At 43.1% G+C, this 144,179-nt stretch overlaps 4 protein-coding genes across 7 annotated transcripts; 1 reads left to right on the top strand and 3 right to left on the bottom strand.

The window, feature by feature from the left end:
• Positions 1–12,140: 12,140 nt before the first annotated feature.
• On the bottom strand, positions 12,141–50,338 carry WLS (Wnt ligand secretion mediator). The gene is made up of 12 exons (XM_082227287.1): positions 50,059–50,338; positions 35,853–36,125; positions 23,796–23,920; positions 22,546–22,707; positions 20,852–20,988; positions 20,354–20,522; positions 19,042–19,139; positions 18,671–18,734; positions 16,654–16,797; positions 15,641–15,724; positions 14,134–14,287; positions 12,141–13,087 (listed from the first exon to the last, which is right to left on the bottom strand). Exons 1-12 carry the CDS (start codon positions 50,162–50,164, stop codon positions 12,978–12,980), a joined length of 1,626 nt encoding a protein of 541 aa, XP_082083413.1. The 5' UTR covers positions 50,165–50,338; the 3' UTR covers positions 12,141–12,977.
• Positions 50,339–75,976: 25,638 nt separating this feature from the next.
• Positions 75,977–94,712, top strand: LOC309534834 (methylcrotonoyl-CoA carboxylase beta chain, mitochondrial-like). 4 transcript variants are annotated; one of them, XM_082227271.1, is made up of 13 exons: positions 75,977–76,374; positions 78,160–78,489; positions 79,673–79,869; positions 82,091–82,269; positions 82,671–82,751; positions 83,564–83,742; positions 84,873–85,065; positions 86,694–86,785; positions 89,974–90,130; positions 91,299–91,421; positions 92,052–92,200; positions 92,488–92,569; positions 93,704–94,712. In XM_082227271.1, exons 2-13 carry the CDS (start codon positions 78,164–78,166, stop codon positions 93,791–93,793), a joined length of 1,848 nt encoding a protein of 615 aa, XP_082083397.1. In that variant the 5' UTR covers positions 75,977–76,374; positions 78,160–78,163; the 3' UTR covers positions 93,794–94,712. The 4 variants fall into 4 exon arrangements, with proteins under 4 accessions (XP_082083397.1, XP_082083396.1, XP_082083398.1 ...); XM_082227270.1 differs by having other exon boundaries at positions 75,977–76,395; XM_082227272.1 differs by lacking the exon at positions 75,977–76,374 and adding an exon at positions 76,424–76,812.
• Positions 94,713–94,890: 178 nt separating this feature from the next.
• Positions 94,891–106,178, bottom strand: RPE65 (retinoid isomerohydrolase RPE65). Its single transcript, XM_082227288.1, has 14 exons — positions 106,038–106,178; positions 105,229–105,311; positions 103,943–104,093; positions 103,144–103,251; positions 102,905–103,046; positions 100,579–100,726; positions 99,739–99,820; positions 98,644–98,776; positions 98,379–98,518; positions 97,559–97,688; positions 96,846–96,960; positions 96,321–96,415; positions 95,550–95,661; positions 94,891–95,295 (listed from the first exon to the last, which is right to left on the bottom strand). Exons 1-14 carry the CDS (start codon positions 106,046–106,048, stop codon positions 95,144–95,146), a joined length of 1,602 nt encoding a protein of 533 aa, XP_082083414.1. The 5' UTR covers positions 106,049–106,178; the 3' UTR covers positions 94,891–95,143.
• A 2,081-nt stretch (positions 106,179–108,259) lies between these two features.
• Positions 108,260–121,397, bottom strand: DEPDC1 (DEP domain containing 1). The gene is made up of 12 exons (XM_082227250.1): positions 121,269–121,397; positions 119,766–120,031; positions 119,151–119,301; positions 118,473–118,588; positions 117,016–117,146; positions 116,129–116,176; positions 115,227–115,367; positions 113,972–114,823; positions 113,137–113,309; positions 112,755–112,931; positions 111,583–111,768; positions 108,260–110,003 (listed from the first exon to the last, which is right to left on the bottom strand). The coding sequence occupies exons 1-12, from the start codon at positions 121,314–121,316 to the stop codon at positions 109,863–109,865; spliced, it is 2,430 nt and encodes an 809-aa protein (XP_082083376.1). The 5' UTR covers positions 121,317–121,397; the 3' UTR covers positions 108,260–109,862.
• Positions 121,398–144,179: the final 22,782 nt, after the last annotated feature.

The following is a 144,179-nucleotide window of genomic DNA, read 5'->3' as shown; positions in this document are numbered from 1 at the left end:
AGATTAATTTAAAGTCCAACTTCATCCAAAGATTAATCTTTTGAGAGAGATTTCTCAGCATGATGAATGGAAAAAACATGGGTTTAAGAATCCACTCTCTCCACATGATGAGCTAAAATTAAGAAGTCCAAGACCAGCTGCTGGACAGGTAGATGAGATGAAGAAAGTTGTAACTCCTTTTGCAAAAACAGAGAGTGATCAAAACTGAAGAATATTAGGGGGAAATCTTATAGAGCAATGGATATGTCCTCAGGGATGGAGGATAAATTTGGTTTTTGTTTGCATTTTAAGGAGAAACTACTTAATTTGCACTTCTCAAACCAATCCGCAAACTGAAACACAATTATTCTTTGAAACTTACATTTCCTCAAATTTTGTGGCGCAGTTGTCCAACCAAACAACATGCGCAAAATTGCATATATATTAGGGGGAAAGTGTGCACAAAATACATGCCTTAGTGAAATTAACATACACAAAAATGCATTCAGTTAGAAGAAATTGTTTGCAAAATGTGTAAATTAGTCAAAACTGCACCTAAAAATGTGTATATTGGGGAAAATCTGCAGTAAAATGTCAATAAAATTTAATGACTTTTTTTTATTTAAATTGCAAAAACATGTTATCCTTCTCTACAACAAAATGGAGTTTGTTATCAAGTAAATGTGTTTCACATCAGGTCAGCAGAAGCCAGGACTACTTTTCCCCCTGTAATGGAGATGGTGCAGCCATTTAAGTGAGTTTTTTAAAGGGGAAACTGTGCATGCAAAGAGTATATTTTCCTTGGGGGGGGGGAGCAATCAGGGTTGGCCATTTGTTTATGGCGAATATTTGCCCACGTGGAGACAGTTTTCATTGTAAATAATGGAATGGGTGTGGGTGTGTGAGAAATAAAGAAATGTTACTTGTGTGCTTCACAACATGGCTGTCTAAGGCAGATCCCCATATGTCCGTTTTAAGTCCAGTATCTAAAATAATCCAGCTGCACCACTGGGAGATGCCAGCACGGCTAATGTGCAGGTGTGGTGGATCTGTCGTCTAGCAACCTGAGTCTAGAGAGTCACAGATTCCTCTTAAAGCAGCATATCTGAAGCCCAAACACTTCCATGACAAAGGAGCCCAAAGTTTGCAGTAATTTCAGAGAAGAAGCTACGACTCAATCTAGCAGTGGGGCAAAAGGAGAGAGGGAGAGATGGGAGCCAAATCACCTCTCCGATTCTGAAAAGCCCATCAGAGCTGGGTTACGAAGGGTGTCGTGAAACCAAGCTAGACAGCTTCATCTCTGCCTGGTTTAACATTTAAAAAAGGAGGAGATAGGAGGACAGGCAAACAGCCAATATGAAACCCTTTCCTGGAAAAGCCTGCTCAGGGGAAACTGTATGCTAGGCCTAGTCAGAACGCAGGCAAAAGACTGATTCTCAAGCATGCACCCCTCTGATGAAGCCAGGCTGGCAAAATACGCCACTGCAGCAGCTAATATATGCTCAATAAGTACTCCCACAGCACAGGGCGAGTATCTGGGATTTCCTTAACTACAGAGAGGAAGCAGTACTTTTTACTTTTTGTTATTTTTTGTGAGGGGGAACAGGATAGTTGAGATGATCTTATGAAAGGCTTCGGTTGAAATTGTTCAGTATCCATCATTGTCTCAAAAAATAAACTAAACAGGGAATGGGAATGGGGATGGGCCTTCCACAACACCAAGGCCTCCAGGGAAAAAGCTTGCCTTTGCGTTACCACATCGTTCTTGAACAGGCGCCATGAATTGCCAACCCTCCGGAACCTGTGACTGGTTACCATGAGTTCCTTTCTCTCTCTCTCTCTCACCAGGGTCTGCGTGCTGCAGTCATAGGTAGGCAGGAGAGAAAATATCCTCATTAATTATCTCTTTTATATAATGTCCCGGAAGAACTGATTTGCATACGGGACCGAAGGCGTAGGCACTGTTCCATATTTAATAGAACTTTAACTTTTAGGAAAAAGAAACGAAACCACGTCACAACATGGGCAAAGAGGCTCCCACATGCTGCTTTGGAATATATTTCCTGGTTCCTCTCCAAATGTCGCAGAAGCCCAGCAGCAGAGAGCTAATTCATCAAAGGCAACGTGATCGTCAGAGAGAGGCAATCCCCTACTAATGTTGGAGCAAGGAAAGGAAGCTGTCATCAGGGACTGATTTTAGTAGGCGGCTTGTGCCAGAGGTGTTACATTCGGAGCTATTGAAGCCAGTGGGATTTGCTGCCAACTCCAGTGGGCTGTAGAGTGAAGCTAGTTATCTTGCCAGCGCCATCAGCCACAGACACCTCTGCCTAATGGTGTGAATTGCTGAGTTTACCTCCTTGTCTACGTCTGCACAGTAGCATCTCAGCCTGTTCCTCTTTGCAACTTATCCCAACGCAGCACAAATCTGAAAGGAGGATTTTGCAGCGGGTATATAGCGGTCCATGTCCTTATGCAGGGGGAACAAATTTAGGGAGCCTGACCTGACCCTGTTTCGTGGCCTCCCTTCTTTTTAATTGAAAGGGGATATACTAAGAGGAAGGCTTGTCCTCGTCTCTGAGGTATAATTTAGTCAGTGTAGATGTGGGAAGGGGTCAGCCCCAGGTCATAATCTGTGGCAGGGTGTGGCTGAGCCTGAGCCACTTACCTCCCCAGCAGGTCCAAGGGGAATCAGGGTCAGGAATTACCTGTGCGAAGCAAAACAGTTTAGCATAGTTATCTGGACAGAGTTCAGATAAGGCCTAACAAGAAATGTAATCTTTGAAAACACATCCTTCTAATGTTCCCCCACCCCCCCAGTAGGATAAACACAGATGTTACCAATCTTTTACATTCAGCACATATTTTAACTGCAATCCTTATGAGATCTAAAAGCCATTTAACTCAGTGGCACTTACTTCTGAGTAAAACAAAAAGCATAGGCTCAGGTTGCAAGCATATCTTTACAGCCGGAGCCTATGCCTTTTTTGTTCAGAAGTAAGTGTGCATGAGACTGTAGGCTTAGATTTTCTTCTCAGGGTCAAAGTTAATTGTGGTAGATTGCATTATGTGTGCATGCATTTTCTTATCTATTTACCTTTCTTGTGTCATGGATCCCAAAGTGGCCCGCATGTGTTTCCCCAAGCCCTGACCATATGCAGACCAGATGAGCTTGAGGATGATGGTGGCTTGGCTTGCTTTACTTTAAAAATAATCATAGAATCATAAAATTGTAGAGCTGCAAAAGCACTCTGAGACTCATCTAGTTCTTGCAGTTCAGGAATCACAGATGCCCAGCATGTTTGCACTTCTGTTTTAGCTGGCTTGGTCGTTGTCCACGGAATGGAAGATGGTAGGATCCCCAAGGATGTGCTCTACAGGGAAGAGGCTTCAGGAACCAGACAAACTCCGCCACTCAAAGATGTCTGCAAATGTGACATGAAGCTTGGCAATTTTAAGCTTGCCATGTGAGAATCCCTGGAAGATGATCACAGTGTTTGGAGACAGACAGTCACGTTGTGCATCTATAGCAGTGACCAGAGGAGGAATGACCACTGGGAGGAGCGCGGTGAGAAGAAACGCCATGGTGCATCTGCAGCAGCAGAACTCGACACCTTTCATCTTCCCCAGCTGCAAGAAAACATGTCTCTCCCATATTGGTCTCTAAAGCCACAGCAGGTGCTGTAACTCTCCAGCGTTTCGAGTTCAACCCCAAAGGTGCACTAATCCATTGTCTCCCGAGACAGACGGATTCCAACAACAACTACTGGAATTAGAATCCATGCGCCATGAATATGTTAGGGCACAGCAATGGATAAGTTGCTGGACTCCTGACTCCCATCATCCTCGGCCAGCATGGCTAATAGGGATGACAGAAGTTGTAGTCCCACAACAACTGGAGAGCCACAGGTTCCCCCGCTGCTCTATTGGGGTTAGACAAATGCCAGTGCTTGCCTGTGGGTTGAAGGGCCCTGTATTCCCAGCTCCTTTCCTGCTCTTCTCTGGACCATGATCAAAAGCACCTGCGATCTGCCGGCTCAAGGAGCGTGCGGGCTCTGTGAGTCTGGTCACGATCAATGCTGATTAATGCTCCCGCTGGCTTTCTCCCCAGAGAGCGGGAGTACATAACCATGGTGACTGAAAGCCTCTCTCGCCTGCCCTTTGAACAGAGATTGTTTCCACTTATTGGCAGAAGGCTGCTGCAGGCGAATTCTACCTGTTTTTGGTGAGCACACATGTGCCTCAAACACGGAGCCACTGGCTCGCTGTTTTCTCTCTCCACACACTGTACTGTATACGTAATTAGAGGAAGATCACTAACGGCTTTCTCCCTTTTTTCCATCCAAAGCATATAAACTCCAGTGACATCACCGATTCACTGTGACCATTTTGTAAGTGAAGGCTGGGTAAGCCACAACTTGCCTCCCTCTGAAAGAACTAATCCACTTCGATTTTGCAGCACAATGGGCCTGTGTGTCTGGCTGTTAACTGGAAGACTGGTGGTTCAAGCCCATCCAGTGACTTCTGTGGGCAGGAGTCCACCTGCATTGCAGGGGGCTGGACTAGATGACTCTCGGGTTCCCTTTCAACTCTGATTCTTAGTCAAGTTGCAGTGCCATCCTTCATAGGATACCCTTGCATATTTCATTAAACCCTTAGCAACGCAGAGCATCTAGAACCACAGAATCAAAATTAATTTGAAATTCATTGCAGGGGTTCTGCAGCCACATTTTCAGATGGAAGCTTTCTGTGAATGAAATATTCTCTGCCGGAGAGTGTATTATTAACTCAACGTGCGTTGGGTTTCACAATATACTTTGCGCACCTATCGCTTCCTTCCTTTTTAGATCAGGTTGCTAGGTTGCATCCTGGAGACTGACACTGCATATCTACATCTCCCAGAGAAGCTGGACCTGCAGCAGCTGCAATTTCACCAACTTCCTTCATCCATTCCCTGCCCTTCTCCGATTGATGCAAACAGTACAACTCCTTGGAGAAAGCCGGTTTTTGTTTTTCTAAAGGACAGGCCATTTTATGGCTACTGAGGCTGCAATTCTCTGCCCACTTCCCCGGAGTCAATTCCACTGAATACCTCTGACTAGGCATACAGAGACTTAACTAAGGAATTCAAACTTGTAGACTCAGTATGTAACCTGGCAACTCTGCCACAAGATGCTGAGAAGAAAACAAGCACATATCAGGCAGCTGTACCCATCATTCTCCCATCTCACCACTAGATGGTCTACTCTGTTAAAATATTTCTGATTCCAACAAAGGTTTCTGAATCAGGGCATCAAATAATTACTCAGAAGACTGGCTTCTATGCCCAAAAGCCTTGCAGGGGCTGATGGAGTTTTTTGTATGTAAAATGGTTTTAAAATATTCATTTGGCTTCATAACACTTCCTATCCCTTGGGCTCAGTAGCGATAATACCGCCCCTCGACACTAATGCAGGCACATTACGTCCCATTGATGGAAAATGTGGAGCGCACTCAGAGGTTTTGCAGCTGCAACAACAACAAAAGCCCGAAGCACTTCTGTCAGGCAAGAGGCCTTTCTAATGAACGAACAGTTTTAAAAATAATGATTTCGGGAAAGGAAATGACATACAGCCTAGCTGGGAATCCAAGGTGATGCAATGGATAGTGGTAGTTTTTGAGCAGGGGATGCCAACTAGTTTGAAGCTCTACTCGGTGTTGGGAACTCAGTAACCTTTAGCTCAAGCTACTTTAGAGCTGTTGCGCTGATACACATAATGCAATATGCGGCTCAGGATCGCGATACCTCAAGGACTGCCTCTTTCCATATGAACTTACCCAGACCCTGAGATCATCTTCTGGGGCCCTTCTTTGTGTGCCTCCTCCTGGAGAGGTCTGAAAGGTGGCAACATGAGAACAGGCCTTCTCTGCAGTGGCTCCTGTCTGTGGAATGCTCTCCCCAGGGAAGTTCCCCATGTACCTTCATTATACACCTTTAGGCACCAGGCAAAAACGTTCCTTTTTAACCAGGCATTTGGTTGATCTTATTGACATCCAACACCCTTATTGAATTGGCAAGATTGACACAAAAAATTAGAAATCATAAAAATACAAAGTTAAAAGAGGATTGGAACAAATATATAGTTTATTTTGAAGGTAACTTTAAAAACTTACCAAATACAGCAGGTTTGATTTAAAACTTCCGATGTTGCAAACTAAAAACAAATACCAGCGGTAAAAAGGAAACTATCGAAAGTAAGAACCCGAAATCAGTAGGGAAGGAAGTCAACGTTGTATGTTGTAGTTTTTTGTCTCTTTTTCCCTTCCCTTATTTGCTTTATCCCTTCTGTTTTTACTTTTTTTCTTTCTTTTTTTTCCTTTTTTCTTTTTTGTACTTAAGTGACGGAATATTTTGTTGAATGTATTTGTTTTTTCTTTTTGTGTGCATAAAAGGAATTCAATAAAAAGATTTAAAAAAATAAAAAAATAAAATGTGGTTCTTTGGGGTTTTTTATTGGGTTGTTTTTATTTTATATATTTTGTGATTTTATATCTTGATTTTATTCTGTGAACCGCCTTGAGATCCCCGGGTATAGACTTCCGGGTTAGCGCTATTGGCAATGGCGGAGTTCCTCTGACCGAGAGGAACCCGCTCCGTGAGAATTGGGTCTTGCTGCCGCGGCGAAGGTGGGGACCCCTTAAAAATCCCAGGCGGAGGAAGCCTGGGAACGTGGGATTCGGCAGGCACCAAGAGCGCCTCCCCTACTCACGGGGAAACCCATTTTGGGGCTCCGGAGCGAAGTGGGGTGAGTGGTGCGGTGCTTCGGACTGCTACTTTCACGGAGTGAAGCCGCACAGCTGTTGCCGGAGAGCGCTGACTTTTTCCTGTGGACAATTGGATTTAAAAGTAACTACCCGTGAGTAAAGTGAAGAATTGGAGTTTTAAAAGTTGAATTAATTTGGCACTGAAGCGGGAAGGTCTAAAGAGGAAGTCCACCTTCCGCTTTTGTAAATAGATTGAAGCAAAGACATTGCAAGCTAAAGTCTGGAAAGTCATTTGTAAAGGACTAAATTTTCATCAGCTAAAAACACCAAACCCCCCTTGGAAGCAGGAGAAGAGGGGGGGAATCTTAGATTGTTTAAACCTGCAGGAGAGAGAGTAAAGAAAGATAAATTTCCACCGTCTTGAACCTGGGAACGGGGTGTCAGAGACAGACGCTTTGGGGAAGTTCATTGACTGTGAATAAAACATTTTTTGACAGATAGTTAAAAAAGAGAAACATATTGATTCCAATGTTTCCTTCTGCATATAAAAAGGAATAAAATATCTGGAAAACGAAAGTAATTTTGCTGCTGGAGCTGCTTTCAAAAAGACGGATACCAACAGAAATTGTTTCCTCTAGAGGGAGCTTGTGATACTGTTGCTGGAGTCGATCTGGGGAATTTTACAGCTGCAGAGATTAAAGATCCTGGGAACCAGACATTGACCTTGAGCAAGAATGTGTCTAGAAGAAGTTTTAGTGCTTGCTCTTTGCAAGACAAGCGCTTTACTGGAACAGCTACATGAAAAGATGGATTTGATGACTGTTGCAGTTAGCAATTTTGGACAAACGGTGAATACCTATTTAGAAACCACTCAGGAACCAATCCAGGAATTTGCTTTGACAGGGCAAGTTGTGCAGAAGACAAAGGAGGAGGTTGTTGCAGAACCTCAAGTAATAGAAATGGAGAGAGCCACAGCCTTGCAGGAAAATAAGTTGTTGTTTCTGATGACTGAACCTGGAGAAAGTCAGATTTGGAGAGATGGAGTACTGTTTGGTTTGGAGATGGGAAGCTGGATGGATCCCCCTATGCAGGGATGTTCTGACTTTTAGGATCTGGTTGTGAGCCAGGAAGAGCTTGGAGTTGTGGGGGCCCTTAACTTTGGAGGGACTTTGAAACATGCCTTCAAATATCTTTTGGATTTCAGTGCTGACTGTGGAGAGTGGGCTGACCTGTCGAGAAGGGATAAAGGCATTGTCAAGTTAGAGTCTCCCCGAGATCTACCCCTCAGTGAGAAAGGAAGGAAATTAAGAACAAGATCAGCAGAAGACAAAGTAAAGTGCAGGTATAAATATGAAGAAGATCTGCAGAAGGGACATGGAAAAGAGTTAAGAGCCTCGGATAGAAGATCACCAGGTTGATGGACTAAATGGAAGGGATAGAAAGGACTGACAAAACCCGAGACCAGGAAAAAGAGACGATGGATGAAGATTGGAAGAAAGTTTAAAAATTCATTTAGAGAATTATTGTAAAATTAACGAGCGTTAGAAAAATGCTGGAATGAAACTATTTGGCTTTAGTAGAAATACTATAAGGAATTATGTATAAATAAGTTTTAAGTTTTAAGCTCTAGGGCTTTTTATGGTAAGATAAGGTTAAAATAAATTAAGGTAATTTAATGATAGAATATAGTGAAAGATGGAAAGGATTTGCTGAGATAATTAATAATTAGAATACAAAAAGGAGGTGAGGAGGTCGATGAAACAAGTTAACGAAAGATAAAGATTTGGGAATACTGGATTTGTTTTTAATTTTTTGTTTTTCCTTTTTGTTGTTGGTTTTGATGTATTGTGTGTTTTGTATTTTTCTTTTTTCTTTTTATTGACTTGTATTGCTTAATTCCTTGTTTTTCTGATTATATATATTTTTTCTATTTTTTTTCTTTTCTTTTCCTTCTTTTTCTTCTTCTTCTCCTCCTCTCTTTTTTATTCTCTGTAATTTTAAACTTTCAATAAATATCATTTTTTAAAAAAAGAGATCCCCGGGTATAGGGGATATAAATTCAAATTATTATCATTATTATTAATAAGAATATTGTGACCACTCATAAAACCACGGAGTTGGCCTAACCCCCAATGAACTGGTGGAACTCACTGCCACAAGAGAAGTGACAATAGATTCTCAAGCTGGGTAACAAATGGATCCACAGACTGCTACTAGTACATTATGGCTGCGTGGGAGCTCCAGGTTGTGTTTGTTTTCTTCCTGTAACTCTTCTAAAACTGAGTTCACTCATGGGATACAAACGCAAATCAATACAAAAAGAAATAAATGAATTGGCTTAAATTCGTAACAGGCTCACGTTTTGAGGCCAAAAGAAGAGGAAACAGTGGAAGGCAGCTACTGCTTCCAAGCCCTGCTTGTGGACTCCTTGAAGGCCACTGGTTGGGCAAGAGTGGGCAGCAAGATGCTGGACCTTTCGTCTGATCCAGCAGGGCCAGTGTGGTGTAGTGGTTAAGAGCGGCAGTCTCGTAATCTGGGGAACCGGGTTCGCTTCCCAGCTCCTCCACATGCAGCTGCTGGGTGACCTTCTCTGAAGTCTCTCAGCCCCACTCACCTCACAGAGTGTTTGTTGTGGGGGAGGAAGGGTTAGCCGCTTTGAGACTCCTTTGGGTAGCGATAAAGCGGGATATCAAATCCAAACTCTTACATTCACAAAAACAACCGGAAACCAAAACCAGATGCCCAATGCAGGGTTCCACCCAGCAGGCTTATGGCTTCCCTCTTCCATTTCCCCAGCTCAGCAGTTGTATGCAGGGACTACCTAACGATCCACATTTGGAGAAGGGAGTTCCACATTAACACTCCAAATTAAACCACATGTTCTTCCTGCACTATAGAAGTGACCCTTAAACTGTGGGAGCACTGAGCAATGGAGAAGATCCTACAGCACATGGGAACTTTCTAAACCCAACCATCACAACAACAGACCCTTCCAAGTGTTTCTATTTTCCTGGGATGTCCCTGGTTTAGGGACGCCATCCTGGTTTCTTATTTGATCCCAGAATGTCCTGCTTTTCCTTAGGATGCCCCTACTTTCATTGCAGAAATGTTGGAGGACATGGAGTTATCCAACTCCTGAGCCGTCTGAAGGCAATCCTGTATAGGGAAGGTTTTTGGTTTTTTTAATGTCTTAACACTTTATTTTGCTTTTATATATGCTGGAAGCTGCCCAGAGTGGCTGGGACTACCCAGCAAGATGTGTGGGGTATAAATAGTAAAGTTATCATTATGGAATGGGGCGTCCCTATTATCATCAGGGAAAGTATTTTTGCCTGATGGTATAAAACTCCCTTTTGTGTTGGTTTCATTTTAAATCCCAGGTTACACTACCCTGCGGCCAGCAGATGGCAGCAAACAGCTTCGACATGCAGGATGAGTCACTAATTTTTAAATCAGATTTCCCAAATCAAGATAGGCAGCTAGAAGACATAAAGTTCTTTGGAACAGAGACGCATCTATTTGGTTTGATTCCCAGGAGTCTTTTTTCCTTGGGGAAAAAACCAAACTCATTTAGACATAGGGATTTAGCTGGAGGATGGATTGGAAACTGGATAAAATAGGCAGGTTCTTCAGAATAGCCCAAACATAAATGCGTATTTTGGAGTCTGCAAATTTGGGGGGGAGGTGATGCTTCTTGGAAATATATGCCTTTACTGCGGAATAGTGAAAAGTAGCAGCCGCCCTCAAACTCTTGCTTCATTGCCCCCCCAAATTTCCAGTGACTATTGAAGAAGGAAGATGTAGAGCTTCCCTCTCAAAAAGGGAAATGTTGGAGATAAATGCTGCTGTGCTGTGCTCAGAGAATAGCACTCTGCACATGCTTGAAAGTGCTCTTATGTTCTGTATGTGTGCCAGGGCTAGGCTCTGGCACCAAAACCTAGTGTTTCCTGGGAAGAGGGAATGGTGATTACACCAGTCTGGGAATTGTTGTTTGGGGGGAGAGGAGGGCGAGGAATAGCAACACGCAGAACTATACTTCCCAGGATTTATTCGGGGGTGGGGTTGTGGCTGTTTAGAGGTAATGCTACTGCTTCGAAGCAGCATGGTCCAGCTTTAAATGCACAAGGATTTGCAAGAACGATAATCAGCCTACAATTCAAAATTTGGGTACGTTCAGGTTTTCAGAAAGACTGCTAGCAAACCCTGGACGTTTACGTGCTCAGGATAGGGCCCCCTGCTAGGCTCTGGTGCAGCAAAATCCAAGACATCAGACCTCTGCCGTGTGAGCCTTCTTGTTCATTGCCACTTTCCCCCATCTTGCTTCTTATCCTTACCCATACCTTTTGGTTATTGCCTAGCAACCACAAAATGCAGTTATGTTTCTCCATGGATATAGCAGAACAGCCTTCCTGGTGAGGTGTGATATTGGCACAAAGTATCTGACTTCTGATTCCACCTGACAGGGCAGCCCCTGAACCTTGGAGAGCTGTGCAGAAGCGATTTCAGCAGGCGTTGCTTGCCAGAATTCAGACATTAAGATAGTGTGTGTGTGTGTGTGTGTGTGTGTGTGTGTGTGTGAGAGAGAGAGAGAGAGAGAGAGAGAGAGAGAGAGAGAGAGAGAGAATCTAAAGAGAGCAAAGCTTGGGCCAGTCAGTCTCTAACTAGCTCACTTCACAGGGTTGCTGCAAGGATGAAAACACAGAGAGGGAGAACCATGAAACCCTGAGCTCCTTGAAGGCAAGGCAGGCTATAAATTTAATACATTCTCCACAACATCATAAACACATGGAGAGCAAAGCCACATGTGCTATTCCCCTCTGGGAGAGGGCTTATCTTGGGTGGGGGTGGGGGGGTGGAGGTCGTGACTGTCCCCTGTTTATTATTTGACTATCCTCTACAGACCTACAATTGTGCGGAAGATAATGCCTGCAGAGGGCTTTCTCTTTGTCTTTGGCACGGTGTTGGTTAAACTGAATTACATCACTAAGAGCTGGAGGGAAAGTTGAGACTTGGCTTCTTGTACAAGTTGTCCTGCAGAGTTTGCACAACTTCCCGCTCTCCCCCCACCCCTTGACGATAAAGGGATCCCCTTCTTTCTTCTCCAGAAACCGTGAGTCCAGCTCTGTGCGATAGACAAAAAAGAGGAAAGCTGCTTGGCCCAATGAAAGATCACACACACACACACACACACACACACACACACACACACGCTCATCACCATCCATTTACCTGACTTAAGTTTACAGTTCTGAACCTATGCAGGGGCAATGGTCCACTGGAATGCACCCAATTTCCAGCAGATGTCAGCATTCTCTTTTCCACTCCTTTCCACAGGTAGTTTTAAGGAGACAGCTTAAAACAGAGCAGCAACATTTACTAATATGTTTCCCAACCAAAAAATAAATAAGCAAAAGCCATAATTATTTGTATATTTTATTCATAGTATAAAAGAAAAAAAAGATCTACAGTATTCCCCAAGTTACATTATTTAAAAAAGAAAAGAAACAGAAACAGAACAAAAGAATTAAACAGTGCACACGAACAGCCCTTTCACCTCCGTGGATTATGTATCATACAAGTAAACAGGGATTCTTGGGGCATATAAAAAGATATCTACACCAGATAGACTTGTTAGTATTCACAGCACGCACGCACACACGCACTTGCACACAAATAGCCCGACTTAAAGCTGAAATGACCTTATTTGTACCAAAACTTTACAAAAAGTAGTTTTATACTAGACTAGAAAAGAAGTCATGAATGTGCTTATTAAAGCATGTAAATATTAACTATTACGTGTGATATAAATAAAGAACAAAAAATGGTTCTAAACGTAGGTTTTGGGAGTGTGGAATAAAAAAACCTTGACTTAGGGACGCACAAAGTATTCCAACTCTGTTTCCCAATAATGTCCCTATATCAGAAGGAGCAGCAGGTGTGTGGGTATGAGTAAGGTATTAAACCAAAGGTCCTAAATGGAAATGGGCACCTCTCCTTTCCATACATCAATTCTCACTCTCAATCAACCCCCACCCCACCTTCTGCAGTTAACACCCAAGACAAACTAAAGAGTGTCGTGGGGGGGAAAAGTCAAAAGAAAGACACACTACTATCAAAGCAACATTTCCACCAGGTTGCCACCGTTCCGTGAAAATGCCCCGTCAGTGCCAGGCACTTTGGGGATGATTTTAGACACAGATCATCACCCTTTCCATGTGTCACCCACAGTTTGTGCCTGATGAGTCCTGCTTTAGTGGTTACTCTTGGGCTTCCTTGCGAGCCAGTTTGTAAACCTCTGTCGGTCCGTCCACGTGGGTTATGGTGGTAGTGAGCTGAAGCTCTTCTCCGCTGTTTACTCCCAGGTCTCCTGGAAAAAAATAAAATAAAGCCATGTTTCAGACAAAAGCTGAGTCTTGGCATGAAGAGAGTCACAGAACAGGCCTCCATGAGGCCTTTGGAAGAGAATATCCTTTTTGAAAAGTTGGTAGTAAGGGAACACCTTTTTAAAAGTCTGCATCAAACTTTAAAGCAGAGATTTAATTCAGGAATTGCCTTTGAGAGTTCTGTCTGTGGCAGGATTTGGTACATAAGAACACATCCTTAAACTGATCAGTCCACACGATCAGTACAAGCCAAAAGAGGTGATTCCACATGCCATTTCTGGGTCACAATGATCTAGCCACAACTGGGCACAGGCAGACTTTAGGTTCAAGGGATCTACTATTTTAACTATAACTTTTGAGGTGAAATAGAGCCAGTTGTGAAATAGATACCAAACCAGCATGGACTTAATCACGGCTTGTAGCCCTGAATGCTTTTGGCAACTAACTTTTTAGGACAGGCCTACATGTCACTAAAGGAAAAGTGGGTTTCTGTCTGAATACATGCTCAGCTCAGGATTTTGTTTTCTGTACAGGGACTTAACAGTTCTGTTACAAAAATATCAACTCTTGGTTTCCCCCCACCATCTCAGCAGCCTCCTTTAGAAGGCGTGGGACAAGGGAGAGAAAGCCTTTTTGCCATTGCCTTGGTGGCGACACTGCCCATCACCTGGAGATCGACCAGTAATTACAAAACAACTTCCACACACCTTACATTCAAAGAAACATAGGAGAGAGCCTGCTTTTTCAGGTCAATGGCTCATCTAAGTCTAGCATCCTGTTCTCACCCAATGCCAATGGGAAACCCTTCATGATTAGAACAGGAGGCAGAATGATCCCCCAAACCGCAATATAGGTTTTCCTTGGCTACCCTCAACATAGGAACATCCATTAGCAGTCACAACTCCATGCTACCAATACAACTAGGCTACCAATGAGAGGATACCCAGACTTAAAACATACAAAAGCCCCCGTCTTCTAAAAAAAAATTACTGAGGTGACTTCAACCCAAGCCACTGCTGCATCAGCCCACCGTTCGATTGCTCTTCGACGTAGTTTTTGTGTGAGGGAGCATACAAGAACATCAGAGCAAAGACGTAAAGATTCCACATCCCGTAGATCCCTGTGAAAAAGGCACTGTTCACTTGGACGGTGTAGTCGCCCCATTTCCAGCTGCCTTCAGTCACCTACGCAGGAGAAAGAGAAGGCAAAACCAAGTGAGGAACAGAGCAAGCAGGAAAAACAACTGAATCCCAACCACACCCTCAAGAGAAACGGCTCTTTCTGTGTTGGAAATCGCAACTCCCATTACTTTTCCAGAGCCCTCATTCCTAGGCGTGACCTTACTGGTTTGCTTTCTCTACATACAATGACTAGAAGAAAAGGAAACAGGGCCAATCCTATCTTAAACCATGATGGGCTACGTGGCTCAGGCGGTGGAATTGTATGCACCATTTGACACCTGCAGAGCTGGCCATGCACTACAGCCACACTCACATGATAGCTAGTTGCTAGGAGACTTCTACTCCCTTCACAGAACTACACTTCTTAAGAGTATCTTAACCATGGGTAGGCAAACTACGGCCCGAGGGCCGGATCCGGCCCAATCGCCTTCTAAATCCGGCCCACGGACGGTCCGGGAATCAACGTGTTTTTACATGAGTAGAATGTGTCCTTTTATTTAAAATGCCTTTATAGGGCATAGGAATTCATTCAATTTTTATTTTCAAAATATAGTCTGCCGCCGCCCGCCGCCCCCCGCAAGGTCTGAGGGACAGTGGACTGGCCCCCTGCTGACAAAGTTTGCTGACGGTCAATCCTTCTTTCCAGGGAATTCTGGGAATTGTAGCTGTGTGAAGGGAAAAGGAAAGGTCTTCAAACAACTTTCAGCGCCCTTAACAAACGGCAGGTGACGTCAACTGCAGCACAGCCAATGGCATGTTACAGTTTAAAATTCCCTTAACGGCGTTTCAAACTGTGATTTATCGCCACTGCACCAAAGCAGCAGAGGCGCTGGTGCTTTCTGGGTGACATTGGCTGCAGCGTGTCACTTGGAAGAAGGAGCAGTTTCTTAGTAAGGGAGCATATATGCTTTGTCAGCAGCAAGTAAGCATGTGGAGAAGAGTGGAGTACCCCCTGTTTTGCCAGCTGGGGGCAGGAGGAGATGGAGGGGCCCCATTTCAGGTGGCACAATGTGTTGTGCTGCCCCTGGAAGCAATGCAGTGTGGGTAAATGTTTTGTAGGGGAACACTTCCGGGCCCCATTCACCCATGCTCTCCAACATCTCCACTACATGGTTAAAGCTCCAAATCCAGGAAAAAAATGCACATGGTCTTGTCTCGGAAAAATAAGCAACCCCAATTCTGAACACAAAGCTTATTTGTTGATTCTAACAGGTCATTAGTGAAGGACCAGATGAAAGCCCTTACCCAAAAGCACCATAAAGTTTCTCCAGCACGTTTTAAAAGGCCACAGCCCAACCACCACGTAGATACAATTGGGGGGGGGGCTCTGCAGAAAGTCATTTTTAGGATACTCACCTGACTGACAATGAAAAATATGATGGTCATGGCTGCACAAGCTAATGTGATTAGCATCAAGAACTTGAATCTGAAAATCAGCCCCTAGGGAGACACAGAAACGTAACAAGTGTGTGTTTAGGGGGAATGTAGCTTCAAATATTTCAAAGATTACTGGGAAAGCAAGCAAGAGGGAGACAGTCAGGTCAGCACCTTTAGTCTCAAAGAACTCTGCTGTCAATATCCTGATCTCTTCTGATGGGATAAGCCTTTGTTTTGCTTTGGCTTGGTGAGCATTCAACATACAGCATGTTTAACCCTTGCTGCCTGGCAGCATCTCGACGGAAGGTAAGAAGAGAGGGATATAAGATGACCACGGCAAGTGCTGGACATTTCATTCGGCACAGGGCAGGGTGGTGTGGCTTCCCTGGCTTCCCAATGCCGCGCACTGCTGCTGCCCGTTACCAATAAAGGAGGGCAGGTGAGCTAGCAGGGAGCAGCCAAATGGTTCTGCACTACGCTACCTGCTGCCTCTCTGCTCCACAACGGGCAGCGGCACACGCACTGGGAAGGCATCACACTGAGCTCCCACATTGCCCTACCAGCTGCTACCAATGCAAAGCTTGAAAAGCATGGCCAAGGAATGAAGGAAGGGGAAGGGGCTCCCGGGACAACTGCTTGAGCAGCGGCTGCAGCACAATGGAAATCACTCACTGGGAAAGCTTATTCGCCACTGCAACTCTTCTCTTTGTGAAATTCTGCTTTGCGGAATCCCAGGATTGTATTTTCTATGTAATCAGGTGGTTTTTTTTGGGGGTGGGGAGAATAATGCCTTCAGTAATGTCCAGCACAGTGGTTTTTCAACCAGGTCCAGACTTGGCACTGTTAAAACCACCCTGTATCTTCTCTCTGTGAAGCCCTTGTTAGTGACAAAACAAGCTCCACTCTTTGGTTACAATTCACTAGTAACCTGATCAGAATATTGATGCAAAGTGGCCTTTTAAAAAGAAGACATTACTGCTCAGGCTCCTTACCTCATAGTGAAGCCTGCGCACTTTGCTCATTGCTGGGAGGCTGGATTGCTTGCCGCTGATATTTCTGAACACTTGAAACACCATGAAACACAGGAACAAGAAGTAGAGGCAGAGGCATATTCCGGCAACGATAATAAATGCCATCTGAGCAGTAAAGTTAAGTTACTTGATATACACACAGTAAAACATGAGACGGAGACAGCAACAACAGGCAATTCAGTTGTCTTTGCGAAGTTAACACAACATGTCTCTGTTCTTAAGGATAACCTGGGGGGGGGGCGTGCTCCATTTACTACGTGTGTAAAAATGAGGCAGAGCATACAGGAAGTCCCAGACCTGATGCGCTGTTATTGTTCCCCTTGGCTCCTGACAAGGCATTAATGTGGGATAAAATAGTGAAAACGTCAGGAGGCTAAAACAACCTCAGTTGGAATTGTCAGCTCTATTCTGCTGGAACACAAGAGAAGATGCTCAGAAGCAGCAGCCACCTTGCAATCTTAAGGAAAGGCCTGCAGCCTGGAGGGGTGCAATGTGGCCAGAGCAGAACATTAGCCTAGTAAGAATTTGGAGACGGTTTGAAAGTGCTTCTGGCTCAGGCACGTGGTTTCCAAAAACGAGCAAGCTCAGCAGAAATGTTTTTAGGTTCACAGGCATGCCAGAAAAACCAAATATTTGAAAATGTAAAAACAGGAGGGGAGGTACACAAAGACAAGTTTACAGCAGGATGAGGACGAAAGGAGATCCAGAAGAACTCCGGGAAATTTCCAGCAGATTGGCCCCGGCTCCCAATTGCTTAGTAACAACAAGCCTGCTGCACAAAAAGTTTGGCTGCAGAAACAAAAGGCATGGTAGGGGAAACCAGGAGTGGATTTCTGCTGTTGTGCTACAACAGGTAAAGGTAAATGACCCCTAGACAGTTAAGTCCAGTCAAAGGTGGCTATGGGTTGCGGTGCTCAGCTTTCCGGTTCATGTGGCCAGCATGGCTAAACCGCTTCTGGCACAACGGGGCACTGTGACAGAAGCCAGAGCACATGGAAATGTCCTTTACCTTCCCACAGTAGTGGTACCTATTTATCTACTTGCGCTTTCGAACTGCTAGGTGGCAGAAGCCAGGACAGAGCAATGGGAGCTGACCCTGTCCCGCGGATTCGAACTGCCAACCTTCTGATCAGCAAGCCCAAGAGGCTCAGCGGTTTAGACCCCAGTGCCACCTTGTTGTGCTAGAAACAAGATTGCTGGGCTGAGAATGTGACCTGGCCCTTAACTCTCAGTATATGTTTGCTCTCTTGAGCAGGTATGGTTGGCAAACCTTAAGGTTCAAGCAAAAATAACCCAAACAAGAATACCGTGGTACCTCGGGTTACATAAGCTTCAGGTTACAGACTCCGATAACCCAGAAATAGTACCTTGGGTTAAGAACTTTGCTTCAGGATGAGAACAGAAATCGTGCTCCGGCGGTGCAGTGGCAGTGGGAGGCTCCATTAGCTAAAGTGGTACCTCAGGTTAAGAACAGTTTCAGTTTAAGAATGGACCTCCAGAACGAATTAAGTTCTTAACCCGAGGTACCACTGTACCCCCACCCCAAAAGCAAGTGGATTCCACAAGCCTGACGTTTACCTGTTCCTGATTCAGTCTGCAAGCTTAAAAGCACAGCAAAGCCATTCAACTTTTATCACCGCCCTTGTAGCTTGAGAAGTCTAGTCACTTTAGTGTCCTCCAACTAGCTACCTGGGTAGACAACCAACAACATGCTTGTGTCTTGTTCTAGTAACATCCCCACAGAAAGGAGCCTCTACAGGAGACTCATCATCAAATCAATTGCCAAATTCATGAAATACATTCAAAGGATACCAGAGGTGGTCCATAATATTTATGTGAAAAGTTCCTATCAGTTTGGCCATGTCAACAGGTTTTTCAGCATGTTCAGAAAGTCCCTGAAGAAAATGCAGCCCCTTTCCCAATACCCTATGACAAGCAAAACACACAGCTTTTGTTGATGCAAACAGCGAAAGGATACAGCCAGTTCAGTGCCAACATCTGTGGTCCAGATACTGTAGAACGGATTTTTTAATTGTACCCCTCTGGAAATTGAAAGGAACAAGCGGATTAAATTACACACGGCAAAGTATACAATAAGGCAGCAATCCCCCTTGAGAACTGGAAGGACCAGAGGCAGAGAAATGCTCAAGGAGAGCTCTGTTGGTTTCATGCAAGCAAAGCTTGACTCTATCTATTGGAAGATTTCAAAGAACATTTGCAGCTGGAAAAGTCTTCTGGCATTAATAATTTTCTTATTATCATAAGCCGCTTTTTAGAACTAAAAAAAACCTAAAACCAAACACATTAAGATTATGTGAACCCTCTTAAAAATAAAAAGTCTCCAGTTACCTCTCACACATGTCAAAGACAAAGAGGCAGAAGGCGCCCACGGCTATTGGTCCAACTTGTTTCCAGTAAGCGGAGAAATGATTTCGTTCACTCTGATCCTAAAAATAAAATTAGGAGACAACAGAATGATTTGCAAATGGGTAGTAGGAATAATAATAATTTATTATTTACACTCTGCCCATCTGGCTGGGTTTCCCCAGCTACTCTGGGCGGCTACCAACAGAATATTACTAATAATAATACAGTAAGAAGCAGCAGCAGCAGCAGCAGCAGCAGCAGCAGCAGCAATAAAACACCAAACATTAACAACTTCCCTAAACAGGGCTGCCTTCAGATGTCGTCTAAAAGTCATATAGTTGTTTATTTCCTTGACATCTGATGGGAGGGCGTTCCACAGGGCAGGCGCCACTACCGAGAAGGCCCTCTGCCTGGTTCCCTGTAACCTCACTTCTCACAGGGAGGAAATGGCCAGAAGGCCCTCGGTGCTGGATCTCAGTGTCTGGGCTGAACGATGGGGGAGGAGAAGCTTGTTCAGGTATACTGAGCGAAAGCCGTTTAGGGCTTTAAAGGTCAGCACCAACACTTTGAATTGTGCTCGGAAACGTACTGGGAGCCAACGTAGGTCTTTCAGGACTGGTATTATGTGGTCTCGGCGGCCACTCCCAGTCACCAGTCTAACTGCCACATTCTGGATTTAGTTGTAGTTTCTGTGTAACCTTCAAAGGTAGCCCCATGTAGAGCGCATTGAAGTAGTCGAAGTGGAAGATAACCAGTAGGAAAGAAACAATAATAATGATTTAACCTGTGTAACCAATGTGCCACTCAAGCAGGTGAAGAGTAAGTATTACTGAAGGACACTTTGAAATAGTGCTAGTTCCTCAACACCATCTCTGAGGGTGAAGCGGGACTGAGATGACCCGGGATCCATTTGTGATGGCATCTGGCACAATTTGGTTCCCGATTGCCACCCCAGTTCCAGGATAGTGCAGAATGAAGCAGGGTTTCTACCAGCCCCTTTCCCCAGACATCATTAGCAGTGGGGCTTTGGATGTGGTGGAAGCCATGTGGCTCCATCATGCCCTAACCCCGGTCAGGGTTAGGATTGCTCTGCCCACCTGATACGACTTACAGAATTACCTTCTCATTGCTTCAAATCCATGGACTAAAAAAACCCTCATACATTCATCCTATGTTTCTGATTGCCCCCCTACAAAAAGGGGGAAGAAAACCCTCTTAAATATTTTCTCCGTGGCCAATAAAACACACACACACACACACACACAGTATTATGCCCAGAAACGATCATACCCACCATCATATGCTCTCCACAGAAGATGATCCAAAAGGACAAAAGCATAGCGTAGAAGATTCCTTGGCGAATGTCTCCAAATAGCAACATCCACGTCCAGTCAAATCCAATAGAAAACCACTCTACTGGAATATTTATGAAGGTCATAGAGATCCCAAGAGCAAAGATAACTCTGGAAAACAACAACAACAACGGTGCTTTCAGTGCTCCTTTCAGAGAAATTGCTGCATTCACCCCAATGAAAAATTTGTGAGGAATTTAATAATGTAGTGTTGGGGGTGGGGAAGGAGAAATGCCAGAGGGGGGATGCTCAGAGCTCTGAGCAGAGACAACATTCCACACACACTCTCTAATTATACACTGGCCACCTGACTTCATTTCAAATAAGCTATAACTTAATGCACTCTTTGTAGAGAGCAAAGGATTCGTAGCTTTGGTAATAGGATTCCTCCTTAAAGCAAGACTCAAGAGGCTACACCTGTGTTATCTATCTTTACTCACTTTTCCAGGAGTACAGGTGGTCGCGTCATCATCATGATCCGCCTCCAGTACCAAATCATGATGATGAAGATGCTTGGAGTGAGGAAGGTTTTCATTGCAAACCACACCTTCGTAAAGCCTCCGTTCTGATGGATACCCTGGAGAAGAGAGAGCAAATGGAAAACGCTGCCTTTCTTCACTTTCCCAACGTTAAGATCCATCTGACATTAACCACAACGCCTTGCAACAAACATCTATAACAATCTGTAACAACTATATTTGGGGAGGGAAGAAAGCCCTGTGAAGAAGCCGAGCGCATGAAGCAAGTTCTTCAATTAGCCGCTTAATCATGAAAATATTGTAACAAACAGATTAACTTTGTCCTGGAGTGAATACTGTGAATAATCTTTTTATATGTAACTGACAAAGAATCAGAAGTAGTTTTAATTTCTCTCTCTTTGTTTTCTTCTTTCATTGTTTTTATCTTCTTTCTTCTCTTTTCAGTGTGTGTGTGTGTGTGTCTATTCTGAGGGTCACTGAGGGAATTGTACACTCAAGAAGATAATGGCTGGCTGGTGAAAGACCTGTGTGTGAGAGGCAGGAAAGGGAAGATATTGGGGTGGGAGAAGAGAGGCTAGGAGAAGAAAAGAAAGCTCCCAGGTGGAGCTTGGAGAGCCCACCCCTTTCTGTGTGAGACAAGAGTTCAAGATCTACCTTCGAGAGAAGACTTTGCACTTTGTTTTTCTTTCTTTCAATTTAGATTAGCTTTTTATTGTATTGTATTATGGAAAACATCAATAATTTTTTATGGGGGGAATATTAACTTCCATATCAGATAGTCCTAACAAGAGGATCAAAATGAGACCAATAAGTAAGTCCCTCAGCTGTAATCCAGTCCCGGTATACCTATTTTTCTCAATATCCCTTCCCCGCCCCCGCCCCCCCCCCCCCGCTTTAGCTCCTTCAGAGACCTGTTTCTCCAGTGGAATTCGCACACTTTCACCCAAAGGCAGACAGCATGTGACAGGCAAAGGCTGGTGGCCAGGCGGAATTGCTGGCAATCAAGAGAGCCATTCCCAGCACAGCAAGTGACAAGCTAGTTAATGCAGTGGGGAAAGGGGAGGATAATAGCTGGAGCAATGACAGAGGGAGAAATCCCCAGGGAACAAGGAGGCTCTGAGCAGGGACAGCATTCCACACAAACTGCCTAATTATACACCGTCACTTCGTTTTGAAGAAGCTGTTAACTTCATGCACTCCTTGTAGAGAGCAAAGGATTCATATTTTTGGTAATCCGGTTCTTTCTTAAAGCAAGATTCAGGAAGCCCCATCTGTGCTTATTTCATTCATACTATAAAACTGTGGCTTAGTTCTCTTGAATGCCCATTTTAACATGAAAAAGAATCTTTAAGCAGAATCTTAAGCTGTTAACTTACCCAAAATTCCCTAGAACAGAGCAGTGTGCATGACTGATTTACACCCTTTTTTAAAAAAACAAAGCAGGCACGAAAATTCTTGGGTGGTATCTTGGCAGGGTTGCCCATTATGATGGGTGTGGCATGCCACCAGCACCCATCTTTCTAATGTTCCTATCTTATTCCATTCAACAAACAATTCAGAAGTTAAGAGTGTCCACCTTCCAAAGGCTATCCCGTACAAAATGTTTTGACACCCTAGCAATTACAGTTGCTTTTAAGTTTGAAGGGAACACTTACCACTAGACTGATATCTTTGATTTCTCCAATTCCCACATTGATGCGTTCCCTTTCATTCACAGGTAGACGGATATTGATAAGGTAGAATTTGTGAGCAACTGTTCCAATCTCCATGAATGGAAGCACCTCACAGTCATAGAACTTGCCTTCATTCTCTATAGTCTATTGGAACACCAGGAGAGGGAACGAGACAATCGTCAGCATTGGTTTTTCAATTGCTCTTAAAAATGCCTACGTTTTGTAAAATGGCAGGTTATTTTGGCTCAGGAGGGCAACGAGAGATGGAGATGTTTCTTTAAAAAAAAACACACAACCCACCCCCCTGCTCTTCCCATATCAGTAGCTTAGGCTTAGGATGCGCGAAACATAATAGAAATACATTTAACTAATACTTTCCCCTCAATAATTTTGCCTTCCACAAATGGTAACTAAAGGTTCAAAAATCAGCTGGTACAACTATTGATGGCGAAAATATCCTTGCCGTTCCCACTTGAGGGGGAAAATCATGAAGATCTGTGAAAACAATACATTCAATACATGGGAAGTCCAATGCCACATCCAAAAGGAGTGTAGGATGTTGTAAGCCATGGTTGAAAAAAAAGCATCATGCAAACAGTTAAAAATAAATAAATAAATAAATAAATAAATAAATAAATAAATAAAAATAATCCTTTGTTGATTTTGCTGCAAACTGTAGTAAAGTCTCCCAGGCAATAAGGGTACACTTTGTGTGCTCACAAGAGATGTTCTCCAAACCCCATTTTGTCTGAGATGGGAGACCTAAAGATCATACTGGAAAGCCAAAGTACAATCCCATGGGGACAGCTGTTATCTTTAGCAAATATCCTATTTTACAGCCTGATGAACACATATCTTGACATCAAGGGAATACCTGCTTTTCCAAAGCTCTTACACTAGCAGGTTCAAGAAGATTTTCTCTAACAGATACTGTGCAGGCAGGCTCTTGGAACAGTTTATCGCTGACTTTAAATTGTTTTTTGAACACTTTAAATAGCTCTTTGTTTTTACAGATATTTTTATTGTTTTATTCTTTCTTTGTAAATCAATTTGAGGTTTTATTACAACCAAGTGTTATATAGAACTTGTGTAAAAATGGGGGAAAGGAATCTAAGTGTTGCATGTTTTTGAAAGCAAAAGTTACATAAAGTATTTTGGGAATAATACTTTTTTAAAAAAAACAACAACCCAAAAATCCTAGCGATATCCAACAAGAACCAGAAGGAACCTACTTTTGGAGCTCCAAATTTACATTTTAGCTTTCGGGTCTCAACTTCGTGTGCCATTTCTACCCACTCCTCGCTCATGTCGTCACGGTACGCTAAGGACACATCAAGCATAATTTCTGCATTTTCTTCTGTAAGAACAAAGCAATCAAAACTTGTTACAGGAAGAAGCAGGTAGAGATGAAAAGCAGGATAAAATTATTATTAAAATCTGCTAAGTCACTTTATCTTGCCCAAGGCAACCCAAAGCGACATACAAAATCGCTCATTGGGGCGATTAGATAATACATAAAGATTACTTGTTTCTCATTTGAAAGAAAAAAAATCCAGGCTGTTAGATCCATGATGCTCTGGGATAAAGTCTAATCCTTGCTGTGTACACGATTTAGAATGGAACCCTTTTTCACATTGGCCTAGATTCTTACAACAATGTAAGCTTCCTGGGACCATGTGGGACTTCCAGGGGAGGCTGCAGCCTCTGTGCTCCTTCCCTGGTCCTGTGGTCACTGCCACACTCAGCAAAGCCAAGGTTTCACTTGGCGTGCTGTTCGAACCTGGGTTTGCTGTTGAGCTGCAAAGTGGTCTCCAAGCTTTTCTGGGCCCTGTAAAGCCATAGTTTGGCTTCCCAAGTCATGCAAATCAAGTACCGGTAATAAATCCTCAGGCTCTTAGAAACATTCCATTTGTTGTTGCTATTGTTTAGTCGTGCCAACTCTTCGTGGCCCCATGGACCAGTGTCTTCCACGGCCTCCCACAGTTTGGTCAAACTCATGTTGGTAGCTTTGAGAACACTGTCCACCTCTATAGTTCCAGCCATGACTCTTAGAAGTGGAATGAGTTTGTTTTAAATGTATGGTGTGGGTGTGGTCAAAATGTTCTACTGATTCTGACAGAATTAGAAACCCAATCAAGCGACTTTGGCACCCCGTAATTCTTAGCTGCCAGCAGGGACAAAATTCCTTCCTCTCCGTTACCCCCAAAGCAGGAGGGTACATACATCCTTGGGAATTCCTTCTGAGCTCTTTAATGCAGATTCAATCCTAGCTACCCCCATTCTTCAGATTTCTACAGGAATCCTAGATGGCACATGTTTACAAACACCTGCGCCTGGTTTAAATTACAGCCAGCCGACTACAACCTTCGCTGTCACTCTTATACAAGACCACAAATACCACTTGGATTTGGCATAAATATAATCCATCTGCAAGCTCAACCTTGTTACATATCGCCAAGAGACACTCGACATGCAAGAAGCTGCAGCCGATTAAGACTTCTAGTCCCAAGAGCCAGTGCCAAGCAGAAGACAATTGTTCCTCATGCTTCACAAATGCATCTTTCCAGCCTGCAGTTGAGAAAGAAATGTCTTTGAAGCTCTGCCGGCCTAGACATCTGTTACCGGTTTCAAAGTTATAATTTATTGGGATTACGTGGAGGGACGCTCATCTAGCGTGCTGGGAACGGGTGTGGAAGTGCTTTGTGGTTCAGACCATCTATTTATACAGTGCTTGGAGGTGGTTCTCTACTGCATGGGAGCAATGACATTTTTTTCAGGGCTTTTTGTTTCGCTCCCTCCATAAAAACAAAAACAAAAACAAAAACAAAACAAAACCAAACCAACCAAAACCTTCTAGATTATCTACAACCTGCACATTCCAGATTTAAAATGAGAATCTTAATGTCGAAGATCACTACATGAGTAATAGCTGAATACATTAAGTTTACTCCGATCTCTTAGCATGGCAAGATATAAGGGACAACTCTAAATGCAGGCCACACATATAGCATATATTTATTATTATTTTTTTGTAAATCTTAATAGAGGACAGTACTGGAGTACTGAAAGTTTTGCTGTTGTTTGGGCAAAAAGATCCTCAACACAAAACAAGACCTCCTCCTTGTGGGCAGAGATTATTTGTCCACCCTAGTCTTTGCTCAGTAACTAGATTACTGCAACACGCCCCACCTGGGACAGCCCTTGGAGGTTTAAAACGCAGCAGCCAAATTACTCACATAGCCCCCATTTTAGAACAGCGCCATTGGTTGCCAGTTCATTTCTGAGGCCAGTTCAAGGTCCTTAAAACCTTAAATGGTCCCCAATATCTCAAAGACCGTACCAATCCTCTCTGGTGTGAAGACAAGCAGAGGAGGTCGTAACGGAAGTTCATGAGGCAGCACCCTGCGAGAGGGCAACCCCTAAGTTGCAGAATTCACTTCCCGTAGAGGCACATCTGACTGCATTTTGACTGTATAGCTCTATAACTTGGCCTTTGACATCTGATACATACATATGTGCGTGCGTGCATGCGTGCGTTAGGACCCACTCTATTCTTCTGGTGGAAAATTCTTTTAACCGATTTTAATCCTGTATTGTTGAGACCTCCTGGTGAAGGACGGAGAAGAAATCAAACGAATAAATAAATTAACGCCACTGGTTTAGAGCAGGACACCGTTTCTAAAATGGGAAGCACTAAGACAGGGGTAGGTAATCTAAGGCCCATCCGGGAATCAGCATGTTTTTACACAAGTAGAATGTGTCCTTTTATTTAAAATGCATCTCAGGGCTTTTTGGGGGGCATAGGAATTTGTTCATTCCCCCCCCCAAAATATATAGTCCGGCCCCCTACAAAGTCTGAGGGGCAGAGGACTGGCCCACAGCTGAAAAAGGCTGCTGACCCCTGCACTAAGACTTAAAGCGGCCTAGCACGCTCCTGCTTCCCCCTCTCCTGGGAAAGCTCTTCCTTAACTCCATGGTGCTAAAAAGTCCTCAAATGGAAGCTCCTCATCTCCTACCAACGTGAAGCTGTCCTTTGTCGCATTCTTCAGTCTCAGACCTCAAGAGGAGGGAGAAAGGGTGGCTGTAGGGAGTGTTTAAAAAGCAACAGCAGCTTGCTGGTGGGTACAGTGGATCTTGTTGTCTGCTAAACCTTCTCAGTTCAGCAACTCAAAAGTAAAACTGTAACAGTACGTGTATTACAAAACTTTTACCTCAGAACCACTCATGTGTGGTCAGACAGCTTTAAATGCTGGAACATCTAACTGCACTACACTTGCCTGTGAAACAAGAGTAAAGACCAGCATTGCCTTTTTATACGAGACACTCATAAACATCCTTGATACATTTTCTGACACTCGCCCTTTTTAAAAAATATATACGTATACAAAGTCTTGCCTCTGAATTCAACTTAACATTCCACAAAGCTTTCCTCCCTTTGCAGGTAAAGATGTAGTTTCAAACACTTCCCATTCCCTTTCTAGCTTTACACATTCAAAAATCTTTTGTTCACACCACATAGATCTAAAAATAGAGGTGCCAAACAATGACGGGACTTGCAGCTAGTACATCCTAATCACATCATTTGGAAATAGGAGAGAGCCAGGCCATTTCTGGACCCCAAATCATTCTGCTCACCGCAAAGCGTGATCAGTCTTCCTACCAACTTCAAACTGCACAGGTGGAAAGTTTTGAATGGGGATACCTGCCACCTCACCACCTCCACAATCAGGAGAAAGGCCAAGAGCTGTTTGGCAGCCACACAGGCAAGGCCTCTGGGCAGCTTTGGCCATGCAGAGCGAAAAACGCTACCCTCCCTCTGTGTCTTTACTGCTCTGAAACAGGAAAAGCAGGTAGGATATGACTGCAGTTCCCTGGAGGTGCACCATACTCCTTCAGGCACCCATGTCCAACTCTCCTCAGCTCCTTTCCCTGACAAAAGGAAGCAGGCAGCACAGAAGTGGCTTGGCATCTACAATTTCTTTAGCTTGGCCAGCAATAGCAGCCAAAAACTTTAGACTCCCCAGTCATTTTGCTGCATGTGAAGAGAATCCACGTGACATAATATATCAAATAAAGTATTTTTCAAGGAAAAAAGTGCCCCACCAGATCATGGATCATGCGGTGTTGACATCTGACCTTTGAGACATTGTTCATGTTACCATGTATCAGACTGGCAGCACCATCATTTAAGTACATGGACGATAACTAAAGCTAGTAAATGGTTTAGGATACCTACTGTATATACAAACTTAAGTCCTGCACAGGGGGAGATGGAGGAACATGAGGCCATTTCCACCTTCCACTAGTAGCTTTGGGGTGGCCCAATTACAGAAGCGAAGATGAAAGCACCCTTGTTTGCAAGGATATATAATCCATGATGATATTCTGTAAATGGACATAAGCAAATGCTTGTATGTGTTTTGCTTGCTGAAGATGGTGGCACATTCAATAGGATGGCGGAGAACCAAGAATACTCTCCAGTTCTCACTGAACAAGAAAGTGGTGGGATATCAGATACAGCCCAATTTATTGAGTGCTAGATGTATGGTGCAATGCCGTGCACCATAGGGTGGGGGTGGCACAGCCCAATAACAGAGCAAATGTTTTGCAAGCAGAAAGTCCCTAGTTTGATTCCTGACAACTCCAGTTAAAAGTTCAAGAGCAGGTAATGAGAGAAACAAATGCATGAGATATTGGGAAAGCCACTGATAGAATAGTCAGTTGTACAACACAATACAACAAAGCTTTATCTGTTTGTCTTGCTAAGGGTCCTTCCTTTTCCTTGGTCAAACTTTTAGTGACCTCTTCTTAGTTTGTTGTGGCTACTGCATTGTAGAAGCACCCCCTCAACCATTTTGTCAGGCGAGAGAGATGGGTTGACCTCATTCAAGCTGGGTACAGCAAGAACTTTGTAACGTTAATAACCAGTGCTCAAGTTTGCCCGTTTCCTTGTTCTTTTCTCACTGCCTCACTTTTTCCTTTTGTGTTGTGTCCTTTGTAGATTATAAGACTGTAAACAGCACCAGTCTTGCTAATCAAGGATTATTATTTTTTGCAAGCCACTCTGGGAGGTCTTCTTGGCCTGAAGAGCAGGGTAAATGCAGCCAAGATGGGGATAACTATTCCCAGGCAGCATAGTAGAAAGTCTGTTTGGGACTGTGTGTTCTCCCTCCCAAAACGTGTGCATCCCCTCTCATTGTCAAACTTGGGGAACAGCCCATAATAGGAGCACATTAGCAGGACATTAACAGTAGGGAACTAGTTTACCTTGTAGTTGATCTAACCAAACTGCTGGTCTAAAAGCAACAGCACCCAAAGAGTGGCAGGTGTTATTTCATAGAAGGTACAAGGCAAGGAGAAAAATGAAGCAGAAGGCCTTTTTCAATGGTTCTGATGTTGCTCACCCATGGAAAAACCCCCACCATCAATCAGCAGAGAAGGCGGCTAATGCCCCTCACACTTAGGATTAAGGATTATTCAGGTCCACCCTTCTGCCCTCTGCTGTTTATTTGCAAAGTTTCAAATGCACACACACATATATATATACAAGGACACATATCCACCTAAAGATCAATTCTGAATCAATGCAACCCTACTCCTTAAGTTTCCTTCGATACATCAACCTACCCAATCTCCATCCCCAGGTGCAGGGTACAAGGCCACAACAAAAAGGAAAATACCACTGCTGCTTAAAAGCCAATTTTTCTTTTGGTCACACTTGTGAAGGCTCATCAGTGTTTGGGACACCTCCCGTCCCGATGGAAAAGCTGAAGGAAGGATTTATGTGCCCCAGACATGTGACACTTGCTAGTTGCACAGGAACACTGCCAGTTCCTCAGGCTAATTCCTGGCTAATGAAAGTGGCAAGGTGGTATCTGGGTTGTGCCAAAATCCATGGGAGAATTACAGCAGAAGCTGTTTGGAAATAACCAGGGAAACAGCGAGGGGCAGAGGGATGAAGTGCTAATGGGGAGGTGGAGAGAGCTGGAGTTCTGACTCCTTGAGAGGAATAAGATTGCTTACAAAACACTGGAGTGGCCTTCCTTGTTTCAGAATGAGCCTTTTGTGCCAGGCCCCAAACAGTGATCTCTTCTGGCTAGAGAACGAGAGAGCCTCTCTTTCTCTCGCCTGTGTTCCACCCCTTCCGATTCAAGGTCCCATCTAGTCAAATGTCAGGTTACTGCATACAAACATTCCCCTTTCAGAAATGCCTCCATTGCCTGGGTGACTAAGCCCTTTCAACAGCTGTGTTATTACTGGAAGATGGTCAATGTTATTCACACAGAGCACTTGTTTCATACGCCTTGTGAGAAAGGAGGCTTTGCTGCTGCAACAGAACAGGACCGGAGATCAGTTTGGAGATTTTTGATCGATCTCTCTCTCTTTTAAAATCACTATCAAGTTGCACAAATCGTTTGACATATTTCACTAGTTAGAAGCATTTGAGAGAGCTGGTAGCCACTTCCAAGAGGATACCAAGCAATTTCTTCCACCTGTTTGGCAAAGAGCATTAGTCTACTCTAAAACAAAAAGGTTATCTGTTTTCAGGTTCTGCCTGGGAAGGAATATGAGTTATTATAACGACATAGGAATTGATTGTTGCCCATTTTTGTACACTTTCTGGCAGGCAAGACAACACTTCAAAATCAATGGAAATTTGGAGGTTGCTATTAAAGTAGCAATCAATTATAGTCATTTAGGATTAACCAATTGGATATTGATGCTGCTTTAGCAGTTGAGGTGCCAAATATGAAATGCATATTCTGTGCAGACTTGGGCAACTTGTGGCCCTTCAGAAGTTATTGGCCTGCAACTCCCATCAACCTCAGCAAAACGGTCAATGGGAAGGGATTTCAGAGCTGCAGTCTAGCATCATCTGCAGGGCTATGGGTTCCCCATCCCCAATGTAGTATATACAACCGCCGCTGGGATACTTGCCGTTTAATTCCAGAACACGGATAATCAATATAAGCAACTCATGCCCTTTCAAGAGCAGGGGGTTGGACTAAATGGCCCTTGGGGTCCCTCTTCCTAATCTACAATTCTATGATCAAGGTACAGGAGAGAGTGAGGAAGAGAAGATTCAGAGGTAAATGTGGCCAAAGGAAAATACAAAAGAGAGGCATGGCGGATTTAGGGGACCGCAACCTGTTCACCCGTACTAGGCACCGAGTCGAGAGGGTGTCGCAACAATGACTTAGAATGGAAGGCAAGAGGCAATTAATTTTGGCACTGCACAGGGCGCCGCTGAAATCTGAAAGCCCTAAAGTCTGCTACTGGTGTGCATGTCTGTATGAAGAAGAAGAAGAGTTTGGATTTGATATCCCACTTTATCACTACCTGAAGGAGTCTCAAAGCGGCTAACATTCTCCTTTCCCTTCCTCCCCCACAACAAACACTCTGTGAGGTGAGTGGGGCTGAGAGACTTCAGAGAAGTGTGACTGGCCCAAGGTCACCCAGCAGCTGCATGTGGAGGAGCGGAGACGCGAACCTGGTTACGAGTCTACCGCTCTCAACCACTACACCACACTGTCTCTCTGTGTGGTGGGTTTGGGCTTTATGTGAGAAAGACTTGGGGTAAGGTGATGATCTCAAGTTAAGGCAGGTGTGGGAATGTGTGACCCTACAGATGCTGTTGGATTCCATGTCCCATCAGCAACCAGCCCTGTTAGTAGAGCATGAGACTCTTAATCTCAGTGTTGTGGGTTCGAATCCCCCACTGGGCAAAAGTTTCCTGTACTGCACAGGTTTGCACTAGACAATCATTATACCTGTGGTCCTTTGCAATCCTATGATTTTATGATTCAATGGCCAGGAACAATAGGAGTTCAGTTTAACCACATTGGGAGGGTCATATATTCCCCAGCTCTGCACTAAGTTCACCATCAATCCTCCCCTCTCTTGATCAATATTCTTAGGGAAATGGGAGTGGCCCTGCCTACTGCCTGTCCATGTGAGTGCCAAGCTATTTCTCCTGAGGGAGTGTGGTTGGGGGGGGGGAAGGTTTTCTCACTTTTGAACGAGAACCAAGACCTGAAGCTGCTGACTCCCATACACCTCAATCAATCAACAGCCCCCAAACAATAGATTGTCTTGTCACAATCTGTCACTTCCACAAGAGCAGCTTATCCCCACATTTAAATACTAGCCATTAATTTGTTCACAGCAATTGTTGCAATAAACAGCATAAATATTTAGTCAGGGGAAGGACCTAATTTCCATAAGCATGCAAAACAAACATATCCCTCAGAAAGAAAAGCACAGCATCCTTCAAGGGCACCAATGTCAGCCTCCGAGATGTTTCAGTTACAGCATCATAATCAATCTGCATTATCTTGAAGTTAAAATGAAACCACTACAAAGATCTATTCAAGGCATCCTGCCAAGACTGGGGTTTTATTCCACTGCCAGAAAATCTTTTGCTCGTTAAATGATGAATTTGTAAGGACTCAACAATGCCAGTGCCTGGTTCCCGGGTTTCTGTGCACAGTAAACAAAGAAACAGTAATTAAACGGTGGTAAAACGGTGGCTTTTAAGGCACCAATCATCTTCATTTGGTGGTTCAAGCAGCCGAGGGATACTGGTTGAAAGAAGTGACTGGACTGAGTCACACAATGAGTCATTGCAGCCATTTTTATTCCTCCGGTGTCCCCCCAATCCAAGCATTCTATATATGCCTGTACACACCCTCTCTGAATCCGAATGTCAAACACCAAAATAACTCTGCCCACCAGGAAACAATTGGAAGCAAAGAATTGCAGCAGACATCTTGGGTCTAGCTTTCTGGGCTGCATATTGGGATTGCCCTGCCTCTCCTGAGAGGGAGAAAAGGATGGATGTTCAAAAGAAGTCAAAAGCCAAGTCAGTAAATTACTATTGAGGCAACATGGAGACACCAGAGAGCAAAAAATGTTTGCAGACCATTACAGGTATCCCAGTGAGTTCAAAGAAGGCATCCTGTGGGTGTTGTAGCCCTTCTTGTGGCATGTAAAAACAAGGGGCCACTGAATTAGTTATGAAATTCATGAGCACAATTTTCGGTGCAGAGCAGCAAAAGTGTTCAAAGGTAGAATTTGAAGGCGCCAGCACTTCAGACCATATAGGCAAAGCATTAGTGGCTAGGGAAATGCAGCCAGATGGGCAGGGTATAAATAATACAATTGTTGTTGTTGTTGTTGTTGTTGTCGTCGTCTGTGCAATGGAGCGCATGTCTGCACAGCTAAGTTAAAACGGCTTAACCAACACAGCTGCCCCGCACTGAACACATCCGGGAACTGTAAGGAGCCAATATTTTACATAGCACTCATTTTCTAATCGCAGCCCACAAAGCCAGTCAGTCTCGCCCCCCCAGTTATAGATGGCAGAGCTGAGGCCGAAACACACTGGCAAACCCAAGGCCAATCAGCAAAGCTCATTACAGAGTTGAGATGTGAACGACAGAGGTGGGTATGTGCGTGCGCACAGAAAGAACAGGAACAATTCCAGATCAGATCACTGCTGAGACCTCTTCTGTCTACGCACTGAGCTTACAGTCCTCCATGTCTCCAGTAGCTTTACTCTCTCAACCTTTCTGCGTTGGAAAGCTCTGAAAGAAGAGCCAACATGTGCACAGCTGTGTGTGCACAGACCCCCTTCTCCTGCACAACATGTGGAGGTCAGGCAAATGAAGGCGGACAATGACGTTGGGGAGGAACCAGCATCGGAAAAGATCCCCTTCTCCCCTCCATACATTCTTGGAGTGGTGCAAATGTATGAAGAGGGCTCCAAAGCTTTTAAAAATGCCATGCTACACCAGTTCCAATGATCTAAGAAAGGTCTCTGCTCTGACATGGACCCGTGTTTGAAAGAAAGGCAAGGAACCAACTGCTGTCAATACATTCACTTGTATTATACTCAAAGGGACACTTTGACAAATTGATGCCCAAAGCAGCTCACTGGGCAAGGCTTTAGGCAGGTCAACCTCTCACAGCCTCATTCTATATCATGGGGGTTCTGAGACAACAACCTGATAGCCTCATGTGTGCTGCCTCTTGGAGGAAGAGCAGGATACAAAATAAAGTCTCACCTGCCCACTGATGAGGAACAACAGAGGCAAATGGTTGCAGGTTGCAGTGGCTCAAGTTGAAACAGCTGGGGATGGTTTTATGACCAAGTATCACCCAATGTCAATACAGTAGTTTAGTAGGGGTTGGGAAAAGGGGAGCATTTGGAAGAATGAATTCTATAGAAATCAGGAAATCTGCTAGAGTGAATTCTGACCTGGAATCAGGCCAGTCTGTATACTCCTCCTCCGTCTAGAAATGGCAAAGCCAGGGCAGAGCTACAGTCACTCAAATTAGAGCAGGAAAACCAAGCCAAGAATGATCTCACAATGACTTTCACCTTCACACTTCTCCTTGATTACAGGAGAAAACTACACTTGTATTATTTTTTTCTTGGTCACCAAGACAGAAAAGAAAAAGCTATTTGGGGTTGGTGAGGTCAGATCAGTGTGAATAAGCTCTTCCTCCCCCCGCCCCCCAACATTAGCAGCCAACTCCAATCCAGCGATTTAAAAAAAGGGAGGAAAGACATCAATCATCCTAAGACTCTATCTCCTTTGCTTCCACACATTTCTTGCCAATGCAGAAAGGAAATCTCTCAGGATCACTGTGCTTGTCAAACTGAATGAAGTCTTTACAAACTGAGTGGAAACGCTGCTCGTGGAATTATAACTCGACTGGAATGTGCGATTCCAGCAACTTTCCACATGTTATGCACAATGTTTAGAACTAAAATAGGCCAGCCTTAAGATCTGCGACACTGCCACTTATATATTAAGGAAAATGTAAACTTGATTGCTGCAAGTCACAAAAGCGGCATGACAATCTACTATATGATGTTGTCACATATGCCAGGACAACAGTTCAAAACCACACAATTAACACATCTATCACAACAGCTTCCACAAGCACAGACTTCACAGTAATTTTCACAACAGCGTATTATAATGCAATCATATTAAACATGTGTGCCATGGCACATTCCTAATTTCATAGGAAGCAGCCTGAACCCAATCACGTTGCTAGATTAAATTTTGTTTTTAAACAATCCCATCATACAATGATAAGTGGCACAACATCTGAAGGGAGCATCTTCTGCTTGATTTTGCCCTTGCAGCAGTCACTGTTGTAGTGGAGAATCAATGCCTCTCTGGATGTCACTCAACTCCAGCTCCCATCAGCCCCAGGTAGCATGGCTAATGATCAAGAATTATGACAGTTGTAGCAACAACTGGAGGGCCACAGGCTCCCATCCCTCTTACTGCTTCAAAGCAAAAGATGAGGAGGACTTTGATCTCTTCATACTGCTACCCATAAACCTTCCCATTGGCATGAGCATATTCTGGAGAGGAGATGAGCTCTCTCCTTGTCCACTGCAGGACTTTTTAAAAGGGAAATTGAGAACCGCCCAGTGGTGCATGATTCTAATCTGCGTGCCTCGTGTGTGTGAATACAATACTTTCTTGCTTGGAGTCACATTCCATGACATTTAGAAGACAACACAGATTTTCCAGTTCTGAGGATTTTCTCATACCCTTAACACCACTACCACAGAAGTGTGCTATCATCAAGCTTCAAGCAAGACATGTCATGAACTACCAAGAGCAGCTGCAGAGTCTGTGAAAAGTGTTCTTGGCAAGGGAAGGAGAAACTCATTTACTTTCACCTTGTTCTCAATCACTTTTTACATCACCAAACATAATACAACTTTTGCATCACTTGAATTTCTGAACTGCTTAAATCTTTTCCGGGGGGGGGTCACAAACAAATGTTGTTTTCTGAGCTATTTTAAAGGAAAATAGGCAAAAATGACACTGCTGCCATGGGTTGCCATACATCCAGATTTTCCTGGACATTTCACCAATTTCCACACAGACATTGCTTCTGACTACAATATTCCAGGTATGTCTGGGAAATTCTGGATGTATGGCAACCTTATCTCTTCAGAACCGTCTTTCCCCCTCACTGGAACTAACCCATTTTGAGTCTGGCTGCCCATTAAAATAAGCCCTGGTTCACTGCAATCCACGAGTCAGAAGGGAGCCCATGTGGAAATGGGTGAGTGAAGTTGTCCTAGATAACCTTCTGTCTTGCCTTAATACAAGGAGCAGAGGACGGGCCTTCGTTCTCCTTTACCACTTTCTTTTAAAACACACACAACGTACCCACTCAGTCCGACTTACATAAATATTCTTTTTCAAGTTACTACATTAACTATGTAAACAACAATTCTTCCAGGTACTTACTAATTTGGTTGTCAATCTTGAAAGCAATGTCCATGTGCAAAATGTAGACCATAAACTGGAACCAGGGGCTCATCTCCCTGTGGGGGAGCGGCATGTGAATTGAGAACACAATATCGTTGGCTTCGATTTGCCTGCTCATCGCTTCATCAAAGTCTCTGATTTTTTCACACTGGTCAGGTCCCCAGGGCATAAGCCATTTGCTCCTGTGGTGGTTTTTCCGGACATCTATGCACTTTATTGCCACATAGGGCACTGCTGCAGTGGGACCTGGAGCTGAGGAGAAGGGGGGGAAAGAAACACAAAGGAACAGTTTATAAACTGTATTACTAAATAGTGGCCAGCAGCATCTGAAGCTGAAAATTTAGTTACTCAAACTCATGTGAACACCTGCAGAAGATCTAGAGGAATGGAAGGTGAGGATGCAATTATGTGCCAGAGGAATGAAGACAATGTTGAACCCCATTCTTGTTTTCCCTCTCCTTAAATTATGGTGCATGTGGCCCTCCAGGCCCCTATCTGGCCCTCACAACTTTCCCCAGCCCTCACTTCTTACTGGCTCTGCTTTGCCCCTCAAGTGTTTTTGCCTGGCTAGAATGCTTTTTTGAACTGTGATGTCTCTTGCCTGAATGGAAAATCCAGAGGGGGGGGGGGCATGTTGAAACCAGCCTGCTGTACAAAGGCAAGATTTACACCCATTTCTCTGCCCATTTTTGCCTCTGGCCCCTTCTCAGATGAGTGTGGCTCTTGGGCTCAAAGAAGCTTCCCACCCCTGCCTTAAATCAAGATAGCAAAGCAAAGCAAAACAAACACACACACACACACACACACACACACACACACACACACAGAGAGAGAGAGAGCGAGAGAGAGCGCAATACTGTGTCACTTCAACACTGCCATTTTGGTTGTTTCATTTTGATGGTGTCAGTTCCAAGGAGAACAATGGTCTAGAGAAGGGTCTTTCCAAACTTGGGTCTCCAGCTGTTTTTGGACTACAATTCCCATCACCCCTGACCACTTATCCTACTAGCCAGGATTGACAGGAGTTGTAGTCCAAAAACAGCTGGAGGCCCAAGCTTGGGAAACCCTGACCTAGACCGAGATGGAACATGGGAATGCAGGAAACTGCCTTATAGCAAATCAGACCATTGGTTCATCTGTACTGTCTACACTGATAACACCTATCAAGAGAATCTTTCCTAGCCCTACCTTGAGATTCCAAAGTCTAGCCTGGGACCTTCTGCATGCAAAGCACGTGCCCTTCCATGGCTGTAGCTTGTGTCCCAGCTATGTGGTATAGGCTGCAGCTGGAAAGCAGCACTCCTAGCTACTGGGTGATGGCACTAACAGTACTTCTTCTGGGAGAATGCAACCCCATCAAGAATAGTCAACTGGTCAATTTACCAAACTTAGCAATTGCTCACTCACAAAGCTTCTGTTGTCTTGTCAGGATTCCGCTTCAGTTTACTAGTCCTCGTCCAGCCCTTCATCTACACCACAAATCAGTCCGTGAACTGCATGGTCTCACCAGGTTCAGATGTTATAGAGAAGTGAGTGCCATCAGTGAACTGGTGACACCTTGCTCCAAATCGCCTAATGCCACTCCCAATGGTGTTAAAGAGTGTCTGACACACATGCAAAAGATCCATTCAGTCACATGTAACAGCTTTAAGTGGGTTTTAAAAAGAATTTGGGACAATATGGGACCCTGAGGCCACACCGCAAATGATCCTGAAGGTAGGAACAGAACCACTGAAGGACAATGCCAGCAAATTCCATCTGACAGAGCTGGTCTAGGAGGATATGGTGGTTGATGGTATCAAAAGCTACTAAGAGAAAAAGTAGCAGGGTCACAACTCCTCCTGCCCCAATAAAGACCATCCATCAGATCAACCAAGGCCAATTCCGTCCCAAAACCAGTTCTGAAGCCAGAATCAAGTTAGTCAACAAAACCTGCATCTTCCAACAATGTCTGTACTTGTGCTGCCACAGTACTCTTTCAGTCACCTTGACCAAGAAAAGAATATTGGCATTTTATTGTAGTTTTATATAGGCAATGACTGTTTTGTGTAGGGGTTACATTCCTGACCCCCATGCACATTGGTGGAGCATGCATAATCCCACCCCCTTTTCCAGCCACATCTGGGTTACGGCAATATGCACGTGAAAGGGCACACGTTCTCGGAACGCATGCAAAATGGGAGTTGCCTGTATTTCGTAATCTAGTCTGATTCGGTGAAGAATGGAATAGAATAATATAAATAAAACAGGGTGCAGCAGAAGGGGAGAAACAACATGGGAAAAGGAGCGGGAAATCAACAAAAATAAGAGAAAAGTTGAAACTGTGTTATGACTGTATATGTTAAAAATGTTGTATTTTGGAATCCATGCATGGAGTAGCCAGCATCAATGCTTTTGGTCAGTCTCCTCCAAAAAAGCTCAACAACTCTTGCTTAACAAACAGCTCCATATCCTAAACCAGTTGTTTTCAACCAGCGTGCTCCCCAAAGAAAGTTCAACAACTCTGGTCAATCCAATGGGTAGATCATTGTCGGTTTATTTATAGTGGGAGTAGATTGCAGTCTCTAGGCCATGCCATGCTCCCAATAGGCCATGGTGAAAGAATGGCCATGAAAAGAAACTCAAAATACTGCTGAATCTATGCCAGTAATAGACCTTTCAGGATGGGATTAGAGGGATTCTGCTATAGTTGTGTACAGAAGATAGCTGCATAGCTCTCAAAAAGTCGGCGGCAGTGAATGGCTCCACACATCCTGCCTTTTGTTTTGCCCCATGGAGCACACACTTGTATCAGTAACTCTGGTCAATTAGCTGGTCATATGAGCTTCCTAATCCTGCGCATCAAGCAATGACTTGCTCCAATGAACCAGACCAGAGCATATTCTTGTGTTTCTGGCCCACCAGAGAGAGGGCTATTCCCTTTTGATGCTGGATCACATAAAATTCTTTCCAAAGCAGGATGTGCAAACCACTGAGCAGCTGGTGCTTCACTGGATAAGATATGCTGTAATACAGACACGTTTCCATGGTCAAGGGTCCATTGATTTTGGCTCGGCTCTGTAGTCAGCCCTTATTAATGGCTCCCAACGATCCTTACTGCCTACCAAGCCTCTGGCATGCAGGGGACTCGGGGAAGAGGCCAGGATCCTGTGTCATGCAGAGCTGCTCAGCAGACAGTAGAGGGACGAGGCCAAAAGCCCAGAGGGCAGCGCAATGTGTGAGACCTCCCCAGAGTCATCTGAAACTGGGAGAAGACTCCGGGGAGGGAATCCGCCACTGAGCATGCTGGCAACCACAGATTTGTGGACACCTGTACAAGGTTGCTGCCTTTCTTAAAAAAAAAACACCTACATTTTATTTTCTTCATAAAGATCAATGGCAGGCAGGGAAAGGATAAGCAAAGTCTCCCAGTATTTAAGCCACAAGCCCATAGGTCATTCAACTACTTCAGAAGCAAAGGAAGTCTGCAGGCTGTTAGCCGACCATTCCTAAAGCCACACACATGGCATTGCAGATTATGCTAAATGTCACAAGCAAATTAAACCATAGCACAAGAGTATTCTGGTAAGGTTCCTATTACTGTGTGTATGAATCTCCAGGCTTAATTTTTAATATGCAGGGATGGGGGATTAAAAGCACATCCCCCCCCCCGCACTTTCCCCAAAAAGCATCCTCTCAGGCTGGGGGGTGGGGGAGAGAATGCCCAGTAATTGCATTTTAAAGAACAAAGGACTAGAAAAGTGAAACAAAACCAGATTCCAGTCCTCACCCGCCTCTTCCCTCAGCCCATTCGTCCGTCCCCTGCAATGAAATCAGTCCTTTAAAGAAGTGTTCCCCAACCTTGGGCCTCCAGATGTTTTTGGACTACAACTCCCATCATCCCTCGCTAGCAAGACCAGTGGTCAAGGATGATGGGAATTGTAGTCCAAAAACAGCTGGAGGCCCAAGGTTGGGGAACACTGCTTTAAAGCACTGGTCTGATTATTTGTAATGGGTTTCCTTACGTTCCTGCTTTCCTTGCTATATGTCCAACTGCAGCAAATACCTAGCATACAACCACAATGCAAAAAATATTGCTTAAAGAAATATCTGTGTCCTGCTTGGCACAAAACCGAAGCACAGCACTCTCTTCTCCCGAGCTTTGTTCCGCATCATGCTTTGCAATCCCGTTCACCGACTCTGCTGCCATTCCAAAGACATCCACCACCACCACCTTTTGGCTCAACACTTCTTTCCTATTGTACGGCGCTGAAGCCAGCTCTGTCATACAAATGGTGATGATGCTTGTCTACTGTACCACCTCCAACAAGTCAAGAAAATATGCGAGTTACCTCTTCTTCACAGCTGTTTAACTTTATTTGGAAAGGCACCTTTTTAAGTCCACAGCTCCCTTGACCCAGCTACATTCTTTCTGCAGCACCCCTGAGAGGCTCAGGAGCCCAGTTATGCCACCCCTTTCCTGCAGAGCTGGCAGCTTCTCACCCTTTTTCAAACACCCTTCCTTGCGGAGTGTTCCCTCAGCCTCCTCCCCTCTCCCCTCTTCTTGGGAGTCCTCTGGGCAGCAGCCGCAGCTTAGCTGCCCCCCTACCCCAAAGACAGGTGCCTCCTCACACAGCCCCACAGTAGCCTGGGAAGCCCCCCTGGCCAGCCCCAGAGGCACCATTTGCCTGGGGAGTAGCCAGGACTGCTGCAACAAACAGCAGTGCAAGTCTTTGGGAGGCAGAGACGCAAGAGGGCATCAGAGGAGGGAGGGAAGGAAAGAGGGACAGAGGCCAGTGTTGCCCAGGCACCCCAATCATTCAAGGCACCCCAGGGTGCCACGGCCCCCAGTTGAAAACCACTGCTATGGGCCACAAGTTTAAAACAGTGTTAAAGTTATGGCAGGGTATCTAAAGTCCTGCTGAGTTCATGGGTAAGAAGGAGGGGAGGCAGAAGGAGGTTTTTTTTTGCAGAACAGCATTTGTTTAATTGAGAACTGTCTACTTCAAATACAAAGACCTCACAGAGTATTTTATCTGAAGAGCTGTGTCTGGAATGTCTGGCTTTTCTCAAAGAGTATTGCTTGAATTCAAGCCATTCATGCAGAATGGTGGCTGTAATGTTCCCCTTTAGATGTTGGGGGATTTGTTGGGCAATACAAAAAATAAAAATAAAAGCAAAGTGGGTGGAACAAAAGACCTCGGGGCGAAAAAAAGAGTCTGTTGAAGTTTGGACCAGATGTCCTTTAAAACACAGCACGATGACAGATAAAATCTGGGTGACAGTCAACTTGAGAATCCAACTCAGAGATGCTCTGTTTAGTTCAACCTAGTTTCTGGCATTTTATATGTTTGGCACTATCGGTTGAACAAAACATAACATTTACTGAAGTATTTTATTTGTTTACAAAATTATTAACTTGGGTACTTTTGTAAATAAATACTTAAGAACAAAAACTTACAAGTGAGAAGCTACAATGTCAGAGAGCACTAAACAATACAGCCTCTCCAGTTCAATTATATTCCCATCCATTCTGTTCAGCAGTTAGCAAACAAGTATTCATCGCATGTGCTCCCCACACCCTCCACTTGGGAAGGAATGAGAAGCATAGCTACCCCTCTTCCTCAAGAAGGTCCTCTGACCTGGGGTCTGCCTTTCCTTGCTGGAATTATCAATCTGAATTGAATAGTTTGTGTTTCCAGAAGAAAGTGTTAGAATTTCTAGAGGGAAAGCAGTGCTAGTTAGCAACACTATTGTGTGGCATCTTCAAGACTAAGAAATGTTACTATGGCACAAGCTTTTCCAGACTACAATACTCTTCAGATATGGTGATGGGGAAGATAAAGTTGGAAGCCTGGGGTCAGAGGGAAAGTACAGATAGTGTCAACTCAATCAGAAGCAGAATGCATGCAAAGTAACTGCAGTGATTGCTTTATCACCCATCAACTTACCATGCTAATTAACATCTGTAGAGGAAAGGGAACCCACTGTCCCTACTGAGACCTGAGAGAGGAGTTGAACTTATATCACTGGTTTAAGAATACTGCCATTTCTCATATGGGATTTGCGTCCACCGACACAATTGCTTAGGGATTGGCCTGATGGACCTACGCAGAATGCAGAAGGGCATTGTATGCAGATGATGGCATACATGGAAGATGAGCAAGGGGGAATAAAACGCTGACATTATTAGCTCCTATAATGGTACTGACAGAGAAAATGTGGGGACAAATTTGCCACCTGGATTTTGCACAGTCTCATTATTGTGCTGATGTGCAGCTGGAAAGATGATTTAGGTCAAAGGTTTTCAACCTTTTTGAGTCCACAGCTCCCTTGACCAACTACATTCTTTCTGCGGCACCCCTGTGGGGCTCAGGAGCCCAGTCGTGTCACCCCTTTCCTGCAGAGCTGGCAGCCTCTCACCCTTTTTTGAACATCCTCCTTTGTGGAGTGTTCCCTCAGATTCATGCAGCTGCTGGGTGACCTTGGACTAGTGACACTTCTCTGAAGTCTCTCAGCCCCACTCACCTCACAGAGTGTTTGTTGTGAGGGAGGAAGGGAAAGGAGAATGTTAGCCGCTTTGAGACTCCTTCGGGTAGTGATAAAGTGGGATATCAAATCCAAACTCTTCTTCTTCTCCTTGGGAGTCCTCTGGGCAGCCCCGTTGCTGCCATCCCAGGTCTCTGAGCTGCCCCCACCCCACCCCAAAAAGGTACCTCCTCACACAGCCCCCACAGGGGCCTGGGACTTGTCTGTCCATTCCCAACAGCAAGGGCTGGCAGACTGACTGGCTGGGCTTCCTCGCCTGCTTGCTTGCTTACTCCGAGGCCACCTCAGCTTCTGGCAACCAGCACTCCCTGGCCAGCCCCAGAGGCACCATTCGCCTGCAGAGCTTGTAGCCAGGGCTGCGCACAAGCTTTCGGGAGGCAGAGACACGAGAGGGCATCAGAGGAGGGAGGGAAAAGGGGCAGAGGCCAGCGTTGTCTGTGACACCCCTGACCATCATTCAAGGCACCCCAGGGTGCCATGGCACACCAGTTGAAAACCACTGGTTTAGGTTACGGAGCTGTTTATTAAGCAAGTATAAGCCTACAACCCAAGGCCTGAGAGAGGAAAGTATAATTCTACAAATCTGGTTTTAGATCTATGATACATTGGGGTAGTTTTAGTTGAGAGCAGTAGCTGGCAACAAGTAGTATCCTGCCACCTTATCTTCTGGGTCTGTCTTATAGGAGGCTATTCCTGGAAATCAATTCACCCTTGTTAGTCTTCGTTAGATGGGTACTGTACTATCAGATGTGCCCGGTGTCAAGTTGTGAGTCTATTTGATGGGTCAGAACAAATGTGGTTTTATTGCAGGGTTTGGCTATTCTACACAATAGGCTGCCCACGTTGTACACTTTCTGGAGAAGGAACCCAGGGCTTTGGTCCTTAAAGTACTTCTTTGTTACTGACCATTTTTGGTCAGTAACACTCTGGTGAAGATGGTACCCACAAAGTCATAAAAAGTGTTTGCTAGCAGCTTGCCAGAGACACAGTCTGAATGTTTGTAGACATGTGCAACAAAATTCTTCTTCCCCCTAATAATGGCATTTATCATGTGATTTCCTGAAATGGAATTTAGAAGGGCTCCAAATTAAACACACACATGCCCTGGCATGCAAAAATGCATTTAGGGTACTGCAGGCAGTTGTTCCACTGCACTAGCTCTAACACTTTAGCCCCCTCAACCAATCTTTGCTGCAGTGATTCCTGGTTCGCAGTCCACAGCTCTTGAAGGAAGCTTTCCTTGAGAAAGCTGTGCTAAGAACAGCGGCTTCTCAACTGCTTTCCAAATCTATGTTTTTATGAGGTCTGACTGGGAGTGAAGTGTTTGGCATTCCACACCTACTCCCAACAGCATTATGCAGACAGTTTACAATGAGCTATATGTGATTCAGACCCTACTCCACCCTAGTTTTGTCTTTAAATGTGGGTTGTGATAGCAAGGGGAGGGGTCAGTTCTTGCGACCAGAAGTCCATAGCCTCCCAAGATGGAAGCTCAGGAAGATTCTTCTGACTCGGCCCCTTAAACCTTTGCTAGAGTCCCACCACATGTCTCCAGCCAATTTCTTGGTTTTACCTCAAGACACCTTTCTGGAAACTTTCAACCATGGGGGGGGGGAGTGTTTGCTCTAATAGTGAAACACAAACCGCTATGGCCTGCGTAAGTACTGTTTAATCTAAATACACCACAGGCTCCCAGATCAACATTTAAAATGTATCTGCAGCTGGAATTTTGCCCTTCTTTTATTTTTTTACAGCTCCTTTCTGCGTTTCAGATTATTTACCGATCTTTGTTTCACACCCCAATGGATCGTTCAGAAAAATCTGAATCGCAGGGTGTCCACACTGATTAAAACTTGAAGCCTAGTGACCTCGTGTGATGTTAACTACTCCCATGCTCCAAGAGCTCTCTGCTTTTCTCTTCAATTACCCCCTTCTGCGCAGAGCTATCGCTACCAAATGAGCGCATACAATGGGCTTCTGCTTCATTACACTAACCAACAGGAGGGCAGGAATAAACAAGCTAATTTATCATCCTCAACTCTCACATCGCTAGCCTGCATCGCAAATCTGTTTCTGTGGAAAGAATTAAAAAAAAAACCCCACTGACTTGCAACTCGCTCAGCTCATAGCACTTTACAACCCAGTCAAACTTTTAGCAGAAGCGCTTCCCTTCAGTGGCGTAGCGTGGGGGGTGCAGGGGGGGCCGGCCGCACCAGGCGCAACATCTGGGGGTTAGGGTTAGGGGGCGCAAATCCACAGGTTAGGGGGCGCAAATTTCTTGCCTTGCTCCGGGTGCTGACAACCCACGCTATTCCACTGCTTACCTTTTGGTAGTTTTTGCACAGTTTGGCTACACTTCTACACATCCTTACATGTGAGACTGTCCCACTGAAATCAGAAGACCTTGCTTCCCAGTAAAGAGGTTTAGGATTGTGCTTATGTATGTTGCGTTTTTCGTGAGTGCGACTTAATCGGTATAAGGTACACTGAACTTAAGGGAGAGTGGCCTACTTACTTTTTACTGGAGTCAGCAACAGGATTTTTTCTGCTGCCTCTCTCTCCCAATTCTCAACCAGTACTGCCATAGTTCAGTTATTTCCCCAGGTTTGTGCCTTTCCTATAAAAGTATCAAAAGGCAGCAATTTTCTACACCCTTTTCTCCTGGAACATGCTGCTCCCAACCAGAAGCACAAGGCAAGGTTGTTTCTCCAGAGAAATCATTATGACCAAGTTGATTTTGAAAATTTTCCAAAGAAGCACTGTCGACCATGAATGATGTCATAAATTGTTGTTGTTGTTGCTGCTAAGAATTACATTTTTATACTGCCCTTCATCTGTAGAACTCAGGGTCGTTCACAAAATAACAAGAATAAAAACAACAACAAACCAATAATCTCTCCTCCCACAACACATTTAAAAGGGCATTAGATGTCAATCAGCCAAAGGTCTGGTTGAAAAGGAACAGTTTTTGCCTGGCACCTAAAGGTGTACAATGAAGGTGCCGAACAAATCTCCATGAGGAGAGCATTAAGTCGGATTAGATAGCAAGTTTACTACTATATACTTCTTGAAGCAGCCAATGCCTACAGCAGTTTGAATTCTGTAGCATGTATATTTTCACTGTGACCCTCCAAGCCAATTCAACACACACACACACACACACACACACGGGAAACATTTGCTAATTGCAGCATCGCATACCTGGGCCTCGTCCAAGCCCTCCTTTTGTCGATTTTTACTCTGGATAAAAACACATTTCCTGCTCCTTCAGCCAGACTATTAAATCTCTCACAACACAAGTCTAAACAGCAGTGATGACCCAACATTATTGACAGCAGAGGCGAGAGCACAGCTCTGAGAGGAAAAACAGTGTCTTTCAAGCTGAAACATTTCAATTCTACAGTGCCTAATCCGCAGGTAACTACTGGTACCTCATAAAACAGTTTATTTAGACTAGCCTGTCCCCCCTAGACATAACTCTGCATCTACCACATACATGCCTGAAGGAATACTAAAGTATCCTTGGTATGTGCAGACAGCCTTTTCATCTCAAGGGAAGCATTCCTAGCTTACAGAAAGAGTTTGAATTTTAGCTTCAGGCAAAACAGAAGCCTTCTTCGCTGGAGGAGAAACCATTTCCCTTCCCAAACACGCCAAGATCCTTAAAGCAGGGGAAAATCTTCATTTTTTAAAATGAGATTAGGGTTTCTGACACTATCATAGCACTTTTAGTCTTGTTTTATCTTCTCAACCACTCCCATGATAAGAGGTTAAGCTACAAAAGAGCGACTTTGTGATGGGCTTTTAATCAGGATCTTCTATATACCAAACCCCAAATCAGATTCACTAATAGCTTCAGAAGGTGAGGGGGGTTATTGAGAAAGAAACCAGCAGTAGCATGTTACTTTGGCGTCTAGTAACAGCTCTGACAATCCTTCTTAGTATCTGGAAAGAACTACAGCGGAGTATTGTATCACATAAAACTAAGCAAAGACACTATTATAGCTATAAAGCCGTTTACTGTAAGTTATGCCATTACAAGAGATAAAGGCAAGGCAAGGCAGTTTTGGTAGGATCTAAAGTATTCCCCCTCAAGTCCTTAATCTCTATTCTTCACCACTCTTAAAAACGAACAGATTTGTGCCAAGTAGTTTCATTTTCCAGTACATTTTCCCATTCAGCTGCAATTAACAGATATTCACTGAAGAAGGGAGTAGACATGACCTTTCTTGTCTATTTCCTATCTCAAGAATCTATGCTAAGACTGCAGGCTGAATATTTCCAAACAGAAGGGCCCCCGTGCAGCATTCATGCCCTGAGTACAGCATGTACCTATTCAGCAGAGCAGCCCTAGCCACAGATGTGGCAAGGGATCCCAGTGTTTAAAACTGCATGACGGAATAAAATAAGCAAAACTAATCTTGAATAAAGATAGGCAATCTGATATGGGGTCATCCATGAAGCACAGAACTTGTTAAGTGTTGACCAAGGTAAACACCACCTTGTTAACTTCTAGGGACTTTCTTTTAAGGATCAAAGAACAAGCCAGTCCCACCTCAGCCAAGAGTTCACCCTTGGCCATGAGAATCATAGAATTGTAGAATGAAGAGGGATCCTGAGGATCATGCAGTCCAACCCCAAAATACAGGAATATGCAGCTGTTCCATATGGGGAATCGAACCTGCAACCTTGGCATTCTCAACACCATACTGTAACCAGCTGAGCTATCTAGGATTTTGTCACGAACATGGATCTTCTATGGGAGATTGCCAACACACTATAAACCACGACCAGTTGACTGAAAAAATGATGAATGGAAATTACTATTAAGGGAGTGAAGTGCAAGGTTACCACTATGAATTCATTAAGCCACAATCTTAAGTATCCTCACATAGACTGGGATCAGAAATCACACTCCTCATTGAACTAACCATATTTTGTTGGATTCGGAATGAGCAAACTCCCATCCCTCCTTATATACCCTCTGTAAAACAAAACTTCCAAGTTTGCAAATGATGTCCAAACCAGTAACTTGTGGTTTGAAACCTCCCTGAACACAAGCGTCACTCAGTAGTAAAACAACAACAACAACCCCAAACCTCCAACGTAACAGCGCACAGAATTTTTTCTGGAAATTTAGTATTCAAAAGTATTCCACAGTCTTGTTATTTGAATTAGAAGCTATGCTTCTGAAGGATGTATTCATGGCTCAAACATACCGAACTAGAAAACCTGAGTTACGTAATGGCATACAACAGCAGAATCATGTAGCCGCTATTCTACAATTTGATCTAAAGCAGGCATGGCCAATCTTGGCCCTCCAGCTGTTTTGGGACTACAACTCCCATCATCCCTAGCTAACAGGACCAGTGGTCAGGGATGATGGGAATTGTAGTCCCAAAACAGCTGGAGGGCCAAGTTTGGCCATGATCTAAAGCAATCTGTGGCCCTCCAGATGTTACTTGGCTATAACTCCCATCACCCCTGGCTACTGACCATGGTTGTTGGGACATATGGGCATTCAACATCTGGAGTCCAGCAACTTCTGGAGGACCACAGGTCTCTTACCCTCATCTAAATGTTCTATCATGGTGCCTTAAAATATTTTCCAGGCTTTCAGAATTTGAAGGTGGAAGGCATTTTAAGCAAGCACTGTGCATTAGGACACACTAAATCAACTTTCAAAAATAAAAATATAACCCCAGCACATGATGTGGTTAAGATGAGGTGGGATAACCAACTGGCATGGTCCTCGAAATAAAAACCTCTGTGAAGTTTGTTGCAACATGCCTCAGATTTGCCTGTAACAACCCATTAGTGGTGTCTTGCAGACTCACGTTGGGGAAAGCCTTCGTGCTATGAGATGAACCTTAAAATTGAGAATTAAAACAAAGGATTTGGGGTATGCCTGCTCCAGAGCCAGAACAAATTAAAGGTTACGTCACTGCTTAAGAAACTGCCTGGAGCAAGAGTTTTCAGAGTGCTGAGCACACTGGAAGGAGAGCAAGATTTTAAGTATTCTCTCTCCCTCTAAGCATTTGCTCCACTAACATTTCCCATAAAGGTCACTCCATATTCATTTTTCTTAAGACATAAGCAGATTTGCCCGGAAAGGGGATTTTTTCTTCTGCATCTTAAGACAGATACAGTGTGTGCAGGTTAACTAGCAACTTGGATTGTGCTTCTTAATTTAAAACAAAAAAACAAAGCAAGCCCTAAACAGAATTATTTATTTGCGAAGCAAAGCAAGGGCACTGGGTTACTAGACTATTCACCATATCATTTCCCTGTACCGTGCGACAGATGTCAGAATAAAGGTGCAAGTTTTGGGGCACAGATAATGAAAAATAGTGAGTACCTGTCTGAGCTAGAAACAAGGAGTAGCACCCAGATCGGGGATCTGAAAAGAAAAAGCCCTCAAATAGAATGGAACATGCTTCCCACTTTTGTTTGCCGTTTCATGCCCCCAAGCTGTTTTTAACACAGCTTGTTGAATTAAGCATTTCCTCAGTTCCTACCATTTAGTTATCTGTAAACGTAGGAATTTCGGCTTGGGAGAGCAGCAACCCCATAAGTTTCAGACAGTCAAAGACAACAGAGGGAAGCTTTTTGGGGGAATCCCTGGCTGAAGCCAATCTTCCTCTATCCCAGGAATGGGAGGGTTACGAGGGAGACAGTTGAACTGTGCATCCATGCAGCACAACTTTTACTTCGCCCGGAAGGAGGGCGCGAGGAGGGGGGAAACAAAAAAAAACCCCTTTTGTCCACCCAATACGTTTAAAGAAAGGTGCGCCCCCCCCCCCAAGCAAGATCTCAGGTAAGTGATTAAGTTGCCTCCATCGAGACAGGAGCAAAGACTCGAAGGGAGTGTGTGCAAATAATAATAATAACCCTTCACCCTCCGTGTTTGTCTGTGTGTGAGGGGGGTGTCACTTCCTTCTTCTCCCGAGGGAGCGTCCTTACCCCCCCCTTTCAGCCTTAAATCCAAACTTAGAGACTGCCTAAGCAAATGTAAGCCTGGCTCGAGAAAGAAAGAAACACAAGAGAAAGGCAGATCCCCGTCAAGGAGGCACAATGCGCAAACATTCCTTTCGTGGGCTCGAGCAGCTCCTCTTCTCATTGCAATTGAAAGAGATTAGCTCTCTCCCTGCAGCCCAGTCGGAGAGGAAGGGGAAGGGAGGGAGATCGTCGGGACGAGGCTGAAGTAATAGGGAATATCAACTTCGCGTTTCATACAATCCCCCCCCCCCCCCGCCGGCTTTCTTGAAGAAACCAAGTCGCCATGCTTAAGAGGTTTCGCCTTTCCACTCGCTTCCTTGGTGCAGATCCTGGAAGCGAGGCCGAAACACACACACCCAAACACACACACACACACACACACCCCGAACAAACTTTTTTCTGCCCCGAGCCTGTGCGCGCGCCCCTCCCTCCCTCCTTCCTTCCCTCCCTGCTTTCTCCTTCCTTTGCAGCCACTCGAGTGCAGGGGGCACAAAGAGGCCCGTGGCGCGGTGTTTTCTTAACTACAATAGCCCGGCTAATTAGATCACAGAAGCAAAGTCTCGAAAACAGGGAAGAGAGAAGCCAGAAAGAGAAAGACAGAGAGAGAGAGAAAGGCGAAGGAAAAGAAGGATAAAGTTTGCCCCTGCGACGCACTTACCGATCAGACCTCCCACCAGAAAGGCGATGATTTGGAAAATCAGCAAGATCACGCCAACAATGCACAGCTTCTTAGTGCTCATGTTCTCGATAATTGCCCCTGCCATTTTTTGCAGCTTGCTCCCTTTGCACAAGCTACTGCGGCAAAAGTTAAGGCTGTCAGGGATGGGGAGGGAGAGCGGCGGCCGCCTCGGCACTGATTGCCCGGGCAAGTCCGGATCCGAATCCCGCTCTGCCGGGAGCTGTGATTGTGGCCGGCGCTCGGCTGCATGTGGCTGCTTTAAAGGAGCAGGAAAGCGGATCACATGATACCCACCTCCCTCCGCCGCCTCCTCCTCCTCCCGCCTTCCTCTGCTATTCAGCAGCAATTGGTGTCAAGTCTCGCAGAGCGGTGGGGGGCAAGGCGGAGGAAGGGGGCTTGGAATTAACAAGTGGAAAGAGGACCAGGCGGATTCCCCCAACTCCAGAAAGGGTTCTCTGGGTCTCTCCCGAGGCCTAGCCCGGCGAGAACAAAAAGCCCCCAGAAAGTTCACCAGACTTGGGGATGGATGTTAAGGAAGGATAACACGAAGATGCTATTAAGATGTGTCCTTTAAAAACGATTTTATCACAGGTTCAGCGGGGGCGGGGAGAAAACTTTGCTCTTTCTGTTTCAGAATTAGCTACCCCTCCGTTTTGTGTGGTTGGTGACTTCTGTCTTACCTCCGAAGCTGGTTGAAAGGCAGAAAAACCACAACCCTGTCATATTCTTCTGCCACATAACCACATGGATGTACAATCCAGCAACAATAGTCACTACAGGTGACAGAACAGGAAATGGTAGTGGTGAAAAAGGATATCCACTCTAGACATCACACTAATGTCCAAAAATAATCTGCCATGAACTTGGCTTAATAAGTGACACCATCAAATTTCAAATGCTGTGGTTACATTTCCAAATGTTCACCACCACCACCTATAAGAAGTTCACAAATTGCAAAAAAAAAATAAAATAGAAAGTTCCAGTGTAAGTTCCTTCTTTTATCTTTAGAAGTGCATTATATACAAACTTAAGAAAGGGCCCTCTCTGTGGTAGCCTCTAGAAGGAGGTACATCTGATGCTGATGATGTGTTGAAACCATTTTACTAGGTTAAAACCATTTTACCTGCCATTGTCGAAGGGAAACTCCCCACAGGAGTAGAAATCATATATCGAACAGATGGAAAGCTCTTCAATCTGAGCAGGCTGAAAGCAAAGAGTAAGGTTACCATAACGTCCATCATAGACCTATCTTGGCCTATCACTCAACATCCAAAAAACCAAAGTGCTGCACCAACACGTACAAAATAACTCCTCTGCAACGCCACAAATCTAACTTAATGGTGTAACGTTGGAAAATGTCAATCACTTCTCCTATCTAGGACAGTTATCTTTCCACAAGGGCCAACATTGATGCCAAAATCCAGCATCACCCGAGTTCTGTGAGAGCGGCTTTCTCCCAGTTGAAGTGCAGAGTATTTGAGGACCGGGACATTCGCAGGGAAACAAAAATGCTTGTTTACAAAGCTATTGTACCACCAGCCTTACTATATGCTTGTGAAACACGGACCACTTATAAACGCCATCTCCAACTCCTCGAAAGATGCCATCAACGGTGTCTCCGAAAAATTTTACACATCACTTGGGAAGACAGGTGAACTACTATCAGTGTACTGGATGAAGCAATGATCACCAGTGTTGAAGCAAAGATTCTTCAACATCAACTTCGTCGGACTGGTCATGTTGTGCCTGATGATCATCTTCCAAAGCAACTACTCTATTCCAAACCTACAAATGGAAAGCGTAATGCTGGTGGTCAACAAAAGAGGTTTAAAGACTGTCTCAAGGCAAATCTAAAAAAATGTAGTATAAACACTGACAACTGGGAAACACTGGCCTGCGAGCGCTCCAGTTGGAGAATAGCCTTTACCAAAGGTGTCATGGGCATTGAAGACATTCGAACTCAGGACGCAAGAAAGAAACGTGCTAAGAGGAAGGCACGCTTTGCAAATCCACACTGTGACCAACTCCCACCCAGAAGCCAATGTCCCCACTGTGGAAGGACGTGGATCCAGAATTGGCCTCTACAGTCACTTACAGACTCATTGTTAAAACCGTATTTATGGAAGACAATCTTACTCGGCTACGAATGATCGCCAAAGAATAAGAAATAAACCTGCCATTATTCTAGATACTGGTAGTTTTGGAGGGCTGAATAGTTTTATTTCTCTTAAATTTATTGTTGATTATGTTTTATAATTTTACTTCTTTTTTTTTTACATCACCCTGTGATCCATGTATGGATGTAAGGTGGTGTATATGTTTTTAACATGTCAAACACACTATCTTAGTCACAGTCACTGCTGTGTGTAGTAGATTAGAAGAATCACAATTCTTACAGCTAAGAAACTGAGGCAGCAAATGATTGGCCAAAGCTCCCCCACCAGATTTCAGAGCTGGTATCCCTAGTCTAAGATTCCATCTGCTACATCAGACTGGCTTTATGCTAAGGAGATGACATTATTTGTCTTGGGGAATTTTTTGGTTTCTTGTTCCATAGAATGTTTTTAAGGCAAAAGACGGGCAATGCAAAATAATCTTACTATTCTAGCTAGCTCAATGCCAAGAACAATTATCTAGGATTGAGCACATTGGAGCTTACTTTTGAGTATACATGCACAGGATTGTACATTAAAAAATATTGTTAGAAAACAATGCTGTTAAAGGGATTACTGAATACAGGAAGAATTGCAAGCACTCGAGAATAATATTATCTTTCACAGAAGTTTTGGTCCTAGACAAGTATTAAAGAGAATTTCTTCTTTTTCCTGCTGTGGAGTTTCCATTTGGGCAGCAATGGAGAAAAGTAGTCACTTCAGGAGGAAGGATATCTGAGACACAACCCTCTGTCAAAACATCACTAAATAAAAAAGGTGGATTAAATCAGCAGCAAGTCTTCCACTCCCACCTTTCTATGTGCCCTATTCTTTTCCACTCAAATTGGTTCATGTCCTTCTAAATTAAGTGGCACTTACTCCCAGGGAAATGTACATAAGACTGCAGCCTTACACTTTGCCTGTTTTTTTCAGGTGTACGTCTAACTTTTTTCAGTAAGAGTGATCCCCAAGTATGTGTGGGTAGGATTGCAGCTTAAAATTTGTAAAAGATTTCCCAACAGAAGAAGAAAATTTCCACTCTTGTGGACCTTTCCGAAAACTGCTCAAAATGAAGGCAAAAATTAATCAATATTTCCATTTTACACATTATTTTAAAAAGGGCAAAAGTGTGGGGCAATGTTGCTCAGACGATTTTATTTGGTCATGCATTTGTATGATTCATTTGTAAAGCAACTCTAATTGGGATCACAGTGTGATTCACAACACAACAGCAAAACAACAAAAATATGAGGTTTTAAGGGGAGGGGAGGGAGACATGTTGTGCTCCTTCTGGAGTAGTTTGTCTACCTTTGGTCCCCACCCAGCACTCAGCTCTCATCTGTGGCTCCTAGAAGCTGTCAGCATGTATCAGCAGCAACACCCCAGGAATGGTTTCCATTGGCCTGCTAAATCACATGAGGGTAGCTGATGGGTCTCAAACCTTCAGTGAGTTAGGGACTTCCCCTGTAGGCAAAGACAGGCTCTGGCAGATTGAGCAGATGAAACCAATAGTGGGTCCAAGGGTCAAGAAGGCGGTTTCTGCCCATGCTGTAGAGCAGTGTTTCCCAACCTTTTTTGGGCAAAGGCACACTTGTTCCATGAAAAAAATCTCGAGGCACACCACCATGCCAGATGGGGAAAGGTCACTTTTTACTTATGTTTTTTTTTAAAAAAAAAGCATAGAAGGTAATGGTTAGGCTAGCATCCCTCTTCCAAATATGCTAGGTTTTTATTTGCAGGGACTGTTCTACATGGGAAAGCATTCAGCACTGTCATTCTCCCATCTGCCATCTGAATTGGTACTATTCTGGGTCAACTTACTCTGCTGCATGTGTAGATGAAAATGGCACCAAGTGTGGGGGAGGGGGCAGAACAGGTTTCAGATACAGGATATTAAGCATACACGTACTTCAAATTGAACTGGTTGCTTGCTTTGCAAGTTTTCATTTCCCAAATGACTGCCTTGGCAAGCGCAATACCTACCAGGCTCAACGCCGGTCTCGCGCTGCCGCTTCCCGCGCTCTCAAGGACCCGGGAGGAGGAAGCCGTGAAGGGAATCCCGAAGGCGTGAAAACCTCGCGTATGCGCAGGCCTTCCGCCTGCGACAGCCCAGTAGGCCGGCCGAAGCGAGCGGCGATGGGATGTGGGAGGGAGCTCGCTCGCCGCCCCGCGTGTGCCTATGTGGGGCACGTTATAGCCCCGTGACGTCAGCGCCACGCAGGCAGCCAGGCAGGCAGACGGCGAGAGCCCCGCGCTGGGCGGCCTCTCCTCGCCGCCGCCGCCCCGCCTCTCGCCGCCCGACTCGCCCACCTCCCTCCCACGGCACACCAGGCAACGTCTCGCGGCACACTAGTGTGCCGCGGAACACCGGTTGGGAAACACTGCTGTAGAGGGAAGTGAGGGGCAGATGGGGCTTGTGAACTCTGAAAGCTAGCCCATCTAGGACTTCCACTGCCTTGTGAGATATCTTCAGGAGAAGAAAGGGCTAAGAAAAACCCCATCACATATTCAGAGTGAAGTCTCTTAAGAGAGTTGGAGGGCATGTTGTACGCCTCCTTCTGGCAACTTCTGCAGCCAAGCTGGTGCCAAATGTATTACTCTGCTTTTCTCTGGTCCCACATCAGCATGACTAAGAGGAGGTCTTGTCGTCTGGGCAGCCCAGGACCTCCATACACCCTGTCCTTCCTTGCTTCAGGGAGGTCACTTCAGGGCTGCTAATGCAGCAGTTTGACTTCACCTCGGAGGCACACTCCATTGTCTCTCGAGACATACAGATGCCCACAACAATCCATAAAACCATTAGCCATTGAACATTAGATAAAATCAGGAGTTTAGAAGTGCTTATGCCAATACAGCAGATAACAAGAACAATGCAGATAACTTGACTTCAATATAGCCCAAAGGCCTAAGTGATGCAACATCAACCATGAAAACAGTTTGCATGCATATAGCACCAACACAGTACAAAACCAGTATCTTGACTGATAAACCCTGTGCTATTAAGTTACTGGCTAAAGCTCGCCTCTTCATAGATCTGACTTTTAATAGGATTGCACTAGCAGAACACTTTGGAAACTAAGCTATACACCTAACATTTTTATTGCCTTTTTCTGGTTCATTTGAAGGATTCTATTCTGCATTGACACCTTTGTACCTATCCAAGAAGTCAAAGGATATTGATATACTTGATACTCCAATCTTCACTGTTTGTTTACTGTTTGTGTTGCTTATGTTATTTTTGTCATCATTTTTCCAGCCCCTGTTTGTCCTGGGTTTAAAATTATTTTTATAAATGTTTTTTATTGTTAATTGCTTCCAGATGTTTCATGGGAAGGGATTCATAGATGAAATGAAATACATAAAATGATAACTGATACCTCAATAAAAATAGTCATTTTAAAGAAATACTGTATTCTTTTCCCAAACCCTTATAGTTGCCAACTAGAAACTAGAGAATGGGGGCGGGGACAGGGGCTGGTCTGCTTTGGTGCCTTTAACTGCAGCAGGGAAGTAAACTCTGTCACTTACTAATGTTTGGGCGTTTAGATACACTGAAACACTAAGGACAACTTATCTCATATAGGTGAAAACTTGCACTCTTTTGTCTTTAGAATTCACTATTTCATGTTGAGCGATTGTTTGCCGCTTCACACTGGTTGCATTCCAGAGTCTCGTGATAAAACACCTAAGTATTCATGAGCTTCAGGTGCCCAAACGAATCCACTTCTCCCCTCCCTCTACAGGAGTGGCAAAACAAACCAGAAGCTGCAAAGCTGCATTTCCCCTGGCTTCCCATTACCTCCAAACTAGGAACAAAAGTGGATGGCTTCCAAATGACAATTTGAAACCATTGCTTCATGCATTCGCTTGTCTAGAAGCCATGAACTATAGTTCCCCAGTTCAGATACAGTGGGAAGCTATAGTTAACGGTGGTCTCCCAACTTGTTTTGCTATTTGTGCAAAGGAAGCATCTATATGCGGTGGGTACCTGATGTTTGCGCACATTTGGGCTTATTACATCATGGCCAATGTGTGTCTAAGACACTGAAACCACCATTGTGCCTCATTTCTAAGATTTCTAAAAGCCACTTGGCTGGTAATTGTTGGGAGACTGGGCAACAGGGACCATGGACCTGACCTAGCAAAGCAATTATTGCTTTGTAATTATGTTTATGCATCATATCTATGGATTCCTTAGTAGTTTCACCATTGCTTTTGGAAACACCTGAACTTTATTTCAACTGTCAGGAAATGCGAGATTCTTTGCAATGCTTGGCAGCATTGAAGCTCAAGTAGGACTGCTGTTTCCACACCACTTTAGGAAAGCTATCGTTCCTGCTTTAAGGTTTTTGGCAGTATCTGTCTAAAGCAAGGTCTAGAATAGAGTGGCCCAGTGGATAATGAACAACAACAACAACAGATCTGAGATGCCCCAAAGATAAATAAGGTGAAGCTCAAAGAGGACTGCTGGTGCTCATTCATATCCCCCACACTTGACACATTAAAAGCTCTAAGACGCAAGAAGGAATGCAGTCACTGTGTGCTCCTCGCCCACTTTTCTTGACCATCTGCTCTGGGACTACATCAGAGTCTTGCTTCTCCACAGCGGAGAGAAAGAGAGAGATGAAAGGGACCAGTGACATGGAAGTCATGGTAGCTGTATCCTCTCTCAGTGCCTCTTTCCCCCTCTTCAAAAAAAAGGATGGGCATGCTCAGGAAGGACATGAGTAAGGACCTTCCATGAATACTTTGTAAGCAACTCCACACAGAGCAAAATATTTAGGTTCCACCTCTGCTTTTGAAATTCTCACGTTTTGTCCCTCAACTCCTACACAAGCTATGATGAAAGCAAATGCCAAAATCCAACAAGTATGATAAATGTCCTTCCCTCCCTAGAAATCACAATACTAAAATTCTCTTTTAAACAGACAAAACTTACTATAGCTAATAGTGAAGCTCACCTTGCAGCCCCAAATAAGCCCCTTAGGAATATTTCAACATAAGAAAGGAGTAGGCCAGCATTTCCCAACCCGATGCCCTGTGAGGTTGTCTTCATTGAGGTCAAATCATTTCATTTTAATTTTACAGGGGGAGGAATTGCATCTCAACAGTGAATTAAATGGTAAAGCTTTGGTTGTAAGTCGCTTTGGTTAAAAACAACCACTGGAAGCAGAACTGGCATCTTAAATCCCTCCATTACACAGGATCAATAAAACATGCGTGGCAAAAATTAATTGCAATTTTCTTCCTTTAAATTATCTGTCATTTTCTGGTACAGTAAAAGGCGGGGGGAGGAAGGGCTGAAATGGGCTTTCAAACTCCACTGCCTCGTTTGAATTGAAATTTTTTCCCATAATAATATAGCTTTAAGAGAACTCGCATTAGCAAGTGTTACAGGATTTCACAGTGTGGGGATGCAGTTGTTTGGGAAGGTGCAGGCAGTTTAAATGCATTTCTCTACTGGCAGAAATAATAAATGCCCTGTGAAGAAAAAGAGGTGGTCTCGATGGATAATGATGTGAACACCCCCTGCTGCTAAGAATATTAACACTCCATTCCAAGCCTTTGTGCATTTCCCTCCATCAGAGCTGCCAATATGAATTTTGCTCTTTACCTCTCTTAGCAGATTCCTCCAACACACCAACCGTTATCTCCTTCTTGCCTCAATTAAGCCACAGACAGTTATCTCTCACCCAAGCTCCAAATGCAGAGACATGCTGGATTATTTTGTGCCACTGCTTCAGCTGAGCCTGACCGAATGGAAATGTAATGCAGACTGAACTGACAGAAACCAATGCTGAAAGGAAGAAAGCATTATAGGGCGCGCACACACACACACACACACACACACACTTCCTTTCCCAAAGTGACAAGAAGTTTTTAAGGGGCGGGGGACTCAATTTGCCTCCAGTTGCCCCAGTATATAGGACATGAGTTAGACTCGTTCCTTCACAAGTCTGATAAAAAATGAAGGGACTTGTTTCTAAATTCATGGGCTTAGATTTGCTCTATAAAGCAGGCCAGTCATATAGAAGGCATGGATAATTGTTATGGAAATTACGAGGGGGGGGGAGGGACATCTTTAAAGTTGTTAAATGTTACAAATATTATGCATAAATGTATCCTTTCGACTTGACAGCTCAGGGAAGTTACCTAGCTTTAACAATCGTATAAAATCAACTCATTTGCCAGTTTCCTCCATTTCAACACCACAGGCCCCACAAATAACCCAGAGATGCTTTTTAAATAAAAGGACACATTCTACTCATGTAAAAACACACTGTTTTCCGGAACGTCCGCAGGCTCGATTTAGAAGGTGATTGGGCTGGATCCGGCCCGCGGGCCTTAGCTTGCCTACCCATGGTGTAGACGCTCCTTCAGGTATACTGGACCAAGGATATTTCAAGAAAAAACAAATGCAATGTTTTTACCATTCTCCTCTGCTGTCAAAAGCCAATGTGAACAACTATGGAATTTCTGGGCCACAATGCTGCAGGTAACTGCTTTATATCAGTGCATAGCAGGGTAGCAATGATGGTAGTAATTTAGGGAGCTACATGGCTCTCTCTGTGTTCCAATAGGATTCCATTGCATACTGGAAACTCACTTCCCCAAAAGATCATACATTTGTGATAAGGAAAATGATGGGGGGAATGCACTGGAAAAGGTGTGAGTAGCTGCCCCCCAATCAGTAAAAATCAATACAAATCTTAGGTTCTGCCCCCCAGCAAAAGCCTGCCCCCCCAAACAAAAATCCTGGGTACGCCCATGACACCATCTAACCTCCCTGCAAATAAATCTGAATGAATACTCAATTAAAAAGGTCATGTAGAAGCTCACGCAGATTTCTGAATCTGTGGAGCAATACTAGTAAATATGTCTTCCCCTCCCAAAATACTGGAACTCAGGGCCATTATTTGAAGCTGGTTGGATGGAGCAATTCAGAACCAAAGGAAGTAGTTCTATCATGCAGTGCCTGAAATTTGTTTCCATTCAGTGTGGCAGTGGCCACCAATTTGTACGACATTAAAAAGAAATTAGATATACTCACAGAGGATAAGTTATCAACAACTATTGGACATAATGGCTACCTATTGCCTCAAGTATCAAAGCCAGCAGGTTTCTGAATCCTGGGGAGCATGATCAAGGGAGTGTTGTTGTGTTCATGTCATGCCTGTGGCCCTACTATAGGTATTGGGTTGGCCACAATGGGCACAGGATGCTGGACTAGATTAACTTTTGGTCTGATCCAGCAGTGGCCCCTCTTAGCATAGAATCCTAGAGTTGTAGCATTGTAAGGGTCATCTAGTCACTTAGTCCAACTGCCTGCAATGCAGGAATCTCAACATGTGGTCTCCCACCCAGTTTGAAGCCGCATCGGACCCTGCTTAGCTTTGCAAATGTGCTAGCAGTTTTATGTGCACTGAAGACATAGAGATTAGCAAATCAATATCCTTTGGTATTACTAAGCAGAGACAGCCTCTGTGTAGTCCCCCCCCCCCAAGATATTGTTTGATAGAGTTAACACCACCTACTATGGGATGCAATCTTTCCCCTACACATACATAGTCTCTCTCTCTGCTCTCCCTGTCTCCTCCTAGGTGACAGTACAGTTGCAATTGTACAGAATCTATTTGTGTAGGCTGCACATGGGCTCAAGCTGATGGAAGCAAAGGTGGCAGTGCTTTTCCTTGCTAAGCCATGGCCTCCTTTGCAGAAGTGGGGCTGTCAGGGCTACACGGTGGCAGGGACAGAACTTAGTCATCTTGTTGAAATTTCTCTTGCCGATGATGAGACACTCATGAAACTAGGATTTCTTATTCAACAGACTTCAACTCTCTCTTGCCAGGCCCCTGGAGCACCCACAAAATCTGCTATATTTATACTGAGCAGAAGATCAGGTTCCATGCTTGTAATCAGCAGTTGGAAAGAGCAACAAATTAAGTTACATTTTGCCAAATAATGGAGACAATCTAGTGGATGACGCCAGAAACCATTGTTTTGCTTATTGGGAGGGGTTTCATTACACACAGAAGGAAATGACTGTTTAATAATTGCCTTGAGTGCCTTCAGTCCAAAATGCTTTAAACAGCAGAGCCAAATCATAAATCTTAACGTCTTGGCAAAGTCAAGCCCACCAAAAATATTAGTCTCCCAACAGTTCTCATAACAAAATCCTCTGCTCCTCCTTATGTTGCGTGTGTGCAAGGGTAGGTTGGTGGGATTGTGCAAGACACTGCTTAATTTGAAAAACAAAAATTATTAGCAGTGGGCCGTGGAAGGGGCCAAAATGTACCTCATTGTCCTTAGGACGTATGTCTAGTCATGTCTTGCTTCATGTGATAGTGAAGCACAGAACAGTTGTCAGATTCTGAACTCACAAAGGATGAAACATATTGTCTGCATGGCCCCAATCAAATAAGAAGGGATAACTGTGCCATATTGGGTGGAGTTCAGAAAGCTTTGTGACTCATGAGTAGCCTTCGGTCAGACTGTTCCCCCCCCCTCTTCCTAACAAGGACAAATTACTGCCAGCATTATTAAATTGGCAACTGCATGTGAGATCTTGGTTTATTAGTTTTAAAAAACTTAACTTCTAAAGTTTTTCTATTAAAAGGTCTTTCAAACATGTTCTCAAAATTTACTAACCTACTTGCTCATCCTTATGTTAGTCATTTCTAGTATACAAATAACTTAGAGAGAAAAAGGGCCAACTCTTCTTTGCCTGCTAATTTTACTGGCTATTTACAAACCTCATTTGGAATTAAGAATTAAGAATTACTTTGCTGGAATAGAGACCTATGGATCAGGTTGCAAGTTAGAAACTGGTATTCCCCTTAAGCCCTGTTCTCATCTGATGTCCATGAGGAAACTGCTGATAATATCAAAACAACAGCCTGTCGTTGTTGTTTTTACTCTCATTTAATCTTGATTTACTCTTTGGGGGGGGAGCCAAAAAGTCATTAAAAAAACCTGTGGTCAACATGGTTGTGATATCTGAACTACCTGTTCTGCAATATTACACCACTGTTGGAAGCATCTGAGGAAATGCAACAAAATTCTTAGTTGCTGTCCTACATGAATACGGCATATGATCACAAAATAAATTTGGGGTTACAGTCATGTAGAATGCATACGATCATGAAATAAGCTAATGCTTAAAGGAAAAACATACAGTCCCAACAGAGTTCAAAGATACAGCAAAATGTTGGGTTTATGGAGTTTGGTTTTGGGGAAAAAACATGAGTGTAATACTAGTAATTTATGCATACTTGATCTCTGTGGTTTTAAATATATATACTGGTTTTAAAGGCATGATTATTTGGGATCGGTCCTCAATTAAATAACAAAAATATATTTTACAAAACACAATTGGAGGCACACAGGGAAAAACAGGCAGGACATGTTTAAATAAAGATCTTAGGTAGATCCTACCCAGGCCTGAACAAAAGCTTTATACTTTTACTCTCAATACAGCAACTCTTTGCTAATTATTATCATTTAAATGGAAGGAATATGATGCATGAGAACACAGAGATCACTGCTGCAAGCATGTGAAGATAACTTCAACTATAGGAAATGAATGAGGTAGCAGTTTTAGAAGTTATCATCTTATGGACTGTTATTTGTCTTTTAGCCATTCTGAGAACCCCTATTCAGCATTGCAACCACGTTAAGTTACCAGATGAGGCCAATTCATTGACTGGAATGTAACAGCACCAAGTAACAAGGATTGATACTGACAGGGCTGCTTTCATGCTGCAACTTCCCTGGACACCAGCTGTGCAGCAGAAAGAAAGAAATCTCCAGAATCCACAACATCCCCTCTGCAATTAATCCACAGTTTTCATGCTGTGCAGGAATGAATAGTGCTAGGTATTGATAGCTGCATGCAGGAGGTTTCCTGATTTTCTTGGAGTTTCCTGAGGGGGAAGCTATACAGAGAGCAAATAGCCAACCATGAACCTAATTTTAAGCAAAAATGTTGACTGTACACTGTTTATATACCAGCAGACTTGTGTGTATGGGAGAAGAGACACAATCTTTGACATTTTGCTTTGGGATACACCTCATAGGATGGGTCACGGAGGTGCCTTTTCTGTTTTAGACTGAAGATGCACATTTGCTAAAGGCTCTGGAAGGTTGGAGAGAACAGCTTGGATGGTTTGAGGTATTTAACAGAGCCTGGGTCATATGGGAAGGACAAGTTGTGCTGGAATACCATCCCTAGAAACACAGTCTGTGCTTGGAACTCCCACTGTCCATGCCCACAAGTTCCTCAATCAACTTTGCTTGTCTTCCTGCATAGTGTCATCTGTGCCTGGAAACTCTTTCAAACAAAACTCATGCGACTACAATCAATCCCCCCTCAAACTCTGTCTCATAAATCAGTTCTGGAATAAAACTCTTCTCACTCTAGCCCACAAACTTGTTGCACTGCTTTTGCATATTGCTGAATTTAATTATATTTTGGATGGTTTAAATAGCTGCTTTTAACTATTTTTACAGGTTGTTTATTTTATTGTTTCATTCTCTTTGTAAACCACTTTCAGGTTCTTTTTACAATCAAGCGGCATATAAATTTTACAAAATAAATTGTTAGGAAATCATTAACTCTCGCTTGTAAACTTCTCGAAACAGGAAGTCACACTAATTTTATTTGTTAAAGATTGCACATTGATGGCAGAATGCTAATGACAAAACATTCACACCGAAGTCTGAATAACTCTGTTACCTCAACATTCGAAACAGGCTTCAGTAAGCCTCAATAAAATTAAACTCTATGTCCTCGTTACAAAACCTTCCATTTATCCAAATCCATAGTGTGTCTCTATAGTGTTCTCAATTAAGTCCACAATCCTATGCAATCCCAATGAGTTCCATGGAACTTACTCCCAGGTAAGTATATGATATCTTAAGAGAGCCATAAGGATGACTCTCCTATTCTGGCAAGCTATCAGGACCAGTGGCTGACTTGGCTTTTATTTCCACCTGTAGATTAGTCTTAGTTCCTTCTGTTTAATCCAGTTTTAATGGGTTTTAGCCATTTCTACTTAATACTTGTATTATCAGTGTGGATTAAAAGAAAGAAAAAAAGCACTTGGATGAGTCATATTGCAAGGGGGAAATGTTGAAGCCTGTCAATATCGCCATTAACAAGACTCCCATTGTTACAAAACAGAGTATTTGACAGTTACCAGACATTTGGAGGTACAGCCGAACAAGACCGTTTTGCTAACCTAAAACTGCTGGCTAAGGACAAAGGTTAAAACTGTATAGATGGTTTCATTCTATCTCAGTACAGTCATTTGTTCGCAGAAGCAAAAAATTTCTTTTAGCAAACTGGAGGCTCTCTGCTGGACATCTTGAAAGATAACAAAACCATACAGAAAGATTACAAAACCATCCAGAAAGAGAAGGCAGAGAAGGAAGAATCTTCAGTGTTACATTGAGGGAAAACCTTGCGACCCACTTTACTGAACAAAGATTTCTAAGTGCTGCAAAGAAACCACAGGTGACCCTTGTTCAAAAATAGTTCAAACCCACATCTCTATATAATGTATCTTATGTAGTGCATTAAAGCCATAGCTACGTTTTAAGAACCATCATGCACGGTTCTTGCAGTTCTTGTATTTCATTACATTCCAGTTCAATTGGCAAGATCCCTGCAGAATTTCCTCTGGCAATTACCGATGGACAAATGCTTCCCTAGCTCCACTTCCATTGTATCAAGCTTACCAGAACAGGATGATCCAAATAATGCACAAAAGGATCATCTAGTCCAATCCCCTGCACTGCAGGAATAATAGATAGAGGAACCCTGACAAATGGCCATCCAACTTCTGCTTAAAAACCTCCAATGTAAGAGAGTCCACTTGGAAGGTTGTGGACTCTCCTTCCTTGGAGGTTTTTAAGCACAGGTTGGATGGTCATTTGTCATGGATGCTTTAGTTGAGATTCCTCCACTAAAGTCTATCACAAGAACAATCCCCTAACCTCTCATTGATGAGACATCAACCAATCTTTTTGGACTATTAGGGAGCAATCCACCTAACAAGGAACTATTGGCCAGCAGCTGTCATGATATATACAAACGGGCTCTGAAACATCCATAAAAACGAAGATTCGAATAAATATGTTTGTATTAGCATTAAAAATGTGTAGAACGTTTCCCTTCTATGGCTGAATTGTTCATCCATTGGCTCCCAGAAACATCAGAGGTAGCAGCATTTATGGAACTCATTTTCCATCTGCATACAATTATTAGAAAATATTAAGTGATGCTATTAGGTGAAAAGTTAAATTATCCAGTTATTGCTACATTGCCAAATAGCTGGTTGCCCTATTAAAAACATACTAAGATAGCACACCTCAGCCCACTATTTTGAAATATTTATAATGAAAATTAGTTTCTGCTTGGCTAGATCTTCATTTTGACCGATGGTTCTAGCGAGTGCCCTCAAGCTATTCTGTGACATGACCAGCTCCCAAGACTCAACCTTTGGGTAATTCAAGGTAACAGTAGAGTCTTAAAAAATAATATAGGATACCAGGCATTTCATACCAGTGAAATTACAACTGCGTCAGTGGTATCCATTAAACTATTTGAGTTTGCAAAACAATTTGCTTTAATTTTAAAAATTATTCTCTATGAAAGATTAACAATCTGTGACCATAACTAATCATTTAGTCTGGTAGTGACAGGAAGAGGTACAGTGGTACCTCGGGTTAAGTACTTAATTCGTTCTAGAGGTCCGTTCTTAACCTGAAACTGTTCTTAACCTGAAGCACCACTTTAGCTAATGGGGCCTCCTGCTGCCGCCGCACCTCCAGAGCACGATTTCTGTTCTCATCCTGAAGCTAAGTTCTTAACCCAAGGTAATATTTCTGGGTTAGCGGAGTATTTAACCTGAAGCGTATGTAACCCAAGGTACCACTGTACTGTATTATGTTAAAGGGGTGGGGGTGGGGAATGAGAGAAGCCACATAACTCTCTGACCAGAACTAATGGCTCTCCTGTTAGATGCCTCTAAGCCAGAGATGTTTTAGCCATGAAATGAGAACAAGAAAAGTCCATTAGTGCCATGGTTTCATTTCTTCAAATATTAAGCAAGGTTGTAGCTTTGGGAGTCAGAGGCCAGCTCCCTTTTCATCCCAAGTCCACTGTCACTCTGCTCTTCAGAGCGAAAGGGGGAAAAGCAAAGAACAATGTATTTGGAAGCCTGCAAGAAGGTATTCAACACTGCATGGAAACTATAGATATTTTCTAAACATCAACTAAAACTTAAAGAGCTGTTCATAATAGCCCCCGTTAAGCTTTTCTGAGCAAAGATATCAAAAATTGTTATTGTTATTATTCATTTCATTTCTATACCGCTTTATATTTTTATAATCTACATTAAAGAATCTAATAAAACAATTCAGAATAAAACATTGCTGAAGAAAGGCAAGTATAAAGTATGCATTCAAAGCAACATAATTAACAGGAAATGAAAATATTACCCTAAAGATTTCAAAATAAAACACTACAAAGGAGGTCAACAGCAGAATGCACATTTAACACGGCACTGTTAACCATTTTTTTAAAAAAATCTAAAACACCACTAAAGGAAGTGAAATATAAAATGCACATTTAAAACAGCATAACCAAAAAGAGAATAAAATATGATCATAAGCACAGAACATATTTGCCGCTGTTGCTGCCTATCCTGCCAATGGTGGTTCGTGGCAAGCGGCAGCTGTGGAAGCTCAGGCGTAATGACATGGGTCTTTGCACTAAGAGACAGCCAAGGCAGCCTGAGAATGGCAAGGCTAACAAGGGATGAATGCAAGCCAGGGAAGTTACAGGTAAATAGATTTTCGTCGTAGCTAAGGAAGAAGACTAGCTGCTGAAGGAAAGGTGAGTTGAGGTTTGAAGAAAGAGGTGGTTCAACCATAGAAGTCTTTTGGGAAGGAATTCCAGGCAGATGAAGTAGATGGTTTGAGGAGAAAAGGATTGCCCAGGATGGTGGTAGATTTGCTTCTTTTATTATTTATGGACCTGGTTGAGAACCTCTCTTTAATTTTTTATTAAAATTGTTTTATACAAATCATAGAGGGACTATGAGAAGCATTTAGTCAAACCCTGTGCAATGCATGAATCTTTTGCCCAATGTGGGGCTTGAACCCCACAATAAAGACTCCCTCAGAAGTTTTAAGACTCCCTCCGGGTATAGAACTGGTACCCTGAACAAATATGAAGGAATGACTGAATAATTCCACTGCCTGCTTAGACATCATATCTTCCAACCGGGATATGGACTGCTAAGAATTGCTGAACAATGGCTCTGCATAATTCAAATAATTGCACGTGATATATGCTACGTATTTTCAAAAACGATTGCTGCTTACATGGAGCAATATATGAAAGATTAGAGTTCTTAGCCACATCTTTTTCACTTCTTCATTACTGCATTCATGTACAATCAGTTGAGTGGACTGCTTGGTAGAGTTAAAGGAGCCAAAATTGCTGTGGGTTTGGGGTTTCTCTTGGTAAACAAACAAAACTCTTCTCTAATTTAGACACAATTTCTAAGCAATTATTGTCAGAGGGGACTGAAAGGCCTTTGGTGTTTTGTTTTTTTAAATTTAAACACTCTAAATAAGCAACTTGGAGTAGATTTTGGCAGGAATATGCTTAACTTTATAAGAACATTGCAAGAGATTGCAATGTCCTTTTCCACTATAGCAGCCAGTGCCCGTACGTGTGTTGGTTACTAAATAGAAGTGAAGCAATGGTTACACTAACTATGCCTTGCAAATATGGAGAACCTATTAATGTCTCTCATTTTGCTATCTCCACACCTCCTATTCTATATGCAGAATACTGTATGCAATACTGTATAAAGAAGGGGGGAAAGGTTTACAAGCAAGCACATTCCAACTTGTTATTCAGCGTTCCAAATGTAAACTCCACATGCTTTCAGAAATTCCATAAAACTGTGTAAATTACATGACCAGCTCAAGACGCTTGATTCATAAGTGGAATATTTGTGTTTAATACAGTATATTTTCTGCTCACATCTTCCTCCCAACTGAAAGAGCAGATTTGCAGACCCCCCCCCTTTTGACAACTCTTAACAATAATCAACAATAATCAAACAACTAACAAAACTCTAATCCATAAATGAATATTTGCTTCTCATCGTTATAGTACACAATTAAATTAAACTTAAAGCTCTGTGGAAGCCTATAATAAATTGAGTACTAGCAGCTAAAAGTAATTTTCTGGTATTCATTTGGTTAAAAAAAATGGAATCAATATAAATGATTAATAAGCCCAACTATCTGCCCTTTCTGGCTGGCATTAGATGAAATCAAGCAGGATCATGGTTTTAGCATTTGGGGAAAAAATGATGTATATAGTTACAGAGAACTGATTAAAGATGGAACATTGATTCAATTTCCAGCAGTCAAAAAGCCAACAAAGAATGACTAGCTGCACTGGTATGAATGTCTACAAGTACAAAATACAGAACAAAAATTTATAAGAGAGTATAAGGTACTGAGGGAGGTAGCAGAATTTATAAATATAATAAAAAGAAAGATAAACATCCATTATCTAAGCTCTGTTGTTACAATATGATGAACAGGAATGAGTAAAGGAATATGGGATAAAGTGGGATCAGGATATGGGAAATAACATAGCTATGAGGGTATGGGAGAAAATATGGAGAAAGGATCATAAATTTTCGCTAAATGCAAATGTGAGAGAAAATTGTTTCAAGGTAATGGCAAGACTCCAGTAACCATTCAGGCAATAAACAGAACATATTCAAAAAATCTGGTTAGAGTAAAAAAAAGAAAATGGAACCTATTATCGTACATGGTAGACACGTATTTACGACAAAAATATTTTAAGAGGATTATTAAAATAACAACTAAATTTTGAAATATGAAGACCATGTCACCCAGTATAAGGAAAGAGCTTAGGGAAATTATTTCCTATTTGTTAACAGCTGCACAGATATTATTGGCTCAACAATGGATAATTACATTATGCCATCATTGCAAAGAATGGTTTAAGTAATAATAATAATAATAATAATAATAATAATAATAATAATAATAATAATAAATGACTTATTTGAGAAGACAAAAGGAAAGTGAATATAGAATTTTAGAAAAACCAGTTGTGCTTTATGCAGCATTGCCAAAAAAATCATTGCTTCCTGCAACAGCATATTCACATAGATTTTGAATGTTTTCAAGAAGAAAATTTGTGGCCTTGTACTAATTTATATTTATTTAAATATTTTATTAGAAGAATATCCTTACACAGTATTTTCTGTTTTCAACTTGTATGTAGACAATTGTATGTAGCTTATTGATAACAGTGTTGCCTCCAGGATGAAAGAGTAGCACAACTGACGCTTTTAATTAAACTGAAATATGTTAATGGGAAATACAACATTAAAAAGAACTCCAATGTAAAACTTGTAAGCATCAGAAAGAAGAGAAATATTTACATAAAATATCCACATGTCAGTGGGTTGGTTATTCATATGAAAAGAGATGGTGTTATTTTAGTTGACTCTCAGGGGGTCTTGAGAATTGTGTGGTATTTGCCGCCAAATACAGGAACTGCTGCTATTCAAAGGATGTAGTATATCTAATGCCTAACGTCTTCCAGCTGTGGCAAGAAAACAAAACAAAAGCTGACAGAAGAGAGACTTATTCCTCTTTAACGCACCCCATATTTGCTTTGCCTCTCCTGTTTGAAAAAAACTTGACTCTGTCAGCCCTAACCCCAGACAACTAAGCACTCTTCATACTTCATGTCTGGACAAGACAGCACCCAAACGGTACAAAATAAAAGGCCTTTAATATCATTCTAATAACTCACTATCAAAGACTATCAACCATTAGTCACTGCTCAATTAGCCTTAGGAATTTTAAAGTAACTTCTCATTGCTATATTATTTAATTTTCAGAAAAGCTCTTTAGTGACTAAGCTACTGCATATTCACTTCTGGGTCTATTTAAAGGGGCAAAAAGGATTCCAGGGGAAATAATTAAGCTCCTGTGATATTCATTAATCAGATAAGCCATCTTCCCTACATAGCTTATGAGTCTGTAGTATTTCAGACAGTATTCCTATTAATGTGTGCTTCTCCCTTGTACATATTTTTACAAGTTATACTGACAGTAAGAATGAACAGTCTGTTCATTCATTTTATCCAGCATAATACTTTCCACCCCCACCCTGCTTAGGTGGCGAGCCAATTTGGGCTCGCCCGCAGAGGCTGATGGACCCCGAGAGATTCCGCCAAGCCTTGCGGGACCTTGCTCCCCCTGGCGACTCATTGACTGAGCTTGTTGAGGGCTGGAATGCCCAGCTCCTGGCAGCCATCGATGAGATCGCACCTAAGCGCCCTCTGCGACCCCGCAGAAACCGGGCTCCCTGGTTTACCGAGGAGCTTCGGAAAATGAAGCGGGACCTCAGACGGCTAGAGCGAGTATGGCGGGGTGCCCGTGACGGAGCCTCAAGAACATCTTATAGGGCTTTTATGAAAACCTACGAGATGGCGGTGAAGGCTGCTAAGAAGTCATACTTCTCGGCCTCCATTGCATCCGCTAGCTCTCGCCCAGCGCAATTATTTAGCATAATCAGGTCTTTAACGTCCCTTGAGGGACAGCCAAATTTAAATAACAAATTGACACACGGCTGTGAGGCATTTGCGAGCTTTTTTGCGGAGAAGGTCTTGTCGCTCCGCCATGACCTCCCTGCCAATTTGGATACAATAAAGGAACTGGAGGCCCCTCGACTGTCCTCGGGTCCAGTATTGGACCACTTCGACCAGATATCCCCAGCCGATGTGGACAGACTCCTCCGAGCTGGAAAGCCCACCACTTGTCCTCTCGACCCGTGCCCGTCTTGGCTGATTAGAGCGTGTCCAGACGAGGTGCGGGCCCTCCTGGGGGATATCATCAATTTGTCCCTTGGCACGGGGACATTCCCAGGGGAACTGAAGGAGGCAGTGGTGCGCCCGCTCTTAAAGAAAACATCATTAGATCCTTTAGATCTATCCAATTACCGCCCGGTTTCGAATCTTCCGTTCCTGGGTAAGGTGATTGAGAGAGCGGTTGCTGAACAGCTTGGTGGGTTTCTGGATGAAACATTGGCTCTGGATCCATTCCAGTCCGGCTTCCGCGCTGGTCATGGGACCGAGACGGCTCTGGTCGCCCTAACAGATGACCTTCGTAGACAGCTGGATCGAGGCGGGTCGGGGCTGCTGATTCTTCTAGATCTATCAGCAGCTTTCGACATGGTCGATCACGAACTTTTGGACCACCGCCTTACCGACGTGGGGATCCAGGGCACAGTCCTTCAATGGCTGCGCTCGTTTCTCTCTGGTCGGGGACAGAGGGTGGCGCTTGGGGGGGAATTGTCATCGCGCCACTCCTTGGTGTGTGGAGTACCTCAGGGCGCGATACTCTCCCCGATGCTTTTCAACATCTTTATGCGCCCCCTCGCCCAGCTTGTTCGGAGTTTTGGGCTGGGTTGTCATCAGTATGCCGATGACACCCAACTCTATCTGTTGATGGATGGCCATCCTGACTCGGCCCCAGACACACTGACCAGATGTTTGGAAGCTGTGGCTGGATGGTTACGTGGGAGCCGGTTGAAGCTAAATCCTTCGAAGACAGAGGTCCTGTGGCTGGGACGGGGCGATATGGGATTGGGGGGGCAACTCCCATCTCTTGCGGGGGCGCAATTAGTGCCAGCACCGTCCGTTAAGAGTTTGGGTGTAATCTTCGACACCTCCCTTTCCATGGAGGCGCAGATTGCAGCTATAACAAAGGCGGCATTTTTCCATCTCCGCCAAGCTAAGCAGTTGGCTCCTTACCTCTCTCGCCCTGACCTAGCCACTGTGATCCACGCGACGGTCACCTCCAGACTGGATTATTGTAACTCGCTCTACGTGGGGCTGCCCTTGAGACTGACCCAGAAACTCCAGCGGGTGCAGAATGCTGCAGCGAGACTCCTTACGAGGTCTTCGCTGCGAGATCACATTCACCCGGTGCTATACCAGCTGCACTGGCTCCCGGTGGAGTACAGGATCAGGTTTAAGGTGCTGGTTTTAACCTTTAAAGCCCTATATGGCCTAGGACCCTCGTACCTACGGGACCGCCTCTCCTGGTATGCCCCACAGAGAAACCTACGGTCTTCAAATAAAAACATCTTGAAGGTCCCAGGCCACAGAGAAGTTAGGCTGGCCTCAACTAGAGCCAGGGCTTTTTCGGCTGTGGCTCCGATCTGGTGGAACACTCTGTCACAAGAGACCAGGGCCCTGCGGGACTTGACATCCTTCCGCAGGGCCTGCAAGACAGAGCTGTTCCACCAGGCCTTTGGCCAGGGCACAGCCTAACTCCCTCCCTCGGCAATCTTCGCAGAGCTCTGGCCCAATGGTTGCTAGTGGCTTGAATTAATTAATTTTTATAATGAATGATTTTAGAATGTTGTTTATGTTGTACTTTTGTACTGTTTTATTGTTGTTAGCCGCCCTGAGCCCGGCTTCGGCTGGGGAGGGCGGGATATAAATAAAATTTATTATTATTATTATTATTATTGTGCAATGAAGGTACCAATCATGCCTTTTCCCTGCTGAGTTCACAAAAACTTTTTGCTAATATGCAGTTGAATCTCACTCACAAAACAGCAACAATATAGAAGCAAAGAAGTAAAATTGTAAGAAATAGAAGTAAAATTGTAAGAAATTCTATGCCAATTACTTAGCAAGTCATGGAGACCTCTACAGGACAATTAATGAAATGCAAGTTGGATTGAAAAAATTATGCCATAATGTCTCTTTTTGCTTTGGGAGTATGAAATTTTCATCTGGCCAAACCTCAGGCATCCAAAGCTGAATCTTGTATACAATTTTAGTATGTTGTATTCTAACACCTGCAAATTCAACTCATTTGTAGGTATGTTCTTTTGCTGTAATTATAATCCTCTAATAGTAAACTCAAGGGAAGCGGGTGGCGCTGTGGGTAAAACCTCAGTGCCTAGGACTTGCCGATCGTATGGTCGGCGGTTCGAATCCCCGCGACGGGGTGAGCTCCCGTCTTTCGGTCCCAGCTCCTGCCCACCTAGCAGTTTGAAAGCACCTCTAAAAGTGCAAGTAGATAAATAGGTACCGCTTTATAGTGGGAAGGTAAACGGCGTTCAAAGGCAACTAGCCGTGATGGCTATGCTCAGCCTCCCCTGTTTTAGGGAGCAATGCTTTTGAAAAGCACTTGCTGGAAGCCACAGACTCCCCAAAAGTGTTTCACTAGGACCCCCTCCTTCCCTCTGTCCCAGTACCTGAGGGTCATCCCGTCTCTCCAGGGATTTGGCCAGAACAAAGTATATGTTGGGGAAAGGCTCCCTCTCTGCAAAGAAAATGGAGGAATCAGCAGGCGCCTGGCTCCCAGCCATGCTAGCACCAGTCTCGCGCATGAGGGTGGAGGACACAGGAAGGAAGCATTCATATGGTATAGGACACTCAACTAGCATTTCCACCTACCTGAACTCTGAGCCTTTCCTCGCTTGTTCTGGACTGCCTCTCTCCTAAGGAAGATGCAAGCTCTTGCTGGAAGCCACTGGTGGGGAGAGTGTTCCTATGATTCCCAAATGTTTCAGATGCATCCTTTTGTTCCTTTAGCAGTTTAGGTGCTTGATATAATCACAGCATGGCAGAGTTGGAAGGGATCCCAAGGGTCATCTAGTCAAACCCCCAGCAATGCAAGGATCCTGCCCATAGCCTCCAAACTCCAGCCTTCTGGTTACCATTGCAATTCTGCATGGTATGGAGAAAGGGGAGAGAGAAATGTGTTGCTTACACTCTCGTAACACTGATCCACACCATGCAGCCCTTTCAATAATTAAATTCTAAAGGGCTGTCACATGGAGGATGAAGCAAACTTGTTTTCTCCTGCTCCAGAGGCCCTTAGGGCCTGAAGCAATGACTCTCCTTCCTTGGAGGTTTTTAAGCAGCGCTTGGATGGCCATCAGCCACGGATCATCTAGTTGAGATTCCTTCATTGCAGGGGGTTGGACTAGATGACCCGCGGGGTCCCTTCCAACTCTACTAGTCTATGATACTATGTTTTAAAGAGCATCCAACGTGCTTTAAAGCACATGACTTCCCCCAAAATGATTCGTGCCATTGTGGCTTCCCTCTAACAGACCTTTAATCCCTAGAACCCCTAAGAAACTACAATTCCCAGAAACGTTTGGGGGAAGACACCCTGGTTTTTGGAACAGGGATGGAGAACCTGCAGTTCTCATCCGCGTTACCTAGGAACCAGGAATGGGAAATTCAAGTGCTTCTAACAGTACAGTGGTACCTTGGGTTACATACGCTTCAGGTTACAGACTCCACTAACCCAGAAATAGTACCTCGAGTTAAGAACTTTGCTTCAGGATGAGAACAGAAATCGTGCTCCGGCGGCAAGGCAGCAGCAGGAGGCCCCATTAGCTAAAGTGGTGCTTCAGGTTAAGAACAATTTCAGGTTAAGAATGGACCTCCAGAACGAATTAAGTACTTAACCCGAGGTACCACTGTATGGTTATAGGGAGCAGTGTGTATATAATATTGAATGTAGTAGGGTTATTAAGGTAATTGTATCAGAATGATTATGGGAATGTTAAGGAGGGAGGGAGGGGGAAAGAGATTTTGGAATTCTGGTGGTGAGTGATGATTAGATGAGGATTTCAAAAGGAGTTCGAATGTGAGGCAGTTGAGAGCAGTGGGTTCTGGAGGGGGTGGTTGGGCAACTAACTATTCAGTTTAGGATCAGTAGTCTGGTCGACATTTTTGTAATAAAGCAGAATATAAGATAAAGAGAATTTAAAGCCATAAACTCAGGTACGCACATCATCCTACAACCATTTAGTGAATCATCCATACAGTCTCCTTTAGTGAGGGTTCGGTATCTAGGATCTGGACCAAACATTGACATTTTTTGCTCTTTTCTAGTTTCATAGGTTTGTTCTGGTTCTAATGATGTAATAGGGGTGGGGGCTCTTTTAATACTGGGGGCTGCCACACACTCCTTTTCTTCTTTAAAAAAATAATAATTTCCCCTCGTTTTCAAAAGCACATGCATTATCTCTTTCTTCAGGTTCTTCAGTTACATTTGTTGTGAGACATTGGTGTTATATGCATTATAGGGTTGGGAGGATTCTCAGAGCAGTTCACTATATGAAAATACAAGATGAAAAAACACAAAATTCATAATAAAACCAAGAACAAAACAGTAGGTCAGTAACATAAGTATAACATGATTGCAGCCTCTGTGACCTTAGTCACATCTGTGTGCTGGAAGTCTAGAACCAAGGAGATCTAACTTCAAATGTCTATACAGCTATAAAACTCAGTCACCATCCCTCAGCTTAACATTCCTCACAATTATGCTGTGAAGATAAGAGAGGAGCCATGAATGCCACCCTGAGCTGCTGAAAATAAATATTTATTTGGACTAATTAATAAGTCTGCAAAAGATCTGGCAACCTAACTTACACACCCAAACTTCCTCAGTAGTTACTGAGCTTCTCCTTGGGCTGTTTTATTCTTTAGTGGTTTCACAAGCTTATTCATGGTGTACTAAGAGTTTCCTGATCTTTCTTTTTTTGGCAGAATTTTTAAATTTTATTTCCAAATAGAATGCTACCTGGGGGAAAAAAAAGTAAGACTGGAAGGAAATGAACAAACATATAAAAGATGAGGCTCTTGCATCACTTCAGATATACCAGTCAATTTGCAACTAACTATACACCTGTTTACTATTTTTCATATGTTTAGTTATTTTAAATAACATATGAAAGACAAACTAATAAAGCGTGTTTCCCCTTGCATTTGGCTCTCAGAATCAACATAAAGCCTTCCAGTGCAACTCCTCAGCCAGACGGAAAAAGGGTTCTCATCCGTTTAAACACTCTCTGTGTAAAAATTTAAAGAATAAATCCAATATGAAATATATTGAGAAACACATGGGGGTGGGGTGGGAAGGGCAAGTTAGGCAAAGATAGCACAGAGAAGGGATTTGAAAATGTAATGAAATCTACTTAGGGAAACAAAATGTCCAGAGCTAAGGTAAAGGGACCCCTGACAGTTAGGTCCAGATGACTCTGGGGTTGCGGCGCTCATCTCGCTTTATTGGCCGAGGGAGCCGGCGTACAGCTTCCGGGTCATGCGGTCAGCATGACATAAGCCGCTTCTGGTGAACCAGAGCAGCACATGGAAACGCCGTTTACCTTCCCGCCAGAGCGGTACCTATTTATCTACAGTGGTACCTCGGGTTAAGTACTTAATTCATTCCGGAGGTCCATTCTTAACTTGAAACTCTTCTTAACCTGAAGCACCATTTTAGCTAAGGGGCCTCCCGCTGCGCCACGGGAGCACGATTTCTGTTCTCATTCTGAAGCAAAGTTCTTAGCCTGAAGCACTATTTCTGGGTTAGCGGAGTCTGTAACCTGAGTTATCACTGTACTTGCACTTTGACGTGCTTTCGAACTGCTAGGTTGGCAGGAGCTGGGACTGAGCAACGGGAGCTCACCCTGTCACGGGGATTTGAACCGCCGACCTTTTGGTCCACAAGCCCTAGGCTCTGTGATTTAACCCACAGCGCCACCTCTTTTAAACCACGGGACTCATTTAAACCATGGAACTCGCTCCCACAGGAAGTGGTGATGGCCACCAATCTAGATGGCTTCTGAATGGCAGATGCTGGAAACCACAATGGTTGGCGTGGGGAAGAGGCCCCTTGCGGGATTCCCTACAGGTGTCTAGTTGGCCACCGTGCGAACAGGACGCTGGACTGCATGGCTTCTCTTCTGCCCTCCCCGCTCGCTGTACTCGAGGAACAGGCGTGAGGAAGCGCCCGCGAGAGACTCGCTCAGCACGTGCCGTTAACTGGGCAGGGGGAAGCGCGTGAAGAAAGCGGGCATGCGCACTCCCACACTTTCCCATGGGACAGGCGTTGGCTTCCGCCCTTACGAGAAAGAAAGAGAGAGACGCGGAGGGGGCGGGGCCCGTCCTGGAGGCGGAGGACGCTTTACGTACTGAAGCGGGGCCGGGGACTTCTGGGAAAAGCCAAGGGTTGAAAGAAAACGGTAACTTCGAACGTTCCTCCGGTGCGTCCCGAAGCGGGGGGCGGGGCGGGTAGAAAATGGCCGTTAGAAAACGGTCGTCGGGTGACGCAGCTGGCGGTGGGCGAACCCAGTCCGGTTGTCGGGTTAACGCCAGAGACGGAGGGGACGGATAAAAAAGGGAAACGAGGCCTTGGTTTCGCCTACAGCGAACTTGCCTGTGCAGCTGTTTCCCTCGAAACTCCGGGGCCGCCCTTGGGGCCAGAGCTCTGAGGGGTTTCGCGGGGCCTTCGGGAAAGAAAGAGCTTTCGGTTGGGGCCGTAACAACCACGCTCACTTCTGGGCTCGCTCGGCAACCGAGACCCGCCAGTTAAAACAAAAAAAAAAACCAAAAACGAGCAAACATGAGGCGGACAGCAATAGTCGAGGCACTAAAACAAATTCGTCCATCCCCTCCATTAGGTGAAATGAAATGTAGTCAGTGCAATAAAAGCGAGCGACAGTCAGATCAGTTTTAGCCGAGGGCTTGTTGAACGCGCCCTGAGACAAGAAAGCATTCAAGCTCATTGTAATGCAGCTAGAACAAATAAGTTTTCATGAGTTGCATATATTCCTAATTCTGCATTAGTGCAGAACAACCATTTTAGAAGCAAAGAGATGAAGCAGACACAGAAGGAATAGCAGCCTTGCCTATCCTGTTGTTCTTCAGGGGTAGTACAACTCCCATCAGCCTAAGCCAGCATTTAGCCAATGATCAGGGAATATGGGAGTTGTAGCCCCAAACATCTGGAGTGCTCTCTGTTGGAGAAGGCTGCTGGTGCACCCTAAATGGACTCCCAGGGTTTGTCTTGCTGCAAAATAATTCTGTATTTAATTTCAGCCCATCACTTTACAAAATAAAGTTGACCTGTTAATGGCTTAATTTAGCTGACAGGCTACAAACCTATGCCCACTTAACCTGAGAGTAAAGGTGCAGTACTAACTCCCAAATTTCTGCATGGTGGCTTCCTCCTAGTTATTGTGTTGTTGCACTGTTATAACTGAAATGGCATTCCTTTTTTTTGTGACCCTGGTCCCTTCCTTGGCATAGGGAATATTTTGCTAATGCCTGGGTTTTGGCAGTCAGAAGATTCAAATACCAGCCTCAGGGAAGCACTGGAGTCTCCTAACCACTGAGCTTTGGAATTAGCTATTTTGGATGGGGTGCTGTGAGATTTCCTGGCACAGTGCTCATGTATTATGTGTGGAATGGGTTCAATCGCATCATCATGGTATTAATGCTGTTACCACAGGATGATTGATCTCTTTTTGCACTAAAAGTGTATCATTGGGAATAACTTTGTAATTGGTGGTTGGCAAGAGCTTTTTTCTAGTGCTTTTACTGTGCTATTGATTTGGCTGCTGGTAGAGTATAGCATCCCAACTAGCGGCAGTGGTGTCCAAACTTTTTTCAAAGAGGGCCAAATTTGATGAAGTGAAGGTCCGTGTGGGCCAACCAAAGTCAGGCCCCCGAAACGGACTTTGGACATGCCTGGTGTAAGGTATAAAGGTGGACCCTAGAATTGTCCTTCCTTTCAGTTAAATTCTTTAACTGTTGAAGTGAAATGAAATTAACTAGCAGAGATTTTGCTTCAAGAAAAGTTTTTGTGTACTTGCTTCCATACAGCATTGAAAATGATAACTGAGACGTTCTAGCCGTATGCCACGTTATTTTATCTTGGGAGGGCTATTGGCTTATTTTTGTATGAATTCAGGGATGATATGGGATATGCATTTAAAAAATAAGTAATATGTTATTTATGATTCTAGGATCATGTGGATCGCTCTCACTATGCTCTCCAGGTATTCACGACACCCCTCGTCTACTTCCTGCTCTTCATTATTCCAAACTTCCAAGAGCATATGTCAGGAAGTTGGCGTAGGCAGACAGCAAATATGGAGCCTCCGGAGATGCAAGGATGGAACAAAATGCACCAGTGTGGTTCCACATAACATGCTACATTCCTCCTCTATGAGCTTCAAAATAAACAATAAACATAACCATGCAAAAAACTTTCCAGTATTAGATGGAAGCATCCCTTCCCTGTATAGACACGTAGTTGAAGGCAATGCAAGAAACAGCGAGATCTGCATTCAGAGGTAACTAATTTTTTTTAAAAAAAGATTTCTACAGCATTAGTCCCTTGATTCAACAGTTTTGAGTAAGGTATGCATTTTTAGGTTCTTGCAAACTAGCCTTACCTTAGGCCAGGATCCAAAATAATTCTCCTGGCTTCAGTTTTTTCCTTAATCGGTTTGCTGAATTCAATTATCTATAAACTTGAAAACTGTTACAAGTTATTTCTCCTGCCTCCTGAAAGGTTTAGTATGATTTCTCAACTTACATACGTACCCTCATATGTCTTGTGAAGATTTTTGTTTTCACAAGTTGGGTAGATGCTTTAGCACTTTTGGAGTAATGTTAGCTCATTTAAAAAGGCATCTAGCAAGATGATACCTTAAATGTTATCTGTGTTATATGCTTTACAAATTTTTGAAAATGTCACAAAACCTGTCCCTCATTTCATTTTGAATGCAAAGATATATATGAGTCATATCTTCCTAAGAGTTTTCAATTAATCATGATTCACAGATAAAGAGAGGAAAGTGACTCACTACTTGTACGTATTAGTCCTGAAGAAAAAAATGGCAGCAGCCCAAAGGGCTTTATTCAAAACTAGTAGTGCAAGCTGAAAGAAAACTCATGAAAATGAGTATTTTGCATTAGTTATTTTAGTTTAACTGTTTCCATTTTATCTCTCGAGAAAGCCAGAATACAAATATCAAATAATACAGTTAATTTTTTAATGATAGGCTGTCCTAGCTTTGTGGTTGATCATAGGACTGTTTGGGAATTTACAGTAAAATCAGCCAAGCACTTTTACTTTTGAGTATGAGACTGGTTCCAGGTAAGGACAAAATTCTATTTGCTCTTTTCATTTCTTAAGAAATATAGTTCTGAAGAAGCTGTTAAGTCTGTACTTAAATCTTTAGTCACAGTTCCATGTAGCAAATGTTTTCATGTTTTTTCAGGATCAAGGTTATGCCTATGTCATACAAGGTTTCCCCTAATTTGACATGTGAACACATGTATGTGTCCAGTTTAAATTCATATTTTTTTCTTTGTTGCTGAATTTTGAATAATACAGTCACACTATTTCCACACAAGTATGATGGCAGTGTTGTTAATATGTGCGTTGGATTAACTTGTTCTTAAGGTACTTTTGTCTTTGGCAACATAAGTTGGTTTTCAGTTCCATTGAGCTTTTCATTTTGATATCAGGTATTCAGAGTTGCTTGTGAAGGTCAGTAAAGGAGGAGGAAAAAATGCTATATTGCGCCACACTCAGAAGAACAAAAAGTTGCTTGTTCGTGAACGCTTAAAGATGCTTCTTGATGATGAAAGTTTCCTTGAGCTCTCCCCTTTTGCAGGCCTTGATATGCCTTATGGTGATGTTCCTGCAGCAGGATGTCTCACTGGTAGGTTTTGCGTAAGGGATTTTTTAAAAGGTAAATTGCAGTATAATAAATCTGCATGCAGTTAATCAGTTCATGCCAATTGATAGTGTGTGCTATGCCTGTTGGAAGATGTAGTAGTGAAGACAGAATGAGAGGGAGACATTAGAGTGCCTTTAAGCTACCTTTTCGACAACTGGAAGCAAAGGTTTGGGATCAGGTTTGGTTTGGCACATCAAATAAGGCTTTCCTATGTGGGTATTAATGTACAGTAGACATGTAAATCTGTTTATGGTATCCACCTTACAAGGCAAGAGTCACACGCGTAGTTTTTCTTTCATGCTTAAATGTAATGCTTTTATTCTGCATATAGTAACGAAAGATTTTTGAGGGGCACATTATATCTGTTAACTAAATTAAAGTAGAAACTTAGGTGCTCTGTAATAGACAAAATGGCATCCTCATATCTGCAGTTAGCCTCTTGCCAGCTCTTTTGCCTACCTGCCCCTTGATCCAGTGCAGCAGTGACACATGATGTCAGCAGTGGAAACCAGTCCTCATTAAGCTACACAGTTGAGAGATTGATGAAGGGCTTATGAGAAAACAATACTTAGAATTTAAGTAGTGGCCCTGAAGTTGGTAGGAAAGCTGTTCATTTGTGTTTTCCCATAGTGGTTACATGTGTAGTACATATTATGGTGTCATCTATCTGTGATGCGTAAAATTAACCTCAATTCTTCTGCAGCATGGACACAAGGTTTAATGAGTTAAATTGATAAATTAATCAACTAAAGCCTCAGTCAATTAATTGGTCAGGCTGTGATTTAGAAAACACTTGTTCTGAGGATGTTTTGGATTCTTGTCTGTGGAGCAGGAATGAAAAAAGTATTAAAGCTTGCCTTTAAATCTAATATCTCAAGCTGAAATATTGATAATACTGTATGTACATTTGATAGATTGTCATCTGACTTTAACTGATCAATGCAATCCATACCCAACCTTATACCAGATGTGGGGTTGGATTGAGCAGAGACACCCTTCAGCTCAGTTAACTGGTTGCCAGACATTCAAGTAGATAGGAGGCTTGCTGGTAGTATTCACACTTTCAGAGCCCAACAGAAGACTTCAAAATACAGGAGTTGGGATCCAGACCTTGAGCTGGCCCAGGGATCAGGCCCAGTTGTCCTGCCTCCTCTGCTTCCATTGCAGCCACCATGAGCAGCCGGGCTGGGAATGCAGTGGTGGCTCCTCTTTTAGCAGTGGGGAGGAATTAGGATTGCAGCCTTTATTTAACTGGTTGAAAGAATTAATTTGTTCAGGACAGAAAGAATCAATTCTGTGACAACAAACAAAGCAATAAGGAGATTCTACACTGAGCTTATAGGACAGGGGTCAGCAAAGTTTTTCAGGAGGGGGCTGGTCCACTGTCCCTCAGACCTTGTCGGGGGCTGGACCCACCGCCTCCTGAAAGCACCCTCCCTCCTGAAAGGCCCCACTGCCTATGCCACTCACGCCACAGCCGCTGACGCTGTCTTGTCTTTGGCAGCGTCGGCGTCCTCTGTCTCGGCGGGGCACAGAGCCCATGCTGCTGGCCTGGGCGGCGGAAGCAGCCTCCACGCCACTTCCGCTTCCTTCTCGCTTGGCTGCTTCCTCCCGCTTGGCCACCTTAGCGGGAAGGAAGGGGCGGTGCCCAGAGGCATCTTCAGCTTCTGATTGGCTGAAGGAGCTTCCTGCAGCCAATTAGAAGCCATGCCGCATCGCAGAAGTCAGTCTCCGTGCGGCAAGGCCTCTGTGCTGCGCCTGTTTAGCGCGGGGACTGACTGAGCGGGTGGCAGGTTTGCAAGGTTCGTGGGCTGGATTAAGGAGCCCAGTGGGCCGTATCTGGCTCGCGGGCCTTAGTTTGACGACCTCTGTTATAGGATCTTTTGATAAACAAGTAATTTTATCTGCATGTATTGAAAAATGTCACCATAGGATACCTTATCAGCTGAGTCACTGCTTAGTTCCACAACTGTTCTCATTCACTACATATGTTCAAACTCTAGCAGCATTGTAAGGTAAAAGAGGATAGCTGAAAGTTGAGCTGCATTCTTTCTGAGTTCCTTGGCATTTTAATATGCTACAAAAGATCTCTCTAGCATATTTATGTACTTAATTGCCTTACTTTATGATCTGGTTACAAAATATTCCAAAATGGATAATTCATACTGTTTGTAAAATGTAATGACAATAGTCATTGTTGCAGGTATTGGAAAAATCTGTGGAGTCTGGTGTGTCTTCATGGCAAATGATGCAACTGTGAAAGGTGGGACCATTTATCCCATTTCAGTGAAGAAACAACTGAGAGCTCAAGAAATAGCAATTAAAAATAGACTTCCATCTGTTTACCTTGTGGACAGTGGGGGAGCATTCTTGCCACTTCAGGTAAAATACATGTTCTATGAAACCGGTTGATTTAATTTGCTTAAAATTATTCCCTTTGACTTGTTTTATCGTTAGCTTTCAAGTCCGTGTCCTAAAAATATGTATACTCAAAAAATAGTCAAGGTAACAAAGTCAAAGCCAGTTTGTCATTGAACTGTCAATGAATTAACCATGTAAAAGAAAGATGAGTTACCGGTATGTATAAAATTACCGCACAGAATATCCTTAGGGTTTTTTGGGGGGGGAACTCCAAAAAAGAAAATACAGATTTTCAGAAAAATAATGATTCTTTCAGTATGCTAAATACAACATTTGAAAAAGAAAGAGGCGGAACAACCGCATAGAACATAGGCTTTGTAACTTTTGAATTTTTACTGTATTTCCTGCCTCTGTATTATTAGGCAGAGTTGTTTCCTGACCAATTCCATGGAGGCCGAGTTTTCTACAATGAGGCTGTGATGTCTGCATTGAAAATCCCTCAGGTATAATATTGGGAAGAAATCTGTGCATTAAAAATGCATTTCCCAGTAGTATATAGTTAATAAGTAAAAGAGTGCATTGCTAAGCAAAGCAGTTCATAGTGTTTTGGAAGAGTCATCCAGCAGTTTAAATTTTGCATTTGTTGCACAAGGAATAGGTCCACTATGATCAGAAACCATTATGGTAGATAATTCATTGGCCATTACATTCATATCTTAAATAGCTGACCATAGTTAGTCATTAACATCTTGCATCAAACACCTGTCAGTACTTTCATCTCATTTGCTTCAACAGACTAGAGAAAGATAGCCAGTGGGTCACATTCTGAAACATTCCTTCTAAATTCTCTTCACATCATGAACACACTGGGTCCCTGAATAATCTGAGCTGGTTACCCTTCCTTTTGCAACATGTCACACAGGCATGATACTACTACCTCTTCTCACTGGTGACAACACTGGAGCATGTTCTGCCCACCTCAGAAAATGCAGGTGTGGAGAGAACTTGCTGTAAAAACCCCCAGCCCTGACAAGCTGTCACAAATCATAATACACAATTGGTATCTTGAGGTATAGCCTGCACATGCTTTCCTTGCTTAAGTAAGGATTATATATTATTGCTGTACAATATAAAATTAAGTCTGAGATATTTGATACTGCTCTCTGAAATAAAACTCCTGACTCCTTTTTCCTGTGGAATTTCTCAATATAATCATATGCTTGATAACTTTTCCTGGAAATTTACAACATAAAATTAAATATTTCCTCATCTTTGTTCTTTTTTTCTTACCCAGCTATCTTCGTGTGTCCTCTAGGTGGCAGTTGTGTGTGGTTCTTGTACTGCAGGAGGTGCTTATGTTCCTACCATGGCAGAGGAAACAGCCATTGTAGATAAAATTGGCACAATGTTTCTCGCTGGGCCCCCTTTAGTTAAAGCTGCCACAGGAGAAGATATTCATCCCGAGGCACTGGGAGGAGCCAACCTGCATGCTAAGTAGGTATATTATTTGTTCCTGAGCTCTTAATATTGATTGAATGATACCTTTAGTCCTAGTTTTTCTAGGTATAATGATCTCATTTTTTAAAAAATGCCTGCAAATGTCAGAAGCATCCAAAAACAAAAAAGTGATGCATTATTTGCACTTAGTTGGCCCATATCTATTTCTGGGTCGAAAATCACCCCTCAACATACAACATTTGTTTGTTTATATCCTGTTCTTTCAGTACCTTGCACAAGTACTGCACATTTTACATTAAAATGAGGGAGGAACAAAACCAAATAACAAGCCGTACAACCCACTTCTAGAAAAAGGAAGTGCTGGATCTCACCAAGAACACCTCCTTTGTTCTCTTAGAGTGGCAGTGGTGCCCACCTGAGAGGCGTGGGACTGAGTTTCTGTGAGTTCTGGCTGGAAAAAAGCCCTGGTACCACTGATTGTTATGTTCACAGCAAGAATCAGAACACAAAAACCAGACAGCATCACTGCACTATAGGCCTGATTGGAAAGGTGTGCTTTCACACTACACTAAAATCTCAAGAAGAAAGCCAACCTTATCTCAGAGCGGAGTGGTGGTCCACAGATGGAGTGCTGCAACCAAGAAGACCTTCCTTTGCATCACTGCCCCATGCCCTATGCTTGGTAGAGGGATTGGGAGAAGCTGCTAAGATCCTCAGCACATCTAAAGCCATAGGCCAGTAAATAATGGGAGATGTGCTCCTTCAAGTACTTGGGACCCAGTGAAATTTGAATTGGGAACAAGTGCAGTTTGTGCAGAACAAGTGTTATGTGGCACCTTTCACAGCCCTGGCACCTGCATTCTGCAGTAGCAATAGTTTCTGTCTAGAGCACGTTGTGCTACTCTAAACATGAGAATTCATGAAGAAAACTAATAGCACTCCTCCTTCAGTACAGTTAATGCAAATTGATATTACAGTCTCGCCAGCTTTATATATTTTTTGTAAGAAATTATCTTGTCTGAGGCAAATGTTTATTCCAATCACTTGAAAGACAGAAGATAAATATAAGGAATCATTTATTTTACCGTTAGTAGTAATGTTTTCTGATCATGTTTGTTGCCTTGAATTTTATCTGTTGCCAAATATTTGTAAATTATTTTTCTCAGGGTCAGTGGCTGTGTTGACCATTTTGCATCTTCAGAAAAAGAAGCATACGAATGTGTTAGAAATATTATTTCAACACTCAATTATGAAATTCCTACAGAAGAAACTGTAGAGTATGACAGTCCCTTGTACAGTGCTGATGAGCTTCTGGGGCTTGCACCACAAGATTATAGCTACACTCTACATATAAAATTGGTAAGGAAAATGTTTGTTGCAATCCGAAGTTAAGCTACTTGATATAAATCCCATTGATGTTAGTAGGCTTAAAAAATAAACAGTGTGACAGTATAGTTAACAGTGGTTGAACTACAAATCCTGTAGCTCAGTTTTCTTGGATCATTTATGTAAATTGGTGAAAACAAAAAAATCCTGTAAGCATTTTAAGGACTAACAAATTTATTATCGGATAAGCTTTCGAGAGAATCCACTTCATTGCATTAAGTGCGATCCTCAGTTGGCAGCACTGTTAATTATGCTTCATGCATCTGATGAAGTGGATCTTAGTTCATGAAAGCTTACGTTATAATACCTTTGTTAGTCTTTAAGGTGCTTGCAAGACTTTTTGTTGTTTACAGCCAACAAACACAGCTACTTCTCTGAAAGTTGTCCATTGCTGCTTTCTTTTAGAAGTACGTCCAGAGATGATACTGTGTTGAGGTGCTGAGTTGAAAAGGTAGATCAAGGGTTAATTTGAGTATTTCAGATGGTCTACTCCTTTATGTGTGCATAGTCGAGGCCATGGTTTGTAGTTGGTTGTTATTTCTCTTAAAACTCAGGAAGAGGTGTGAGAAGTAGTCACCATATTCTTCATGAATCAAAAAGCCTTATTAGTCTGAGTATTTACTTCTACTTAGTTTTTATTAGCAGTAAGGCTGTCCTACTCTTTCCCTACTCCAGCTTAATGGAGATGCCTGATCACAGGGTGTACTTCATTCCAGATCTAGGGTGCTACTGCCAAGAATACCTTACTCTGGATGCCAGTTAACAGGATCTCTCTTGATGTAAGAACAAGTAATAGGACCTGCCCAGCAGATCTCAGGTCATGGACAAGATAGTATTGAGAGAGGTGTTTTTTCAGGTATTCATGCCCCAAGCTATTTACGACTTTATATGCCATATTGACGATGGCATACAAAGCATAAATAGCTCGGGCATAAACTGGGCTCAGTGACAAATAGACAGGCAACACAACTGCATTGTAAGCAGTGTTGTATGCTCTTGAGTTATCATATTTGTCAGTTTCCGTGCTGCAACATTTTGCTGTAGTCTCTGAACCATCTTCCAAGGGTAGCCCTACTACTGTAATGCTAGCCAACCTGGGAAGTTACTACAGCCTGGATTACTGTGATCAGGCTAGCTCCATTAGGCTGTAGCTGTTGAACCCACTGGAATAATAGAATCATAGAGTTGGAAGGGACGATGAGGGTCATCTAGTCTAACCCCCTGCAATGTAGTGATCTTTTGCGTGGTGCTCAAACCTATGACCCTGAGATTAAGAGTCTAATGCTCTACCAATGCCTACTTAAATCATAAAATTTTAGCCTTGGATGTACGGTTGGTATCTAAACAAGTAAAACAATTTTGAATCTTAAAGTTTACAATTTTGTGATCTAACATAGAGTATTACCTGACTCAATTATGCTTGAAGTAGACTCATTGAAATCATTGGATTTTATTTCAGTGTGTCTACTCGTAGTATGACTTAGTCAGATATCGTCTATTATCTTTGAATATTGAGCCATAATTGGAGACAGAAGACATGAATTTTTTTCCAGCAAGCTACCTACTATTGATTTTTCATTTCTCTTGACAATATTTTATAGATCCTGAGTCGGATGATAGATGGCAGCAGGTTCCAGGAATTCAAAGCTAATTATGGAACTACCTTAGTAGCAGGATTTGCCTATGTAGAAGGGTAAGGGAGAAGTTTAAACCAGCGGGCCACATTATTGCAACACTTTTTAATGATTAGTTGTTCAAGCAAATGGTAATTTGATCCCTGTTAGAGTCACTTGAAATTGCAGAATTGAGCTTAGATTTGTTATAGGGATAGAAATGTAGCCTTACTATATTATGGCTCCCAGGTTGTTTGGATCACTTATGCAGTTGTTTTTACATTGTTACTCTTTTTGGGAAGCCAAGGTGTATAACTGGATTTAAATTTTGTTGGATTCATTGTATTCCAAGTGCTTAGTGCTTACATTTTGGGGTTTTAAATTAATATAGTCTGTATTTAGCCACCTGACTAGACAATCAGCATTGCTGATTAATAGTAAATTGCACCTGTTGTTTTTTTAAAAAAATCCATTTTATGTGTTTATAGAATTATTTACAACTGCAGTACTATACCCACATCTGTGAATAAGCCCTGTTGAACTTAGTGGGACTTACTTCTGTGTAGAATGCATATGATTCTACCATTAGTAATTCTTCTTTTTAAGATTTATCTCTGCTAAATATTTTCATATTTCAACTTAAAAAGCATGCAGACGAAATTTCATTTTGGCATCTCAGAACTCAGAAGAATTATCAGTATCACACTACTAACAAACCACCAGCAATTTGTTGTTGTTGTTTAGTCGTTTAGTTGTGTCCGACTCTTCATGACCCCATGGACCAGAGCACGCCAGGCACTTCTGTCTTCCACTGCCTCCCACAGTTTGGTCAAACTCATGCTGGTAGCTTCGAGAACACTGTCCAACCATCTCGTCCTCTGTCGTCCCCTTCTCCTTGTGCCCTCCATCTTTCCCAACATCAGGGTCTTTTCCAGGGAGTCTTCTCTTCTCATGAGGTGGCCAAAGTATTGGATCCTCAGCTTCAGGATCTGTCCTTCCAGTGAGCACTCAGGGCCGATTTCCTTAAGAATGGATACGTTTGATCTTCTTGCAGTCCATGGGACTCTCAAGAGTCTCCTCCAGCACCATAATTCAAAAGCATCAATTCTTTGGCGATCAGCCTTCTTTATGGTCCAGCTTTCACTTCCATACATCACTACTGGGAAAACCATAGCTTTTACTATACGGACCTTTGTTGGCAAGGTGATGTCTCTACTTTTTAAGATCAAATAGGCACCAGCAATTACGTTCAGCCAAAGACCTGATTACATTAAGCAAATTAGCAATTTATTTAATAAACATAGCAATGGCTAGCTTTGGGCCAAGACATATACTGACATCTGAAAGACCATGATCAGCTCTAAAAGATACTGATCAGACCTAATTTAATATAATCTAGTTGATGAGTTTTTTCTAGGATCTTTCCAGAATAGTTGTCTTGCACAGATAATTTACAATCACATTCTTGCATGAGATCTAATCCTTCTGTCATGTAGAACTTTGATGTGTGGGGAACTTGCATTCCCAACAAACATCAATTTGCTGTTGCTAGAGAAATGTGAGTTCTCAGCTAACACCTCATATACAGATAGGTAGCCGTGTTGGTCTGCCATAGTCAAAATAAAAAATTCCTTCCAGTAGCACCTTAAAGACCAACTAAGTTAGTTCAGATATGTGTATCTGAAGAAGTGTGCATGCACACAAAAGCTCATACCAAGCACTAACTTAGTTGGTCTTTAAGGTGCTACTGGAAGGAATTTTTTATTTTGACCTCATATACAGTCATACCTCGGGTTGAATGAGCTTTGGGATAAGCGCATTCGAGTTGTGCTCCGCGACAACCCAGAAGTAACGGAGCGCGTTACTTCCGGGTTTCGCCGCTTGCGCAGATGCTCAAAATGACGTCACACGCATGTGCAGAAGCGCCAAAACGTGACACGCGCATGCGCAGACATGGGCTACGTTTGCTTCTAGATGCAAACGGGGCTCCAGAACGGATCCCGTTCACATCTAGAGGTACCACTGTATGTGCATGTGTGTGCTGGGCACCTGCTAACTAGAGTCTAGCAGCAAAAGCCTCCCCTCACCATTTGTCTGTTTTAAAAAATCAACATTTTAAGGTGGTATGGTTTGTGTATCCAGTGGGAATAGTTGCATAAAACATTTCAAACTATTTGATGAAGGGGAAGCACTGGCAAGTCTACCCAAGTCCCTCCATAACTTTGTTTAGCAATTTTGTGACTCCTCCTTAAAATTAATTATAGGCCGTGTACTTTCTGGCATTGCAACATATACAATGTCTTCAAAACAAAATGTTGGTATGTTGAACAGGCTTTCCCCCAATGTGCAGCTCTCCGTGCAGTAGGCCATTGTTCTTATCCATGCTCCTTCTCTGTCCAGTGAGAACTCAATGCCACCCTGTTAGCCTTCCTTGGGCAAGTGCAACACTGTATTTAATATTTTGAAGTAATGGCTTCTTGTGCAGAAAATCCATTTCTGCACATAGCTGCTTAAGTCAAGTCTAGGATCCAGAAGCTAGTAAGTGCTTGTGGTGCAGCCTGAAAATGGAAATGGAAAATTATGCCACAGAGAATATGAACTGTATTTTGCTTCCTGCTGTAAGCAGACTTGAGAACATTAACAAATAAGTTCCATATTAACTACTTATGCAGGATCATTTGTTTGTGAAAATGTATGCTTTTGTCACTAAAAGTACAAATTTGCATGACTAATTTGAGCTTTTTCAGTCTTGAATGTCCATAACCAGTACATAATAAGCAACCCATTAGATTGTTGCTTCATACTTTGGCATTGGAACCATGTTTGTCCATACATTCTAAGCTAGCCTACAATCATGTGTGGACTACAACTGCCATCATTCCCAGCCATCATGGCCAATAGTGAACATGCCTTCCCCTCGCATAAGGGGCTCCCTAGATCCCTCCTAATAATTTATGACAGATCTCTTGCACAAACATTCCCGCTTTTGAGAGTAAGGGAATTTAGACATGAATTTAGATAAGTAATTTTCCATGCCTGCACTTCACCCAAACCATATTCTTTTAAATGACTTGTAGCAGCAGATTATTTATTGTAAACATTTCTAAGTATCTTGGGAGTTTTGAAGTAAAGTAATGCAAATAATTTGTTGCCTATTTAAGGTGATATTATAAAGTTATAGTACTAAACACATGGAGGATACTTACTGTGTTGATTTCAATGTTTCTACTACCCTTGTACTATAAAAAGTGTTTTATGTTTTTGTTAGACAGCTAGTTGGAATAGTGGCTAACAACGGTGAGCTGACTCATGAAGCTTCTCTGAAGGGTTCCCACTTCATACAGCTTTGTAGCCAACGAAACATTCCAATCCTTTTTGTCCTGAATACAGCTTCATGTGCAGCAGAGATAACCAGTCTCATGCAGGTAAAGCAACTAGTACAGAGCAGTCAAATGGCTCTGAATTAGGGTGTCACGCTTTCAGTTTCAAATGGGAAAAAGTTTTTTCACTAGAAATGTTTGCTCACTTTGGTTCTTCCCTGCAATAACAGATTCCTCTGCATCCAACAGGGAACGGGTTCTCTGAATGTAAAAAGTTTGAAAAATGATTGAGGGGAAATCTCTCCACTTGGTATTTCCCAGGTTTAAGGTAGCTTGTGGGACACGGGTGGCGCTGTGGTCTAAACCACCGAGCCTAGGGCTTGCTGATCAGAAGGTTGGCGGTTCGAATCTCCGCAATGGGGTGAGCTCCTGTTGCTCAGTCCCTGCTCCTGCCAACATAGGAGTTCAAAAGCACGTCAAAGTCCAAGTAGATAAATAGGTACCACTCCAGCGGGAAGGTAAATGGTGTTTCCGTGCACTGCTCTGGTTTCACCAGAAGCGGCTTAGTCATGCTGGCCACATGACCCGAAAAACTGTCTGCGGACAACGTCGGCTCCCTCAGCCAGTAAAGTGAAATGTGCACTGCAACCCCGGAGTCATTCGCGACTGGACTTAACTGTCAGGGGTCCTTTACCTTTTTTTTAAGGTAGCTTGTCAGCCAAATTAGGAGCCCAACAAGTTAACATCTGAACACTGCATAAGAAGTGCTGTTGTATACCTAGAAACTGTAATTTCCTTATAATGCTAGCTTCTTTGTTGGAAATTCAGTAGTAATGATTACAATTAACTAAATTCTTGCTATGTGAAAAAAATCAGAACTAGCAGATTTCACCATATACAATGAAAAATAATGTTCCCTACAGAGCTCAGTATTTCCAAGTAGTATACTTTGTTTTTGTGCCTGGAAAATGATGGACTGGCAGTTTTTGCAACTCCTGTTTCCTTTTAGTCTGCATGTGCATAGATAGAGAGCTTTGGTCTTGTTTTGAAGAGGAGCAGATTAGAACAATGAATTTTTAGTGCTGAATCCTGCATTAATTACTACCATCTTCTTCTCCCCCCCCCCCTTTTACTGTTGGTAGCCAAATTAGTCACTTAAATATTCGTATAAAAGATTTGCAAATCCTGTACATGTTGAGACCAGGAATAAAAGGAACATCTGCATGTAAAAAGTAAAAGAAATAACTCTCACCATTCTTTCATTTTAATTCAGGCAGAGGATCACACTAATAGGCTGAAAGCACAAGCATCCATGATGGCTGCAGTTGCTTGTGCTGCTGTTCCCAAGATAACCCTTGTGATTGGTGGCTGCTATGGAAATGAAAGCTATGCTATGGTAGGTTGTTGAACGTAGGATCAGCTTCTCTTTCCTCACCCACATGCCCCATGTACACAGCTCCTGTCCTAGCTAGTTTCTTAGGGTAAAATTCAACATGGTGCTAAGTCTCTTGTTCCATCAGTGCAAAGATTTCTCCTTGCACAATGGGGCAGGTGTTCTTCTCCCTCCTGACCCTGCATCCCCTCCAATACTTGGATTGTTACTTACCCAAGGAGTAGATTTCATCATGCGGTCACTGGGTTGGGACAGATCTGTTCTAGGTGTTCCCCCAACCCTCTGGAGGGAAGGTTGTGGTCGTGGGAAGAAATGGATTTATGTGTAAGCATAAATCCTTGTGCTTACAAGACATGGTAGTTGAATGCCACACTTGAAACTTGATATAACTAAGAATCTCTAGCACGTCGTGAGGAATATACAGAAGAATTGTTGACACAAGTAGACATGGCACCAAAGGATCAGACTGTACTGAAACCAGAAATTGGTGTTTTAAATTAGATGGAGACTATATTTCATAGTTCTTTAATGCCTTCTTAATATGTTTCCCTTGAGTCAATGCTTTCTTCAAGCTGGCTTAAATGGTGAGTTTTCATTTCTGAATTTCTCTGGTCTTGTGTTGTTTGTCTTTAGTGTGGAAGATCATTTGATCCAAACTTCCTGTTCCTCTGGCCCAATGCAAGAATAGGCCTTGTGGATTCAAGACATTGCCACACGCTCTCATCTATTTGGGATGCTGATCGACAAGGAGCAGAAGTAGACTTAAAACTATTAAAGGAAAAGTAGGTGCATTCAACAAAAACCTCAGTGTTATGGTTGAATTAATGGTATTGATGTTTCTCTTTGGATTTCAGGGTGCTGCTTCTAATTTTTTAAATAGCTAAAAGAATTATAAATTTTTGGAGTTACTTGTTTTCTATACTAGCGATTATTTTACTTTTTGAAGCAGACCGTTGGCTCTTCAGTTTGGGGGTATTAAAAATGTGCTGTATTGTCTTAGTATTCCCCAAAGTACAATATATCTTTACAAATGCAGTTGAAAATTGAATTTTTTCTTTTGTCTTTTAAGACTAGAGGAAGAAAGCAGTGCATTCTACTCTTCTGCCAGACTCTGGGATGATGGTGTAATCCTACCGCAGAGTTCAAGGAAGGTAAGTTTCTTTCTCTGTCTCTATAAGATGTTCAATATCTCTTCCTTCCCAAGCCTACCTGTTAAATATCTCTTCCTTCCCAAGCCTACTGGTTTCTGGTTTTTCCTGTTAAAATAGTATATGGAGGGGAGGGGAAGAAGGCACGTTTCCTTCCCCTGCCTTCCCCCTGGCTGTATGCTTGTTTGTTTATTGGTTTGTTAAAAATACCCCCCCCCCCCCGTTAAAAACCCTTTTTTAAAAACAAAAACATATTGAACATTAGTGTGACTTCTGAATTATTTTGGACCAGTTGTGGAGCAGGTTGGCCTGATGGAGGCCTTTTAGATTAGAGCTACAGGGCAGTTCAAGGGTAAGGGCGCTTTAGACAGCCCTAGTGATTAGTAAGGGAGTTGGTAGGGCAGACATAATTGAAGGTAAAGGTAAAGGGACCCCTGGCCATTAGGTCCAGTAATGACCGACTCTGGGGTTGCAGCGCTCATCTCGCTTTACTGGCCGAGGGAGCCGGCGTACAGCTTCTGGGTCATGTGGCCAGCATGACTAAGCCACTTCTGGTGAACCAGAGCAGCGCACGGAAACACCATTTACCTTCCCGCCGGAGCGGTATCTATTTATCTACTTGCACTTTGATGTACTTTCGAACTGCTAGGTTGGCAGGAGCAGGGACCGAGCAACGGGAGCTTACCCCGTTGTGGGGATTCGAACTGCCAACCTTCTGATCGGCAAGTCCTAGGCTCTGTGGTTTAACCCACAGCGCCACCCGCGTTCCTAGACATAATTGAAACAGAACAGTTATTGGTAGCATACTTTAGGGATGTAATTCTCTCTGAAATAATGGGTAGATGATGTTTGTTTCTCTTAATTTACTGCAACAATAAATTGACACAACACATTCACTGCTTGTTTATCTGCTTCCTCCTATATTCCTTTGCTTGCCTTTCCTACAGTTTCTGCTTTACATATTTTTTCATGATCATTGCTTTTAGCATCTTCTCCTTTATCCTTAGAGTGACCTTCTGATACGTTTTATTCAGCTTCTAGAGTAATTGTCAGTTGCATTTGTCTTGTGAAGCACTTTAGAATGTTCCAAATACATTAATTGTTGTTGTTGTATTTGTTGTGTGTTTCTTTTGGCAGGTTATTGCACAATGCTTAAGAATTATGAAACAGCAGAAATACCAGATCATGTCTCCGCAACAGTCTCCTCTTCCTGTCATAAGAATGTAAGCAGGAAAGCCTGCTGGTAAAAAAATGAATTTGAACATCTGGCTCCCTGGATGTTAAATAGAAACAACTAGTATTTTAATATTGTCATCATGATTTCTTAGTATGAAAATGTTTGATTTCTATATATGTTTATATATCAGTCTTCAATCATGCTTCTATTACTGTCCACACCCAATGATAGGATACTTTAAATTGATGTCTTTTGTGCTGAATATAACCAAACAAGTATTATGGAAATCATTTATTAGCTGATATACCAAGGTTTAAGGTGTGTCAAGTTAATAATTTAAAACAAAACTTAAATAATACAGAAAACAGATTTAACAGCACCAGAAACACCAGAATATACTAACCAGCCAAGCCAAAAGCTACCGTTTTACTGTTTTGTTTTTAATTATTTACTTGTTTTTATCTTGTATTCTGTCAGCCACCCTGAGATCCTATGAGGAAGGCTGGTGTATAAACCTAATAAATTAAATAATTCTTTGCCACCACTTCAAAAAAATAAAAAATAAATAAAAAATGAAGGGGAAACCAACTGATGCAAACACCTTATTTTTATCTCTGGCAGTTTTTACCTCCCACAGAGTTGGCCCCTGAAATTATATTAGGTGGTTGAAGCTGCAGGACGGTGCACAGAGGTGTGTCTTCTAAGTTATGAGGCTCTGATTGTAAAGAGCTTTTCATGAACATTCACAATTTTAATGCAGTTTTTACCTCTGTCTTGAAGACTCTTCAGGTTGGTGCAATAAAGACTTTTGGATTAATTCTTTCTGGATGTAAGATCATGAATGTGTCATTTTTCCTCAGAAGTGGGGAAAAAGCTAAGAGATTTATTGTAATTATTTTTTTAACTTGTTCATAATTGTTAAAAAGTATTAGAATTCAAGACTATATTAAAGAATGCATTCTCACTTTGTTTCTGAAAATATATTTGCTCAGTGACTAACAGTTACAAAATCTGTCCATAATTAAGTTTTTTTTGTGTGTGAAATTGACTTGAGTCTCTTTACCCCCACCCACCTACACAATCATCCATTTGCTTTAAAAGTTTGTGTGTCAGGCTACCGACTCATGAATTTTGCAATTGACAATGCTTCTTTTCAGTTAAATTTATTTGTTGAATGAAAAATACCAAATGCTGACAGTTTCATGTTTCTCTACAGTACATGAGGATTATAAAAGTATTCTTGAATTCTGTCAGTGTGCAGTTCTTTGAAATGTTAAAATACTTCTACAGGTCCTCGGGACAGATAGTTGGAAGGGTGTAGTTTTTTAAGTACAGTTTGTAGCTGCATCCGTTATGCTAAAAGTCAGGCTTTAATAATAGGTCTAGTGAAGGTGCAACCATCATGCTCGTTTGAAGAGTCCATGAAAAGTAACTGGGATGTTTATGTCCACTTCTGCCCTTGCGACTTCACTCATGTCCTTTGCGCTCAAGATCAAAAGGTAGCCAGGCTTTGGTCCACTTCCAGGACTAATGACAATGCTCAGGACAACACCTGAACCAAAAATAAAAAGGAGTTACCTAGCTGAAGCAGCACCAGATACTTCAACAAATCTCCACTATATCATCCAAGAAAACTGCAACGACCATTAAACCAAAATCTGAACAAGTTTTCCATTATTCTATCAGTGAATATTTGTGTACAACGTTTCTTGCAATTATTGTGTAAGACGGCTGGCATTCAAAGAAAGCCTTCCTAACTCACTGGAGAAAAGATGTGCATAGACTTGAATAAAGAAATAACATTACCATCATCCTCTTCCAGGGCATCTGGGTGTGAAACAAAGATTGGTTCAGAGGGATAGGCATCCGGTTCTTGCCATACCCATGTCTCTCTTGTTTTGATATTCATCTTGCAAAGCTAGAAAGAGATAAGGGTGGGGGACGATACTGAAGTTAATTTCTCCCTATTATATAAAGAGTTGTTAGTCAAACACTGACTAACTCTAGATATTGCAAAATCACCACAAATTAAGACATACATTATTTTTACACAATGCGCTTGCTTTTAGAATATGGTATGGGATGTTATCACAAAAATATGAAAATATGACAAAGTGATGGTCACTTTACCATATCAAAGCTGTGTTGAAAATTAAGTCTTAGCCCAATAGATGACAGACTTTTTCTAACATGACTATGTTTTACCATGAGGTGTAAAACAAGAACAGAAAGAATGGATTTAGCCCAGTGCACAAGAATAGACAGATATTTGAAATACAGTGATCATAAATTAATGTCCGTATTGATGGATTATGTGTCTGTGTTTATAAAGAGCGAAAGAATATATTTAGCACTATGAACACCTTTAAAAGCTGGGCTGAGAATCACTTTAAATATATTTCAGGTTTGAGTGAAACCAGATGACTTTTTGATTGGGCTTGATGTTAATATTAAGAGTCTCTTGAAGATAGTGTTAAAATTGCACTAAACTGTGTTGTCTTGCACATTCCTATCAGTGCTGGCCCTGACCATATTAAGGAATCTTAATTTGCACCCATCTTAGCACATAATACTTACCCTGTCTGGAACAAAGTGATTCAATCCAAGTCCATATGCATATGTGTACGGTTTCCCAGAATACTTTGCATAGTTTATTTGCGGAAACTCAAAAGCTATAAAACAAAACACAAGAACATTTACAGGAATTAGTGAGTCATTTTTAGTCATTTATTTATTTAAAGCATTTTTATCCTGCCCTTTGGCCAAAAAATGCTCAGAGGGTGGCTTACAGATCACTTAAAAAACTACAATTCCTGCTGTCAGTTTTACAACTGAATAAAGATACAACACAAAAGGAAAATAGATTGGGAGGGAGGAAGAGATTTACTAGGCTGTCTTTGTTATTCTGGTTACAGATAGGTAGCCGTGTTGGTCTGCCATAGTCAAAATAAAAAAATTCCTTCCAGTAGCACCTTAAAGACCAACTAAGTTAGTTCTTGGTATGCACATGAAAGCTCATACCAAGAACTAACTTAGTTGGTCTTTAAGGTGCTACTGGAAGGAATTTTTTTATTTTGTTATTCTGGTTGAGGATGATCTTACCTTGACGGGGCCCTGAAAAAATAACTTCTGGCTCCAGCCAGATGGTTTCGTCACTGTGCAGAACTGCAGTAGCTGTTGTATTAGGCAATGTGATTAAGTTTTTGCCAGTGTCAGCCTAGGATAAAAAAGGGAAGCTAATGAAAAAAGTAGTGAGGAGGGAACATTTTTATGCTTTCTTACAGGATATGCTCCATTTTCCAACAGTACTAACAGTGCTACCAAAAACCAACTTCGGACAAAAGTTTGCAGGTAGGAGCAAGCTTGATTCACTGAATAATAACAGGCACTGTTCTGTAGTGCCTTCTCATATACAGGCGGCTCCCCATTTGTGTTCAATATGTGTGCAACCGTGTAAATGTGCATTGTGCTGAACCCAGAAGTGACCAGGAAACTTCATAAAGACGTCACTGAAACAACACTAAAAGGGCAGAATGGGGACAGGGTGGGGGCAGAATGGGGTGTTCGCATTCTTTTTCAATGGGTTTCAGTTATACATGATTTCACAGATGCGTGCAGTGCCTTGGAACCTAACCTCTATGTAAATCGGACTGCCGGTAATGCAAACACACTGGTTATGCTACCCTAAAACTGCCTCTGCCACAATGAGAGGCTAGGAGGTTGGAAACAAGAGAACCGGCATTTTCTGTAGTGGCCCCCACTTATGGAATGCTTTCCCCAGGGAGGCTAGAACTCTATTTCACTATTGCAGGTACCTTTTCAATATTTAGGGGAAGGACGTATCGACGAACTTCAGGTTGAGGAGCTTTCTGGGCATTTTTCTTCACTTCTTCCCAGTTCTCCCGTAAATTGGCTAAATATAAGTAATTGTAAACGAACTCAAACCTGTAGGAGGATAAAAGTATCAGCATTCAAATGTTGAAAGCAAGCAGTTAATGACATCTAACATGGTTTTGTTGTGACACCCTAGAAGCAAGAGATGGATCAAATTTCCTGAAGAGTTCTGGCCCACAAAATTGGTTTGACAAAAAAAAAATATACAGTAACTGCTGCATATAATAAAATATAGTGCACAACCAGTCTTTCAAAGTAGATGGCATTTAAAAAATAATAATAGCAGAATTGAGCATGTAACCCTAAGGATCTAGAAACGGGATCCAGAAAATAAATAAGACTTGGGCTTAAAGTCTTCGATTATTCAGCTGATCCCTTTGTCTCTGCAAAATTACTCCCAAGTATTAGGATATATTCCAGCATGCATATTCTATCACTCTTAAAAACGAAAGCTGACAAAATCCTTCGGTATTTGACACATGCTGCTTGGATTTCTTCAGAGCTCTTTTGAGTGCTATGCAATGCTCAGGCTGTATTCAGGTGACCCTCCAAACCTCTGAATGATAGTTTGCTGCATTATTTGAGTGTTGCAGGAAGCTATGGTTTGATTAAACCACAAATAAACTTGGTAAGACACATGCACCAGAGGAGGAGGAAGCATGCGAGCAAAGGGAATATTCCTCATCCTCCAAACTGCAGTTTGGAGAATCACCTGAAAGCAACCTTCTTGTCAATACCCACCCCTTCCATGTGCATAAATCCACAACCAGAAAACCGTGATCTTCATAGGTGTTGATGTGATGAAAAAGGTTAAAAGGTGAAGTCCTGAATTTGATGTTTAGGTACTTCTTTTTTTTCCTATCAGCTACATGCATCCATACCTAAAAAATAAAATAAATCACACTTGAATTGTGTGAACCCATAAAATAGCATCTACTGCTTTGTGCCCTTAAATAATATACTTTCAGGCCCTGGGGCATGTAAATTGCAGAGCAACATCACTTACCCCCATTTTTTCATTTGACTCAAAACAATCCATGTAGTTGGCACCCCAAAGACTCCAGGAAGAAAGAAACTTGAGCAAGTTGATTTTCACTGGTGTTTCCACAAATACGATGTAATTTGGAGTCATTCCAAAGCTGTTCAGAAATATAGTTGTGGGTTTTATTTCAGGCGACGCAGCATTTTGCATACATGAAAGTGTGCAATATTCAGCTGCATGCTGTTTCTTCCCGTTTTTAATTGCCAATTTAATTCAATCTTATCTGTCAATAATAGACAAGGGCTTTGACATATGGGGCAAACAATTTTCTGTTAGAAATGTGTGCTTTCAAATTTGGATTGATTATATGAATGATATATTGGTCAGGGACATCATTAAAAGCTTTTAGAACATCAAAATGAAGAGTATCTGCCTGAATACCAACCCTCTCCATGTGCTTCTTTGCACTTCCAGAAAATACCTAATATGTAAGTTAGGCAGTACAAACTTTTGAAGATGCTATTCTCTTTACTTGATCACATTCTCTCTCTAGCAATGCTTTCCATGCTACAAGTGCCATAGAGGGAAATGAGGCAGATGGGGCTCGTCAACCTGGGAAGGGAGCCCATTTAAGAGAAGGAAAACTCTGATCCTAAACCTCCATTACCTTTACTTCTTCAGGGAAGTAAACCATACACAAATCCAGAGTAGAGTCCCTAAGACAGTTGGATGGCACCCTGTACGCTTCCTGGCAACTCCTGCTGCCAAGCTGGGGCCAAACGTATTGCTCTGCTTTCCTTTGGACTACATCAGTGAAGCCGGGAGGGGGGTCTTGTCATTTGGGCAGCCAGGACTTCCATACACACTGCCCAGGCTCGCGCCCCAGAGGTCACTTTGGTGCTGCTAATGCAGCAAAAATAATGCAGGAGACAGCAGCTATGTGTTACCAGTCTCTGCAGTCATAGTAGGCGCTGTGATTCTCCAACCGTTTGACTTCACTCCCAGAGGTGCACTCCATTGTCTCTTGAGAGAGAGCTGGGTGCTAACAATATTGCCCTTTTATATTAGCTGAAGTCATGAAGTTTATATTGTTGGCTTATATTAGAGGGTGGAATTTACCTGTGCACATAAGATGGCTTGAACCTGTCACTGCAAGGAAACTGAACAATCACCTCACATTTGGTCATTGGATCTTTCTTATCTAAAAAGAATATATATTATATATAAAGACACAATTCATCTGCTGATCTTGTACAAGCCAATGAATGAGAATTCCATACAAGAATAAGAAAACCGGTGCGGTAGATGAAAAAACAAAGAAGAAGAAGAAGAAGAAGAGTTTGGATTTGATATCCCGCCTTTCACTCCCCTTCAGGAGTCCCAAAGCGGCTAACATTCTCCTTTCCCTTCCTCCCCCACAACAAACACTCTGTGAGGTGAGTGCGGCTAAGAGACTTCACAGAAGTGTGACTGGCCCAAGGTCACCCAGCAGCTGCATGTGGAGGAGCGGAGACGCGAACCCGGTTTCCCAGATTACGTGACTACCGCTCTTAACCACTACACCACACTGGGTATCCAGCATTAATCATACTTGGGAGTAGACCCACTGAAACTAACAGACAGACCTAACTTAGATCCATTAGTTTAAAGGGGTCTAACTCTGAGTAGAACTTAGTTACAACTCAATCAGTCTGTCTTCAAACACAAGCACTGCTTCTCTGAAAATGAGCTTGTCATTACAAAAACCTCTTTTGATACTTTTTTTGCAAAATATACACACACACACACACACAACTTCTGACACTTTTAGCTACTGTGTAAGAGAAGGAAAAGCGACAGAAATCATAGGAAAAGCGAGAAGTATTGCACTATGTGTAGCGGATAGATTTTACTCATAAGGGAAAAGGAACAATGCAGTCATATTCTAAGTACGCAGATGTTTTTTGGAAGTGAACAAACCTGCTTGCAGGGGAGGTATCCGTACAACGTTGTAGGCAAGGGAAAAATTCTTTCCAAAGCAGTTGCCCATATTGTAAACGGTTCCATCATTCTCAACGTGGGGGTGTGCTGTTACTCCATTGACAGAAACATATTTGCTGATATCCACCTGGAGAGCATAATAGAAAGATGCCTTGTTGGTCCATACATTCATCTGGGCTTGACAGATGGATGGTGGCTAACAGATTGAGGTTGAATCCTGACAAGACAGAAGTACTGTTTTGGGGGGACGGGGTGAGCAGGTGTGGGGGGACTCCCTGGTCCTGAATTGGGTAACTGTGCCCCTGAAGGACCAGGTGCACAGCCTGGGAGTCATCATGGTAGACAGCTGTCCATGGAGGCACAGGTAAATTCTGTGGCCAGGGCAGGTACCAGCTCCAACTGGTACCTTGTGGCTGAGACTCTACCTGCCTGCAGACTATCTCACTAGAGTGGTCTGATTAGCTCCCGCTTGGACTACTGCAATGCGCTCTACGTGGGGCTACCTTTGAAGGTGACCCAGAAACTACAACTAAGCCAGAATGTGGCACCTAGACTGGTGACTCGGAGTGGCTGTGGGACCATATAACACCGGTCCTAAAGGATCTTCATTGGCTTCCAGTGCGTTTCTGAGCACAATTCAAAGTGTTGGTGCTGACCTTTAAAGCCCTAAACGCCCTCGGTCCTGTATACCTGAAGGAGCATCTCCATCCCCATTGTTCAGCCTGGACGCTGAGGTCCAGCGCCGAGGGCCTTCTGGCCATTTCCTCACTGCGAGAAGTGAGGTTGCAGGGAACCAGGCAGAGGGCCTTCTCGGTAGTGGTGCCCGCCCTGTGGAACGCCCTCCCATCAGATGTCAAGGAAATAAACAACTAACTTTTAGAAGACATCTGAAGGCAGCACTGTATCAAGAACTTTTTAATGTTTGTTGTTTTAGTATGTTCTGATATATGCTGTGAGCTGCCCAGAGTGGCTGGGGAAAGCCAGACAAATGGGTGGGGTATAAATAATAAAATTATTATTATTATGACTTTAGATACAAAACATCTAAAAAGAAACCATTTGCCGGGGGGGGGGGGTTCAAACTGATAAACAAGGAATATGACATTTTAAAAGAGTTTTGATATTGTCCAGTTCCCCTGACTTGGTAATATAATCCCCCTTCAACTGGGACTGGATGGGCCTGTTGGAAAATCAAGGTTTGTACCAACTGTAAATAAGATGAGAAGGTAAGATGACTCCTCCAAATCCACTTTGTGCCTGTGTCTTGAGTCCTTGATTATTCACAGAATGATTTTGAATACTGTAGTAGCCCCTACACACATTGGGCTGGATCCAGAGTTCCTATAAGCAGAGTTCCACTCACAGGACATCCCTGCTACAGGAAGGGGAAAAAGACTGTTCTTCCCCAGCCCTCGCCAATTCCTCTCTGCACAGTTCCCTGAAAAGGTTGAGTAGTCACCTGAAAAAGTTTCCCCTTCCTCCAGCCGGAGGACACCTTCTGCTAGATTTCAGCCCCACAGAATTTCCTAAACAGAGGCAATCACTGTAGAAAAAAGTTCTACATACTTGGAAATATACGAAGTTATGATGCAATGTTATTTTGCCATAATTGTATGTTTTACATTGACATTGCAACATGTCCTTGCAGCTAATTTTGATAAACACGCTGCTGCTAAGACATAACTATTTATGCAGTTTTTTCATGCACAAAAACTATCTCTTGCAATGAAAAACAACCCGACTCTAATCTCTTAATGATGGCATTGTCCTGTCCTCTGGTACCACCTATAAGAAGGTCTGCCTGCTCGTACCAGCTGTGATATATATATAGCAAATTCTGTAAAACTACTGGTCTCTTTATAGCTCTTGCTGAAGCACGACATCTATAAAGCTAACACGGCCACTTTACGATGTCATAAATCCAGTTATGAATGCCCCACAAGTGGTAGTAACCAGCAGAATGTCATTGGAATGTCATTTGGCTCTGGCATAAATACCAAAAATGTCCGTGTTTGCATGATATTTACTAGTGCATTCTGAGAGCACAGACTTTGCAAAATATTTATTGAAGTATTCCAATGTCTGGACTAGATTCTAACGGGGAGAGAGGTCTGGCATGTATGAAGTCTGCCACAGACCTCATATACAGCCAGACAGTTCTCTAATCAGGTACTGTGTTGCAGGTGCAGACTGTGCGTCACCAAAAGCATTTTTTCCTTTTCCTTTTTGCATTTGTCCTCAACCTCTGCCATCTCTCTCTCTCTCTCTCTCTCTCTCTCTCTCTCTCTCTCTCTTTTTTTTTTACCTTTTTAATTGTTTCCAAATTCTCTGGGTTAATTTTTGTTATGAAGTTTGTCTCAGTACAGGCATAAAAATCTTCACCCACGGGGTACACATTCACCAGGGCATTGTCGGTGACCTCCACACCTTGGAAGTATGAAAAAAACCTGCCAAACAGAACCAACAAGGACACTAGATTATTTCTTCTGGTGGGGAAAAAAAGAACACGGCTTCATCCCCTACAATATGCCTTTGTTTTGTCACCTGGAAAATATATTCTTGCATGGATCTGGGTAAGCATAGGTGCCAAATTCTGTAATCACGACTCTTTTCTCAGTCATTGCCCTTACATAGGCATCGGTCCGGATAAACCTATAGAAAAGGAAGAAAGGTTGTTTTGGTTTGGTATGTTGGAATCCTCAGGTCACCTAGGAGGAGTGCGCTTCCCATGCTGCCTGTCACATGCCCCAGGGGGGATGGCCTAGGCATGGGAATCAGCTCTTGCCATAGCACCTTGGATTTCTGGAGAGGCATGGGAAGGTGATGCAGTTGCTGGGTTGCTGAGAGTAGAACGGGCCTGTAGAACGGGCCCTAAGTGGTATGTCACATATCTGCTCAAATGACCCTAACTATATGGATGGAAGTTACAGACATTGTCAAGAAGCGACAAAGGAGTAGCCACCAGAGTGGAGTCCCCGTGCTGTTACCGGCAATGTGTGAATAAGGATGGAAGTAGAAGAGGCATGGAACAAGTTCTAGAAAAGGCTGGGGTGGAGGTGGGGAGCTATGTGCAGGAAGCCAACCCTAAGCGCCCTCGTTGCCTGAACTCTGGATATTATTAACCCCTGACATTTCAATGTTCACCATGCTATGCAATCCTTAACGTTATTGTCCAGAAAGCCTGTGAGGCAGATCGCCGATCCCCATTTCATAGAACTTAAAATGTAGCCAAAATGCATTCTTAGCTCTGGAACAGAATGTTTTTAAAAGTCAGTTTGATTTGGACAAGCCTTGGGCTTGCTATCGGTGGGGAATGCCAAGTAGGAAAAATGAAGATGCTTACCTCCTGTGATAAGTGACATGCCCCTCCTTGAAGTCAAACTTGTGAAGAAGTGCTTGGCCATCAAACAAATGATAAAATGGTTCTGAGCCAACTTCAAATAAACCCGGCCCGCATCTGAGTAAACTGCCTCTGAGCCAGACTGGAATCCTGCCTATTGCAATGATAGGAAAAAGCGTTGTCACGTATTTAAGAAATAAAAGGGCCCATGGAAGATGCCAACTGTGTTCGACTAAGAAATCAGGCTGCTAAGCAGCCTATTGACTAAGCAGTCTCAAGTCTTCCCTTATTCTTTGTATCAATATATTTGCGAGGGGTGAGGGGAGGCCTAGCTCCTCAGGGCTGGTCACCCCTCACAGAATCAAATTGACAATGGTGGCAGCTGAGAAAAGAAGACTAAGGTTGGAAACACGAGGGTGGTAATTTCCCATCTCATCTTCTGCCCCACAGGCTGCCTTCCCAGATGCTGCTGCAAGTGAAGGACAGCCTGAGGCCTGGTCCCACCCAACCTACGCTCACACTGGGCCAAGCCAACACAGACAGATTGTAAGGGCAGCAGCGGATTTTTGGAAACTATTAAAAAGCAGCAAATTGTCAGTTGCTTGGATAAACATATTTCCCCCTCTGACTGGGCAGTGATTGGGAAGGGATAGCAAATTTGGGTTTTCTGCCTCAGGGACCATAACGTCTCTGGGGAGGAACATCACAGAGCTTCTCCAAGGTACTACAGATTCTAGCTATTATTTCACTTACATTACATGAACCCCAAGAATAGGGCTAAATAAATACATTTGTTATCCAGCAAAAAAAGAAAAAGAAAAAAAAAAGATTTGATGTTCTGTTTAGAATATGTCTACCAAACTTAGAAGTCTACTTCTGCACTGAAGAAAGCCTCACTGTACAAAGGCCAGAGAGTGGGGAGAGCAAAGTTTTGTTTTGTGGAAGGCATTTGAAAGAAGGGCATGTCCAGAGATTTGTTGCTTTGTTACAGTATTGAATCTCTATTGCCATGTTCTAGGATTGTCAGGTTAACTTGAATGGCATTTAATTAGTCCAGGTATGCAGCAGGATTTCAGGGCTTGTGAAGATTAGGTCAATTTGTGGATTTTCAGCATGAGGCTATGGAAATGCAATATTTGACTTTCATTAAATAAATTAGTATTACAACAAAGAACACCCAAGGTTTCTTCAACTCCCCCTCTGTATCTCCCCACCCCCACCCCATAAAGGTTTGAAGGAAAATAGCACACTGGGGCAATCTGGAAAGAAAGCATTAGAAATCCACATACCCGTGACATTAGCTGTTATTGGTGAGGAGAGTTCCTCCACAGTCTCAAAGAGCTTCTTGTATCCACCTGCTGGATGTTCAACTCTGAAGGGTGTTAGGAAAACAAAGGGTGAGCAAGTCTTTCCAACTATTGGATGAAGGTTAGAAGAGAGATATAAATTCAACAAGAATTGTTTTGACCAGCATAAATAGGAGGCAAGGTAACTTGAGATGAAATGTATGATTGTGCCATGCCCCGCCCCCAATAAAATTGGTAGAGTTTTTAGAGAAATGTGGCAATATTCACTTTGTAGAGCAGGTTGTGGCCAAGTGAGAGTGCTGAATATATTTCCAGAAAGTGGAATCAGCACAGCATTCCTCCAGCCAAATGCAAGCTTCCCCATGACCAAATCACATTGAACATGGACTGAAGGCACAGATTACTCATCCTCACAAGTGCCAGGCATCATGTTCCAGAAACTCTGTGATCCTGCTCTCACCACAGGGTGAACTCTCCTATTCCAATACCCTCCCAACACATGTTGGTCACAATTCGAAGAACTATGCTTGCAATGGATTAAGCTTTAACAATAAAAATCACAGAATCAGGAGTCCAGCTTTACTACTGTTTACTACTGCCCTGCCACAATAATTTGTGGATTCTTGTTAGAATATCATGCATGCCCCAGAGGCAGCAGCAGCAGCAGCATGTGAAGACCGACTCTTGGCTTCTGATAAATTTGCTAGCTGCAAGAATCTAGTGACATTATTACACTTTACTGGGTTGACATTTAAACTCTATGCAAAGCAAAGCCCAGGGAAGGTACTTACTGGCTGGCCATTTTCTCCCCAGGAAAGGATTTGGACTTCCCTGAGCCAAATGCAGAGTATGGCAGCCGGAGATGTGTGCTGGGTATTTATATGAAGGTTAGGTCTTACTGACGGGAGCAGCAGCTTTATGGAAACATATGAGCCAATCAGCTGGGCCTTGGGGAACAGAAGCATCTTTCACCACTCAAATCCTCCCGAAGCTTTATGAGATTTCGCCCCGCTGCTCAAGAGAGGCCTTTGAATGTTTTCCAGAGACCTAAATCCCCATGCAGAAGTGGATTACAATGAAACAACAAGGGGAAAGAAAGTGGACTATAGTCACACAGCCTGTAACGTGCTCGCTGCTTGGCACAAAACCTTTGCCCCATTACCCAAACCTCCAGCTTGGAGGAACTGGCCCTCGGCACACTGCTGGCTCCAGGAGACTGGATTTTATGTAACAGAGAGTCTCTGATGGACACGAGAAGCAGAAGATTGCAGCAGCTGCCAATGGCATCCGTATTTAACCTGTCCTTAAATCCAATCACAGCTGTGTAGGTTACACTTCATTATACACCAAAACAATTTTGTAAAGTTCTATTTTAAAAGAGGAATCTCTGCCTCCTCCCAAATTAAAAAAAAGGTTTTATTAAAAACACTGCATCTGTATTTGGACAACAGCACAAACACCTTTGTCAGTTATCTGTTCAGTTTTTAGCATCAGAGCAAGCAATGTGCAGCCTCTGAAAGTGCATTAGAAGGTCATGCATGGACTGTGGCCATATAACTTTTACTCAGAGTCGACCCACTGAAATTCTTAGTTCTATGTGATGAACGATGGTTGATTTCAACTCCTTGTTTCCTTTTCTCAATTTTGGCAGCAAGCGATTTGCCCAGAGCAACCTTTGCCAACCTGATGCATTCAAGATGTTTGAGAGCACAAGTCCGACAGTGGCTGGAGCTGCGAAAACTTGTAGTCCAAAACAGCTGAAAGGCACCAGGGTTCAGGAAAGGCTGGCTTAGAGACTATAAAATACACAAATTATCATACTGCATTGGACTAAGGCCTGCAGGCTTTGGGGCTATACAGAACTATTAACCGTAGCTCTTAGAAATAGACTATTGTATTTATGGGAATAGTACAAGTTAAAGCAGATTGTTACTATCTCAAACATTGCGAGCATTGTGCCTGTGTTGCAAAACACACATGGTTTCTTAATAGGTATCAAAGAAGAGAATATTACCAAACAAATCTTTAATTCCCAGTAATCGTTTTTCTTGTGCAATTAAGCTGCAAAGGCCACATTCTTATAGGTGTCTAAGCTTTGCTTATATGGAACTATAAAGTGTGGTAGGTCTGCCATAAAGAATATGACTTGAAAGTGTAAAGGACTCAGATAAAACATACCTGAAAATTATTTTCGTTGTTCCTGTTTGCCTTCCTATGTTATTTTCCAAAAAGACTTTGAAGCCAATTTTGTGAAACACTGTTCTAACCTTGAAGAAATGCTCAGTAGGGCTGAAAACATTAGTTAGCTGCTGTATGATGGCTCTTGCAACTTAATTAACATTAATTAAATTTGGCGGAAGTGAATTAATCTCTGATACAAAAGGCACTGAAGGCATGTGTTGCAAGTGTAGCCAAAGGCTATAAAATGGTAGGGATCATGAAGAGAGGATGGGAATGGGCATATTAAATTATCAGGAATACTGGCACATTCCATAGGAAATATCTGTCACACATAAAAAGATAGCAAATAGTGGCTTAGAAGGATTGACAGGCTCAGGGCTAAGAATCAGCATTAAGAAAAAAGGGATAAACCTATCAAACTTTCACATGGAAATGAAGGTATCTAAAAACCCAGTATGATGGCTACGGCCAATGTGTGATGAAAAATAACCCACATCATAAAAGACTCAGAATAAGCAGGTTACCTCACAATTATTGCAATAACTCAGAGCATCTTTGGTCTTTAGAACTGCCCCATAATAAATTATCAAATGCTGTTACAATTTGGGGCCTTCCATTTACCACTGCAGCCTTTAAACATTGCTCATACTACGATAATCTAAATTCAGTGTTAAGCGTCAGAAAAGGTACTCCATATAGTCTTTCGTTTGCTACGATATTTAACTCCTTAAGTGCAATTCTGCGTTCAGTTCCTAAACTTGCAGGTCCTTTTGCTACAATTCAGCTTCAATGCACTTTCTGAAACACCCTTCTGAACAAAACACAAATAGAGTACCACCATTATGTCATTTTATTCAACAAGCTTCCTCTGACAGAAATTTTAAAAATATAAAATCAATTAAATATTGACAGATACATGCTGTAAACACAAAACATTTACAACAGATAAACATAAAAAGAGAAGGAGAGGTGAAAAGAATCTGGACAGTGTAGTCTTACTACAACACACAATGGATTGGATCCAGAGTAACCTTAGTTGTACTTAGGTCCCACTCAAATTATATTAGTGATGACTTAAGATTTCCCCTGAAAACTAGTTGAATTTAACCCTTGCCAAAGGCCGGCGGGGGAAGGGCGATAGGATGGAAGTGTGGCTTTTCCACTGGGGAAGTGCTCTGCTGACTGGAAATCCCATCTGCCTTAGAGGCCCTTCTAAGCCCCCAGGAGCTATGGAAGCAGTACGGCCATTGATTTTCCCATTTGTGGTGGGATCAACTGGGGGTGACCTTTGATCTACTGCATTCAACCCCCTTCGCTTGTACAGTCAACATACTGGGCTACCTACTGATGCTGGCCTGAACCTGTGGTAATTAATTTCCCTCCCATTGAAACAGGCGGGAGGAAAGGTTTTAAAAACAACCAACCCCGTCAGTATGGAAGGATGATGGCGGTAGCAACACCTTCCAACTCCCAACATGGCCAGAGCAAGCTGGTAGGGATTTGGAAGTGGAGATTGCCTGCTACTTAACTCCACCTCATCCCACTTAGGACTGCTCTTCTCACCTGGATCCAATTTACTGGCCTAAATGGAAAGAAAGAGAACCAAGACAGTATGGGAAGAAAACCTCAAGACAAGTAATGGGACCAGTGACCCATTAACCACGTATTTCCAAATATTCCAGGACTACAAATGCAACACACTTCAAACCATTGCAAGCAAGGCTTTTAATTACTTCTTTATGGCTGTTGAAGCCTTTTTCTATGAAAGGCTGGATTTGTGCAAAGATGATCAGCTTTACAATCGCTCTTTTCTGTTTAACACTGTGACACATGTTCCATGCTTCCTTTTTCTCCTGCCTCTTCTTGGTCAACAGCGGACCATGCAAAGTTTCAAGACAACAGACGACCAACATACACGGTAAGTGCAAATTGAAAAGTAAAAGCTGTCTAATCAAGTTGCTTGCAAACCTATTGCTTTCACTCAAAAAAATAATAAAAAATATTCTACTTTTCTACTTACAATTTCTAAAAAAATAATGAAGTACTTCTTGAAAATTAACACACACACCAGCTTACTGAGGTAAAAGTATTCCCCCATTTCTTGGAATGGGTTATAGCATGCATTCTCAATTCTACTAACTCCACCATCTTTTTCTTTTTGGCTATTGGTATCTGTACATTTTTGGTTAACCTTCATTTCACCCAACTCCACTCATACACAAATATTATCTATTTACATTGGTTGGCTTCTTTTGTAAACATCAATGTCGTCATTTCCAGACTTTAGGTATGACAAGGGAACCCTGGGACCCAACCTATTTTAGCACAGTTCAACAAATTCACATTTTTGTATACTCGCTCACTTAAATGTCGCTAATATTTGTTTTCCAAGCAAAATGGCTTTACAAACATCAGATTCGTCAAAAGACATAAAATTAACTTCTCAGGGTACGTAGCTTTGGCTTTCGCAGGCTGAGCATTGGCTGCTTAATTGTGGGCCTGTCGTCAAACAGGATGGCTTCACTTTCTGTGGTTGGAAATCTGTTTCGATAGATCTCGGGATACTCTTTCTGAAACTGAGGAACAAGATGCCATGTTAGTCATACTGAAGTTACAAAAAATGAACACAGTGCTACAACCAAGTAATAACTCTTATAAAGACAGTCAGGGGTGAGCAGGGAGGTGGCCAAGTTTGTTTTATTTTCTATTTATTTTATTTATTCAATTTTAACATTCTACTTTGCTACAAAATACTGGCTTAAGACTTCTTGCTATCCAGAATGAAACAATTCTTTCACTGGCAACCAGCTAGCTACAGAGTAGGAACTTTAAAACGTCCTTTTGGCTGAATTTAAGAAACAATTCAAGCCCAACAAAGTCTCCATTACTACAAGAAAGCACAGAGAATAGTAACAACAACTTGGTGATTTAAAAGCTGCTTGCTTTAGAGCTGGACTCCAGTCATAAGACTTAAAAAGTTCTGGGACAAGTACAATTTTGTGTAGGGGGTTTGTCCAAGAAAAAAAACAAATTCAAAGGTTTCTGCAGGAGAACAGAAATCCTCTGTATTAAGCTTCCAAAGATATTGTACTTTACCCAAAAGTAGATTACAGTAAATTGTGTGTCAGGTGACCTTGAATAAACCAAACTAAACACTTACTGAGGGGGGAGGGGAACCCCTACTTATTCAACCTAGCATGCACTTTTTCATAACAATTGCAGGAGTGTTATGTGTCATTTTAGAGTACTAGTAATATCAAAGCAGAGACCAATTGCAAAAACAGCATGCCCACCATTAACCCTTTAAGCCCCAAATCCTTTGCATACTAATTGGAGAGCAAATAATATTGGACAGTGGCATTTATTTCCAAGCCAACATGCCTAGGATTCGGCTGGTGAAGGAGGGATAAATCTCTACTGCAGACTTGCTCTTGATCCATTAAAAAAACAAAAAGAATCCCCACCACCACACACCCCTAGTTTGCAAAACGCATTGCCATTCAGCCAGACATCTTGAGGTGGGCTAGATATGATTCTGCATGCTGTAGCCAGGGATTTCAATCCCATAAAAGAATGCCATGTCCCCCATTATGGAGTTACAACACAGTCGTATTTGCACTGCCAAAGCAGCTGGCACAACGAACACTGTAGCGCTAGAAAGTCCCTGTTCATCACAGCTGGGATGGGGGTGAATTTTGGAGGTTGAGAAGAGCAGCCACCTACACCTCAGCAGAAGTTCTGGTGTACTATAGGGACATCTGCTTAACACAGATAAGTGCCTAAGCAGAATGCTAATTAGCAGCAAGATTAAAGTAGCAACCTGGGCCAGAGCTGTTATATCTTTGCCCGACTTGCTAGACCTAAGGTGCCACCTTAACCTTTGCGGTATAAGTCTTGTTTTCACCACTACAGCTGAAGAGGCAGCAGTGATGGGGCTGTAGCAGGCTTCAGAAACAGATGCAGCTTTTTTAAAAGGCAAAAGAAAAAGATGCCGCTGAACAGATCCCTTTGTTCTTCAAGTGCAAGCACCCATTTCCAGGCGGACAATTTTCATCCAAATGAGAGTGCCAGAGGCAACGTAACTGTCAGTTCTGAAAACTAAATGGCTACCTGCTTCACAAATAACATTGATGCAGGTTTAACATCTTCTATTACCTGCTTAAGCTTCTTCTTTTTGTCTTTCACACTTAATTTTCTGTCCTTAATGACGCTTTCCAGAAGCTCAGCAACTGCTGCCTGAGAGGTGAAAATCTTTTGTGCATCAAATTCCTGAGAAGTTATCCTCTCGCAGTAGGAGTAAGTTGGAAATATGGTGCTCAGTTCTTCCCCTAGGCACTCCATCTGCAAACAAAGATAATGTGAAGTCCCATGCATTTTACACAGAGCTGGTTTAGTGCATCTGTTAAACAGCAAGCGCTCTCGATCTGACGCTCCCAGTTCCAATCTAAGCCAGGGATGCACTGAATGGGTTTCAAACCAGTATTCTCTCAGCCCTCTATCTGTCATATGTGGATGATGATGATAATACTGACCTACTTACAGAGGCTGTAACTCCCAAAGGGTAAGATACCAATGAACAATGGAATCAAAGTATGATAAAAATATGACCCAATTTTCTGAAATCACAGAAGTACCCAGGGCCATTGGACTGAGAGTTATAGTGCAGAGAACAGTTATAGTACGAAGTAACATAATGAAAATTTGATTCCTGTCAATTAATAATCAGGTCTGGAAGTCCACAGAATTCCCTGAAGACCAAACTGAGTACAGTGGTACCTTGGTTGGTACAGCTTGGCTCCTGAACGCTGCAAACCTGGAAGTAAGTGTTCTGGTTTGCGAACGCTGCAAACCTGGAAGTGTGTGTTCTGGTTTGCGAACATTTTTTGGCAGCTGAACATCCGACGCAGCTTCCTTGGCTTCTGACTGAGTGCAGGAAGCTCCTGCAGCCAATCGGAAGCTGCGCCTCGGTTTTTGAACGGTACCAGGCGTCGAACTGACTCCCAGAACGGATTAAGTTTGACAACCAAGGCACCGCTGTAATAGCCAGAAAGCAACCGAACAATTTCTACAGAATCTTTGCTAGGAGCCAAACTATTACAATTGCCTGAAGATATGGAAGAATAGTACCTCAAGGATGCAAAACATCTTTAAGTTTAAGGGGCAAGAAATGTCAAGTTCTGCATTTTAAGTAGGAGCCTTAAATAGGTAACTAATGTGTCTCAAGATCCAGGCTGAGAAAAAAGACAGCAAGCTCAGGAGTTAAGATCTCTGACTCATAAGAGTTTTTGTTTGAAACATGAAAGGCATGCATCAACCTTTTCCCTCACCTGAGTAGTTTTTAAAATTTCTAAGTGTTCTTGTACGGCCACTTGTAAATAAATAGGGACTTCCAGAATTTCTTGGTGATGATCCATTAGAAAGGAAACTAATCTTATGGCAAGCAACTCATCAAGATCGACTTCTTCTTCACAACACAATATACATCGAGAAAATGTCTGTATCATCTGGAAACATTTAAACAAACTGGTTAGGAAACAAAAGAATTTACAGAATATTGTGGCAAGGAATGTGGTATCACGCTCCTTCCCAAGACATATCCCCTTAACAGTAACAATGGCACAGAAGGGAAGACTGATAACATTGGAAACCTAAAATTTCAGTTGTACAATGGAACAACTTAAGAAGAAATTGGAAAGCAACACATCTTACCAAAGACCTGGTGCCCACTGCATCATGAAGTCGTGGCATATCAACATTTTCACATATTCGAGAGATCATGCGCATCAAGAGTTGAAGTTTTCTGCGATTTGCTGGAGGAAGCAATAAGCAGCAGATCTGCAGTGCTTCAATAGCAACTCTTTCTAAATGAGATTGGAGCATCTCTAGCAAATTAAAAATTGGGGACAGACATTATTCTTGGTAACTGTATCAAAAGCAGAATTAGCAATTCTGCACGTTAATTTCCCTGCATAACACAAAGTAATAGTTTTACGGTAATTGATTCTACTTCAGTTAAGAAGTTAGTTATGTGCTCTATCCTAGACTTTTGTGCTAAGATCCTGAACTCGCTTCATTTTGCTCCAGCAATACAGGTGAAGAGCAAATGAAAGCGAAACGTTATTATTTTAACACCGAAGTGTGCTAAAGTCCAATTACATAAAAACTTCTAGCTGGTTGTTTAGAAGCTTAGAGACTAGAGTGATTTAGCAGTCCGTGCCCAACAGCAGCTTCTCTCTTTTCTCTATAAGTTGTTTGGAAGAGTAGCCCAGTAGCCGAATTACACAAATATAACAGCATTGACAGAAAAGCACACACACTTGGCATTAGCATGCACTACAGAAAATACTGGTGCTTGCATGGCAAAATATTAGTTTTTAAAAATTACTGAACCTCAAAGGCCTTAGGAACCGTTTTGACAAATCTTGTCGAATACGTTTAGTCATTTAAAACCTCGGGGTTTGTGCAAAGGGGAAAAAAAGGCAGAAAAACAAACTAGTTAGTAAATATAAATAAATAAATCCCATGCTCAGGAAAGCAATCTTACTTGTGCCAGTCAACATAAGGGTGCTGGGGGGAAGCGTGTTTTCTGAAAGTTGTGTTGCACTTTTGCAGAGTCTTTTACTGATGGTCATATCAGAATTCCCAGGTTTATTTCCTATTTTAGTAACCAGTGTAGTGGTGCTTTGGGTTTTTTGGCCCAGATGGCCCAAAGGATGTGGTTTCACCGTGATCTCTGCAACTGGAACATGGGCACTACACCAGCTAGAGCTGCTATTTCCACGTAAACTACGAGATCTGCAAAGTTGCTTTGATTTGTGGTTACCACTAGATAGCTCTTGGTCTGGAATACTTGCTGCGGAAACTCTCTTGAAGCCACATGTTTGTTTTGGGCCAGCGACATCTGAACAAAGATCCAAGAAAGAGTCTGGATTACGTGCAGAGTGAAACAGCTGGTCTCCATTACTTGCGAACGGTATATAAACTCCAGTTTCAGAAAGTGTTTTTAGTCCGTCTTTACTACACTTGCCTGAGGCGGTATCTGCAATTCCCTCCAAAGAGTAACACCTCGCCTTAAGTTTGAGAAGCATAGCTTGTTCATTTTTCAGTCTTGAAAGGTCCTGACAACTTCCACCTGCTAGTTCATGAACGGTGGCATGTTCACAAGGCAAACTATCATGCTGCAACTTTTTATCGTGTCCCTTTTCTGCTGTACACTTTACAGAAACAGTTTTGGAAGCCTCAGCTTTGTCTTTTTCGCCAGTCTTGAGCAAACTTAGCAGAAGGCATTCGGTTGACTTGAAAGAGTTTAAGGGTGGAGTTTTTGAAAGAGTCAAGTCATTCCGTGCACTAGATTTTCCACTGGATCTATTTGGAACTGCGATGTAGCCACACAAAACTATCAGAAAATGAAATACAAGTTCAGATGCAGGTGATGTGACAGGGCAACAAGACAAGCAACACAAGTCAGAAAAGTTAAGTCAGAAATGTTAGTCATGTTGAAGAGAACACTTGCTCAGTCAGAGGATATTCAAAAACATAAGTGCAACAGATAGCTCAGATATGCAAGACTAAGGACACATAACAAGCCAGTCTGTGTTCAGCATTCAGTGCAAAGACTAAGAACAGAAAACCAAGTTGTTGAAATTTATAATGAATTACTTGTCCTATTAAGGCAGCCAAAGTTCATTCTGAAAATCTAAGATACACCATGTGATTTCACTCAGACACATGGTGTCTTAGTCCATCTTCTGAAATGCCCATAAAAGTTTGGGGTGCCTCAGAACTAGAGGAATACGTACCCAGTATATTCACAAATAACTCATAGTACTGAAATGTAAGTAAAGGTTCGGGAAGACTAAGAAAATAGTCAGCAACTGTTTTGAATACATCTCGTTCAAAGCCCATGTACATTGGCTGGCTCGTGCCATTGCTTCTAGGCCCTAAAATACACAAGGAAATAAATCTCAGTAACATTGAACTCGACTCTTCAAAAATGTACAACACGAAACAGCACAAAGAGCTGTGTGTGTGTGTGTGAGAGAGAGAGAGAGAGAGAGAGAGAGGGATCTCTCTTACGGGGGAGAGGACTCCCAACCCCCTTTATGGTAGGGGTTAGCAGGCAGGATCTCCACCAGTAGAAAACTCAGAAACAGGCATTTTGAAAGTGGAGCCGGCCTAGGATTGGGCCCAACTGCTGCAGCTGGTACAGGGATGGGGTACAAGCCTCCCCCCTATTCTGTATTCAGTGAGGGGCTGGTGTGTGGATGTTGCAGCTCCTCTGCTGCTCTGAAAAGCCCTGACGGCAGGGGTTAGGATTTCGGCCATAACCATCATTATACATAGTTATACAAATGGAATTATTTTCCTGAGTGAGTGGCAAAAATAAAAGCTAGCTAGTTATTCTGGCTGGGGTATGGTGGTGGATGGACCCCTGACATGACGTAACACAACATTTCTTTTAAGAACTGCCATTGTACAGATCAGGCACAAATTTGTGGCGCATTTATGGAATTACAGTGTTACTATTTTGCTCTTTTTTTGGCCTTAATTTCACTTATAAAATATTCTAAAAATCAGATTATTGGAAGCCCAGAATAAATAAGAGCCCAGCAGATGTCACCAATATAATATTGGTGTTTCTATTATGTTTTCCATTTCTATTTCAGCACCTGACATTTCAAACAATGTGTGTCTAACTTACAGTTTGCCAAGCACTTCATAGCTGACAGTACCCAGTGAGGGAGGTCTTCTGCAAGGAAGGGGGTAGAGGAAGGAAGAGACAAATTGACCAGTTCCCATTATTATTCTTAAGAGCAGACTTCATATATTCTTTCTATTTGTCCTGTTTCATCCATCATCTAAGGGCATATTCTGGAAGATATAACATCTCACTTTAACCCTCATGCTCCCCATGGGAATTAGAACAAGAGTTACCAGCTGCTCAAGGTCACATTCTAAAAAAGCTTCATGGTTAATTTTCTAGTCACTGCATCACACTAGCTAACCCTTAGCTGACATAACCGGTTTTAAAACATGTAGTTTGAGGAGAAGCAAAAGTTCTAGACATCCCCTTTGCTCTTTCTTCCCTTGTGCTAGGTTGTGACAATGAACCATATTTACATTGAAGTTCTGTTGAAATTATTATTGTTGCATTTATCACCCGCCTTTCACTAGCACATCCCAGGGTGGGTTACAACTAAAAACTTGAAACAGTTAAAACAGATCACAATCACACAAAACGGGTGGGCTCTGAAAACACACATCTCGCACGTCTTCAAAATTCACTGAAAGCGGAATAGTGAAGGAGCCAGGCACCCATGGGGAGGGAATTCCACAATTTAGGGCTGCCACAGAGAATGCCCTCTCCCAGGGCACCCCGGAAACTTCTGAGGGAGGGGAAACTACCAAGAGAGCCCCCTCTGCTGATCTTAACATCTGAGAGGGCTTTATTAATTAATTATTATATTTTAATTATTATATTTTAATACCAATGTTAAATTACCAGACAGGAGAAATACTGCACTTTCCATAATATTTGAAGGGGGGTGGGGTGGAAATCAGGTTTTCAAATAATTGTACAGGACTTGCCTGATTTGTCTTGCAGAAGAACAACGCCACGTTTACTTGTATTAGTCATGTTGTATATTATGTACCGAGGAACTATTTGTGCAGGGTGCAATACTTCGTTGAGTGATGGCATGCCTAAAATAGTTTGCAAACTGCAAGGAGGAAAAAAAAACCAACACCAGATAATTCCAGAACTGAGCACATCACTTGGGGGGGGGGGTCTCTAAAGAAAACAGGCTTGCAAAAGGATTCAATATATATTGATGTTCAAACATCTCTGAAATGATAAGCATATCGTTTTACTGTGTTCTTAATGTTACCGCCTGCAAATCAAAACCAAGCTTTTATGAAAACTTCATCACTGGGTGATCACAGTAAATAAATCATAGTATAGTGGAAGAGGGGTGGACATGTAAATCCACTTTAGTGCCTAGTTCGAAATGAATTTTCCTGTGGTGTCTAAGGCATCATAATAATCAAGGATAAATCTGTTAAGCGCAGACAGGTAAAGGACAAGGACACTAGAGACCAGGCATCTTCAAAAGTCCAACAAAAGTTCCATGAAGTATCACAGAAGCCATGTTCATAAGTAATGCTTAACTATGATTTACCACTACTTGCAGGAGCTGCTGTGAGTTTTGGGCTCACACGCTCCTCCCTCTGCTCATTATCAGCTATGCAACCAGGAGGAGTTTGGCCAAGTTTAGTTTTAGTTTTCACAAAATCTGGCTTGGTATTACATATGAACCAGAGATGGAATAAAGCAAACTTTTGTTAGTTAAAAAAGCTATCTTCATTATCCATTAAAAACAGGTTTTAAAAGAAATTAACCAGAGGAGCTTATCATTAAAATATAAACAGGGCCAGAGACAAAGCACACACATTCTTCCCTAGAAGAAATAACTCTTCTTCCAAATACACCCTATCTCTCCCAGCTTAAGCTATTACAATAATCCATGCACTTTTTATGTTTTAGTAGGACTAGTGCTCTTTAGAAATGCTAATATTTTAATTCAATTTGGTGTATAAGCTTGCTAAGCTCAAAATTTCCAATAGTGGTACCTTGGAAGTCAAATGGAATCCATTCCGGAAGTCCGTTTGACTTCCAAAATGTTTGAGAACCAAGGTGCAGCTTCCGTTTGGCTGCAGGAAACTCCTGCAGCCAATTGGAAGCCGCGTCAGATGTTTGGGTTCCAAAGAATGTTTGAAAACTGGAACAATCATTTCCGGTTTTCGATCGTTCGGGAGCTGAAATGTTCGACTCCCAAGGCATTTGAAAAACCAAGGTACGACCGTACTCAAAATGCTCTGCCAGCAATAAAGTATACAACTTAAAAGGAGGCTTCTCCCAACAGAATGCTTTGAGAACCTCAGCTGATGATCGGGACACTACAATGATCTTTGCCCAAGAAGTGAACGATTCTATCCTTAGGCACATTGGGATATGACAGGAGTGAAGAAGGCCATTTGTCACTCACTGTATCACAACCGTGCTTCTCCAAACTTCATCTATGTCCGCTTGGGTTATTTGTCTGATGAACATATTTTTCCTGTCCTCTTCCATCATTTCACTTTTCACATTTTCTGTGTTCTCCTACAAAGGAGCCATAATAAAAGGCATTATAACTATGTATAGTCAAGACTTTTACTCAAGAGTTGGGAGAGAGTCATACTGTCTCATAACAACCCTTCTCCTCCCCATCCTTCCAGGATTCTGGAAGCCAGAAGACTGCTAATGGGTGTTCCCACAATTGCTCATCAGTTAGCCGTTCCCACAGTGTTTACAGCAATCCTGCAACACCATAACATAGTAGTGGGCAACTTGTAGCTTTCCCAGATGGTGTTGGACTACTCATCAGCTCCAGCCAGCATGGCTGTTGGTCTGGAGTTGGGTTCAAATTCCCACTCAGCGATGAAGCTCACAGGGTGACCTTGGGTCAGTTGCCATCTCTTAGCTTAGCTTATGTCACAGGGTTGTTGTGAGGATAAAATGGAGAAGAGGGGAACCATGTATGCAGCTACACTGAGCTCTTTGGAGAAGGATAGAAATCAAATAAATAAATAAATACTCAAAAGCAGGTCTGTGTTCCATGGGTTTACTCCCAGGTAAGTGTGCATAATGAGTCATAGAATCAGAGTCATAAATAACCTATTACCTTACATTCCCGGAATTCATATTTTTTGGGTGTTCTTCTGGAGAAATGTGGTAACTTAAATGTCTTTTCTGTCTGTTTAGAAATATTATCTGTACTCTCACTCAGCGGATACCGACGTGGCAGAATTTTCACTGGGGAAACTGAAGGAAACCTATAATTTTAAAACACAAAAGCACAACATTGAACAGTAGCGTCACAGACTATTTTGAAACACAGTTTGCATTTCAACGTAATTAAATATTTTGGAAAGTGTTCATCACTCAAAAACATTTACAGTATAAAAGTCAACAATTTTCATTAAGGTAATGGATACATGTCACATACAAGTACTGAAACGTAGGAAGAAGATGAATTCTTTCGTTGTATGAACAGGATAAAGTAAGCCCAGCTTCCCAAGCAGTTTGGTACAAGCCTAGTGCATATTATATCATACTACTAGATGCTGATCTTATGCTACAGCTAATTTTCAATTCCATGTTACTCAAAGGTGGAAAGTGTGAATAAATTAAAACCTCATTATTTTTGGTAGTAACACATGAAACAGGGGAAATCAACAGGACTTTTGCATCCAATCAACCCATTTTTCCAAGTTCTGTCAATATGGTTATATATTACCTGAACAAGTTATGGTTGTCATCCAGATTCTCTGAGCCCCATCTTCCTTTTATATCCTCTATCACATGATTTTTGAGAAATTTCCTTAACAGCTGAATAGTTTGCTGCCTAGTAACTTCTGGACCAAAATTACTGTTATTCTTCAGTAATCCATGAAGCCAGTCGATTGCTTCTGTTGCAGTAAAACAATTCCCATATTTTTTGAAGTGTTGCCTGTGTTTCCTTCGTGGCATTTCTGCCCGAAAATATTTAGTAACTTCATTCCACTACAAGGCAGAAGTGAAATTTAGGTTTTAAAAAACAACAATAAGAAGCTAACCAGAATCTGCAGTTTGGAATTGGTAATGAAATGGTAAGTTAGCCGCCACATAATGCACCAACGCCCAAATATACCACAAACCCCATGCTGTTTATCAGGGAATTATTAATGCATGTCTGAATCCTCATTTCAGCCATAATGGGAATTGAAAATGTAGTAACATTCCCCCTTAGCTAGAACAAAGGGCTGATTACACATGGGAGTGCTGTGAAGTGTGGAATCTGCAGGTGTGCAAAGGAGGAGTCATATGATCACTCCACTCCACGGCTTTCTCAACATAGGCAAATGTTTTGTCCTGCCACCACGAATCACATATTCATTAACCACTAAACATATTCAAGGCCTCTTAAGAGCAGTTAGCACCTGTCAATGCATACTTACAGGTGCTACTCCACAGATTCTAACGTGGAGTAGTAACCACCTTGTGTATGACATTAAAGATGCACTTCTAGGCAAAAGGGCAAACCAAATTAAAAATACCACCTTACCAGTGTGGAACTGGATAATTTTCTAAACATCTTTCGTGGCCCTAAATGGAAACCACTTCTGGGTAGTGCTGCATGTAGCAATCACACGTGGAAGACTTTACACCCCATGTCCACTGGGAATCAATGAGCTGTGACCCTCCATATCTTATTGGACTACAACTCCCATTATCCCTGACCACTTGTCATGCTGGCTGGGACCGCACAATCCAACATCATCTGGGGGAATCACAATTGCCCCACCCCTGGTGTCCTTGGGCAAAGAAGCCAGTTGCTGCTTACTAGCATGTGGACAAGGAAGAGAAAAACCTCCGCATGCCATGACTGTAGCGTGCAAAAAGAAATTAAAACAAACCACATCCCTGATGGCTTTTAAACTGGTAGAACCGCCCCCACCCCCTGCCCACTCTGAAGGTTTTCTCCATTTTCTTTGGGTTTAATTTTGTTTCAGTGTTTTTTTATTGGTTTCAAGCACCTGCAAAGGATGGGGGGGGGAGAGAGAAACTCTTTCGGGGCCCCAAAAGGCAACCTTAAAAAAAGAAAAAGAACAAAAGAGACACGAATACAAGCAGACACGCGAACTGTGTCACGTGTGAAGCCGCCCCAACCACGCACTCCGGGCTTGCTGGCTAATGCGCCGCTCTGCATTCATCGCCCCGGGGAGAGTCCCTCCCTCGCCGCTTTCTCCGCCCCGCTTACTAGCTTGGTGGCTCGGTAGGGACCCGGAGACACCACCCGGCCCTCCATAGCGCGCCCGGACCGAGCAAGGCGAAGGCGATGGCGAGCGACGCCAAGCAGGACAGCAACTGCTGTCGGGCGGTTTGAACGGCGCCCCGGAGCCTTTGATTGGAGGAGCGCGAGATCATGTGACGCGCGCGCACGCACGCGAAGGGCGGAAGGAAGGTGTGTTCTCAGCAGTAAAGGAGGCAGGAGGTGGTTAGTGGGCGCAGTTCCCGATTTTTCCCCTGTCAAGGAGGACTAGTTAGCATTATAGGGCGGACGCGGGTGGAGTTTACCGGCCGATTTGTACAATGGAGAGAAAATCGGGCGTGCTGAACTGGGGATAGGGTGGGCTGGAGTGAGATTATGGAGTTTTTCTCCACCGTCTCTTTTCAGTTCCAGCGGCCAGGGATCGATTCTGTTTGCATGCCGCCTTTCCATCGTTAAAGCCACGCTCAAGGGCGGCTTGCAACCTTGAAAAATAAAATTGCACAACTACAAAGGTAGCAAAAAAGTCGTAAACAATAAATAAAACATCAAAAAGTAAACAAACAAGCAAATGGGAAAAAAATTCCACATAAATAATAAGACCTAAGATAAAGATGCAAAAAAGAGAGAATCAATAGCAACACACACACAAGAAAAACACACAAAAAACCTGACACAAACCCCCACACATACACTAAGTAGAATAGAAACATAACCACCGCCCCTCTTTTCTTCATAATCTAACATGGTATGTATCATTAATGTCTCATAACAAATGCAACTGAATTGTAGAAATCATAACTTGAAAAAAGACACCACACTGTTTTTGTATATTTAAGAAATCTTAAAAAACATATGAAAAAACAACACCACCTCCCACCAAGGCAATGCCCTAGCCCAAGAACCTGCTGAACAGCCTCAGCTTTTGTAGCTGGAGTCAGTCAAGGCCCCACCCTCCAAAACCAGGTGGACAAGGCTAGCAAAGTACTGTAAGGAGCAGGTCTTCCAGAGACAATCCAGGGTTGTTTTTCTCTGTGTGTACGTTCAGTTTATACAAAGAGTCAAGTGCCTTCTGCTGTGGAAATGTCCCCTTGATGTCATAAGTGGGTTTGCTTTTTATTCTAGGCTTCATTGGTTATACTTCCGGGGTCCCTCACCTTCACAAGGCGTTGCAGAAAAGGAACGGTGGAGTGTGATGGATGCAGAAGATGGTAACAGAGACACTATCGGGAAATTTTCTGTTTTTATGTTGTTGCAAACCGCTTTGATGTATTTTTTGAAGATACAGCTGTGTATAAATATTTTTTATAAACAAGAAAATAAATAAAATAGAAATGGGAGTCCCTGGACTGCAAAAGGTACAACACTGAGACAAGGAAGAGCTCAGGCCAGGGAACAAACTAGACTTTATTTCATCTGGATCAAAGATCCAGTTTGGCACCCCCAACTCACATTTGCAAACACACACAGAGACTTAGAGCCTCAATGGCTGCCCTCTGGAGGCTTCACCCGGGACAAAAAAAAAGTTTAGCACCCCAAATATGAGCCACACCTGGGGTAGATGTAAAACACAATAACTGCCACTTTCACAGATTTTCTGTATCAAATTAAGAAACTCACATGATGCTCATTACAGCAACTGCAACACTTACTCATGCAGCCATAATCCAAAAAGCTCTGGATTCCACGTTACTTTTCTCCAGAGGCAGCAGGGGGTAAAAAAACAGAAGAGAGGAATATTTCTATTTTAAAATGTTAAATGAGTGTTATTAATGTCCATCATGTCAGATATTCTGTTTGTTCATTCCTGTCAGTAAAACACAAAAGCTGAAGCTTTCGAGTTTTGCCCAGGCTTACTGATGACCTTTTTGAAAAGACTGTAGTTACTGTAGTTACAAAGGCCTTCTGGGATGAATGTTAGTTGTCCTAAGTGGGAAACACTGGCTCATATAAAACTTTTAAATGGAGCTAACGTAAATCAAACTTACATAAATCTAATCGTAGGATTTAAATATTTTGCTAACAGGAAGGGCGAATAGTTCACAAGCATAGAAGTACATTTTTGCTTTATACAACAGCCCTTGATTACTGAGACTGAACGGTTTGTGCTGTTTCCTTTACAGCAGCGGTAGCCACCGTGGTGCCCTCCAGATGGGCTGGACTACAACCAACTAGGTTGGAAGGGACCCCAGGGTCATCCAGTCCAATCCCCTGCAATGCAGGAATCTCAGCTAGAGCAGTGTTTCCCAACCTTTTTTGGGCAAAGGCACACTTGTTTCATGAAAAAAATCTCGAGGCACACCACCATTACAGCCCCGTGACGTCAGCGCGCAGCGTCACGCCGGGAGGGACATGAATTGCTAGCAAATTACATAATCACCTCCTTGAGGGCTGGCTCATCTTCTCCGAAGGCAGAACCCCATTAATTAACAGCACAGACTCACACCATAGCCAAGACGAGGGGGAAAAACCTCAGTCATGCACAGTCATGCACATGTGGGGGCTAAATGAGGACGAAGACCGGGCAGAGAGCAGGGTTCAAATCACCCCACCTGGCCAGGACAATCCCTGGGTGCTCCCTTGGGCCACTCGCCTGACCCACCTCGCAGGGCTGTTGTTGCGAGGATAACACGGGGAGAACCACGCGCGCCTCCAGGAGCTCCTTGGAGGAGAAAGCGGGCGATGAATGCAATGCACGAAATATATGAGAGGCGACGAGGTTTTGCAGGTGAGGGGCCCCCGCCAGCCTCCGCTTCCAACACCCGGTGCAACGACGCCGAAGTTTCCCCCCGGGCTCGGCTCGGGGAGCAGCGCTGCTCCCCCCCGGCTCCCCTTCGCCCTCCCGGCTCTCTCTGCCGCCCACTGGGGACCCCCTCACCTGCCAAGTCCGGAGCGCCGGTGGAAGTTGCATGCATGCATGCAGGGCGCCGCGTTGCCATTGCATTGCACTGCACTCCATGCAACGCCTGCACGCATGCATTGCCTTGCACGCCCGCCAAGGGGTCTCCCCGCGGTCCGATGCGTCCCCTCCAGCACGGATGCAGCATTGCAAAAATAAAACCCCCCCGACGCAGCCCTACCTGGGGGGCAGCCTCCGCCGCTCCGCCTCCGCGGGGATCCCCGGGCTCCATCCTGCCGCCTGATCTCCGCGGGGGCGCAGGCAGGCTGCGCGGGGTCTGCGCGGAAGAGCCCCTGCCCACCCGGCCGCCGCGCTCATTCCATGGCCGGGAGAAGAGCGCTTCAAACAAAACGCCCAGCCCGCCAGGCCACGCTGGGAAACGTAGTTTGCGCACCCTGCGCGGGCGCGGAGCCCAAGGGCGAGGGGACTACGGATCCCGGCAGCCCCCGCGCCGGGGACGGAGGGGGAGAGGCCGGGTGCAGGGATGGAGGGACGGGTGGGCGAGCGAGTGAGTGAGTGGCAGCTGCCAAGCCTTGGCCGAGAGCCAGGAAGGGCCTCCCCGGAGGAGGAGGAGGAGGAGGGAGGCGCAGAGCGGGAGGGAGGGAGGGAACCCCAGGGGTCATCTAGTGACGGCGCCCCAATCGAAAACTTGACTTTTTTTTTAAAAAAAAAATCTTTCAATTTTTTTAATTTTTCCCGCGGCACACCAGGAAACATCTCGCGGCACACTAGTGTGCCGCGGAACAGTGGTTGGGAAACACTGAGCTAGAGCATCCATGACAGATGGCCTTGACAGATACTACTAGCTTTAAAATGGAACACTCATTCTTTAAGCTCTGAACACCTTAGGGAGCAATTCATTCTTTTCCGAGTCCTCTTTTAACTGGACATCTCAATTCTGCTTTCATCTAGACAAGGATTATTATCCTTTCTGTCTCATGGATAGAAATACATTTTCCATATTAAGAAAACGAAAGCAGAATTTTTTTCAACCTGTGGCTAACCAGGTGGCTGCTGTTTTCAACCGTGAGATTACAAAAGAGGAGCTTTCTCAACACATTGCCCCACTTTTAAACAATAATCACTCTTCACTTACTGTGCTGGTTATGCTACGTGGTTTGAATTCAGATGTTTTCAGGTAGCCCTGAAAGGAGATTAATGCATTAGTCCTTAGTGTCAGGAATCATAGAAGGTGGCGGCTTCAAGATTGGGTGTAGGCAAGGGGGGGGCAGGGGGGCCGCTTCCCCCCGATCCACAAATATTATTGAAATGCACTGGAAGTACTCAATTATCTGAGTCCAATTCAAATCATCTGTCAGGAGAACTATTGCCGGCCTGGTCAGGACAGTGGGGCTTACCTCTTAAGTAGAATTGCACAAGAGAATCCTATCACCCTCTCAGAGCTACACTCCCCAAAGTGGCTTAACAATTCCCAAGGAACTCTGGGTATTGTAACCCTGTGAGGGGAATAAGGGTCTTCAAACCACTCTCATCATCCTTAACAAACTAGGGCTCCCAAGACCCTTTGGCGGAAGCTACGACTGTCAAAGTCAGGTTTCCTCAACCTCGGTCCTCCAGATGTTTTGAGACTACAATTCCCATCATTCCTGACCACTGGTCCTGCTAGCTAGGGATCATGGGAGTTGTAGGCCCAAAACATCTGGAGGGCTGAGTTTGAGGAAGCCTGGTCAAAGTAGTATAATAGTGCTTTAAATCTGGCTACAGCCTAAATGGCTGTAAGAATGTCATGAAAGAAAAGACAGCTGGATCAGGCCAATGGCCCATCATTCTCTCAGGATGCTTGTGGGAAACCATCCAGCAGGATCCGAGCACTAGAGCACTCTCTCCTCTCACGGTTTCCAGCAACTGGTATTTAGAAGCATTATTGCTTCTGACTGAAGGTAGAATATAGCCATCATAGCTGGTAGCCATTGATAGGCATTGATAGCCTTATCCTCCAGGAATTGGTCTAATCCTCTTTTAAAGCCAATGTACATACAGTGGTACCTCAGGTTAAGTACTTAATTCTTCTGGAGGTCTGTACTTAACCTGAAACTGTTCTTAACCTGAAGCACCACTTTAGCTAATGGGGCGTCCTGCTGCCGCTGTGCCGCCAGAGCACGATTTCTGTTCTCATCCTGAAGCAAAGTTCTTAACTTCTGTTCTCATCCTGAAGTACTATTTCTGGGTTAGCGGAGTCTGTAACCTGAAGCGTATTGAACCTGAAGCGTATGTAACCTGAGGTACCACTGTATATGCCACACTGCCATGTCTAATGGGCAATTAAAAAAAACCCAGGAGGAGGAGGAGGAGGAAAGTTTGGACTTGATATCCTGCCTTTCACTCCCCTAAGGAGTCACAAAGCGGCTAACAATCTCCTATCCCTTCCTCCCAGAAGGGATTCCTGGAGGTGGCAGGTTCGTACCAGCCATGCCTCTAGAGGTGATGCACTGCTTCCCTCCCAAGATCTCTCTAATACACTAACACATGGCAAGCTCTGAGTCCAGGGCAATGCTTGCTGAGTGCTGGTTATTTTAGCTGAGAGAAGGGCTGTGCTGCATATTGCCTGCGAGTGAAGTCTTGCAGAAACAGTTCCCTGAGGAACTGAACTGCCTTAGGCTGATCTGTTTGTCCTGATCTGGAGTCGAGTCCCTAAAACGAGTGGAATTGTTTCTGAAGAAGAAGCATGAAGAGGTTCAGGATGCACACAAGATACAGAATGAGTGCCTTTTCCTTTCATATCAATTTTTGTAGTTTTTGTTTCTGCCACACGATGGTGCTATTGAATTTGCGTTATTATTATTTTTTAAAGGCGTGCAGATGGATTTCAGAAAGATGTTGGATTTGTTTGAATTGACATTTAGCTGATGCAAGAGCGTCATAGTTGCATAATTACTGTATTAAATATGAATTGATGTTGAATTATTAGCATTCAGTTTTCATTACGTATGGGCTATAAAGAAGCCTTTGTTTCTCTAGGTGGGCTGCTGAAGAAATATCCTCACTGGGAAATAATTTCAGGGTGTTCAGTAGATCATCACCCTTAGCACTGTTTCTTTTCTGCTCAAGCCAGTTTTCCATGTATCATGTTTAACTGTTCCAATTATTTATCAGCAGGAAAGAAAAAAAGTGTTGTTTTTTTCATTAGGGGAAAAAGATATATACACAAAGCTTTTGTCTTTAAGCCTTTTAAACATTATTTTACATAATTAAACATCTTGTTCATATAAATTCAACTTGTTAGACATGATGATGCCTAAAGGGGGAACATTTTACTTCTGTGCAGACTGTGACTTGCAGGAGCTCAACGGGGATTGTGCTTGTCAGTTTAATATCCATCCTAGAGAAAATAATTCTTAGAGTGAAATTGTGGCTTGGGGTTGAGCTGCAGTCGCAGAACATACGCTAGGTTCTACTTCAGAGATCAGGAGCTCCAGAGCTCATGTGGCAAAGCAGCTACAGGTGAGCTGTGAACTAAGCACACCTCAACAGCTCAGGACCGCAATAACTCAAGGACCACCTCTCTCCATATGAACCTGCCTGGACCCTGATATCATCTTCTGAGGCCTTTCATCGTGTACCTCCTCCACGAGAAGTCCCCTTGATGGCAACACGAGAAGGGGCCTTTTCTGCAGTGGCTCCCCATTTGTGGAATGCTCTCCCAAGAAATGTTTGGTGTCTTCATTATATACCTTTAGGCACCAGGCGAAAACGTTCTTCTTCAACCAGGCCTTTGGCTGACTGACATCTAATGCCCTATTAAATGTGTTGCGGAAGGGGAGATTATTGGGTTGTCTTTGTTTTTGTTTTTATGTATTTTGTGTTTTTATATTATAATTCATGGGTTGACAATCTGAAGCCTTGCCGCCCGCGCGCTGACTCACCACCCTCCCGCCTCTCCATCCATGGCGAGCAGTCCGGCCCACCACAAGGTCTGAGGGGCGGTGAACCGGCCTCCTCCTAAAAAAGTTTGCTGACCTCTGTTGTAATTTTATGTTGTGATCTGCCCTGGGATCTACGGGTTTAGAGTGGTATACAAATTTAATAAATAATAATAACAACAATAATTACAGTGGTACCTCGGTTTACAGATGCTTCAGGTTACAGACTCCACTAACCCAGAAATAGTACCTAGGGTTAAGAACTTTGCTTCAGGATAAGAATAGAAATCGTGCAGTGGCAGCACAGCGGCAGCAGGAGGCCCCATTAGCTAAAGTGGTGCTTCAGGTTAAGAACAGTTGCAGGTTAAGAACAGACCTCAAGAACGAATTAAGTTCTTAACCCGAGGTACCACTGTATAAGCACGCCTCACAAGCTCACCTCAACCCCATACTTGCTAGGTAGACTTCGCCGCTATCCTCTCGGCTCCTCCTCTGCAACAAGGGGGCCAATAGCATTAGCTTATCTTTCGAGGTTCTGGGAGGATAATTGACGTTATGTGTGAGAACCCTATTTTGAACAATTGGAATGTGCTACCTAAAGTGTTAAACATTATAACATGCAGAGCATTTAGGAGAGTAACAGCAATGACCCATTCCCCCCCCCCCGAGAGTTAGATTATTTGCATGTTGTTAATTCCAAATGTGATTTCTGGATGATTTATGCGTAGGAGCCTAAGAAGCTCCCTTATACTGAGTCAGACCGTTGTTCTACCTAGCTCACTTTTGCATATCCATGACCTTCCAGGCTTTCAGATGGGGAACTTTCCCAGCCCGACCTGGAGACTGAGCCAGGAATCTTTTGAATACAAAGCTGAAGCCATTCCACTCAGCCATGGCTCTTCTTTTCTCCTGGCTTTTAATCAGCTGTTGCTGCGACTCCTGATAAAAATATGCTGATTTTCAAGTGGTTTACTTTTCATCCCCTGACACGTTTAATCAAGAGTTTTTGCATTATCACAGTAGGAAAAGTTGCAAGAAGATGCTGTTTGAGCAGCCCTGACGCGGTAGTCCTCAGGCAGAAGATGCAATCCTTTACTAGACCACGGAATAAAATACCAATTGTATTTGAAGGGTATAGTGTCAGAACTTATACCACACTCCATTTAATTCCCATTTTGGCAGTCTTTCAAACCAGTAGGAGTGGATGATTGAGGGGTGGCGGGGTGGGAACCCATGTAGTTATTGTACAGTACTTAGAATTTCCTTGGGCAGTACTCAGAATATGCCTTAGCCTGCTTATCTTTACAAAACCACTGTGATCGCTAAACGACCTATAGGAAGCCAACACACACACACAGCTCTACATCAGGAGGGCTCCTGGTGCAGGATTCTAGATTCTGTGTAGAGGAGAGTCCTTGGGCTGGTCCCAAGGGTTAACCGTGCAGCAAGGTCCGAGTCCAGTCCAAGGTCAAGGGTGCAGTATGGAGGCAGTCCATCAAAGCTGAAGCTGGGTCCAAGGCAGGGAGTTGGGTGAGGTCAGGAACTCTGGCAGAAGAGCAGGACAGGGTGCAGGCAGGAACAGGCTACCAACAATGTTGCTCCCACAACCTGGGACTGGGGCTGGCTGGCTTTTATCTGCCCCGAGGCATAGGGCGGCCCCGGTCCACAGGTGACTCACCTCTCCTGGCCTGGAGGCCAGCACTCCTCCTGCGGGAACCTGCAGCTCAGGAGAGGCTGGAGGGTTACCAGATCCAGAGGCAACCTCAGCTTCCCCTGACGGGGCTGAGAGTGGAGTACCTTCAGGCAATGGGTCCTCCATCACCTCAGGAGCCAGAGCAGACTCAGCTGGTGCCTGCGCCTGAGGATCCAGCACAGGTGAGGACCCTTCAGGCTCAACCCCCAGCCTTGGCTCAGCTGGTTCTGGAGGCGGGGACTCCTGTGCAGCCTGGGATTCCTCAAGTTCAGCTTCCGAGTCCGAATCCCAGGCCATCACAGTCCTGCATTTGTGCAGCAAAGTTGTATGCAGCATTTTCCCTATTATCTGTGCATCCAAAGCATGTCAGGGGCTGGACTGAGGAGAAATGGTGGACCACCCCCCTCTTCCTGAACCTTCCCGAGAAGAGGAGGACAGTATAGATTTACAACAGTGGTTTGCAGAAGGTCATAGTTCAGAGGCTGCAGAGGGGAGAAGCTGGGAAATATTAGGAGAGGGGCAGCAGGAAGAAGATGCACCAGGGGAGAGACAGCTGACAGACTCAGTGTCTTTAGAAAGCATTCCTGACCCACCCTCTCCCAGGACCCGGCGTGCATTGAGAGTAGAAGAACAGAAAGCTTAGAGGCAGGGATGACGTATAATAGTAGAGACAGAGGGGGTGGGACTTTACCCCGAGCAACGCCATTATCTAAGATAATTCTCTCTGTGAATACTAAACAAAAGACTTGGTAAGAATTCTTCTGGTTTAGCTGCTTATTGACTGCCACCGTGGGAGGGATCAGATCCCCAAAAACCTGACAAGATAACACAAGGCATTTCAGGAGATCTCTGCTGCCCAAAACATCCCACTTCAGCCTGGGATTGCACCTAGTTTGTAGCTTATATCTTGGTTTAGTTTTGCCATGTAACTTGTTTCACTTAAACCAGGCACGGCAATCTGGGCCCTCCGGATGTTTTGGGACTACAATTCCCATCATCCCTGACCACTGATCCTGTTAGCTAGAGATGATGGGAGTTGTAGTCCCAAAACATCCAGAGGGCCAAGTCTGCCTATGCCTGACTTAAACCCACTTTGAGGTTGGTGGCGGGGAGAGGTAGCGAGTTAGGACATCATCTCTGCCTCACTCTTCCCTGGCCAGTATATGCAACTGGTAGTGGTGGCTGTGGCTCTGCCCCACTGGGGGAGATGCTGCTGTGATCACAGCCACCATCCAAAGCAGACTGCTGATAAGTTTCAGTACAATGGGAGGTGGGGCAGGGCAGTTCCATGGCAGGAATGGGGAAGGGCAGGACAACTTCATAGTCAGAGTTGAGAGTTTGGCTTAGGATATAGACCACCAATGATTTGAGAGTTTGGCCTAGGATCTAGACTGCCAATGATTACTAGGTTCATAAAATAAGCAAGAGAATTAAGACACATAGACCAGAGAAATACTTCCTCTTTTGTTATAAGTAAAGAATTATTTCTTATCTTCCAATATGGGGATTGATGAAATCCTCCTGACAAAGTCAAGTCCATATTTCAGTTAATCTGGTATTTTCAATAGATTTTTTTTTAAGAAGATCTATGACTGAAGGAACACTTTCCCCCCTTTTTTACCCGTTCCTTGTATATCGTCTATTCCTGCTGCTCTTTGTTATTTATCAGGAAGGTGCTTATATAAGCTTTTATACAGTGTTATGAAAATTTATGACAATATATGAGGTTATAATTAAGTTGGTTTTGAGGCATACTCCCCCCACCAAACCTCGGTTTCTCCACTTTCGACAGCTCTAAATTTAGACTACAAATGAATTTAAAATATGAGAACTGTTGAAGATGGTAAGAGTAATGTAATGAGGTGAAAATAAAATCCAACAGATTTGAGTAATGCTACGGAAGTGTGCCAAACTACCCACATCCATCTAGTCAGAGAACAGTTTCTGGGGGCGTAAAGCTTCATGGTAACCATTAGGGGGAAAAACAATTCTCGTTTAAAGGGTACCAAGAATAAGTTTCTTGTTACCAGAGACTTTCTCTTGGCTATAAGGTCTTGTTCCTTAACTGAGCTCTGCTTGCAATCCAAGGAATGTAGTTCTCCCTTTGATATGTGCTAATAACGCCAATTATTAATGCTAATATTACTGGTTTGGGGACATTAATACTGCTGTTATTAGGCATGGGAGCTGATTGAGCTATAATGATTTGAATTCAGATTGAGCATTAGCTGCACAGGGAATTAACACTCTTTTACTCAATGATCAGACCAAGTCATGCTGTATTTATATTAATCTTTACTTTCCCAGTTGGGAGTTTGAGCTGCACAGGCCCGGTGATTTGAAGATCCATGTTGATTTTTTTCTTTTTTCTTTACCCTTAGAAATTCTACTTTTAGGCACCTGGACTCGCTAAACACAAAAGTTTTGAGTGTAAAGAACTATGATGTCAGACCTGCTTTTCAAAGAGGCACTGTAACTAATGTGAGCTTCTTCTTCAATCAATCATTTTGTTTGTATGCTGCCTTTCTAAAGTTAAAGCCACGCTCAAGGCATTTAAAATTATATAGCTACAAATATAGCACAAGTGGCCATAAACAACAGAGAAAACATCAAAAAGTACACGACCAAATTGAACAATTTCCACATAAATCATAAGACCCAAATCACAAGATCCAAAATGAAGGTACAAAAAATTAACAGTAACAATCCCCCCCAACCTCCACAAACAATACCCTGGCCCAATATTCTGTTCAGCAGACTCAGGTTTTGTAGCTGGAGTCAGTCAGGACCCTGCTCTCCCAGCCAGGTGAAAAAGAGGCCTGCAAGGCAGGGAAGCAGGTCTTCCAGGACTTACAACCCAGTTCTGGGACAGTGAATTTTACATGTATGATTTTTTAATATATAAATGGCTTCTGGTTGCTTCCTGCGGTTCTGCAGGCTTTACCTCATCAGATTTTTTTTTGAGAGAAGTACTGCTACAACAAAGTCACATCCATGGGGTTGCTCGATAACTTGTGCTGCATTCAAAATGTTCACCTTCTTTCCCAGTGACTGTCAAAAAGGCTTGGTCACATTTCCCATTACCTGAATGACTTTCTGTTTGTCAGCAAACTGAATAATACCACGCAAGGTATTCCAGCTACTTGCCAGGGATCTTGGTGTGCGCTTTGCTGAGTAATAAACTGCCTCCCTGTTATGCTACTGATAGCTTGTAGGCTGGGTTACATTTAGTGTGTTTTTTTCGGGGAGAGGGGGTATGCATACCCCTAAACATTTTGTGAATCTGTACTTTTGTCCATTTACTGTATTTTCCCCGATTCGAACTATGAAATGGTGATTTTCTTGAGTCAAAAGGAGAGTACCCCTAAGCATTTTTTTAAAAAGAAAAAAAAGCACATTAGTACAGGGGAAGCCGCTAGTTCAGCGACAGAGCATCTGCATTCAATCCCTGGCATCTTCAGGTCAGGCTCAGAAAGACTCCTGCCTGAAACCTTGGAGGCAATGCTATGATATATGGACCAGTGTTCGGACTTGGTCCAAGGCAACTGGAACCTCAAGTCTGCCTGTGTCTTGGTAGAGCCCAGCTGTTTGGATGTCTGTACGTTTGCAACCAAGTTGTGGCCTTCCTTCATGCCAATTCAGTGCGCAGCTCTCTTTGCTCCCCACTCTGGGCACAATTCACCAGCAATCAAGGACTTAATTCCACAGTGCTGCACTGTTATCTGTCAGCCATTCATGCAATTAAGAGAAAATATCTACCGGCGTTTCCATGGCACTGAAACATTTCAGTGGAACAGTCAGCCCACACAGGTCCTAAAAGCCGCAAAACATTAATTCAGTACAATAATAAGTTGCTAATCTCTGTTTATTGCAGGTTGTAATCATTGACTCTTAACAATTTGTCCGGCTAAACAGAACTCTGCCAGATGTTGTTATACTTGACAGTTATGTATTAGTACTGAAATGTCTGTTATTGAAGCAGTCAGCTAATAATCTTAATTCCACTTCAGATAAACAGAAGTGGAATTAATATAGGACCAGCAAAATGCACATCATGACAAGCAGGATGGGTGTGAAGGGAGGGGGGGTCCTTAAGATGGCTTTGCCCTCATTCATTTCTTGTAGGAGTGAGAGGCAGCCACTTTGAAGAGGAATGGGAAAACTGGGGCTTTTCATGCATTGTTCGGGCTCCAACTCACATCATCCCTGCTTGTTGGCCATGTTGGCTGGGGCTGATGGGAGTTGGAGTCCAACAACATCTCCATCTCTAATTTACACGCTAGATGTTAATGAAGCAGGGCTGCCCTCTGGTCCTTGTTCCTGTTGACATAATTACGTATCTGGCGGGGGTCCCACCTCCATTTATTTCACCCCACAGGAATTGGTGAGAGTCACTGGGAACTGAAACAGTCTGTCTCTGCGTAGCCTCGCACCTTCATTTGAATGGGCATTTCTTAGCCACACTGCACTGTAGTGGGTACAGCACCTCAGAACCAGAGACCTGGTGGGTGGGTGGGCAGGTGGGTGTCTGTCCTCCACACATATGGCAAATTCAAGATAAGGCTATCAATGGCCATCAGCCATGGTGGTTATGTTCTGTCTCCGGTACTGGAGGCAGCAAACCTCTGAATATGGAGGGTCATATTCAGCTAACTGGTCCTCCTAGTGGAAGGGCATGCAAGGACTTCTGCCGGAGCAATAGGGCTTCCCCCCTTCCTCCTCTCCCCACCCCCCAAATTGGCTCCAGGGGGTGAGGTGGGAGAACCCCCAGAACAGCATGCGTGGGGAGGAGAGGGGAGATTGTTCCATGTGGCAAGCAGGAATCCTTGTGCTGACGGTACATTTGCAGCAGCATGTAGCTGAATTCCTCCCCAGTTGCTTAGAACGACAAGCGGAGAGAATTCTGCTGTGTTTCAATCTTTGCTTGGGATCTGGTTGACCACTGTGAGAAGAGGATGCTGGACTAGGTGGGGTTTTGGCCTGATCCTGCTGGGCATAAATAAATAATCCTTATGTTCATAAATAATGGGTGTGGGGGAGTATAGCTCAGTGGCAGAGCATTTGGCTGCATAAATAAGGGGTGGATATTATCGTATATTACATTGATCTGGGGTACATGCCAGACAGAATGATACCAGAGCCAGCATGGTGTGGTGGTTAAGAGCGGTGGACTCGTAATCTGGTGAACTGGGTTCGCTTCCCCGCTCCTCTGCATGCAGCTGCTGGGTGACCTTGGGCCAGGCACACTTCTCTGAAGTCTCTCAGCCCCACTCACCTCACAGAGTGTTTGTTGTGGGGGAGGAAGGGAAAGGAGAATGTTAGCCGCTTTGAGACTCCTTTGGGTAGTGATAAAGCGGGATATCAAATCCAAACTCTTCTTTTCCACCCCGCTGTGCCATTACATGATTATCCTGTCCAGTTTGTTCACCTTCTTGGCTCAGGCCTTGCTCCCTTGGGTGTGTGTGTGTGTGTTTCACTGTGAGTGGATCCACAACAGGATTTTGTAGCTTTTCAGATTTTTCCAGGGTAAATCCAAGGTAAATTGAGGGGCAGGATGGTGGGGTGCAGGCTGAAATTTTGATGCCAGAATGGCATGTGGACATTGCAATCAATCAATCAATCAATCAATCAATCAATACTGACCTGGGAGCTCCCAAAGTGTCTTTCTTCTCATTTGGTGTGTGTGTGTGTGCGTGCACACACACACACACACACATACACATATGTGCACACAAACAATTATATGAAGAACAATAAAAGGTAAAGGTAAAGGTACCCCTGCCCGTACGGGCCAGTCTTGACAGACTCTAGGGTTGTGCGCCCATCTCACTTAAGAGGCCGGGGGCCAGTGCTGTCCGGAGACACTTCAGGGTCACGTGGCCAGTGTGACAAAGCTGCATCTGGCGAGCCAGCGCCGCACACGGAAACGCCGTTTACCTTCCCGCCAGTAAGCGGTCCCTATTTATCTACTTGCACCCGGGGGTGCTTTCGAACTGCTAGGTTGGCAGGCGCTGGGGCCGAGCAATGGGAGCGCACCCCACCGCGGGGATTTGAACCGCCGACCTTTCGATCGGCAAGTCCTAGGCGCTGAGGCTTTTACCCACAGCGCCACTCGCGTCCCTATGGAGAACAATAGTGACCACCAAAGCCTATTTAAACAGAAGATTAATTGGGCTATAATTTAGGCTAAAAATGGAACTGAGAGAAAGATTATTTGGAGTCATTAAAAGTTGAGGTGAAGTACAGGTGAAATGTCTTCAGTAGCTGAAGAGTACAGTAAAAACCTACAATTCTTTTTTGTCAGCTTTTTCCTTTTCTGCTACCATTTACTTGTGAACAGAGCAGTCCCACTGTCTAAATGGAATCTTCCGTGGGGTTATTCCAGATTTTGTAAAGAATATAACAGCTGCAGTTGCAATGAAGAAAAGTCGCTTAGATGTATCTTTGATAATTACCCAAAAGAGAGAAGATGCTGAGACCCACAATGGTTGAGTGATTACTAAAAACGCATGAAAAATTGGAATGGTTAAAGAGGTGAAGCTGCATGGCTATGGAACAGATATTTGGAATATATCATATGCTCTGGAAAGTTAAAACTTTTCAGAAATCGAGTACAGTACCACTTTCAGTGTTTGGACTTACGTAGGCCTCCGCCTGAGGGCACACAAACAAACTCATTAAAGCTTCAGACGTGAAAGAAGTAATAAAACCCCCATTTCAGTAATTTTATTTATATCGTGACCATCAAAACTGCCTGTTTGGGCCCTAAAATTGGGTTTCTCCGTGACTAAATTTCTGTTTCCAAGGCTGTTGTGCAAAGCTAGCACGATGCAAGTCTACGATTCACAGGAACAAAGGGCCTGACAACGGGCTTACTGCGTTCCGTGCTATAAATACCTTTCGCTGGTTCTCTGTAGGATATATTATTCAAGCAGGAGAAAACAGAGAAATCTGGAAAGCAGAAAGATAAAATGTTTTCCCTGCACCTACTCTTATAAGTGTACATGAAAGGAACATCACAGACCTCAATTTTCCTTTCATCACCTCCTTTATATCATGAAGCTTTCTGTTCAAGCCATTGCTACTGGTGGTGATGGGAATATGAATATTTAAGGAACTTCTAAGGAAACCGACCCCCACCCCTCTGCCACTGCGATCAGCTCTCCATATTTAAAATTGCAGAGGCATTTGACCACTATTAAAGACATTCATAATAGAACTATCATGTACTAAGTTCATCATTGTCAAAAAAAGACAATTTTCTGTCATTAGTTGGATTTAACAAAGCTCAGCTGCTTATAAGGAGAGGCTATGTGTTGTGTGATGCATTACTGGAAGCCGCCTTTGGAGGGTTTGACCCTAAAAGGTAACATCGGTATTTTTTTGTTTTAAAATAAATATAATTAAATATGTCTAAAACGATGCCTGTCACAGAGTAATTGGAAACAGGAGTTGAAAGGAGCCAGATCTAGCCCTCTGTTTGAAAAGGTTTGTTGTTGTGAGACATTATCCTGATTTTATTTAGAAGTTCTACTGACATCATCTTAATTTTAAGGCAGTTTACCTGGTAGAAACTCTATTGTATAAATACAGGAAATGTTGTCTCAGTTCATGCAAACATGTTCAGTTCATGCAGTTGTGTAATAAATGTGCATTTGTTGCGCATAGTATTCCTATGTTTCCCAGAGAATGCACTTTACTGGCAAAGATATTATATTTCCCGAGCTCTCAAACTGCTGTGTTTTGCAGCTGGCAAGATGAAATGTTTACTCACATAGCGTACTCGTTGCTACTGTGATTACTGTGGGAATTGTATTTGTCAAGGGTACCTGTTAGATTTCTGGGCGTGATGTAATTAGAGCCAAGTGGCACCACTTTTTTAGCCCTTTGTCTGTGTCATTTCGTGAACCTTTTATTAATTTGTATTTATTTAAACATGCGTTTTATTTTTATTTTTTTAAAGGGCTGTGGAAAGGCCAGCAACTGTATGGAACTGTAACACTCAAAAAAGAGCCTTTCAACTCCCTTAAAAGACATTTAACTTTCTGGGTCCGTGATTAACCTGAATAATTCTGATGACTAATGTGTGCAGTTTATTCGGTAATAGCTGTGGATGTGGAAGATGGTTGCTGTGGCAATCCAGGAAAGGGGATAGTAGCCAGACTGGGAGAGTACAAAGCAAGGAAGAACTGGCAGCATGTTGAGAGGGAGAGCTAGGATGGGTTCATGATTTCACTCAGTGTGGGAAAGGATGACAAAGGGGATTCTTAATAATGGCGGATGGTTCCCTGGATGGGCAATTTATCTCCAATTATGGGACCTCAGAGTATATGTTTGAAAGCGAGAGGGGAACAGCAGTTTGGGTGAAAAGAGAAAGAGCTGAAAGTTTCCTAACTTGCCTCAGCTAAAAGTGAGGGTGCATCCTGAGATGGCAGCTACATAAGTTGTTGTCTGAGGAACTGCTGCCTGCTCCAGGGGTGCTCACTTCCTTCCACTACGCTCTGCTTAGCAGTGGAGGAAGCCGCTCAGGCACCTGGGGCAGTGTGTCCAGGGGCAGGGCGAGCTGCCCATAGGGACAGGGCACACCACGGAGGCTCCAGAGTCTGCCTGTCTCCTCCCACTCAGCTGCCCTACAGCTGGGGGGGGAGGCAGCGAGCGGGCCGTTTGGACAGCATGGAGCCTGCGCGCGCCCAAGCCACCACGTCTCTCCCAGGAAAGATGTGTGGCTCGGGCGTGCTGCAGGCCCTGCGGTGAGTGCCGCCCGACATTTTGTCACCCCGCTCAGTGGTGACACCTGGGGCGGCCCACACCCACCGCACCTCCCTTCCTTCACCCCTGGCTCTGCTTGTTTATTAGGAAATGAAGCAGTTATTTCAGTGACACAGGAGCCTCCAGTGCTCTGTTGGCCAAAGGAAACGAACCCCCTCTTGCTCCCCCAAGAGCTTCTTTTTGCTCAGAGAAGAGGAGAACATGTAGCAACCCGAGAATGGGCAAAATTAGTATTCCCCCCCACCCCAGGGAAGAAATGATGTCTAAACCCTCCATACATCACCATCCCATTGCAGTGCAGAATCATCCATCCTAGGCATTTATACCCTTTAAATGTTTTTACTCTGTTATCACGTCCTATTTGCTTGTGATCAGACTTTAAGCCTAGGATTTGAGTATTTATATCGATGACAGCTGAAATGAGCTTTTCATCTTTTTTAATAGATCGTATCCCTGAAGCCTCTTAGTCATTTTTGGTCGCTTTTCTGCCAATGGGCATGATGTATCTTCACCGTTCCATGTAATGAGGTGGCCAGAAATGATGGTTGTGGCAGCAATACAGGTTTTTTTCTTCTGACTTTGATGAACTAAAATCAGGTCCAGATGACGTGGACTACAGTTTGAAAACATCTCAACCTGCTGTTCTGAGAATGCAGTCCTTGTTGGTGGCTAATTTCCTCCGATTTCTGAACCTGCCATAATTAAGGCCTTTCAACAATCTGTCCCCACGGGTTTGAACTGGTTTTCAATTAGCCTCTCATAAGGAATTTCTAATGTGAGTGTTGCCACATTTAATTGTGCTTTGGATAGAATTACTGGGATAGCAAAATGCTTATATTGAAGCATTTCAATATAAGGGGGTCCTTTTAGACCAGTGTTTCCCAAACTTGGGTCTCCAGCTGTTTTTGGACTACAATTCCCATCATCCCTGACCACTGGTCCTACTAGCTGTGGTTGGATGGCCAGCTGTCATGTAGGACCTAGTTGACATTCCTGCATTGCAGGGGGCTGGACTAGATGACCCTCAGGGTCTCTTCCAACTTTACAATGATATGGTTCTTTTGATGTTTTTATTCTTATATCCCACCATACAGCTTTCACACAGAGGGTGTGGAGCAAGAAAGCTCCCTTTTTCTCACTTATTAGGTTTTCTGTCATACGGAACAAAGTAGTTCAAAGTGATTAGCCTGAAAAAGAATCTGAAACAGCTGCAAATGGAAGATGATGTCGTTTGGAAGCCCTGAAGAATTTGAATGAAAAGGACATGGCGATTATTCAGTAAAGGATGAGTCTGGAAGCACCCATTGGCATTGCCTTCCATGAACACATGTGCTTGATTCTATACATTAATGTTGCATTTGAAATAAACAGCAATGGATGGTGCTATGTACTGAAGTTCTCACCCTGGGCCAGCAGGGGGGTACTGTAGATAGTTTTCACTCAGGTCCACATATGCAAATAAGGGATTGAAAGTGACGTTCAGTGATTGGATAGTTACAGAAAATGGTTACTGTTGCGTTCTAGTGGAGCTCTATATAAGCAGGCTAGCTGAACCCTTCAGTTCAGTCTTATTCCTATCCTGTGAATAAACAAGAGCTGTTTGAAGAATCACTGTGTCTTCTGATATGTTCACCCACAACTTAACAGATATAAAGTCTTTCTGCTGGGTAATATTAAAGGGAAGCAAGAATGCCTGTTGGGTTTATTTATAGGAACCTTACAAATCCCAGAGATGTTGGTGCTTCTATGCTTTTCCTTCTATTCCTTAAATGAGAGATGTGAGCCTTAATGCATTTGACGCATTTCCCTGCAGAATGTTAACATTTTAAATACATTATTGCAATACGATGTAGAGAGTTCTGTTCCGTAATGAACGGGATTATTCTCATAGTTTCACTAATTCTCTGTCTTCTTAAAAAATAATAATTCCATAGCCTTCTGTGCTGCTGTAAGCTGACAGTTGTTGCTTGGCAGAGCTCTCAAGGGAGACTGGTAGGCCTTGAACCCTCACTGTTAAAAAGAGTTTGCTTATGTATGACTTGAATTAACATTAGTCTTAGTCGACAAGAAGGAATGTGATTTTTTTTTTTTTACTATGGCATCGGCATGTTTTCTGAGAATCCTCTTAATATTACAGACGTAGGTTGTGAGGATTTTGGGGGATCTTACTATTCTGTACAGCTCTGACACACAACTAAGCATTTCATTGCACTTAATATAATTCCAGGGGAAACCTCTTTGCAAAATGACATAATATTCCAGGCTGCCTTTATCACCCTGCTTTGTCCCACAAGTCTTTCTGCATCTGATCGAACATCCTGCATAAAAGGAAGAGGGGCATATTGTGTTGCCGTTTTTCATTTGCTTGTCATCTGTTTCCTTGCAACATTTTCCTGTATTGTCTTGAGACAAGGTACACCAGATGCATAATTTAAACCAGGTAAAGCAGTTGCTTTGGCCTGTACCCAAATCTGCTTGGAGACATAGTATTCTGATGTCATGCCCCTCACGAGTTGATCCTAATTGGCTGGGATTCCTATGTGAGTGATTCAGGCAGCAATACCCAAATGTACAGCAACACCAAAATACAGCAGCGCATATCTATTCTGGTTACCAGCCATTGTGAACCCTGGTTGGGAAAAGAAAGAAACACAAAAATGGCATCACAGCAGGTAGCGAAAACACATTTAGCAAACAGGATTGAAAAATAGGTGAAGGTTCTCACAATTAATTTATTTCTGCAGCCCCCCCAATGTTATTTAGAAATTGTTGATTTCTAAGAAAGAGTCGTCACAATGATTTTGTTTGATTTCCACATTTTGGAAAGAGAGAGAAGGAAATAAGCAACAAAAGAACCAAGAGTGATAGCAAACAAGACACTCCAAAAATGGACTTAAATAAAAAGATTTAAATACGTTTTTTTAAAAAATACAACTCTCTGGAGAGCCTACAGATGTGGGATTCCAGCCCACTCTACAACTCTGCCTAGACATGACTGGAAAACCAAGCCCTATTGTGTGATGCTTCTGTTGTGACACTAGAGTCAACTTTGAACATTTCAAAGGAGTGATCACAGAACTGACTGCCTTGGTGGGTGGAGTTAATCCAAGCAAGAGACTACATGGAGAAATTGGCCAAGAGGCTGGTTGCCAGAAATTGGCCAGAGTGCCAGACCAAAAAATGGGACATTCCAGGATTGAAGCTGGGATTGGCTTCTGTGATCTGGGATGTCCCGCTTAAAATGGGACAGTTGGCAGGTCTGTAGTTAGCTCCGTCCCTGAATTTTGCAGATCAGAACTTCTCAGGGTTCTTCCCACCCCAGTCACTTACTTATTTCTGCCCATCACAAAGTTAGGACTGCAATGCACTTTTGGGCTGAGGATAGTTTGTATTGTGTAGGACAGGACTGAGGGAGCTCTGGCCTTCCAGGTGTTGCTGGACTATAATTCCCATCATCGCTGACCATTGGCCATGCTGACTGGGACTCAGAAACCCCAGGAGGGAGACATGATCCCCATCCCTTGTGTTAGAGTATCTTAAGTTATTATTTTTGTTCATGGGATCTTAATAATCCACATTTGAAAGGGCACTGAATCTGAGCTAAATGTAGAACATAGAACAAAGCACTGGATATAAACTGAAATATAGTCTGGTGGAGTGAGTTGAAATAAATACAATTAGTATAGATCCTCTTTATTCATCTTGTGTTGAACATTATGAAGTGCTCTTAAATGCCTGTGTAAGCCGCAAGTGACCAATAAAGTAGAATTAATTTATCCCTCTGCAAACCACAGATAGATGCTATGCTTATGAGTGAGAAGAGCATTAATAAATCAATGAAGACAAAACAAGGATTATATGCACAAGGTGTAGAAGGTTATAAAGGGATGGCGGGCTTCCCAAGAGCAACTGCTTCAATCCAGAAACTCAAAGATATCCACATTCCTTGCAGTTTCTGCTAAGTATAACTAATTTAAACAAGTGTCATTTCAGAAAAGATAAATGACAGATGACAATTGTCAACCCCAGAGAGTTAAAAATGAACTTCTTAATATAATGGTGCACTGGGTTAAAAAAAGGCTAAAACTAAAAGTACTTTTTTATTTCGGAGTCTTTAATTGCACTTGGCATTCACATGCAGATGCATATTTCACAACCATGTTGACGGTTGATCCTCAGAGAGCTCTATGGAATCAGCTCCTGGCGCCAACCTTTTAAATGTTTGTGTATGTGTGTCGAGCTTCTTAATATTTTGATCATATCCTCAATTGGGGCTTTTCATAAGATTTGTGGCAAACATTTGTAATATTTGGCAACTATGAAACTGTGAACTGCCCTGAGACCTGTGGATATAGGGCAGTATACAAATTTAATTATTATTATTATTATTATTAATGCTATAAATTATTCCCTTGCAATTGTTACTCAGAGAAACTGAATGAATTTTCTGCATGTATCTTCAATGTGGAAGATGAAGGTTAGATCTCTGTGAAAAAATAACTTTCCCAGGAAGGGTGCCCTTGAGGCCGAAGCAAATAATGGCAACAAGAGATGAATTTATTTGTACTTATAGCCTGCGTTTCAAACGATGTTAGAATGGGTCACAATTAAAACAAGTACAGTGCACATTAAAATAATAAAATAAAACCAGAAAAACAACCACTATAAAAAATAACTACACAGCACAGCAGTACAGGAGGAGGACATATATACACCCAACCAAAGGCCTGGGTAAAGAAGTGTGTTATAGAAGGCGATCATTCCACAATCTGGGGCCACCACAGTAAAGGCTCTCTTACACACAGCTGCCCCTCAAGCCAGAGAGAGGGGCGACACTATCAGCAGGGCCTCCCACGCTGATCTTAGCACCTAGAAATGTCAACATGGGAGAAGGTACTTTTTGATATTTTGGGCCCAAGCCATTTAGGTTTGATATGTCGCTGTTAACATCATGAAATGGAATTAGTAGCAAACTGGGATCAAATGCAGATCTTCAAGAACAATATAATATGTGTCCGGCCAGTCACACATTTATTGTCATATCGGTCATTATTTTGGGGTCAGGAACAGATTTTGAGGGTTTGTGGGTGGGGGCTGCGTTTGGAGAGGACAGGAGGAGGAAGGTCTGTTCCGCAAACAGAAGTTTCTTGCACCGGTGGAATGGCAAGATGTAACATCTGTTGAGCTGTAGGCCATACATGGCAAAGGTGTAGACTGATAGGCATGGCTGGTGACCACATGAACCATGTGCCTTATAGCATTTCTCAGAATCCTCTGCATCTCACATGGAAGGCACAGTGTTGCTAGGCAGAGGTGTCAATTTTGAGAGTGTTCTCTTGAGGGCAGAAAACTTGAAAACCGCTGAAGAAGCCACCCATATATTAGCTGATAAAGTCTGCATTATTTCTCCCTTTAACCTGTTCAGTGAAGGTCAGTTACTCAGCGATCTAAAGGAAGTGAATTATCTATGTTGCCGAATGAAGTGTGGCTAATTGAAAATTCACGTTTACGGCGTGCTAAGTGAAGGCAATATGCTTTCAGCAAGTGATCACTGGGCATTTGGTGCTCTGAAACTAATAGAAAGTGGCACCTTGAGGAAAAGGTTGGCTTGCAGATAATATGACTCGATGGGTCAAATATGCAGGACCCCCCCTTTTGGT

This window comes from Podarcis vaucheri (assembly GCF_965113315.1).
Source record: "Podarcis vaucheri genome assembly, chromosome: 6".
Lineage (NCBI taxonomy): Eukaryota > Metazoa > Chordata > Lepidosauria > Squamata > Lacertidae > Podarcis > Podarcis vaucheri.
This window is presented reverse-complemented; position numbering and strand designations above follow the sequence as displayed.

What these genes read in the sequence shown, in the direction of transcription:
- WLS (XM_082227287.1), bottom strand. Translation starts at nt 50,164, where the DNA reads ATGGCAGGGGCAATTATCGAGAACATGAGCACTAAGAAGCTGTGCATT. An exon ending in GTAAATTTGGAGCTCCAAAA is followed by an intron (nt 22,708 to 23,795) that starts GTAGGTTCCTTC and finishes GTGTTCCAATAG; the next exon opens with ACTATAGAGAATGAAGGCAA. An exon ending in TGCGCAGGCTTCACTATGAG is followed by an intron (nt 15,725 to 16,653) that starts GTAAGGAGCCTG and finishes GTGTCTCCCTAG; the next exon opens with GGGCTGATTTTCAGATTCAA.
- RPE65 (XM_082227288.1), bottom strand. An exon ending in AAGCCATCTTATGTGCACAG is followed by an intron (nt 98,777 to 99,738) that starts GTAAATTCCACC and finishes ATTTCTGAACAG; the next exon opens with CTTTGGAATGACTCCAAATT. An exon ending in AGTCAAATGAAAAAATGGGG is followed by an intron (nt 98,519 to 98,643) that starts GTAAGTGATGTT and finishes TTTATTTTTTAG; the next exon opens with GTATGGATGCATGTAGCTGA.
- DEPDC1 (XM_082227250.1), bottom strand. Translation starts at nt 121,316, where the DNA reads ATGGAGGGCCGGGTGGTGTCTCCGGGTCCCTACCGAGCCACCAAGCTA. An exon ending in TATGAAGTGCTTGGCAAACT is followed by an intron (nt 115,368 to 116,128) that starts GTAAGTTAGACA and finishes TGTGTATTTTAG; the next exon opens with GGCCTAGAAGCAATGGCACG. An exon ending in CAGTGGGCACCAGGTCTTTG is followed by an intron (nt 112,932 to 113,136) that starts GTAAGATGTGTT and finishes AAATGTTTCCAG; the next exon opens with ATGATACAGACATTTTCTCG.
- LOC309534834 (XM_082227271.1), top strand. Translation starts at nt 78,164, where the DNA reads ATGTGGATCGCTCTCACTATGCTCTCCAGGTATTCACGACACCCCTCG. An exon ending in GAGCATTCTTGCCACTTCAG is followed by an intron (nt 82,270 to 82,670) that starts GTAAAATACATG and finishes CTGTATTATTAG; the next exon opens with GCAGAGTTGTTTCCTGACCA. An exon ending in AGATAACCAGTCTCATGCAG is followed by an intron (nt 90,131 to 91,298) that starts GTAAAGCAACTA and finishes ATTTTAATTCAG; the next exon opens with GCAGAGGATCACACTAATAG.